The sequence below is a fragment of the Rutidosis leptorrhynchoides genome, chromosome 9 (assembly GCF_046630445.1).
Source record: "Rutidosis leptorrhynchoides isolate AG116_Rl617_1_P2 chromosome 9, CSIRO_AGI_Rlap_v1, whole genome shotgun sequence".
Classification (NCBI taxonomy): domain Eukaryota; kingdom Viridiplantae; phylum Streptophyta; class Magnoliopsida; order Asterales; family Asteraceae; genus Rutidosis; species Rutidosis leptorrhynchoides.
Window position 1 is genome coordinate 222,236,506 of NC_092341.1, and position 144,179 is coordinate 222,380,684.

The window sequence follows — 144,179 nt, forward strand, 5'->3', positions numbered from 1 at the left end:
TGAGTGATATTATCCTATGTACATATGTATGTGTAGGATGGGTGCGGGTCGGGTGGAGTGATTCTCGGCTATATAGCTCACTTCACATGTAGGTGGACTTGATGGACTTTTGTATAAGCCCAATTGGCACGGTTGTGCGTTTGGTTGACCATCTTTGGCGAAGTACACGTTCGTGTGTACATTATCACACGTGATTGTGATTTGGATGTTGTAGCCCCGATGTGGTGGATTTTATAATCCCGTAACCGTGGGTTTGAGTTGGAGATGTGAATCGCGTGTGGTTTCGGATTCACGATGACGCGTGTGATTTCGGTCATCTTATCAAATGAATCTCGTGTAGTTCGGATTCATGGTGACTCGTGTAGTTCGGTCATCTTATTGAGGTAGTAATCTCGTGTGGTTTCGGATTACTAAGGCTCGTGTAGTTCGGCCAACCTCGATGTTGTGAAGATAGTAATCTCGTGTGGTTTCGGATTACTAAGGCTCGTGTAGTTCGGCCAATCTTCATTGTGGTATTTGGTTCTCGGTATTAGGTTAAGGTGTTAACCTTGTTCGTTTATATTGTTATATATTAATGTATTGTTGTGTTGTAGCTAACCCTCCGGGTGTAGCTATTTGGCGTTGTTCACATCGTCGTTGGTGAACTTATATTGTTGTTGTATCTTTAGCACGTTGCTTAGAGATCGTACGGTATGCTTAGTGTAGTACCTTATATATGGATGCCTCGGTATGCGGTATTTGTTATTTTGTGGCGTGTCCATTTTATACGTATATATGTATGTAGTATATTATCATTCACTAAGCGTTAGCTTACCCTCTCGTCGTTGACTCTTTTTATAGATTGCATGCGGATGGTGGCTCGGGTAAGCGCGAGGATTAGAGGACTTGCATAGTTTGCGTAGAAGGCTTGCTTTTGGATTTATTAGGATTGGGTAGCGTATCCCCAATCGTCATGCTCGGCTTTGTTTTGTATTAAAAGTCTTATGGTCGAAAATTGTATTTTGGTACTTAAGGGGTAATTTGGGTCAATGTGGGCCCCGCTTCGTAAACATAATTTTATTAATAGAACGTGCTAGTTTTTATATATGGAACATGGGGTTAAAAGCGTTACGCCTAAATATGTCGGGAACTAGTCAAACATTTTCGCATTTAAAGACTTTCCGGACAGTCAGGTTTGGCGCGCCGCGCGGCCTATATGGCGCGCCGCGCCAGGTGGCAGTTCAGCAATTTTTTTTTTATTTTGTAAATTTAACGCGGTTTAATGCGGGTTGGTTTGGGTTGTTACAAGTGGTATCAGAGCATGGTCTAAGGGATTTAGGTGACTTGAGATAGGTGTCTAGACTTAGACTTGTGTGTGCTTAAATTGTTGCGGGACTTGTAGGATTACGGGTCGGAATGAGTTTGGTTAGTGCCTTGGCTATAGGTTGACTAATGTTTATATTAGTAATGCGGATATTATTAATATGTTGTCGTGTTGTGATAATAATTCTCGCGTGTGTTTGTACCGCGTAGAATTTTGATTGTGTTTGTGTATATCATCGAGCGAGACGGTCGTTGTACTAACGAGTCGATGCAGCATGTGTGCGTAATAAGAACTTGCAAACCTTATTACGGGTGCAAATCGTGTCTAACAAGTGATGTACGATGAGTGTTTAGCAAGATGGGGCTGTGTCGTGCGTACGGTTTTACACGTTCGTGGACTAATCGTTTTGCATTCTTTAGAATGACGACGCAAAACGAGACCGAGGCGAATGACGCGGAGTTTAATACTAGAGTTGCGGCCGCCGTTGCGGAGCAAATGAGTGCGTTAGAAGAAAGAATGGAAAGGAGGTATTCCGAACTTCAAAGTAGTGGTGAAATGGAGCGTTATCTTAAGAGCTTCATGAGGACTAAACCCCCGATGTATGACGGAAAGCCGGATCCTTTGGTAAGCACAACTTGGATTTCGGACGTCGAAGGGTGTTTTCGTACTATTGATTGCCCTCCCGAGAGAAAGACGAGACTCGCTACGAGTTTGTTGCGGGGTAGGGCAAGGGATTGGTTGGATGGTAAGATTGATCTTGTCGGCGGCGAGACGTTTATGGCTTTATCGTGGGACGACTTTAAGGAGGAATTCTTCGAGGAGTTCCGGACTTCGGCCGATTTGTGGGAATTGCGTAATGAGTTGCGAAATTTGCGACAAGGATCTATGGATTTGAGTACTCTCAAGACGACCTTTATGGCGAAGGCTCGTTTTTGTCCGGAGTATTTGGGGAATGATTGTTTGTTGATGGGAGATTTCTATCGGACCTTGAATGATGACTTGAAAAGTAAAATTAGCCGGGGTCAAGCGAAATCGTTTTCGGAATTATTCGACTTGGCTAGAGGTTTCGAGTCGTATTCACGATCGAAAAAGGGTGAACCTTCAAGTGAGCGAAGGGTCGTTTCTTATGGTGCTCCGAGTAAGAGGGCCAAGGGTCCGAGTGTGAGCACGGGTGGTACGCGAACGGGTATGTCGGATTCTAGTGCGGCTAGATGTTACAATTGTGGCGTGAGGGGTCACAAGTCTTGGGAATGTTCGGTACCAAAGGGTGATGGTATGGTGTGCTTCAATTGCCAAAAAGAAGGACATCGTAAGTCGGAATGTCCCAAGTTAGCGGGGACGGGTGCGGCCAGGAGACGTTAAGGTACGTTTAATTTTGATAAATATGTCTTTTGATTATTTATTAAATGTCATTTGAGTTTGAGTTGCGTGCCTTTGTTGTGCATGTTATGCTATGGGTGACGTTCCTAATGGAAGTACCCTATGTTGATGTTTGATTGACGGGCGAAGGGCGTAAGACCTGGTGCAACCAAGCATTCCTTAGTATTTGGGAAACGTTTTTACCAAGCCACGGAAATGGATTTGGTGTTCGATTGTTAAGCGCGTGTTCGCTTCTGTGTTGAAGTGATGAACCATGGGGTTCGTCGGGTGATTGGAACCTTTGAGATCGAGTGTTTAAAATCTTGACGTATGTTGGTAATGGAGTCTTTATGACGCGACATTAGGTGCCTCTTTTATACCTACTAGCGTGGTGTCGACTCCGATTGTGTTGTGGTTACATTGTACTTAGGGTCCCGGGAGAAACCATTAGGTACATGAGTGACTAAGTGAAACTTGACAAACTAAAGCAATTGGATAATTGCGAGGGTATGGTTTGTGTAATCGTGCTACACTTTTCGTTCGAAGTGTTTAAGGATTGATTGAAATCCTTTGTATGCTCAAGGTTGGAGCAAGGTGTAGTGATGGGTCGTGTGTACCCAATCGTCGGTAAAGTCTACCTTTGGTAGCATTGTACGGTTGTACGAGTTGTGAGATAGGAACGTGGTTCCAAGTGGGGGAGTCGCACTCCCGCACGAGGAAGTTTTAGTGTGATATTTCGGATGATGCTTTTGGTAGATCCGGAAATTTTTGTCGAGACCTAGTTTTGGTCAATTTGTGGTAGGGTACGATTTCGGATAAATTGTACTTATGGTTTGGATTGGAATTGCCACCGAGGTGGTAATGTGGTAAATCTCGTTGAGAGATAATGGACGTGTTTGGTGAGCAAGGTGAAATCCTTCGGTTAAGGAAGGTGTGTGTCGGGTTCTCTTTTGGAGAATTCTTGTTCGGTACCTATGTTTGGTATAGGTGGTTCTTGCTCGATTATGGATGGTTAGTGGTCCGCTAGGGTTCGCTGTAGTGTAGCAGAGCGTGATGTTGCACGACTCGGTGTTTGAGGCCGAAAGTGCGTATGTGATAGATGAAGCATGACCTTCGGGGTCCGCTGACTTCATCGTGGGATTGTTGATTGATGAAGCATGACTTTCGGAGTCCGCTGACTTCATCATGGGATTGTGATTAATGAAGCATGACTTTCGGGGTCCGCTGACTTCATTATGGTATGGTTGATTGATGAAGCATGATCTTTAGGGTCCGCTGACTTCATCATGGGAGTACGTGATTGGTGGAGCATGACTTTCGGGGTCCGCTGACTTCATCATGAGCGTGGTGTTATATCGGTGAAGCATGATCTTCGGGTCCGCTGACTTCATCCGGTGTTGTGATTGGTGAAGCATGATCTTCGGGTCCGCTGACTTCATCATGGTTGTGAATCGCGTGTGTTTTCGGATTCACGATGACGCGTGTAGTTCGGTCATCTTATCGGAATGAATCTCGTGTAGTTCGGATTCATGGTGACTCGTGTAGTTCGGTCATCTTATTGAGGTAGTAATCTCGTGTGGTTTCGGATTTCTAAGGCTCGTGTAGTTCGGCCAACCTCGATGTTGTGGAAGTGAATCTCGTGTAGTTCGGATTCACAAATGACTCGTGTGGTTTCGGTCATTGTATTGAGGAGTGAGTCTCGTGTAGTTCGGATTCACAAATGACTCGTGTAGTTCGGTCATTCCTCTGGGATAGTGACTCTCGTGTAGTTCGGATTCACTATGGCGCGTGTAGTTCGGCCATTCCCGATTGTGTTGTGGTGAAGGTAGTGAGTCGCGTGTAGTTCGGATTCACTAAGGCGCGTGTGTTTTCGGCCAGCCTTCGTGTTGTGTGATCTGTCGGTTGTTTTATACACCGATGGTGGGGTCGTGAGGACCATGTTGTGAGATTAGTGATGCGATAGCCGTGTTTCGCTCACATGTTGGTTACGGGTGTGACGATGGTTGATTTCGTACACCTTGGGATTTGCGTTTCCATAGTCGTTTGGGCGCTATCGGTTTTTAACCGTTGGATTATGATGTTACGGTAGTTGCGTATTGGTCGTATTGCGCACTACAAGGGATGTCTATTGAGTGGTGTTATCCGTAAGGATTCGTTTGGATCGGTCTTCATCTGTTCGGGTTGTTGACCTTAGGTTGGGACTTGGGTGCTTTTAGCGTTGTACTCGGTAATAGTACACTAAGGAATTAATATCTCGGTATGAGATTGGTTGGGTTTTCCCAGTGTTAGGGAATGAGCATGGTGTTAGTGCTCGGATTGTGGATTTGATAAATCACGGGTGACGATTTACTTGCGGAAGGCGATTCGTTGGAAAAAAAAAATTGCTTAGGAAAGTCGGATTGGACTTATGTTGAGGACCGTAGAGTGGAGTCCGTTTGGTCAAGTGATGAGGATCACGAGGACGTGATCGAGTTTAAGTGGGGGAGAGTTGTAAGATCCGAATATTTATTTTGTATACTTGTTTATAAAAGACATATGAGATCGGGCTTCGTTTAATATTTATATGGAATTAATATGCAAAGGAATCTGGTTCAGCTGTGTTGCGCGCCGCGCAGGGTTGGGGCGCGCCGCGCCGATTGCTGCTGACAGAACCCTCTTTATTTTTAATTGCTTTAATGAGGGGTAAAAGGGTAAAATCACATGGGGCCGGATTTGTGAGGCTTATGAGCTAGTTTGGATCAGTTTTGGATCCCATTCACATCCACTCATCATCTTCATCCATTCTTAGAGAGAGAGAGAGAGGCTTAGAGAGAGATTCAAGGTTTTGGCGAGGAAGAAGCTCGAATCGTTCAAAGTCTCGGGTTTTAAAGTTGTTCTCCTCGTTCCTAGCTACGTTGTGGTGGTATTGGTAAGCTCAAACTCCGAATTTCATTTGTTTAACTTGATATTCAATTTAGGGTTTTGAGTTAATTTGTTGAGTAACCCACTTAGGTGATGAAATGGGTTTATGGTGACTAGTTATTCTTGTCACTTGGCGGGTTTTGGGTTGGATGACGATTTGGCCTTGATTAGGCTTTGGTTTGGAGTTTAATCACTAGGTATAGTGATTATTAAAGTATTGGAACCCATTTAGGGTATTATGGTTGACTAATTGTGACTTTGGGTCAAATTAGGGTTCGGTGGTAATTATGACCCAATTGGCGATTTAATGATGTTTATAAACTTAAAATGGATTAAGTTGAAGTATAGAACCGAGTTAAATGTGTTTAGGTGTCAAAACTTGTAAAGGATGAGATTTTGACCTTTATGGGTCAAAATTAGGGTTTAAGTGTCAAAATGGGTATGACACGTGTTTAACACTTGAGTTCGGGTTTAATTGGCGTATTAGGACTATTCTCACTTGTGTTAGTGATTATTGGTTAGTTTTGGGCACGGTTTGTGCTTGGAAGTGCATTTGGGTCAAATTTGTACTAAGTGTCGAATTGGGTTGAATTGTGAATCCACTCTAAGTGTAATGTTGTAATTGTGATAATGGAATAGGTATTTTCCATTGGCGAGTTGCGGTTTACTTGGAAGCACTCTTCAAGACTTCAAGGTGAGTGATATTATCCTATGTACATATGTATGTGTAGGATGGGTGCGGGTCGGGTGGAGTGATTCTCGGCTATAGAGCTCACTTCACATGTAGGTGGACTTGATGGACTTTTGTATAAGCCCAATTGGCACGGTTGTGCGTTTGGTTGACCATCTTTGGCGAAGTACACGTTCGTGTGTACATTATCACACGTGATTGTGATTTGGATGTTGTAGCCCCGATGTGGTGGATTTTATAATCCCGTGACCGTGGGTTTGAGTTGGAGATGTGAATCGCGTGTGGTTTCGGATTCACGATGACGCGTGTGGTTTCGGTCATCTTATCAAATGAATCTCGTGTAGTTCGGATTCATGGTGACTCGTGTAGTTCGGTCATCTTATTGAGGTAGTAATCTCGTGTGGTTTCGGATTACTAAGGCTCGTGTAGTTCGGCCAACCTCGATGTTGTGGTAATCTCGTGTGGTTTCGGATTACTAAGGCTCGTGTAGTTCGGCCAATCTTCATTGTGGTATTTGGTTCTCGGTATTGGGTTAAGGTGTTAACCTTGTTCGTTTATATTGTTATATATTAATGTATTGTTGTGTTGTAGCTAACCCTCCGGGTGTAGCTATTTGGCGTTGTTCACATCGTCGTTGGTGAACTTATATTGTTGTTGTATCTTTAGCACGTTGCTTAGAGATCGTACGGTATGCTTAGTGTAGTACCTTATATATGGATGCCTCGGTATGCGGTATTTGTTATTTTGTGGCGTGTCCATTTTATACGTATATATGTATGTAGTATATTATCATTCACTAAGCGTTAGCTTACCCTCTCGTCGTTGACTCTTTTTATAGATTGCATGCGGATGGTGGCTCGGGTAAGCGCGAGGATTAGAGGACTTGCATAGTTTGCGTAGAAGGCTTGCTTTTGGATTTATTAGGATTGGGTAGCGTATCCCCAATCGCCATGCTCGGCTTTGTTTTGTATTAAAAGTCTTATGGTCGAAAATTGTATTTTGGTACTTAAGGGGTAATTTGGGTCAATGTGGGCCCCGCTTCGTAAACATAATTTTATTAATAGAACGTGCTAGTTTTTATATATGGAACATGGGGTTAAAAGCGTTACGCCTAAATATGTCGGGAACTAGTCAAACATTTTCGCATTTAAAGACTTTCCGGACAGTCAGGTTTGGCGCGCCGGGCGGCCTATATGGCGCGCCGCGCCAGGTGGCAGTTCAGCAATTTTTTTTTTATTTTGTAAATTTAACGCGGTTTAATGCGGGTTGGTTTGGGTTGTTACAATATAACATATGAACTTATCTATATAGTAACACTCTAACTACACTAAGTATATTATCACCTATATATATAATTAATAAGTACATTAACAATTCATTATGTGTATATACCCATAACGTGAAGGTTATAATTAAAGATAACGTATAAAGACTAAAACATCACCGCTACTTGTGGCCTAGGGTGGTCCTTGTTGCCTTATGGGAACCGCTTGTGGATTTCGAATGCCATGACTTAGATTCTGGTCAAGAATCCTGGGCGCCCGGTAACAATAGATCATTCGAGTGACTTGCATGTTAGCAATAAAGTTTGGGTGAGATTGTACAACATCTTTGTTAAGAATTATAACCCGAACTTCTTAAACTAGAAGCTTACTATAAGTGGAAGCTTTCCATAAATAGTAGGTTTCCAAAAATAGAAACTTTTGAGAAATAGGAACTTTTCTCGAAACCGTCACTGTTAATATAGTTTGCTATATTAGTAAACAAACTTTATGTCTATTAGACATTAACTAATCAAAGGTTATATCTCTAGGTTGAGATCTCCGAACACATACACCGTTCATACAACTTGCGTGGAATTACTTACTTGCTACTAAGGTGAACTTCATAGCCCCACTTTTTAACTTTCTTTATATACTTATTTTGAACTTTTGGGGTGAGACACATGATTGCTTTTAAACTGTTTTACGCTTAGACACAAGTACACGAAAACTTTTTTTTGATTATTTCAAACTGTGCTATGACATGCTTTGTTTCATGCTTAATCCCTGCCATGATATCGTTAGTTGCTGGAATTAGGCTAGCTTAATTGTTGTGGGTAGTGCTATTGAGAGTGACGTCTCTATCCAGGTGACCATTGGTCAATGGATACATAATAATGATTTAACGACAAGAACGAATAAAGTGATCACGGGGTAACTTTGTTTAGTTTCGATATCATACACCTCAGCACTACTAACGAACTGATTTTAACTTTATAATTAAATCTTGTGGTCTAAAAACTTATTATGATTATTAAACTTATGTTGTTCACTCAACCATTTTTGGTTGACACTTTAAGCATGTTTTGTCTCAGGTGAAGATTGCTAAAGATTGTGTGCTATTTAGACTTTGCTGCTTTTGGAGTCCGCATTTATAGATTCATATTATTGCATTAAAACATTTATTGTAATGACCTAATACTTTCCGCTGCTTTAATACATTGGTTTTTAATTAAAACGCCTCATTTAGAGTCGTTCTCGTTTATATATACTTGTGTTGTAATATTGTGAAGTCATATTTCCCCGGCCCTATTTGGGGGTATGACACATGTCGTCTTACATATGATTAACCACTTATCTCTTTTGTGTCATCATCAAAACAAAGTGATTAACTTTTAAATATTATGATTGAAATCTTAACCAACACCGTGAATAACTTTCATTGAGATGATGATCTCGATAGGGTGGTTAAATAAGTCCACCATCATTGGCTTGACCGTAACGATGGCCGATGGTACTCGTAGGGTTTATGTTCAAAGAACAAACCTGTAGTGACCCGTCCAAATCCATCTGGACGAACACTTCATTCATTGATTTCATCGCGAGGTTTTGACCTCTATGTGATACGTTTTGTAACACTGCATTCGTTTGAAAAGGTATTTCATAAATGAATATATAAATTCCAGGTTTTTAACATCTGATAATTCCTACGTATAGACAATCACCATTTAAATGGTTTACAATAATACATCTGTTGACAATACAGTCAAAATAAGGTACATGGTAATGGTTTGGTGAATGCAAGTTTCTTGTATATAGCATGTATGACTCCCAGCACATAACTTGTATCACGTATAAGCAAACAGCGGAAGACTTCTAGAAACCTGAGAATAAACATGCTAACAAGTGTCAACACAAAGGTTGGTGAGTTCATAGTTTTAATATTACACATAATCCGTATATCAATGTGGATTACAAAAGTTCAGTTGTTTTATCCAAAACTTTTATCAGGTTTGTGAGTTAATGTTTCACATCATCTGTATATAAAAGTAAACCATAATGTTCCAGTTGTTTCATCCGAAACGTTTATTAATAGGTTTTACATAAAAGGTGGACCACAAGATTTCAGTTGTTTCATCCAGAAACGTTTATCAATCAGTTCTACAAAGTTGAGCACCCTGGTAACCAAGCCTTAACGTTTAAAATAAGTACCCCTCGTTTAACATGCAATCAACATGTACAATACATGCAATCCAACGTGTACTAACTTCAAATAGCATACGTCTGTTTTATAGTTCAGGCTAGAGTTTCTTTCTATACCTGGAACAGACGGGGATGTCAAGCCCTATGGATCCATATACTACTACTCGCGCCCACCAGTTCTTATAACTGGCAGTTAACAGTTACCATAGCTAAGGGATTTTCGGTTCAAACTCAGTGTAGAATTTAGTATGTACTTGTATCCATTGCGTTTAAAATAAAGTGCATGTATTCTCAGCCCAAAAATATATATTGCAAAAGCAATTAAAAAGGGATCAATGAAACTCACACTTTATAATTATTGTAAAACAGTTATTAAAGCATTTGCATGTATTCTCAGCCCAAAAATGTAGAGAGTAAAAAGGGATCATATGAAACTCACTGTTTAATATTGATATACAATATTGTAGGAAAGCACGTAGACGCATCGGAGATGATAAACACGAGGTTTGCTTCACAAAAATATCCCCGAACATTACCCATAACCTCCTTAGTAATAACCCATATTTTCCTTAGCTCTAGCTCGCTTGGAAACTCGTTTTGAAAATTACTTGGACAGCACTTCGTCTTAATATTTTATGTACATTATTATTTTTGTATTGCAAAAATAATAACACTATTAATAAAAATAATAAGATTAATAATAATCTTATTAATAATAATAATAATAATAATAATAATAATAATAATAATAATAATAATAATAATAATAATAATAATAATAATAATAATAATAATAATAATAATAATAATAATAATAAATATTATACGGAGTAATATATATTTGAGTATGTGTGTGTGATTTTTCATTCGAGCAAAACACCTGAATTTATAGTACCTGGCCTGGAATTCCCCTCCATGCGATCGCATGATTTTGTAGAAGGATTCCCATGCGATCGCATGGGCTCCTTTTCCAGCTCACAAAACTTTTGTATTTTTGTTTGTCGACATAATAAATAAATATATAATATATATAATTTAAATAATTAATTATATATTATATTAAATTCACATGCATAGTTGATTTGTAATTTTAGTTCCGATAAGTCGTACGTCATCACTCGACTTATGTCCCGGTTTCGGTTTTTCGAACGTATTTTCGTACGTTTAGAAAACTTGCATTTTACGTTTCGTGACACGTACCTTTGTCAAAATATAGACTTAAACTATCCATAAACTATGTCACTCAAAGTGTATCTTATACGTTTGAGTGTTTTGGTCATTTACTTCTATAAATCATCGTTTCACTATTTGTTAAAATACATTTTTAAAATAGTGTTTTTACTGTAGCAATTCACGGTAGCAAAGTCAATTTTACTGTAGCAAATAGTGATTTTCGAAAACACTGTAGCATTTTGGGTACTGTAGCAATTTGAAAATACTTTAGCAAATTAGTGTTTTACTGGTTCAACTTAAACATTTTAGTTAACTTATCTAAATATCAATTGAATCAATAATCGAATGTTATTATCGTTTACTAAATAACTTGAGATCATATATATTCAAATAGATATATAAACCAATAAGTTTAATGTACGGTATCATTTTCATAACACTTTGTTACATTTTCAAGTTATAGCATATGTATCTATTTACATATAATTGTTCGCGAATCGTTGAGAACAACCGAAGGGTATTTGAATAGTTCAAAATTTTGAGATTCAACTTCATAGGCTTTGCTTATTGTGTCGAAATCATTAATCATTTAAGATTAAGTTTAAATTTAGTCAGATTTTTTCGGGTCATCACAAAACATGTTTCCGTAATTAGTTTTCTGGATGCAATCGGTAATCGAGTAATACAGAAAACATTGTCGTAGTTTGTAATCGTAGGTCAGGATTTAGTCGGTATTCGAGTATCCCAAAATAGATCTTCACCGTATGCGCAAAACAAAAAATGCTACATGCGTTTTACCATAAAGACAGTATACTAGTATAGTATACTACCACTCCTCCAGTTCGGTATGACATAGTGAAACATGTCGTGTCGAACTATTTCAATCATTGATCATGAACATTACGCAGTCATGTATTTATAAAGAACGTCTATGGGCATTAAGCTACCATGGATTTATAAAGAACTGCCATGCGTCCATGGACTTACAAATAATTTCCATGCGTTCATGGACTTTAAAAATAACGGCCATGGGAAATACGCGACCATGGACTAATAAAGAGCACCATGGGCAATACACGACCATGGACTTAGTGAAGAGTGGGCCATAGCACACAGTCATGGCCTACTCATAAATCGTACTCTCGTAAAGTGAGGTTTTCTTGAAGCAAACAGTGTTCGGAATTCTCAATTTGCGTTCAAGACATCTCGCTAGTGTCTTTGAGTTCCGAATCTCAAGGCCACGTTGAGGCATCTCCAGCTATACGCGTTGGAGGCATCTTGAAGCAACAATATGATAAATCGGAGATCGTAGTTGCATTCAAGGCATCTCTGATTCGCGAGCTCCGTACTCGGTCATATTGAGGGATCCTGTAACAACCCGTCCTAATCCTCCTGGACGAAGTCATCAACATTTGGTTCCATTGCAATGATCGATTCCAAGATATGTCCTTAACATGAACAAATGCACAGCGGAAGACTTAATTCGTACCTGAGAATAACATGCTTTAAAACGTCAACATAAAGTTGGTGAGATATATAGGTTTGATGCTAGCAGCGTTATAACAATGGAACACAAGATTTTATATATAAACATTTTAATAAAAATATTCTAAGTGGTTGAGCACTTGGTAACCATACTTAACAATTAATCACGTCGCATATTCCCTTTAATATGAAATCTTACTACACTGTACCAAGTGTAGTCACGAAACGAAGTACTGTGCAACCGTTGAATACTGGTCGTCCAGTCCGGTTGGGGTTGTCAGGCCCGATAGATCTATCAACAGGATTCGCGTTTACAATACCGCTGTAAATAATAGTTACCAAGCTACAGGGAAGTATGCCAGTGGTACAACTCAACGTAGAATATATTTTTCAGTTACTTGTGTCCATAACGTAAATCATTTATAAAAACAGCGCATGTATTCTCAGCCCAAAATATTTAGAGTTTAAAAAGGGAATCTATATACTCACCTAATGTATTTTGTAGTAAAAATACATATAACATCATTTAACATGTGCAAGGTTGGCCTTCGATTCACGAACCTATATCGTTTGTATACTTATTAATACACATAATGGTAATCGAACAAAATTATATATTATATCTTAATATATATATATATTATATATTTAATTTGTATAAATTTATTATAGTTTTATATATATATACATATGACTATTTTTATAAAAAAAATTTTAAACAAATTGTTACATGTAAATAATATCCTCTTATGTAGAAAATATTTATTTGTTATAATAGTATTGTTAAAAATGATAATAATAATAATCTTAAATGATAATTTTAATAATAACATATATTTTGATAAAATGATAATAATAATAATAATAATAATAATAATGATAATAATAATAATAATAATTATAGAATTAATGATTTTTCTAATAATAATGATTATGATATTTATATTAATAACTATAATGATATTAATACTACTAATACTGATATTGCTACTACTTTTGACAATAATAATAACAATAATGATAATTACAAATAACAATAACAATAATAATAATAATAATAATAATAATAATAATAATAATAATAATAATAATAATAATAATAATAATAATAATAATAATAATAATAATAATAATAATAAAGACAAAAGAAAACTACCTCAAAAATCAGCCCAAAAAGAAATATATCGTCCCTGCCGGGGTTCGAACCCGAGACCCCTTGCTCACACACATAACACTCTAACCATTGGGCTATTGCCCAGTTTCTGTTTTAATTTAGTTTTATTTGTTTATAACCGATTTAATCGAATCATCTTCTTCATCTTCATCAATATCGAACCACACCAAAAATCCATCTACTCATAATTTATCTTTTCAAACGTATTATAATATATACGGGAAAATACATGAACCGTTTACAGTGATTTTAAAAAAATATATATATGTATAAGAAATAAAAACTGCTCGTCGCTGCAGTGGCAAGAAATAAAAAAAATAAAATTGGTGATTTCGATTTTGAAAGCTTTTTAGACAATGGTTTCAACACGAATTAGTTTCTAAATGGTTTTTATAATCTTTCTGAGTCTTTAATTTTAACAGAAACATAACAGGTAACTCGAATTCGTTTGAAGAACAAAATTTGACTTTTTATTTTAAAGATTTTGTCTTCGAAATTAGAACTCGATATTAGGAAATGGAACTTGATATTTCGCAGAAGAATTGAGTATGACATTCTTAAAAAGACTACATTAATAGATTTTGGAATTCGAATTGAATTTTGATAGTTTGATTTGTGGAAGACGTTACAGAGGTATATATATATATTCGCTGTAAAAAAAATTAATCAGGAATAGAGAAATTTTGGATAATTGATGCAGATATTCGAAATCCCTTGATTGCTTCACACATAGATATGATCGAGTTATATAGAAAAAAAAATACGTCGACTATCACAAGCCTAACAGTTAATAGGGAAAAAGAAAAAAAAACTTTAACTGATAATGATATGATATATACAGCACGTGTATTTTTCAGATCCTGTAATTTAGCTTTTAAAATATTTTTTTTTTATATATATAATAATATTAATTAACACTTGTATTAATAAAATCTGTTAATATTATAAAATAAAATAATAATAATATTATTAATAGGATTAATAATAATAATATCAATTAATAATAAGAATAATGTTAAATAATGAAATAGTAGTTTTAAATAGATTAATAATGTTCAAAAATATTTATAATTAACCATTAATTATTATAACTATAATAACTATAATATTATTATTGATAATAATAATAATAATACTAATAATCTTAGTTTTATTCATGAGTATAATGAGATTATTAATAATAATAATACTATAAAAATTTTTATATATTAGATTTCGTAACTATAGATGATAACATTAATAATACAAGTATTGATATTAGTATTGAAAGAAATAATAGTATTATTATAACAACTATATTTCAACTTGTAATTAAATTTAGTATTACATATTATTAATTATGTAACACTTAATCAGATATAATTTATTTATGTGCCAACGTTTAGTTTACTTTCCTTAAACTTCCTAAATAATATAATTTAATATCAATCAAATCAAATAACAAATGTTGCTATCGTTTACATACTAATTTAAAATCATATATATTTAATAAATACGTTTGAAATTAAATCAAATAGCTATTATAAAGTTTATACTTCTAAAACTTAATTTCACTTAAGATCACCTAATTGTTCGTGAATCGTTAGGCTTGGTCAAAGGGTAACTGATTATCCAAAAATAGATTTCACACTTTTCTAAACTCAACATTAAAGTTTTTGCTTATCATGTCAGAAACCTATGGAGATTAGGGTTTAAATTTGGTCGGAAATTTCCGGGTCGTTACAGTACCCACCCGTTAAAGAAATTTCGTCCCCGAAATTTGGTAGAGGTTGTCATAAATAACAATAGGAATGTTTTCATAACAAATATGAGGGAATAATAGGGTTTTATCATTATCGGAAAATATGGATAAACGATTCGATCATGTGAAGCGCACGAGTGAAGCTATCACAAAAGAATGAAATGAGTGAATATGGTATCGTTTTAACTGATGACGTGGTTATAATTGATTTCCGGAATTCATGAGATTTAAAAAAAATCTTTCGTAATAAGATTTGGTTCTTCGGCGCTTTAGGAAACAGGATCTCCTTTGATTTAATGCGGCAAATCTGTTGTGATTTCTTCGTCGAATATTTCACTATAAATCTACCCCCTTCGTTTCCTTATTTCCATATCCCACATCTTCTACTTTTTCTCCTAAATTCTTACTTTAAACATTCGTCAATATGCTCCATCCCATTCTGATTCTTGATATATTCTTAATTTTCACATCTGTCGTTCTTCTTTTTCATCTACCACCAGAAGAATCTATTTACTTCTACTATGCTCTTGTGTTTATAGTGTTTCTAATTCTCCCGTGTCTCTATATTGCTATCTGCATTGATATACACGGTTTGTAAATTCTGGGTGGTTGTTGGGTTTTATATCTTCCCGTTCTCGAGTCAAGCGAGCAAGGGTCCGGAATTCGTAGGTATGAAATTTCAGAATGAACATAGCTAATGCTCTTTAGAAAGAAATGGTAATGGCACGATTTTGACTGGTCAAATTACCAGAATATTCCGGATAAATAGAACTATCAGGGTGGTACGTTCTAATATGTTTGGAGATTGAATAGAATGTAAGAGCCGTATAACATGGCACATGATGACGGTACTGTGAATCATCACATTCCATTAGGAACTTAACATGACTTACTGTAATATAATGAAGTTGATCAGATTTCATTATATTATACTAATTCATGCATCAGTTCCCAACACTGCTTCAGAACATTCCTATTTTAAACTTGAAGGTTTTAGAACTTAGAAACTAACACAGTTTCTTTTATATTGTAATGCATATATTACGGAGGAATAAATAATTTCAGATAAGGATAGCTGTGAAAACATCTTCAGAAATATTGAGGATATTTATAATGAAAGATATGATAATGTCTTGGAACTTCTAATGCCGAAGGATGATGATGAAGAATGGTGTCAGCGAAGGTTTTAGAGTAAGGAGTAGGGTATGTACTAAGGATTTCAGCAGGCACTGAATCTTTTAAATTCTTTGAAGTCAAACTTATTCTCTGTGATTTGTCCACGGCTTACTTCATAGTTTCGCATAATCCGCTTTTTGATACTAAATTTTCTATTGAGTGTTTCCAATACTCCGTTCTTTATCATCAACTTTTGGCTATTAAGACCATCTACAACATGCTGCTTCGTCAGCATTCTCAAAGTTAACGGATCTGGGTCACCGGTTATCAAACTGAGGTGGTTTCAGGAGAATTGTGTTTTTAGGTGGTTAAACGCTGATGATGGAATATAAAAGATTCTCCGGTAACGACAGCGAAAGAATAACGTGTATATATATCGAAACTAACCTTTCTGAGAAGTCGAGGTTAACTTGCTGGAGCTGTGACAAAATTGGCTAATTTGAAAAGGGATTGCAAAGTTATTTTGGGTAATAATAACACTAAAGAAATTAACACTGCTGCGTGTTAAACGTTGACTCAGTCTCCGAGAGTCTTATAGGAGCATAAGCCTTTTCTTCCGTAGATGAAACGCGGTTGGTTCATCCTCTCGATTGAGGGGTTTTCAAGAATCATGAAAGATTTGAACACGCATTGTAATTGTCGAGATACAAATGAGGTTTAAGATGAAATCAAGTGGCAAGCTTGAAGAATTATTTAGTTTCATATGTTATAATCAATATTTTAATTTAATTCATTTTAATTGTCCAAAGTTAGCAGTCCAATAGTCCGATGGTTCAATGATTCATATATAATATTCGAATTAAATAATACGTATCGTGACCCGTGTACCGGTCTCGGTGTCGATCACAACTCAAAGTATATATATATTTTGGAATCAACTCCGACCCTGTATAGCCAACTCCCACCTTCACATATAGAGTGTCTACGGTTGTTCCAAAATATATATATAGATGGGTTAATATGATAAATCGAAACCTTGCATACGTGTCCCGTTATTTATAGTGCGTAAAAGTAAATAACAGAAATTAAATGACGATAAATAAAATTGCGAGAATGTAAATTGCGATAAATTAAATGTTAATCAGTTAGCTGGGAACAGTTAGCCGGAACAGTTAGCGTGAATTCCTATCACAATTTCAATTAATTAATTCGTTTGTTTCTAACACTTTTTATTTTTGTCCAATATTTTCTTCATTATGCCACTTGTTGAATTCTGATAGGTCAAAATCCAAATATGAAATTTGAATAGAAATGGTTATTCTGTGGTGAACGGATACGTATATCGGTAGTTGTAGGTAGGATAGCAAATGACCGTTGAATCAGATTCGAAGAATGTACAGTGTAACTTATTAATGTGAATTCTAAATACTCCTCGGGTACTACCCACCCGTTAAAATATTTTCATCATTAATAGTTTATACGAGAGAATTTTTAATTACAATCTTTATGAAAATATACTTGCATATATATTTTTTCATCGGATGTAATCTTGGATTTAATGAGTCAATAAGATATTAAACTCATTTGTTTTATCGTTAATACTGGATTACATGATCTCTAAAACATTAGAGATTTCATAATCACCATGTCGAACGAAGATATATGAGGTAGAACGTTACGTAAAGCGAAGGTATTCGATGTAGAACGATATATAGAACGAAGATTATACTTGAAGTACAGATGATGATATTGAGGCGTGTGATATTGATATTCGAGGTACAGATCGTGATGTTGAGATTTACGACGTGATTGTAGTTAGAATGATTTGATGATGGTAGTACGGATTATACTGCTGGTGCTGCTGCTGATGTTTGTAACCTCCGCACCAGATTCTCCAAAGCCATTACTCGAGCACGTAGTTCATTAACTTCTTTTATTATGTCGGGATGATTGACGATTGGAACTAGCGGGTGAGTAGGATTCGAAATATAGGATAATATATATTCGTAACGGGATACTCTAAAAATGAGAGGATAAATGGTTTCTCGAACAGGTTCGCCGGTAAGTGTTTTCAGGTTCATTGCCAAGAGAAAATCGATGAATGGAATGGATCTTCGATGTGAAATGATTTTCGAATATAGGATGATATTATAACTTCATAGAATATCTACATATAATACAAAAGATTTCGTAGCTTACAGAGAAATTTACGGCATAAGTCAGGCAAGTCTACCGATGCGCTAGGATATGAATTATCAGATACGCTAAAATATGAATTTCGTCTATACACTGTCGATGCACTGAATGCAGTAGAACGTGTCTAGATTTGAGAATGATAGGCAAACAATTTCCTAAAGATGATAAGCAGATGGTTTCCGACTTGATATGATAAGCAAAACTTTTTGACAGGCAGACACGGTCGAAGTCCAGACTCACTATTGTATCCTAACAACTGCTAGTCAGACACACTAATGCAAGGCCTGGTTCACTAAGACCACCGCTCTGATACCAACTGTAACAACCCGTCCTAATCCTCCTGGACGAAGTCATCAACATTTGGTTCCATTGCAATGATCGATTCCAAGATATGTCCTTAACATGAACAAATGCACAGCGGAAGACTTAATTCGTACCTGAGAATAACATGCTTTAAAACGTCAACATAAAGTTGGTGAGATATATAGGTTTGATGCTAGCAGCGTTATAACAATGGAACACAAGATTTTATATATAAACATTTTAATAAAAATATTCTAAGTGGTTGAGCACTTGGTAACCATACTTAACAATTAATCACGTCGCATATTCCCTTTAATATGAAATCTTACTACACTGTACCAAGTGTAGTCACGAAACGAAGTACTGTGCAACCGTTGAATACTGGTCGTCCAGTCCGGTTGGGGTTGTCAGGCCCGATAGATCTATCAACAGGATTCGCGTTTACAATACCGCTGTAAATAATAGTTACCAAGCTACAGGGAAGTATGCCAGTGGTACAACTCAACGTAGAATATATTTTTCAGTTACTTGTGTCCATAACGTAAATCATTTATAAAAACAGCGCATGTATTCTCAGCCCAAAATATTTAGAGTTTAAAAAGGGAATCTATATACTCACCTAATGTATTTTGTAGTAAAAATACATATAACATCATTTAACATGTGCAAGGTTGGCCTTCGATTCACGAACCTATATCGTTTGTATACTTATTAATACACATAATGGTAATCGAACAAAATTATATATTATATCTTAATATATATATATATTATATATTTAATTTGTATAAATTTATTATAGTTTTATATATATATACATATGACTATTTTTATAAAAAAAATTTTAAACAAATTGTTACATGTAAATAATATCCTCTTATGTAGAAAATATTTATTTGTTATAATAGTATTGTTAAAAATGATAATAATAATAATCTTAAATGATAATTTTAATAATAACATATATTTTGATAAAATGATAATAATAATAATAATAATAATAATAATAATGATAATAATAATAATAATAATTATAGAATTAATGATTTTTCTAATAATAATGATTATGATATTTATATTAATAACTATAATGATATTAATACTACTAATACTGATATTGCTACTACTTTTGACAATAATAATAACAATAATGATAATTACAAATAACAATAATAATAATAATAATAATAATAATAATAATAATAATAATAATAATAATAATAATAATAATAATAATAATAATAATAATAATAATAATAATAATAAAGACAAAAGAAAACTACCTCAAAAATCAGCCCAAAAAGAAATATATCGTCCCTGCCGGGGTTCGAACCCGAGACCCCTTGCTCACACACATAACACTCTAACCATTGGGCTATTGCCCAGTTTCTGTTTTAATTTAGTTTTATTTGTTTATAACCGATTTAATCGAATCATCTTCTTCATCTTCATCAATATCGAACCACACCAAAAATCCATCTACTCATAATTTATCTTTTCAAACGTATTATAATATATACGGGAAAATACATGAACCGTTTACAGTGATTTTAAAAAAATATATATATGTATAAGAAATAAAAACTGCTCGTCGCTGCAGTGGCAAGAAATAAAAAAAATAAAATTGGTGATTTCGATTTTGAAAGCTTTTTAGACAATGGTTTCAACACGAATTAGTTTCTAAATGGTTTTTATAATCTTTCTGAGTCTTTAATTTTAACAGAAACATAACAGGTAACTCGAATTCGTTTGAAGAACAAAATTTGACTTTTTATTTTAAAGATTTTGTCTTCGAAATTAGAACTCGATATTAGGAAATGGAACTTGATATTTCGCAGAAGAATTGAGTATGACATTCTTAAAAAGACTACATTAATAGATTTTGGAATTCGAATTGAATTTTGATAGTTTGATTTGTGGAAGACGTTACAGAGGTATATATATATATTCGCTGTAAAAAAAATTAATCAGGAATAGAGAAATTTTGGATAATTGATGCAGATATTCGAAATCCCTTGATTGCTTCACACATAGATATGATCGAGTTATATAGAAAAAAAAATACGTCGACTATCACAAGCCTAACAGTTAATAGGGAAAAAGAAAAAAAAACTTTAACTGATAATGATATGATATATACAGCACGTGTATTTTTCAGATCCTGTAATTTAGCTTTTAAAATATTTTTTTTTTTATATATATAATAATATTAATTAACACTTGTATTAATAAAATCTGTTAATATTATAAAATAAAATAATAATAATATTATTAATAGGATTAATAATAATAATATCAATTAATAATAAGAATAATGTTAAATAATGAAATAGTAGTTTTAAATAGATTAATAATGTTCAAAAATATTTATAATTAACCATTAATTATTATAACTATAATAACTATAATATTATTATTGATAATAATAATAATAATACTAATAATCTTAGTTTTATTCATGAGTATAATGAGATTATTAATAATAATAATACTATAAAAATTTTTATATATTAGATTTCGTAACTATAGATGATAACATTAATAATACAAGTATTGATATTAGTATTGAAAGAAATAATAGTATTATTATAACAACTATATTTCAACTTGTAATTAAATTTAGTATTACATATTATTAATTATGTAACACTTAATCAGATATAATTTATTTATGTGCCAACGTTTAGTTTACTTTCCTTAAACTTCCTAAATAATATAATTTAATATCAATCAAATCAAATAACAAATGTTGCTATCGTTTACATACTAATTTAAAATCATATATATTTAATAAATACGTTTGAAATTAAATCAAATAGCTATTATAAAGTTTATACTTCTAAAACTTAATTTCACTTAAGATCACCTAATTGTTCGTGAATCGTTAGGCTTGGTCAAAGGGTAACTGATTATCCAAAAATAGATTTCACACTTTTCTAAACTCAACATTAAAGTTTTTGCTTATCATGTCAGAAACCTATGGAGATTAGGGTTTAAATTTGGTCGGAAATTTCCGGGTCGTTACAGATCCTCGCTGTAACACGAAGGTAATCGTACATTCGTGCACCATCCATAGGGGCATCGCACAGGCAAGCCAATGCTTGTCCATTTATACTCAAGGTCTACTTGAACGTATTCGCGTACTGATGCGGAACGTTTTCAATAGTAAACCAATGCTTATTGTATTAAGAGTCATCTAAGTCACGTCATTGCTTAGGACGAGCAAACCAATGCCCGGTTCTTTATAGTCGACTTGCAGTCTTCTAGTCTGCGAGAGTGTGTTGGTATAGACAAACCAATGTCTGTTACCCACCCTAAAATCTAGCCTTGTAACCAAACAGGCTTCTGCCACGTGGGAGCTAGAGATCATCCCTTAAAAGGAAGGAGCACGTAACAATGTGCGTCAAAGTGTAACCAAACACCTATATTCATTATGAATTTCATACAGGGTGGATCAATTCCCAATGAGTGTAATCGTTGCGTTGTTATATCCACGAGCTTAATCGATATGAAAAAAGAGTGCATATATATATCGTAAAGGATAAATGTCTCGTAAAAAATCCAACCCGCAAAAGGGTATTACGATGAGCGACTGTTTGTCAAAAAAGGAAAATATTCCTTCATACTAGTTACACTCATATCATGGTCAAGCATCAAGTTAACACCATCTTGCATGGCAATGCAAAAATACATTTGCAGCCACATATGTGCAGCCATGAACTTACGCAAGCTGTCATGTTCTCAGGAAATGCGACTTAGGTGCGCATGAGGTGCAACTGTTCGATAAAGTACTATGTACGAAGTGTACATAAAGTGCGATCATGGGCATACAGTCGGATGCCATGAATTTAGGAATTGTGCTCAAAGTTCACATACAATGTGTCAATGGGCTTACGGTCATATGCTATTGATCTAGACAATTTATGCTTAACGCGGTAATGTTCAAGCAAAATGCATGTCCATAGGCTTACAGTCATATGCCATGGACATTAAAGCAATAGTACGCGCAACTGAATGAGCGAACAAATAATGAGTGTCCATGGGCTTACAGTCATACGCCATGGACATTAAAGAAAAGTGTGCGACTGAATGAGCGCACAAATAATGTGTGTTAATGGGCTTACAGTCATACACCATGGACTTTAAAGCAATGGTGCTCGCGACTGAATGAGCGAACAAATAATGAGTGTCCATGGGCTTACAATCATAGGCCATGGACTTTAAAATAAAAAGTGCGCGCAACTGAATGAGCGCACAAATAATGTGCGTCCATGGGCTTACAGTCATACGCCATGGACTTTAAAGTAAAGTGTGCGCAACTGAATGAGCGCACATATAATATGTGTCCATGGGCTTACAGTCATACGCCATGGACTTTAAAGCAATGGTAAACGCAATTGAATGAGCGCACAAATAATGAGCGTCCATGGGCTTACAGTCATACGCCATGGACTTAAAGCAAGTAACGCGAAGCGATGCGTATGGACTTACAGTGCACGCCATGGACTTAAGCAATAATATGATTTACAAATAAGTTGGGGATTGCGCGGATGGTAATATCACGGGGTATAAGTCGGTAATGAAATGTGCACAACTAACTTGTAAAGAGGTTTTACTGTATACCATCGCTCGCGATTAAAGAAATACGAATTTCCTAATAGTTATACCCTAGTACTATGCTAGCCCCCAATTTCAATATAACTAAAATATTTAGTTGTGTTGAAATTTGTTTGCAAAATAGCTTCGTAAAATAGCGTCGCGTAATAAGATTCATGAACTAAATTCTCAAAGACTAAAGTTAAAATATGGTAGATCCATATAGTACCATGTATATCAATACTTTGTACAATATAATTGTACAAATATGGTAGATCCGTAGACCCGATGTTGGATCTCATCGGTGGTGAAAACAGAATCACACATATCCTTTCTTATTAATGTTCATTGTTTCTTGATTGTTTTACAGAAGATAAATTAGCTTCAATTGTTTACTCCGAATCCAAATCCGTACTCACGAATTTAAAGGAACAACCGAGGTTAAATTTGATTAACATTAATAAAAACTTACAACGATCGGTAAATCTGAATCGCGAACTAGTTCCGGTCAGTGATAATAAAAATGAGACTTATTGTTGATGGTCCCACGGATGGCGCCATTTGATCGAACATAAATCTGCGACTAGGGCAAGAAGTATGATCGAGTGCAAGAGAGGGGTTTTCAGATGTAATCGGCGTTAACACTCCGGTCATCGGTTACCGTGGATAACCCTTATTGAGATAAAGATCTACAAAAGGGTGGTTATGACTGAGGACGGAGTAATCGTCGGCAAGGGAAAAACCCTACACGAGGTGTATGTAAAACCCTAGGTGAGGGGCTTTAGGCCGTACCTCATAAATTGTGGAAGATCATTAAATCGTTATGATCTGAATCCTTAGAGGATTGTTGAATGTGATAGTTAAATCGTTATCATATGTTGTTCCGTAGAGGATTGTTAATCCATCCAGGATATCTTGAATGAATGAGGTTAGGGTTATATTTATAGTGAAACCCTAACCCTAGATATCCTTTAATTCCATTCTAGATCCTTCCCAAATATTCTCCATAAATAAAGGAATTATGGTTAGGAAAGGATCACATTTAATTAAGGATAAGATTGCTTCTTGTGCCCAAAGTAAAGTTGTGTGCACCCCTTTGGTCGCCTGGTGCACCCCTTCTAATTGCCTGAGTGCACCCCGTCTAGGCACGCACTCCTTTTTGGGCGCACCCCGTACAGGGCGCATCCTCGTCTGTGCGCACCATGTCTGTGTGCACCTCATCTGGGCGCACCATCGTCTAGGCACACCCTAGGGTTAGTGCAGGACTTTAATCAGTAATCGTGTGCAAGCATGTGATACGCATGAGTGCCTAATGTGGAAATAGGCGTATCATCACTCATCATAATAAAAAATTAACGGCAAGTGTTTCAAAACGAATTGGACGACAAGACTTAAAATTTTACGGGTATATATTACAATATTAATAAAATTTTTATAAAAATCGTATTACGAATATTTCATGCATATAATATTCGCCTCACAAATTAAAACCATTTTAATTGATTTTAATCATGTTTTGGCTTTAATTTTGATATGGCAATGTTAGTTAATAGGGTTTGAATGCCAGATAACCCTTTGAATCGTGTAGTCACTTTCACGATAAAGTATTTCGACCCTATACATATATTGCCTTAGGGTTACACGAAATCTTTATTCGGGATAAGACAAAGGCACAACTCCAATATAGGCAATTAAAATTGGAAGTCAAGAACATAGATAATTTGTATATTGTGAATGATCAATTTTTCATCATCTTCAAATGTGAGACAAATACACTCTATATATAGAGTATGAAAGGTTACATCTTTTGGCTAAAGGGTACCATGAATGGGCACACCTTTTGGCTAAAAGGTGTCCATGAATAGTTGTAACTTTTAATGAAGAGATGACATGAATGGTTACACCATTCCATGAAAGCTTGCACCATTTCATTAAGGTTTACACCATTTCATAATTAGTTGTGTCTTTTGGCCAAAAAGACACCAACTAATAAACATAACCTTTCAATTAAATGACTTAAATAAGCGTGTACTCTACCCTCTCCTAACTTGTTATAAAGCTTAACTAGAAATCCATTTGTCTCAAGTAAATCTCCTTATCACACAAAATGGCCGATGACACTAAAATCACCAACAATTCCTCCCATTTTAGTGTAATCCTTAGATTTACTTAATAACTCGAACAAACACACAAACCAATGCATAAATGGAAATGTTCGTGAAGAATTGAATTTCCAGTTAGTATATTATTTACGAGAATTCGAAAATCAGGGTGTTCTTGAAGAATTGAACCCTTCAATTCATTTGAAAACTATAAAATAATATATACACCAGTTTCTTACATTTCTCTAATGTTCATCTTGACGCTTTTATAAGCCATGAGTCCATATCCGTTCATGAGTATATACGAAGCCAAGTCCAAGCTTCATTGAAGCGGCAAAACTTCATACTCATATAGGTAACTCTTTTAGTCTTGCACCCGCATATGCAATTTTTCAAAAGAGCTATTAAGAAGTTTAACTTCAACCTACTCAACTTACGGTTTAAACACATACTTTGGGATCAGTATATTTATGTGTTTCAATCTTCAGAAAGTAAGCTTACCTCATTGAATTCAGCTCCTAGCGTTGTACTAGAAGGGAATTGGGCATCTCACTTTGGAAGATTTAATGGACTTCAATCCCATAACATTAGCCAACTTGTGCGCGCTTCCGGCTAATGTTTTGTCCAGTGATTTAGTCAAACTTTGTTGTGACCCAAAAAAATTCACGTACATCACTCCATTCGTGATCAACTCACGAAACATAATATGTCTAAGGCATAAGTATCTAGATTTTCCCTTGTACATTTGACTATATGCCTTAGCCAACCCCATAATTCGGAATCTAAATGGACATTACTCTCATTCACCTCGACTTCAATCAATTTTCCTTAGTAATCCTTTAATCCAAGGATTTACCAAATTCTTATTTTACCATAAGAAACTCGCATATCAAATTGATTGATTGATCAGTTAGTGCTTATGTCCACTTTTCTAGGACTCACCAATGTAAACGTTTAATTTGTACACCCTTGATAATGGTACCTTATTATCATTGTGTACACAAACCATTACATTATATAGTAAGATTATATTTGTAAACAGACTTTAGTCACTCCACTTCTAAATCAAAAAGAAAGACATCAAGGTAAAGACTTCTAAATCAAGAAGAAAGACATCAAGGTAAAGAGTCTCAATAATTCAACATTATTTCTTTGATTCAAGACACTTCATCTATACCAAGTCAAATATATCAAGAACTTGTAGATGGATAACCTTTCATCTATACCAAGTCTAATATTTTAACAACTTGTAGATGAATAATCTTCATAATCTAAAGTTGAATCAACGCATCCTTTATATACTTAAGAATTCTAATTATGAATTAAATCATAATTATAAACTTTTACAAGTATTAACATACTTAGACCATACTCTCAATTTCCAAGCATAGTTTCAATTTCGTCTTGGCACACTCACGTTAAAGAACATTTAACGTTACTTAAATTAATCATAATCCAAAGATTACTTAAATAAAATTCAAGAATCACAGAATGGTTTCATTAACTGCCATAAATGTTATTCAAAATATTAACCCATCGCATGTGAATTCATGACAGTGACTTTTCGGTTATTGTCATCATATATAATTTATTCCATGATCCCAAAAAACATCCCAAAAAGATGTGAGAATTTTATATGACAGACAAAATCAAAGGTATTGATTTACAACCGATAATACCTTTTAGTTACAAACCAAAAGTCACACGTTGTATCAAAAGGCGTTACAAAACGGCATGATGACAAAAGTATTAACACTTGACCAAAAGTCAAAATCTTTCAACAATGATTTCATACTCCGTAGTTCGTCTTCGTAGTAAGAATCATTTCAAATTTCCAGACAAAATCATAAAATCAATTTACCAAACATGAAGTTTTAAAGCAAGTGTTCCAGTGATGAAAAACTATCACTTCTATCATAAATCGCACGGAGTAACATTTTATTATATGGGATAAATTACCACTTTTAACAACCATTTGTAAATGGGGGATGATTCTCACACACACTTTTTTGATCCTCACACACCAATCGAGTATTATTAAAAGAGTAAAATGTTGAAATAGGTGTGTGAGGATCAAAAAAGTGTGTGTGAGAATCATCCCCCTTTGTAAATTGACATTCATGTGTCGGTTACTTACATATTTCTACACACGTAAGTACTATAATAATTCCTCCCCAATGAATGTCACCCACCAACCCAATTAAAATTCATAATAAAATAATATCGAGTTAAGTATAAGAAAGTGTGTACTCGTTTGCGATTGTTTAAACCCTCGCATGTGCTTATCCACTGTCATGATCGTTGGGATGTATCACCTTTTCTAAACCATCCATAGGCAACCGTTATTATCAATGGTATTCATCTGCATTGATTCAATCCCTTACACAAAAATTATAAATGTCCAGAACCCAAAATCATTATCATGAAATTTCCTTGTCGTTATTAGTTCACAGTATTTGACCTATGAACACCAGACTCTCAATTGAATAATAAATATAAATTATAAGAACAATAATTGAGAGAACACGATATGAAGATATATGAAAGATAATATTAATCGTGTAAAAGATACATCACAAGGCTAAACCGTAGCCTCTATTTATACAGTTTTAACACCAAATCTGAAGATTTGGTTTCCTAAACAACTTCACTAATAATAAGGAAAAGATAAACTCTAAACTTAACAAATATTCAAATCTCTTCAAAAGTTTATCTTCTGGAGATAAGACAGAATCAAAACGTATCTTCTAAATATTTAAACATATCTCCAAAATCCTCCTTATCTTAGCCACCAAGAAAACCAAAACGTTGACTACACCAAACATCAGAGTCTGCAACTTCAGACTCTACAACTTCAGACTCTAAAAACCTGCAAAATGTTTTTGACTCATCAGATTATTTTTCCAACAATCTCCCCCTATCTGATGATGTCAAAACCACCTGTTCATCTACTTGTTCAACTCTGTAAACTCTCTTTCAATCAACCTGCACTTGCTCTTCATATACTTAATTTTCTTCAACATGGGAAGTTTACTATACAAGTGATTCACCAATTTAACTCTGAAAGGATAAGTCTGCTCTGTCACACATCTAGTCAACAAACCAATCAACAACTCAATACTAGCTCCTTCAAACTGTTCAACTCTCATCATCATCCTTTGATTTCCATTTGTTTTGAACATTAAGGCATCTAAATACTCAATATACCTTTCATCAACAAATTCTAAATGCTCTGGAACATCATACCTTTCTACATGACCCTTAACTCTCCTCTCCTTCATCTCTTGATCAAACATCCCACAAAATATCTCATAATCCTTGAAACTTATAAACCCTTCTTCAAATACTAAGTGTACCAAACTAGATACCCTCTTCAACACTTCTTGCACTATAGCTTGATCATCTGCACACTCCTGAATGCACACAACTAACCCTTTCCATTCACAGAATCCTAAACGAACAATTTGGTTCAACTTAACTCTTAACCTCCTATCAGATAAGTGTGTCATAGTTAACAACAAAGTTACACCTGCAAGCTCTGATTTATCAATTTCAACCTTGACCACATCACCTTCATACCTTCTGAATTTAAATCTTTTGTTCATCTAGGCCCTTAATTTATCTTGCATAGCAGCAACAACAATAGCATTCTCCTGATCATTACCAACACCACCTATTTGAACACCACCTGTTTGAGTATGACTAGCAACCACCTGAGTATCAACCATTTGAGTATCATCACCAACAATCACTTGAGTTTCAACTCTATCAGCATCCTCCCCCTGAATCTGTTACTCCCCCTCAACCTGAGCTCTTTTTGATGACTCCCCCTCAATGCCTTCACAATCTAATCGTTTCCTTTTCTCCCCCTTTTTGACATCATCCAAAGGAAGAGTAGGACAAAAACTTCCAAATCTCAGCCTGTTGTGCTTGGAGTGACTTAACATCAGAAGCAAAACCTGTAAAACATTGCCTGATTTCATCAACACCTTCCAACTTCTTTTCTAAAGCATTCAATCGATCACTAATATCTGTTACACCCACTGCATCACTAGAACCACCCAAACCCTGCATATCCCCTACCATCCTTCTGACCTCCATCAACTCATGTTTAGAAACAAAATTATTATTCAAGTGGAGATTAATTTTATCAAATTGAGACTGCACACCCAAAAATTTATCATCAAACTTCTTAGTCAAAGTAGTCAAAGCCTGATTCAGGCCAACCACATTGACTGGTGCCTCAGCCTGTGAAGTGAAACCAATGTTTAGGGGTAAAGTTTGCATGTCCTCACAACCTTCCTGGTGATAAGTAGGGTGATCCCTGGACATAGAAGGGTTTGAGACTTGTATTTCATCCTGTGACATGGATGAAACATTGGCAGCCTGTGCAAGTAAGTGTAAGGATGGAACATCTGGAGGAAAAAGTGGCAGACTTGTGTCTGGGGTAATTGTAGGTTTGGCCATTGTAACTGGGTTTTGAATTTGATTGCTTGAGTCCAGGATTGGGACTTCTGTAGTTAAGTTAACTGAGGGGGTTTTCTCAGCAACTGTAATATGGGAATCCAAGCTCACTAACCTAACAAGTTTAGGTTGGGTCAAAGTACTCCCTCACCAACCTCTAGCAGAGGTGATGGAGTTGTACTAGTAGCACCTTGCCTAATGGATTGTTGATGTGAATCCATGAGTGCTGAATCAACTAGGTTTTCAAGTATGGAGACATTCTCAATATGAGCTGGTGAGCTCACAAGGTTGGTTGTTTGGAGATCTTGTTCATTAACAGTGGGAGAAGGTGGGTTAGAAATAAGTTGGTGTTCCTCATTCATACCTTCAGCCTGCTCAAATTGTTGAACAACATGGGGTGGAGTGACTGGGGGGTAGAATCTGATTGCTCAGACTCTATGATTGGTTGATCATTGTTGTGATCTCCTACAGACCATGATTGCTCAGACCCTGAAGGAGATTCCCTTGCAGATCCTGATTGCTTAGGAGCTATAGGTTGATCAGCTTGACCAATGTTGACCCATTGCATCATTGCTGGAGTGAGAGCAACTTCATTATCATTGTTGATATGGATATGAAACATTCTTGAACTGCATTCAGGAAAAGCTGTATACTCATACACTCTTAACACCTTTAGACCATCATACAAATCTCGATGCATAGCTTGTTCAATCATTAGACTCAAAATCCTTATAAAAGGAACATTATGATCCCTAGGTGTTTTCTCAGTAAGAACCAACAACTCATTAAAATACAAGCAAGCAAAATCAATGTTTCTTCCTGTCACTATGGCATGAAACAAATAAGCTTCAAAATCATTGATCTCTGTCAAGCTACCACACTTAAAACTCAAGCTTCTAATAACATTTGTTAACACAAACATCTACCTAGGTGTAAACATACTAGTCTTAATAGATGAGTCAGTCAAAGGTTGACCAACTAAATTAAAACACAACCTTGCAGCAGACTTGGAAACTGTTCTAACAAAATCATTACGCATAGGTAGATTTAAAGCTAATCGTAAATGATTCTCAGTAAGAACTAAAGTATTGTTACCATTGCGATATGTGCCAGTGATTGTTCGTGCCTCCCTGTTTCCAACACAAGTATACCAAAATTCTGCAAGCAACTCTGGAAACATAGTTGTCATTTTAAAGAAAGCATCCTTTAGAGGATGATTGTGCATAAACTGAATCAACTCTTCATAGCCTTCGTTAGCAAAATTCTCTGGAATTGAATCACATGCAACCCTGTTATTAGCTGAAACCATAACATCCTTGTTCCCTTTGATCTCTGTAGCACGAACCATGTTAGCAGTAGGAACTAGAACGACTGGAATGTACTTTGATCTTGCCATTTAGCTTAGTGAATAAGAAAACTCTAAAAAACTGAGAGAATTTTGAAGATGAAGATCGAAAGAGGGATTAGGGTTTGAATAAAAATCGATTTGAAGAGGAGGAGGGATATTTATATCCTGACAAATTTTAAAAAGTTACTTTTAACCCTCAAAAGAAATTACCGATTTCCCCTTGTAAAATAACCCTTTTTACTAAAGAAAAGAAATATTTTAAGAATTAAATAAGGAAACAAAATACACCAAAAATAAAATCTTTCCAGACTCTGAATAATTTGATGTCACCCAGACTCTGAAAAGGACATATTCCAGACTCTATACACACATTTTTTTTTTTTATTTTTCAAATTTTTTTTTTTACAACAACAATTTAGAGAGTATCTTCACTTGATAACATTTCAACAGATGGATTTAACATCCCAAGTTGTTCAAGAAGATAAAAATGCCTTTCTTCAGGAAGTGCTTTAGTAAAAATATCTGCTAGTTGATCTTTAGTACCAATATGCTTCAAGACCACTTTGCCCTTCTCAACACAATCTCTAATAAAATGATGTCTGATCTCTATATGCTTTGTTCTGGAGTGAAACACTGGATTCTCAGTAATAGCAGTAGCACTCTCATTACCACACATTATTGGAGTTTTGGTCAATGTTAACCCAAAATCCAAAAGTTGATGTTGCATCCATAGTAATTGAGCACAACAACTTCCTGCAGCAACATATTCAGCTTCTGCTGTGGACGTGGCCACAGAATTCTGCTTTTTACTAGTCCAGCTGACCAATTTTTCACCTAGCAATTGACATCCATCAGAAGTGCTCTTTCTGTCTAATTTGCAACCTGCATAGTCTGCATCTGTGTAACCAATTAGATCAAACCCCGAGTCTTTGGAGTACCAAAGACCCAGGTTAGGGGTACTTTTTAAGTACCTAAAAATTCTTTTCACAGCTTTATAATGAGACTCCCTAGGATCTGATTGGTAACGTGCACAAAGACATGTAGCAAATATCATATCAGGTCTACTGGCAGTTAAGTATAGCAAAGATCCAATCATACCTCTATAGGTTGATTGACAAGTGAGTTTTCCAGATTCATCTTTATCAAGCTTTTCAGAAACACTCATTGGAGTTCTTAAAGTAGAACAATTTTTAAAACCAAATTTAGTTAACATGTCAGAAATGTAGTTACTTTGGTTAATAAAAATGCCTTCAGAACTCTGTTTAATTTGCAACCCAAGAAAATAGTTTAAAGTACATAAATTGCTCATTCTATACTTTTCAGACATAATGTCAGAAAACCATTTTCTTAAGTGTGAATTAGTAGACCCAAAAATAATGTCATCAACATAAATTTGAACAAGTAACACATCACCTTTGTCCTTTTTGATAAATAAAGTCTTGTCAATGGCTCCTCTGGAAAAATTCTTTTCTAGAAGAAATCTTGACAAGATATCATACCAGGCTCTGGGAGCTTGCTTCAGACCATACAATGCTTTCTTCAATATGTAAACATGCTTAGGAAATTTCTTACTTACAAAACCAGGAGGTTGTTTCACATAAACCTCTTCTTGCAATTTACCATTCAGAAAAGCACTCTTCACATCCATTTGAAACACCTTGAAATCTTTGTGTGCAGCATATGCCAGAAATAGTCTAATAGCTTCAATTCTAGCAACAGGAGCAAAAGTCTCATCATAATCTATTCCTTCTTCTTGTCTATACCCTTGAGCCACTAACCTTGCTTTATTTCTAATCACAATACCATCTTTATCAACCTTGTTTCTGTAAATCCATTTAGTGCCAATTGCAGTTTTATCATCAGGTTTTGGAACCAACTCCCATACATCATTCCTTTCAAATTCTGTCAACTCTTCAGTCATTGCCTCAACCCAATCATTGTCAGCCAATGCTTCAAATACATCTTTAGGCTCAATCAGTGAAAGAAAACAAGAAAAGAAGCAATAGTTTGCAACAGCAAAGTCAGACACAGGTGTCTGAGAAGAAGAGCTAGGTTTAGGCAAACCAGTAGAATCCACAACATAATCCTCAAGATGCTTTAGAGGAACTATATTTCTAGATGATTTTCTAGTAGGAACAGCAGGATCCAAGGTGGTATTTGATGACTGATCACCCTCTTGAATAACAACAGACTCATCTTCTTGTGGAACTTCTTCTATATGAGAATTATCTGCAGAATCATTTTTCAACCCAGACAAATTATGTTCATCTGACTCAGACTCTGAATCCAGAGTCTGAACACTGTTTCCAGAAATTAAATTTGATAATTCACCAAGTGCAGATTGCTCAGTGCTGGATGTCTTATCCATTTCTATAGAACTTTCATCAAAAGAAACATTAATGGACTCTTCTATCTTCATTCTCCTCTGATTATATACTCTATAAGCTTTAGATATAGAAGAATATCCCATGAACACACCTTCATCAGATTTTGGCCTCATCTTTTCAAGCTGATCTCTTTGATTCAAAATATAGCACTTACACCCAAATACATGGAAGTAATGAATAGTAGGCACCTTTTTATGGTATAACTCATAGGGAGTTTTGCCATCTTTCTTCACAATCAAGGACCTATTTTGAGTAAAACATGCTGTATTAACTGCCTCTGCCCAGAACCTGAGTGCAACATTTGATTGGCATAGCATAGTTCTGGCTGCTTCTATAAGTGTTCTATTTCTTCTTTCAGCAACTCCATTTTGTTGTGAAGTTCTAACAGCAGAGAAATTTTGACCAATTCCAGACTCTTCACAAAAGTCAATTAGAGTAACATTTTTAAACTCAGTGCCATGATCACTTCTCAATTGTTTAACAAGAACACCTTTTTGAACCTGCTCTCTCTTGATTAAATTGATGATTTCTTCAGGAGCATGACTTTTTGCAGCTAAGAAAATAACCCAAGTAAACCTAGAATACTCATCAACAATTACCATAGTATATCGTTTCCCACCCAGACTACTAGTGTTCATTGGACCAAACAGATCCATGTGTAGCATATGAAGTGGATCACTAATAGTAGCTAGGGTTTTTAAGGGAAATTTTGTCTTGGTTTGTTTACCCAAAATACAAGCAGAACAAGGTTTATCTTTCTTGAAAGGCTGTTGAGGCAGACCTCTTACAAGCTTCTTTTTGGAAAGCTCATTAATGTTTTTGAAATTGAGATGAGAAAGCCTTTTGTGCCAAAGCCAATTAAGTTCAGGAACAGTCTGAGAGTACAGACATGTTTCAATTCCAGCATCAATATAATCTAGATCCAGCATATACACATTTTGAAATCTCCAGGCTACAAGTGTTGGTCTTCCTTTTGGATCATAAATAATACCAGCTTTCTTTCTTAATCTGATCTCACAATCTTCATCAGCAATTTGACTCACACTTAGCAGATTATGCTTCAACCCTTCAACTAAAGCAACTTTCTTGAATGAAACACTTCCAGCTTTAACAGTACCATAACCAATAGTCTTTGCAACTGAATTATCACCATATCTTACAGAAGGACCTTTTTCTTCAACAAACCCTGCAAGATGCTCTTTGCATCCAGTCATGTGTCTTGAGCAACCACTATCCAAATACCACATGTTACCCTGTTACACAAGACACAAAACAAAAGAAAATGGTTAGTTTTTAAGGGTGATGTGCGAAATCAGGTATATAAATTATTGTATGGAAAAATACCGGTTAAAAAGACTGTTACACACTAACGGGCAGTGTACCCGATCGTGTAGTAGTATAAATAATGGTTTAGTTCCGTGTATCGTTCCAAGGACAGTTATATTAGCCAAACTAGAATTAGAAACTATATTATGATTAACTAAGTAAATGAAACTTAAAAGTACAAGATATTATGTTTTTTTGGCTATTTAACGATTTAGCCAAATCAAAGAAGGTTAAAAAGTAAAAACAATATTTTTGGTCTTTTAAGTTTATAATGAAAACAAATGCAAAGAAAGCAAGTAAGATAGTTTGATTTGGATCAAAGAAATGTAATGTTCGTCTAGATATTTTACCCTCGGTATTGGATGTAACTTTTGCTATTAAGGCCTGATTGAATGATTATGTGTGTAAGTTATCTAATAGGTTCACTAAGAGTTCTCTTAAATAAACACGCAAACACAATTACAAGATCAAGGGTTCCCTTTTCTCTATAGTTCTTGTGTTTGTAATCAAATAACTATGAAATATGCTAATCACCTAAATCGACCCGCCAAGAGTTCTCTTTAGTGAGTACTCAAACTAGAAGTACTTAGTGAGGGTTCCCTATTACCTAGACCTTTTCATTTGTGACTAGTTGATTAGCAAGATCGAAGACTTAAATAACAATTGTCTTTGCGTTCGCTCTACACAATTCATTCCTATATCGTTTAATCGTATTGATCTAATTTACCCCCTTGGTCCGGTTTAGTAAACAATCAATCTAAGACAAGTTGATTGTAAATCAATATGATACATCAACAAGAGTTCTCTTTATCAACAACATATCAATTAACTAGATACAAATGATTAAACATCAATAAGCATGGTTCTTTAATTCAAGCTTCAATCTTTCACACATAATACATACAATCAATAGGATTACATCCAATACCTCGGTTATTAATCTAGACAAACATTATAGAAACTAGCCAACAATCATTGTGACAGACAACATAATAATCAGATTATCAATGGAAATCATTGCTTTAAAACAAGAAATAACCTACAAGAACAATGAGTTCTTGGATGAAGAAGGTTTTGATCTTTGATGCCTTGATGCTGAGCCTCTTCCAAGAGCTTGGAGTTCTCCAATATTGCTCCCAAAATTCGTCTCTGTATTCTCTGGTTCGTACTCTCTAAAACTGGCCTTCAATCATGAGTTATAAAGTGGAGAAAGTAGGTCAGAAAGTCAAAAGTTCGCTGAAACCTACTTCTGGACGGCGTCCTAGCTTTTGGACGGCGTCCCATTGTTAAGGATTGGACGGCGTCCCAAAAGTTTGGACGGCGTCCAAGTATAAAAAGCTGGACGGCGTCCCACTTCCTTGGACGGCGTCCCATTGTACTAAAATTGACTGTCTCGTTTTCTTTTCAATCTTCTTTCATTTGGCCGAATTCCCAATCATTTGAAGCCTTGTTTTACCATTTTAGAGCACTAATTAGACTTTAACTTGTATCGGGATCAACCACGGTTATAAATCATCAAAACTCTTTAAGGATCACTCTCCGACATAAATTTGCATATCTTGCCGTTTCACTTGTATAAATGCTTTCATTAACCTTGATTCGAGAGTATTTTATACGATATTGCGATAGATATATATATTGTTATTGAGCAATATTAAAACACCCCACACTTAAACCTTGCTTGTCCTCAAGCAATTCTTTCTTTACAAAGTAGAACAATATCACACACATACTTACACAATATAGATTACAAACTTTACACAAATTACTCGAAGCACACGAAACACACACGTTCTTTTGAAATGCAACTCACGCTATATTAACACACGCTTTAAGTATAACACACACATATATTGTAATCACACTCATGCTATATACACAATGAAAACACACACACATTTTTGAGAGATTATAGTCAAGTATCCGAAAAATTTGATCCTAGGGAAATCAGGACCTTGATGAAAACGTTTTATGGTTTTGAAAATATCATGCTAGTTTTAATACTAGGCACGTTTTCCGATTTTGTAGAATTTTCTGAATTTTGAAAAATGAGTGCGGGTTTTCCACTACTGGTCAAGCCAATCCCTCCCACGGTACCTAACATCATGAGATGTCGGTAAGAAAATAATGTGCTTAGGAGGATACACATTACGTCCGGACATCATTGACAATTATGAGGTAATCATCTAATCCGTTAAATCAACCATAAAGATTGAGGTTCATCAGGCTTAAAAGCTGATATCTTACCTTTCCGGAGGTTATCCACTGGGAATCTGATCAATTCACTAACATTTTGTGTATCATGGTGCGCTTCCCATTTGGCCAGCAATTCTCCTTCACTGAGAAAAGCTTCGACTACTAGTTTCCCTGTTTGATGTTGAGGCCTGGTAGATTTCCAGTCGATTTTAGCAATGACTTTACAAGATTTTTCGTCACTCTACAACTGGTCTGGACTACATCTTCTGAATTGAATCAGTAAGCGTGTCATTCGGAAGACTTTACTTCCTTGAGGATGGAATAGATACATCCTATTGGTCATAAGAAGTGGTCAGACGCAACATTGTCCTTGTTAGGAAAAACAATGAGGATCGTCCTTAGGGTTTTCGATCTGGCGCGAGATCCGGTTTCCGACCACGCTATACAATCACCGCTCTCTCACGGTTTACACTCGTTTTGGTACAAGTGACCTACAAGTTAGCTCTACTAAACTAGTAGGATTTTCATCCAAATAATTGAATGATAGTGCAACTTCAAAGACTATTAATAATTTAAAACATAACTCAATATTTCTTTTCTAGTTTTAGAATACAATGTATGTAAAAATGGTTTTGGACAAATTTCGTTTATAAGGCTACCTGAAAAATTTAAAATTTTTTATCATAAATGCCTTAATTTTTTTTTTTTAAAAACGAATTCCCGATAAATTTCTATCTCCCACCCCACACTTAAGATCATGCAAGGCCCTCATTGCATTAAATACAGAAAAATGATTAAATTTAGAGGGCAAAGTGATAGGGTATTTTTAGAAATTTTCAAATTTTTGACCTGTAAATCGTGGAACATGTAGACGAATGCCGCTGAACTTACTGCCAGCATAAGAGCATCATACATTCCTCGATTATCAACATACATACATCATAATATCAAATGTTGCTGAACTTAATGCCAGTCTTTGAAGTTCAACCACGCTGCACAAAATAACAAACTACACACATAATAATAAAAATAACGGTGTTTTTACAACCACAACCGTTGATCAACCCACACGATTAGTTAATATTACAAACCAAACATTGTTTAAAAACACACCATAACAAATAAATTGTTCGAAAATGTTTCAACAAAATGATCATGGGCTCGCAGGCCTTCAGTTGTTGTAAGGCCAAAAGTAGTTTTCTGAGCCGTCTCTGCTTCGGCGTCCTCGGGTGTAACGACCCTGGATTTTCCAACGTTTATTTATTAATAATTGTTATTATTAATACGTGTGATAAAACGAATGTATGTTATTACATTTACATGTTACCATGATTGCCCGAACTTGACTTTAATTGCCCGAAACGTCTTTGTGACACCCGGAACTTACACGAATAATATTTTCAAGTATTATTTACATTCATGATTAGTTTTATTAATCATTTTGATTAACTATGGCTATTAGTTAGTTACTTGTCCTTTAATTGGCTTAACTTGTTATTAATTGTACTTGGGCTTTATTAGTGTTATGGACTCTTGAACTTGGGCTTCCAAGCCCACCCTACTTTTGTTAATGGGTAAACTAGCCCATGTTACACTTGTAAGTATTAATTTGAATGGTAACTAGTTAGTTACATGCAAATGGAATCTAGTTCTCTTAATCCCCATGAGACTATCCCTTTTAACCAACTTTTATAAGCTTTACTTGCATGTGACCAAAGAGCAAAGCTCTTCCCCTTGATGGACAGCAGGCCGTCGGCCTTGGGGAGGTATTAGGAGAGTTTGGACTTCATTATTTCATTACATCTCACTTACATTCCTCTCTCAAAAACACACACACTTGAAATCCTCTCAACTTTCCTCTCTTTTTCTCTTATACTTGTAAGCAACTTGGAACCTTTCTTCTTCCTTTCTTGCTTATCAAAACCGTAGCATATGCTACTTATATCATCATCATCATCATCTCTTGTTACTTGTTCTTGTTGTTTGGTTTCTTGTTTGTTAATTAGTTACTCACTTGTCTTTGTTGTATGTTTCTTACTTACTTAGTTTACAAGAATCAAACTACCTAGTTTATTCTTCATTTTTATCTTGTATTTACAAGAACAAAAAAGAACTAAGCTTACTAGTTTATGTTCTACATATGTTGCATCAAAAGATTTAAGTTCATGGTTGTATAAAATCATACTTGTAAGTCATGGAAGTAAACTTATAGTTTACTTTACTTAAAGATCAACTTTGGTTGAATCTTTAAAAGTATGAACAACCATGAATCTTTTTCTTGTTTATTTAGTTTACTACTTCATTTCATGCACTTTAATTTCATGTAATTATATTAAATGGTCAAGTACTACAAGTTAGTCTTGATCCCATTAATCTTGGACTTAAAGTTAACTTTAAAGTTCAAGAACATATAAAGGAAACTTTTTAATTATAACTTTGTATACTTATGCTTGATCTAGACTTTTGAGTCTTGGATCTTCAAGATCTAACTAAGAACTATGTTCTACATTTTAAGATCTTGATTAGTTAGTTAACTTTCAAGTTTATAGTTCAATATTTCTTTTAAAGTTCATGTATGTGTTAGATCTAAGACTTTGATGTAACTTTGGTTCATCAAACTTCATACAACTCTTAAGTGAGTTGTGCTTCATGTCTTAGACTTGCACTAGGGTTATGATGGTCAAGACTTTGTTAAGATGATGTAGATACATCAATGAGTTGTACACTTGAAGCTATATGCATCAAGGATGAGAACCATGATGAACATCAAGCACCAAGACCACCGGAACCCTTTTAAACTTACTGTTTCTGTCCAAAAGCTACTGATCTGATGTTTCTGTAACAGACCAGTAGACCTGGGCTGTTCTAACCTTGATTTTTAGATAGAACTTTTCGAGTAGATAACTTTTCATATAGGACTCGTCTTAATCCGAGTTACGGTTTAGGATTTATGGCCCTCCGATCGTCACTATGTCCTTTAATGTTGTGCAGAAATTTCTGACCTACTCGCACTTAGACTGTCGCCACGGTCAAATGAAGACGAGTTTGCTTCTGGAATTTTTACCACACTTAAGGGAATCATAGACGGAGCCATGACCACTGGTCTCACCTTAATTCAGTAAGGGTAGAGGCTGTGGTGACTGACTGAAGTCAGACTTTGTTTTAAACTACTTTCATAAACGAAACCTACTTTACGTCTTTTGTTTAATGATGAATGATGATGACCCTTAAGACCTTATTTACATACTTTTAAACCTATTAAGACGATTTACTGACTTAGTACTATTTGACTTAGGTTGAGGACTTTCGAACCGTTTACTTGCACACCTTTACCTGACCGACTTTACGACTACATTATCATTGTGAGTTATAGCATTCCCTTTTTACTTTAACTTATTTTGGGAACTGAGAATACATGCGGATTTTATGTTTTACATATTAGGCACGAGTACTTAAACTATATATGTGTGGGTTATACAACGGCATAAACATTCCCTTTAGCTCGGTAACGTTTAATCATTAGTTACCAAGTGCCCACGGTTAACATATACTTTCAGGGGGTATAAACGTTAAGTTAGTTACCAAGTGCCCACGGTTAACATATACTTTATCATACTGTTTTGAAATGCTCTTTGTAGCACTGAAATCTCGTGGCCTACCTTACATACTGTTATACTTAAACTATAGCTCACCAACCTTTGTGTTGACATTTTTAAGCATGTATTTCTCAGGTGCTTGAGGTTGCTTCTGCTGTCTTACTTGTTGTGCTGTAGACACCCGCTGCTTAGAGTTGTCCACGCATAAACTACTTTACTTTGCATTCAAACATTAGTACTTTTGAATTATAACTTGTAACGACCATTTGGGGTCACGTACACTTAATTATTGCTTCTACTTAGTGAAGCATACTTTTGGAATGTAAAACTTTCGATGTTGGTTTGACATCACTTTTAATTATGAATGCAAACTCTTTTTGAAAACGCATATAGTACTTAACCTTGTAATGATCCTGTTGTTGATGGTCCGTACATGATGATTTAGTACAGGGCGTCATATTTGGTATCAGAGCATTGGTTGTAGGGAATTAGGTTGCATTAGTGAGTCTAAGACCGACCCGAGTAGGATTCACTAATAGGACTAATCTACAACTTGCTAGTTTACTTGTTTCCGCTGAGCTTACTACATGCTAATGCTTACTTTTTCTGCTATATGCCATATGCTACTACATGATATCACTACTGCATGATGCTACTTGCTTTTGATTGCATGCTACTTTCATACGAATTGCTGTTATTGCCATGCTAGTTACTGTTATACATGATTTAAACTGGTTGCCTATTAATTGTTTGCTATATGACATACTGACATGGAAAATTTATTTTTCCTTGTTCAGATGTCGGATGTTCCACCTGCTGGCATTTCGGGCAGTACAGACTCAGACCCCGTCACCCTACCTACTGCTACACCTGCTACTGCTACTGCCGATACATCGGCCCCGACACCCACTAGTGATCCCGGCGCTTCTACTTCCGGAGCTGGTACTAGTGCACCTGCCCCAGTGTCTGCTCCCGGACCCTCGAGGTCACAGCCCCGCATTGGTGGTATTGAGATCCCCGCAGAGTTCGGGGAAGGGCCGTTTCGTAACCACATGCACACGCCTTGCCGACGCACTCCCGATGGATGTTTAGTCGTGATTCCGCCAGGCAGACACAGACAGATGTTGGCCGCCTTCGGACGCTTCGGATTACCAGCTCAGCCACCAGTGTCACCACCATACGATTCGGATGACTCATCATCCGCCGATTCTTCATCATCAGACAACTCCAGCGATAATGAGGATCCTGATGATAGACCTATTCAGACACCCTCCACCCCGCCGAAGAAGCGGTACCGTTTCGACGGCACCGTCATTCCAGGGGTGAATGGAGGTCGTGCTTTTACTGACGCATTTGGCCATCGTCGTAGGATTACTGCTCGTAAACGAGTTGTGCCATACCCTGCCGACCCACAGATACGTAAGGTTCCCCGTTACGTATTGACTATTCCTGGAACCGTACCACCTAGATTTTCATCTAGGGACGTACCGTCTACATCCGAAGCCGGACCATCTACATCAGCACCACCCGCACCACCCGCCCCACCTGCACCGCCTGCCCCACCAGCTCCCTCTAACGAGGAACTGATGAGGGAGATTGAGACTCTCCGAGCTCGAGTCACTGAGCTCGAGGAGCAGTTGGCACGAGGAGCAGTTCACCCGCCTTCACCGTAGGACTTTGTATTTAGATTTCATGATGTAACCTAGTTGTAGTTTATTGTATTACTCATGTATTATACGGACTTATTCAGATGTATGAAACTTAATATTATTAATGAATGGAACTTTGCGTTATTTAATTCTTGCACGATGTTCTATTTACATTGCTGTACGATGATTCTGTGGTATTTGTACCTAGATGCATTATTTAATAACATGTGATGTTTTGATTCCATGTTGGTCACTATATACTGTATTATTACTACTTGCATGCTGGATTATGACTTGGGTCAAAATTTTTGTTTAGAATATCATGGCTAACGGAAGATCCACACCTACCGCCGCCCAGATTGAGGACATGATCAACGAACGGGTCGCTGCAGCCCTAGCAGAAAGAAATCTCGAAGCTCCACCGCCACCACCACCTGTTATTCCACCCGTTCGAAATGGGTGTACATACAAGGAATTCCAGAGCTGCAAACCGCATAACTTCAGCGGCACCGAGGGACCATTTGGTCTCACCAGATGGTTCGAGAAACTTGAATCAGTATTCCGAGTTAGCAACTGTTCGGAGGACAATAAGACCAAGTTTGCATCTTGCACGCTATCTGACGGCGCGCTAACGTGGTGGAACACGTTAGCTCAAGCGAAAGGTATCGATGAGGCGTATGCTACGCCATGGGAGGAATTCAAGGCGACTATGATTGATGAGTATTGTTCGAGAACCGAAATTCAGAAGATGGAAATTGAATTCATGCAGTTGAAGGCCGTAGGGAACGACCTTAACAGTTACAATCGTAGGTTTTTGGAGTTAGCACTGATGTGTCCGACCATGGTCACCCCTGAATTCAAGCGCATGGAGAAATACTTCTCGGGACTCCCTAAGTCCATCAAAGGAAATGTCACCTCATCCAAACCACCGAATATTCTCGAAGCAATGCGCATGGCGCATACTCTCATGAATCAGATTCTTATTGATGAGTCGGAGAAGGCTAAGTTTGAGGCTGGTAGTAGCAAAAAGAGGAAATGGAACAACAACTACAACAACCACAACAACAACAACAACAACAACAACAGGGGGAGAAACTACGATCAAACCCCCGCCAAGAGGCATAACAATGGTGGAAACCCTAATCCCAACAACAACACCAACACCAACCCGAACTACAAAGGAACCTTACCACAATGCAAACGGTGCTACAAACACCACACTGAGTATTGCAATGTTGTCTGCGAGAGGTGCCAACGGGCTGGGCATATCGGGAAAGACTGCACGGTCACCACTTTGAATGGGAAGCCGAACACCAATGGACCTAAGAAGTGCTACGAATGTGGACAGACGGGCCATTTCAGAAACGCATGCCCCAACAAGCGAAAAGATGGCGGACCACCTCGTGGACGAGCTTTTAATGTTAATGCAAGGGATGCACGCGATAACCCCGACTTGGTGACAGGTATATTCACAATCAACAATCTTTTAGCTTCTGTCTTGTTTGATACTGGTGCGGATAGAAGTTATGTATGTAGACATTTTTGCGATAAGATTAATTGATCATTAGTCCCGTTAAAAGAGAGTATACTTGTCGAGGTCGCCAATGGAAAACTTGAAAAGGTTGACCATATTAGTCGTGGAGCTATTATCAACATAGCTGGTGCAGATTTCGAAATTGATTTGATACCTATCAAACTGGGAAGCTTTGACGTGATCGTTAGTATGGATTGGTTGAGCAAGATAAAGGCCGATATTATCTGTGGAGATAAAGCACTTCGCATACCACAAGGAGATGGCGAACCACTGGTTATCTATGGAGAGAGATGTACCTCGAAGTTGAACCTCATTTGTTGCGTGAAAGCGCAAAAGATTATGAAGAAGGGACATTTTGCTGTCCTAGCACATGTGAAAGCGGTAGAAACTAAGGTGAAGAGCGTGAACGACGTTCGAATTGTGAACGAATTTTCTGATGTCTTCCCAGAGGAATTGCCTGGATTGCCGCCGCAGAGAGCAGTAGAGTTTCAGATTGATTTAGTGCCAGGAGCTGCACCTGTAGCTCGCGCACCTTATAGACTCGCACCTTCCGAGATGCAAGAATTACAAAGCCAACTACAAGAACTGCTTGATCGAGGATTTATCCAACCAAGTTTCTCACCTTGGGGCGCACCGGTGTTGTTTGTGAAGAAGAAGGATGGATCCTTCCGTATGTGTATTGACTACCGTGAACTCAACAAATTGACTATCAAGAATCGGTATCCTCTTCCCAGAATTGACTATCTTTTTGATCAATTGCAAGGATCATGTGTTTACTCAAAGATCGATTTACGATCCAGCTATCACCAGTTGAGGGTGAAGGAATGTGACGTGATGAAAACTGCATTTAGAACCCGCTATGGACATTATGAGTTTCTTGTAATGCCATTCGGTCTGACCAATGCACCTGCGGTATTTATGGACCTTATGAACCGCTTCTGCAAGCCTTACTTGGATAAGTTTGTTATCGTCTTCATAGATGATATCCTCATCTACTCTAAGAGCGAAGAAGAACATGAGCAACACCTCCGATTAGTGCTTGAACTCTTAAGACAAGAGCAACTTTACGCCAAATTCTCCAAGTGCGAATTTTGGTTGAAGGAAGTACAGTTTCTGGGTCATGTTGTGAGCGACCAGGGTATCAAAGTTGATCCTGCCAAGATTGAAGCCATCAGAAAGTGGAAGACCCCCACTACTCCAACTCACATCCGCCAATTCCTAGGTCTCGCCGGTTATTACCGAAGATTCATCGAAGGATTTTCTCTGATTGCGCGTCCTTTGACCGCGCTAACTCACAAGGGCAAGAAGTTCATCTGGGAACCCGCACACGAATCAGCATTCCAAACTTTGAAGAAGAAGTTAACCACCGCACCTATCCTATCACTTCCTGAGGGCAGTGACGACTTTGTTGTTTATTGTGATGCATCGAAGAGTGGTTTTGGTTGTGTACTGATGCAATGATCAAAGGTTATTGCCTATGCTTCTCGCCAATTAAAGATTCACGAGCGGAACTACACTACTCATGATCTTGAACTTGGAGCCATTATCTTTGCACTCAAATTGTGGAGACACTATTTGTATGGAACTAAGAGCACTATCTTCACCGATCACAAGAGTCTCCAGCACATCTTCGATCAGAAGCAACTGAATATGAGACAGCGCCGATGGATCGAGACGCTCAACCACTACGATTGTGAACTCCGTTATCACCCTGGCAAGGCTAATGTTGTAGCTGACGCTTTAAGCCGAAAGGAGAGGACGGCACCTCTTCATGTTAGGGCTATGAACATCACCATCCATTCGAACCTCAACAGCCAGATCAGAGTAGCCCAAGTTGAGGCTCTCAAGGAGGAGAATATATCTCACGAACATTTGAACATACTTGTCTCTCGATTCGAGGTTAGGGAGTCTGGACTCCGATGTTATGCCGGAAGAATTTGGGTACCTCTTTATGGAGATCTACGGAACCTTATACTTGATGAAGCACACAAATCGAGATATTCGATTCATCCTGGAGCGGGCAAAATGTACCACGATCTTAAAGAACAGTATTGGTGGCTGAATCTTAAGAAGGACGTTGCGACTTATGTTGGTAAGTGTTTGACTTGCTCGAAGGTTAAAGCCGAGCATTAGAGACCTTCTGGTTTACTTCAACAACCAGAAATCCCACAATGGAAGTGGGAACAGATAACAATGGATTTCATCACCAAGCTACCAAAGACGGTGGGCGGATACGATACTATTTGGGTTATTGTTGACCGCCTTACCAAATCTGCACACTTTCTAGCGATGAAGGAAACTGATAAAATGGAGAGACTTGCTCAGTTATACATCAAAGAGGTTGTATCTCGTCATGGTGTACCTTTATCGATCATCTCAGATCGCGATCCCCGTTTTGCTTCTAGATTTTGGCGTTCTTTGCAAGAAGCCATGGGAACTCGTCTGGACATGAGTATTGCTTATCATCCTCAGACTGACGGGCAAAGTGAACGAACGATTCAGACCTTGGAGGACATGCTGCGTGCATGTGTCATTGATTTTGGAAAGGCCTGGGAAAGACATTTGCCACTCGCCGAATTCTCGTACAACAACACTTATCACTCTAGCATTAATGCTGCACCTTTTGAAGCATTGTATGGCCGTAAGTGCCGATCTCCTATTTGTTGGGCTGAAGTAGGCGAAAAGCAAATCACCGGACCCGAGGTAGTCCATGAAACAACGGAGAAGATTGCTTAGATTCAAGCTAGACTTAAGACTGCCCGCGATCGTCAAAAGAGTTATGCCGATCTTAAACGTAAGGACTTTGAATTCAACGTTGGTGATCGTGTAATGTTGAAGGTTGCACCTTGGAAAGGTGTGATTCGCTTTGGAAAACGTGGAAAGTTAAACCCACGATACATTGGTCCTTTTGAAATCTTGGAACGTGTTGGACCCGTTGCTTACCGTTTGGATCTACCAGCACAATTGAGCTCAGTTCATCCTACCTTCCATGTGTCAAACTTGAAGAAGTGTCTTGCTGCACCGGAACTTATCATACCACTTGAGGAACTTACGATTGACGACAAACTTCACTTTGTGGAAGAACCTGTTGAAATTATGGATCGTGAGATCAAAACTTTGAAACGCAACAAGATTCCGATCGTCCGAGTACGATGGAATGCCAAACGAGGACCTGAGTTTACTTGGGAGCGAGAGGATCAAATGATGCGGAAGTATCCTCACCTTTTCCCGACTCCTCCATCTACCTCAGCTTAAATTTCGGGACGAAATTTTCTTTAACAGGTGGGTAATGTAACGAACCTGGATTTTCCAACGTTTATTTATTAATAATTGTTATTATTAATACGTGGGATAAAACGAATGTACGTTATTACATTAAATGTTACCATGATTGCCCGAACTTGACTTTAATTGCCCGAAACGTCTTTGTGATACCCGGAACTTGCACGAATAATATTTTCAAGTATTATTTACATTCATGATTAATTTTATTAATCATTTTGATTAACTATGGCTATTAGTTAGTTACTTGGGCTTTAATTGGCTTAACTTGTTATTAATTGTACTTGGGCTTTATTAGTGTTATGGACTCTTGAACTTGGGCTTCCAAGCCCACCCTACTTATGTTAATGGGTAAACTAGCCCATGTTACACTTGTAAGTATTAATTTGAATGGTAATTAGTTAGTTACATGCAAATGGAATCTAGTTCTCTTAATCCCCATGAGACTATCCCTTTTAACCAACTTTTATAAGCTTTACTTGTATGTGACCAAAGAGCAAAGCTCTTCCCCTTGATGGACAGCAGGCCGTCGGCCTTGGGTAGGTATTAGGAGAGTTTGGACTTCATTATTTCATTACATCTCACTTACATTCCTCTCTCAAAAACACACACACTTGAAATCCTCTCAACTTTCCTCTCTTTTTCTCTTATACTTGTAAGCAACTTGGAACCTTTCTTCTTCCTTTCTTGCTTATCAAAACCGTAGCATATGCTACTTATATCATCATCATCATCTCTTGTTACTTGTTCTTGTTGTTTGGTTTCTTGTTTGTTAATTAGTTACTCACTTGTCTTTGTTGTATGTTTCTTACTTACTTAGTTTACAAGAATCAAACTACCTAGTTTATTCTTCATTTTTATCTTGTATTTACAAGAACAAACAAGAACTAATCTTACTAGTTTATGTTCTACATATGTTGCATCAAAAGATTTAAGTTCATGGTTGTATAAAATCATACTTGTAAGTCATGGAAGTAAACTTAAAGTTTACTTTACTTAAAGATCAACTTTGGTTGAATCTTTAAAAGTATGAACAACCATGAATCTTTTTCTTGTTTATTTAGTTTACTACTTCATTTCATGCACTTTAATTTCATGTAATTAGATTAAATGGTCAAGTACTACAAGTTAGTCTTGATCCCATTAATCTTGGACTTAAAGTTAACTTTAAAGTTCAAGAACATATAAAGGAAACTTTTTAATTATAACTTTGTATACTTATGCTTGATCTAGACTTTTGAGTCTTGGATCTTCAAGATCTAACTAAGAACTATGTTCTACATTTTAAGATCTTGATTAGTTAGTTAACTTTCAAGTTTATAGTTCAATATTTCTTTTAAAGTTCATGTATGTGTTAGATCTAAGACTTTGATGTAACTTTGGTTCATCAAACTTCATACAACTCTTAAGTGAGTTGTGCTTCATGTCTTAGACTTGCACTAGGGTTATGATGGTCAAGAATTGGTTAAGATGATGTAGATACATCAATGAGTTGTACACTTGAAGCTATATGCATCAAGGATGAGAACCATGATGAACATCAAGCACCAAGACCACCGGAACCCTTTTAAACTTACTGTTTCTGTCCAAAAGCTACTGATCTGATGTTTCTGTCACATACCAGTAGACCTGGGCTGTTCTAACCTTGATTTTTAGATATAACTTTCGAGTAGATAACTTTTCATATAGGACTCGTCTTAATCCGAGTTACGGTTTAGGATTTATGGCCCTCCGATCGTCACTATGTCCTTTAACGTTGTGCAGAAATTTCTGACCTACTCGCACTTAGACTGTCGCCACGGTCAAACGAAGACGAGTTTGCTTCTGGAATTTTTACCACACTTAAGGGACTCATAGATGGAGCCATGGCCACTAGTCTCACCTTAATTCAGTAAGGGTAGAGGCCGTGGTGACTGACTGAATTCAGACTTTGTTTTAAACTACTTTCATAAACGAAACCTACTTTACGCCTTTTGTTTAATGATGAATGATGATGACCCTTAAGACCTTATTTACATACTTTTAAACCTATTAAGACGATTTACTGACTTAGTACTATTTGACTTAGGTTGAGGACTTTCGAACCGTTTACTTGCACACCTTTACCGGACAGACTTTACGACTACATTATCATTGTGAGTTATAGCATTCCCTTTTTACTTTAACTTATTTTGGGAACTGAGAATACATGTGGATTTTATGTTTTACATACTAGGCACGAGTACTTAAACTATATATGTGTGGGTTAAACAACGGCATAAACATTCCCTTTAGCTCGGTAACGTTTAATCATTGGTTTTTGAACCGTGAACGCGAATCTTAGATATGGATCCATAGGGTTTGACATCCCCACTCGGGCTAGTAGTGCTAGCATTTAACGAGTGTTTAATAATTCATAAACATACGCACTTGCCAAGTGTACTTTCAGGGGGTATAAACGTTAAGTTAGTTACCAAGTGCCCACGGTTAACATATACTTTATCATACTGTTTTGAAACGCTCTTTGTAGCACTGAAATCTCGTGGCCTACCTTACATACTGTTATACTTAAACTATATCTCACCAACCTTTGTGTTGACTTTTTTAAGCATGTATTTCTCAGGTGCTTGAGGTTGCTTCTGCTGTCTTACTTGTTGTGCTGTAGACACCCGCTGCTTAGAGTTGTCCACGCATGAACTACTTTACTTTGCATTCAAACATTAGTATTTTTGAATTATGACTTGTAACGACCATTTGGGGTCACATACACTTAATTATTGCTTCTACTTAGTGAAGCATACTTTTGGAATGTAAAACTTTCGATGTTGGTTTGACATCACTTTTAATTATGACTGCAAACTCTTTTTGAAAACGCATATAGTACTTAACCTTGTAATGATCCTGTTGTTGATGGTCCGTACATGATGATTTAGTACGGGGCGTCACATCGGGGGTATTCCTGCTCAAATCGGCTCCTGGCATCCTGCATTGAAGCATTAGTATCATAAATTAGGTAAGGTGGAGGTGGGTTTTCCAGATCAGTGTAGTATTGGGGCGTCAGACGTGTTGTGCCTTAGTACTGATTGGGGTTGGAATAATATAACTCGTGTTATGGTTATTCCAGTCAATACCATAACTGTTCCATCCCTGGTTATGCACTTGAGCAATCTGGAGTTGCTCCATATCTTGCTGACCCAACCTAATACTGTTCATACTGTTGACCAAATTATCCCAACCAGATTGAGACGGATACCAAGGACCTTGACCTTGAACATTTGTCTGGGCTTCCATTTCTGCTTCTTCCTCTACCTGCTGTTCCTGCTGCACGTTTGCTCCACTACTACTCGCGCCACCTGCCACAAAAGGTACTAAATGCCCATTTGCATCCTTCATGAGAATTTCAGCGTTGATATAAGAAATTTTCTTTAATGGTTTCATGACGTTAGTACACTCCATCAATCGGCTGAAATCTATGTCGAAGCGACGAGTAATCCTCGTGATATAGTGGCCTCCAAGAAGTGGCTTTTCTCTCCGTGTCTCGGTAGCGATGGCCAGAAAATAGTTTCCTATCAATCCAGGAATATCAGTATAGTAACCTCATTTTATTTGATCCATTATCCATAGATCCAACGTTTTAACCTTTTCGTTGCCTTCAACTCTTGCATTGAAAGTGTATGCAATAAGTCGATGAAGAAGTCTATCATCCCGGGATGCAATCTCATTATACCTGTGTCTGCTCGATTTGAATGGTGTAGACGCATTCGGCCCACAAATTCTTCGCCAATAAGCAATCTCGACCAACGTAATCGGAACCCCGCAAGTAATCACCCAATTGGTTGTCGGTAAGTTCCTCAAAAATCCCCAACACTCTGCACAACTCAAATCTGCTCATCCCTCTATTTTCGCCCCCTAACCGAAACCGAAGAAAATCATTCGACAGATAATCCCGAACATTATTAAACCGTACAGTTGAGTAAAATTCTTTTAACAACACCGGAAAAATTGGTCCGCGGATGCTAAAAACGTGCTCCCATGCGTAGGTAACGATCCTATCGTAGGGGATGGCTAGCAAACGGGAAACATGTTGGTGCATATTTGCCTCATCCAATGGGCCCCAAATAAAGTACCACGTTGCATTTATGGGCCTACTGTTTATCCTCTCAAATGTTTCTGCGTAATAGTTGTCGTTTTGAACCTGTGTCAACCAAACTCGAGAATCATTTAGATCCTCCTCTTCATCTTCTCCAGATGAGGATGATGAATGTTGTTGCGGTGGTGGTGGTGGTGGAACCAAACCTGAGGTCCTCCCTCTTTTTAGTTGTCCTCTTCTGCTAGATTGTTCCTGCAAAACATAATAACACCAAACCAAAAGAACATAGAAACCGTTGTGTTAATGTTAGCTAAAAACATAACCGGATAGCAAGAGCACTTAGTCATTCCATTCATAGTTCATAAGCATTATGATTCATTTAAGTAAAAGCGTATGGTCAAAATTTTTAACGAAAGTCAACCAAAGTCAACACAAACTCGCTAATACACTTTCAAAAATGAAAATCACAAATTCACAATTTAGCATCAACTTAGGACTCAAGCATGTTGCGTTCATAGGTCATAGTATTTAAACTTGCATTCTAATGATATTCATCACAAAATCATAACACAAATTTTCACAATTTTAGCTCAAAAGGACCATTATAATGCCACTACATTATAGCATTCCATACCATCAATCCACTTTAAAAGGCTTAAACATGTGAGAAACTAGCATACATCTTTCATAAGAACATAACAATTCAAAGCATGCTAGAAATTCACCACAATTCAATTTATGACCCGGCCAAATTAACATCTTCATCATCAACTACAATTAAACCTTTCACAAGCTTCATAAACATCATACACAAACTCAATATCTTGACTTAATTACCCTAAATTCGGATTCAATTACTACAAACCCTAGAATCATGAGCATACCCTTAAAAACATGTAATTTTTGCAAAATCAAGACAATATGGGCAATTAAATAACTAAGGTATGTTAATCTTAACAAGAATCATGAAAATCAAACACCCCACACTTATCTTTCACCAATGTTTACATATAAACATACAATTCAAGTAATTGAGAAAGGAAAGTGTGAAAATGAAGTAACCATACCCTAGAAAACATGATTGGAGCTTGGAATTGATAGAAGAAATCACGAATTTGAAGTAAGAAATTAGGGTTTTTGGGAGTGGGTTCATGTTTGGCAGAGAAAATTTGATAGAAGTGTGTTTTGTGATTGAAAAATGGGGTGGATAGGGTTTAAAACGCGTATTTTTGTTTTTAGTCAGACACGTTGGACGGCGTCCAGATTTCTGGACGGCGTCCAACTTTAAAGCGTGGGACGGCGTCTAGAATTTTGGGACGGTGTCCAGGTTTTAAAAATGGGACAGCGTCCAGATCAACTGGGACATTCTGACCAAATTTTTCGACACTCGCCAGTTTATAATCCAAACGTAAATCATTTTGCATAAAACTAAAAACAATCGTACACATAATTCAAAATATTTACACCTGTGAACCATTTTTTTAACGAGTCGTTCACCCAACTCGTCCCCATTTCGATTTAAGCTTTGTTCTCGAAGTTGAGGCTAACCTCATCTTCGATTTCCAGGAGACCATCAACATAGTGCTTGACCCGGTGGCCATTCACTTTAAAAGTATCACCCTTCCAGTTCACCATTTCAATTGTACCATAAGGGTACACCCTTCTAATAACAAATAGTCCCGACCATCGGGACTTAAGCTTTCTTGGTGATAACTTGAAACGAGAATTGTAAACAAGGATACGATCCCCTTTCATGAATTCCTTTGGATTTTTCAATCTCTTGTCGTGGCATTGTTTGGTTTTTTCTTTGTAAATTAGAGAGTTGTCATAGGCTTCAAGCCTCAACTCGTCTAATTCATTTAACTGGGTCAAACGTAACCGACCCGCCTCTTGGTAATCCAAATTACATGCCTTTAGCGCCCAATGCGCTTTGTGTTCAATCTCCAAAGGGAGATGGCATGCTTTTCCGTATACCATTCGGAAAGGAGTGGTTCCAATGGGTGTTTTGTAAGCCGTACGAAAGGCCCACAATGCATCGTTTAACTTAACAGACCACTCTTTTGGATTTGCACCAACGGTATTTTTCAAGTATGTGTTTTAAAGATCGATTGGTATTCTCCACCTGCCCACTTGTTTGGGGATGATAAGATGTTGAAATTTTATGGGTCACCCCATATCTTTTCAACACTTTCTCTAACTGCTTATTATAAAAGTGGGTGCCGCGGTCACTGATAAGGGCTTTTGGCGTGCCGAACCTTGAGAAAAGTTCCATCAAAAATGTAACTACAACTCTGCCATCATTTGTTGGTAGAGGTTTTGCCTCCGCCCATTTGGACACATAGTCTATGGCAACGAGTATATAGAGGTAAGAATGAGACTTTGGAAAGGGCCCCATAAAGTCAATTCCCCACACGTCGAACACCTCGCATACTTGGATGCTTTGTTGAGGCATTTCATCCCGTTTAGTGATTTGACCGGCCCGTTGGCATGCGTCACAAGCCTTACAAACGGCGTAGGCATCTTTGAATATTGTAGGCCAATAAAATCCGGCCTCGTAGACTTTTCTCCCCGTAATTTGGGGACCAAAGTGCCCACCCGTTGGACCACGGTGACAATCAAGAAGAATTTGTGTGCATTGCTTTCCCGAAACGCACCTCCGAATCATACCATCTGCGCAACGCCTAAAAAGATACGGGTCTTCCCAGAAGTAGTATTTCATGTCACTAAAGAATTTTTTTCTTTTCTGATGTGACCAACCGGTTTCTAAGTACTCTCCTACAAGATAGTTGGCGATATCAACAAACCAAGGATCATCGATTGTCTCAATTTTCATGAGATTTTCGTCCGGAAAATTATCTTGGATAATAGTCTCATGGAGAACCTCAAGATTCGGGTTCTCAAGGTGAGAAAGGTGATCGGCAGCTAAGTTTTCAGCCCCCTTTTTATCTTTAATATCAATGTCGAATTCTTGCAGAAGCAAGACCCAACGTATTAACCGGGGTTTAGCATCTTGCTTAGCAAGCAAGTACTTTAATGCTGAATAGTCTGTATAGACAACCGTCTTTGCTAGTACCAAATAAGATCGGAATTTATCAAACGAAAAGACAATTGCCATGAGTTCCTTCTCGGTGGTAGTGTAATTAAGTTGGGCTCCTTGCAATGTCTTACTAGCATAATAAATGGGCTGAAAATGTTTTTCAATTCTCTACCCCAAGACGGCACCAATAGCAAAGTCACTAGCGTCACACATAAGTTCGAATGGAATTGACCAATTCGGCAATATGAGAATGGGTGATTGCGTGAGTTTTGCTTTAAGGAAGTTAAAGGCGTTAAGACATTCGTCTGTAAAGACAAATGGAGCGTATTTTACAAGAAGTTTGTTCATTGGGGTTGCAATTTTAGAAAAATCTTTAATGAACCGACAGTAGAAACCGGCGTGCTCCAGAAAACTTCTTACACCTTTCACATTTGACGGTGGTGGTAATTTAGCTATGACTTTCACTTTAGCTCTGTCCACCTCCAGTCCCGCAGAGGAAATTTTATGACCTAAAACAATGCCCTCTCTTACCATAAAATGGCATTTTTCTCAGTTAAGAACAAGATTAGATTCTTCACACCGAATCAACATACGCTCAAGATTATGAAGACATGAGTCAAAAGAATAACCGAAGACTGAAAAGTCATCCATGAATACTTCCATAAAGTCTTCAATCATATCATGAAAAATAGCTACCATACACCTTTGGAAGGTGGCAGGAGCATTGCATAAGCCAAAGGGCATACGTCGATAGGAGAAAGTACCATAAGGGCATGTAAAGGTGGTTTTCTCTTGGTCCTCGGGTGCTATAGGGATTTGGAAATATCCCGAGAAACCGTCAAGAAAACAATAAAAATTCTTTCCTGCCAACCTTTCCAACATTTGATCAATGTAAGGAAGGGGAAAATGGTCTTTTCGGGTAGCATCATTTAATTTTCTGTAATCAATACATACCCTCCAACCCGTGACAGTCCTAGTGGAAATTAATTGATCGTTTTTGTTGGTGATAACGGTCATGCCACCCTTTTTGGGTACACATTGGACTGGACTCACCCAAGGACTATCCGAAATTGGGTAAATAAGACCTGCATCAAGGAGTTTGACAATCTCCTTTTTAATGACTTCTTGCATATTAGGGTTCAGTCGCCTTTGTCTTTACACACATGGCTTATAGTTATCTTCCATTAAAATCTTATGCGTACAATACGAAGGACTTATACCCTTGATGTCATGAATTTTCCACGCTAGAGCCGTTTTATGGGCTTTTAACATGGAAACAAGTTTAGACTTCTCACTTACAGAGAGTTCGGATGAAATGATAACCAGGAGAGTAGAATCCTCTTGTAGGTAAGCATATTCCAAGTGACTTGGAAGTGACTTCAGTTCCAAAACGGGAGGTTCTTCAATCGATGTTTTACATCGGTACTCATTTTTTAAATCCAACTTTCTGTATTCTTCATCATTTGGCTCATAACCATTAGCCATCAAAGCGGTCAACATCTCCACTTCTTCCACCATGTTCTCTTCATCACCTTCTGCAAAAATGCATTCTCCCGAACCTTGCAATTCTGGAAATTCCTGCAACAACTCTGAATATGTGTCTACGGTTTGCAAATAATAACATTGATCATCAGTAGACTCAGGGTATTGCAGGGCATGGTCAACGGAAAAGGTGACCTTAATATCCTCGATGCTAAGGGTCAATTTCTGCCCATGAACATCTATCATAGCTCTAGCGGTATTGAGGAAAGGTCGACCCAATATAAGAGGCACACGTGTGTCCTCCTCCATGTCCAAAATTACAAAATCGGCCGGAAATACTAGAGTACCCACTTTTACTAACATATTCTCTAAAATTCCACGAGGGAATTTAACAGAGCGGTCCGCTAGTTGAATTGCCATTCGGGTTGGTTTTAATACCCCGGGGTCTAGCTTAACATATAATGAATAAGGCATCAAATTAATGCAAGCCCCTAAATCCGCTAATGCTTTAATGCATTCCAAATCTCCTAGGAGACATGGTATGGTAAAACTTCCAGGATCTGCTAACTTCTTTGGTATTTTGTGCATCAAAATTGCGGAACAATTAGCATTCATGGTGACTGATGAAAGTTCCTCCATTTTCTTCCGATTAGTAAGTAAGTCTTTTAAGAAATTAGCATACTTGGGCATACCTGAGATTACATCAATGAAAGGCATATTTATGTTAATTTGTTTAAACATATCTAGGAATTTTGACCTTTCGGCCTCTAGCCTTTCTTGTTGTTGCTTTCTTGGGTATGGGAGCGGTAGTTGATATGGTTTCACTACGGGTTTCTCCCATTCTTCCTTTTCAACCACTTGTTCCGGCTCCTTAACCGGTTCATCATTTCGGTTCAGCGGAACACTGAAATCAGAATTTTCGGGCATTCTTGGAGCATCGTATGCTAAACCACTCCGTGTGGTAATAACATTGGCGTGCTCATTTCGGGGGTTCTTATTGGTATCGCCCGGTAAACTTTCTGATTTTCTCTCACTAAGTAAACTAGCTAAATCACTCATTTGCTTCTCCAAATTTTGAATTGAGGCTTGTTGGTTCCTAAATTGGTGTTCATTTTTCTCGTTCATTTGATTTATGTTTGTAACAAGCTGGGTTTGTGAGGCAATCAACTTTTCCAACATACTCTCCAAATTTGACTTTTTTTCTTCCTGTTGGGGTTTTTGATAAAAATCCGGAGTTTGTTGTTGGTACCCACTACTTGACCCTTGTTGGTAATTGAAATTTTGACCTTGAGGGTTGTAGGGGTTGTTGAAGTTTCGGTTAAACTGGGCTCTTCCTTGAAATTGATTATTATTTCTTTGGCTTATGAAAGCCACATCTTCTTTTTGAGCCATTGTTAGACCGGCATCACAATCTTTCCCTAAATGGAGTCCACCACAGTATTCACAACCTACTTTCATACTATGAATTTCCTTGGTGATTTTGTCCATGTTTCGAGCAACACCGTCTATTTTCACACTTAGGGAACTAAGGTCATCATAAGCACTGGCGCTTTGGACTTGAGCATTACGAGTAATTGGTCGTTCTTGATGCCACTCATGAGAATAATCGGCTAGCTTCTCGATTATCTCATAAGCCTCTTGCTCGGTTTTGTCCATGAGTGAACCTCCGGACGCTTGATCAATGGAAATTCGGGTTGCAACATCACAACCCTTGTAAAAGATTTGGACTTTTTGAAAGGTATCCAAACCATGGTTTGGACAACCTCTTAGCATTTTGGAAAATCAATTCCATGCTTCCTACAAGGTTTCCATCGACTTTTAACAGAATTGGGTAATTTCGTGTTGGAGTCTCGCGGACTTAGAAGCTGGAAAATATTTCTTAAGAAATTTTTCCAACATACCATCCCAAGTTTCTATCGTAGCCTCGGCCAATGAATCCAACCAACTTCGTGCTTCCCCGTGGAGTGTCCATGGGAAAAGTCTTAAAAATATGGCCTGGTCAGTTTCTGGTTTAAGTTTGAAAAGAAGACATATCTCTTGAAAAATACGAATATGTTCGTTTGCATCTTCATTCGGACCACCACCAAATTGACACATGTTATTAATCATTTGGAGAATAGGTCCTTTTATTTCAAAATTTACCTCACCAGTGGGTGGAGTAATGGAACTACCTTGTCCGGTTCAGGTTACCTTCATCTTGGCCGCCATTGATTGTCTTGGTACCACCGGTCTTACTTCTCCTTCCATTTCAAATTTTGGAGGAGGAACGGGCTCACCAAATTCAGAATATCTCGGCTTGATTGTACTTGATTCTGTATCAAAAGTTTTCTGTTTTGATGAAGATTCAAAAAGTTCAAGTACTTCTTTCGGGATCCTACCAAGCTTTCTATCAGGTTCCGTAAGTGGTGTAAGTAATGGAGAATCTGAACTTCGGGTATGTGGCATATGCAACCTAAAATCTGTCAATCACACAACTAACAAAACTATTAAATGCATCGATTCTATAAGTCTAAAATTCAAAGACTATTAATAATTTAAAATAATTAAGAAACTACTTAATCACAAATTAGTCAATAATTCTATTTTGAAACAAAACTGTCCCCGGCAGCGGCGCCAAAAACTTGATGTGCGAAATCAGGTATATAAATTATTGTATGGAAAAATACCGGTTAAAAAGACTGTTACACACTAACGGGCAGTGTACCCGATCGTGTAGTAGTATAAATAATGGTTTAGTTCCGTGTATCATTCCAAGGACAGTTATATTAGTCAAACTAGTATTAGAAACTATATTATGATTAACTAAGTAAATGAAACTTAAAAGTACAAGATATTATGTTTTTGTGGCTATTTAACGATTTAGCCAAATCAAAGAAGGTTAAAAAGTAAAAATAATATTTTTGGTCTTTTAAGTTTATAATGAAAACAAATGCAAAGAAAGCAAGTAAGATAGTTTGATTTGGATCAAAGAAATGAAATGTTCGTCTAGATATTTTACCCTCGGTATTAGATGTAAATTTTGATATTAAGGCCTGATTGAATGATTATGTGTGTAAGTTATCTAATAGGTTCACTAAGAGTTCTCTTAAATAAACACGCAAACACAATTACAAGATCAAGGGTTCCCTTTTCTCTATAGTTCTTGTGTTTGTAATCAAATAACTATGAAATATGCTAATCACCTAAATCGACCCGCCAAGAGTTCTCTTTAGTGAGTACTCAAACTAGAAGTACTAAGTGAGGGTTCCCTATTACCTAGACCTTTTCATTTGTGACTAGTTGATTAGCAAGATCGAAGACTTAAATAACAATTGTCTTTGCTTTCGCTCTACACAATTCATTCCTATATCGTTTAATCGTATTGATCTAATTTACCCCCTTGGTCCGGTTTAGTAAACAATCAATCTAAGACAAGTTGATTGTAAATCAATATGATACATCAACAAGAGTTCTCTTTATCAACAACATATCAATTAACTAGATACAAATGATTAAACATCAATAAGCATGGTTCTTTAATTCAAGCTTCAATCTTTCACACATAATACATACAATCAATAGGATTACATCCAATACCTCGGTTATTAATCTAGACAAACATTATAGAAACTAGCCAATAATCATTGTGACAGACAACATAATAATCAGATTATCAATGGAAATCATTGCTTTAAAACAAGAAATAACCTACAAGAACAATGAGTTCTTGGATGAAGAAGGTTTTGATCTTTGATGCCTTGATGTTGAGCCTCTTCCAAGAGCTTGGAGTTCTCCAATATTGCTCCCAAAATTCGTCTCTATATTCTCTGGTTCGTACTCTCTAAAACTGGCCTTCAATCATGAGTTATAAAGTGGAGAAAGTAGGTCAGAAAGTCAAAAGTTCGCTGAAACCTACTTCTGGATGGCGTCCTGGCTTTTGGACGGCGTCCCATTGTTAAGGATTGGACGGCGTCCCAAAAGTTTGGACGGCGTCCAAGTATAAAAAGCTGGACGGCGTCCCACTTCCTTGGACGGCGTCCCATTGTACTAAAATTGACTGTCTCGTTTTCTTTTCAATCTTCTTTTATTTGGCCGAATTCCCAATCATTTGAAGCCTTGCTTTACCATTTTAGAGCACTAATTAGACTTTAACATGTATCGGGATCAACCACGGTTATAAATCATCAAACTCTTTACAGATCGCTCTCCGATATAAATTTGCATATCTTGGCGTATCACTTGTAGAAATGCTTTCATTAACCTTGATTCGAGAGTATTTTATACGATATTGCAATAGATATATATATATTGTTATTGAGCAATATCAAAGGGGAACCCACTTTTCAGTTGGTTCAGTTGGAGTGCTCTTCACTCTCCAAACAAAAGCTTTGTTCCCAATCCAAATCAACTTGTCCTTAACTGTTTTCAAAACATCTTCACTATCTTTAGGTTTCCATACTTTCTTAATTTTTTCAGGAAAACAAGATGTTCTTTTAACTGAAGGTTTTTCTTGACTCTTGATTTTTTCTTTGAGTTTTGAAATTTTCCTTTTGAGTTTTTGAATAGTCTTAGCTTGTTTTGACCTTTTCTTAGTTGACCTTATTGGATCTGGACAAGTGTCACTATCAGAGGATGATTCAGAATCACTTTTGCTACTTGACTCTTGGGTGTCAGACTCTAGGTCAGAACATACACTTTCACTTTTAGAGACTAAACTGTTAGAGTCTGAAGATTTCAAGAGTTCAGACTCTAGTGGATTTCTGCATTCTAGTATTATAGTCTCTGAGGGTTCAACAGGATCTAATGATCTTACAAAAGCATTAGTTAAAATCTTTTTATCACCATCAAATTTTACAAAAGTGTCAGGTAAAATGTCAGGTTTGAATACACTAGGATCAACTTCCACATTATTATTTAATATGTAGTTTTCACCTAGTATAGCCTTGACATCATTTAGAATTTGTTTGGCAATAGCATCAGAATTCTTTTTGGAAGATACACACCAAGATTTACAAATTGTTTCATAATATTTTGACCTTTTAATTGATCTTCCTAATTCAGTATTTAACCTTTTAGTTTCTTCTGTGCATGCCATTTTATAGGTGTCAAGTTCTGCCTCACATTCTTTTAATTCTTTAATTTCAGCATCTTTGTTTTTGATGGTGTTTTTAAGATCAAAAATTTGTGTTCTTAACCTATCAATATCTTCTAAGCACCACTTAAAGTCAAGTAACAAATACTGAAACATTCTCACTTTTTCATTATCAAGATAGTTTACAAAGTTTTGTACCTTATAAGCAGAAACTTTATTACAAGTAGAGTCTTTATCCATCTTTTCAATAGATTTCAAATCTTCCTCAAACTTGCTAGAACCACTATCCCTTTCAATTATAGCCATTAGACACTTATCCTCTTCCTCATCAGATGATGAATCTTCATCCTCCCATGCTTCTGTGTACAAAACCTTCTCCTGATCTTTGTTCTTTGACTTTTCTGCTTCACTTTTCAACTTCATGTGCTTGAGCTTATAATTTCTTGCCTTGTCAACAGACTTGTTGGTATTTGAACCTCCTTCACTCTTAGACCAGCAATCTGCAGCTATGTGACCTATCTTGCCACACTTAAAACATTTAGCTTTCTTTGAATCAAAAGTACTCTTACCTTTACCCTTCTTATAACCAAACCTTTTCTGCTCAATCCTTTGAGTCAAAAGAGCCACCTGCCCTTCCAGATCTTGAATCTCCTCATCTTCATCAGACTCACTATCATCATCAGAAGTTTCATCACTTTCAGATTCAACCTTGCTAGAATAACTAGAGAATAATTGCTTATTCTTCTTTGTGGTAGCCACCAATGCAGCTTCTGGATCTTTAACAACCTTCTTAGCATTAATCTTGTTCTTTAATTGTGTTTCTTCAAAATTTGATAGTATGCCAAACAGCTCACTTAATTCATAGTTGTCTATCTTCTCACTGATTACCATGGATGTAATTACAGACTCAAAATTTGAAGGTAACAATTCAATGAACTTTTGACACAATACCTGTTGTGTTTTCTCTACGCCAACACTTCCAAGATCATTAATTAGAACCTGAAATTTTGAACGGAGATCACTCAAAGATTCTTTAGGCTGAGCAGCAAAGTTTTCATAACATCTTATCAGATTCTTCTTCTTCTGAGTCTTAACAACTGTGACTCCTTCATAGTCATTAAGCAAAAGATCCCACATAGCTTTAGCAGTCTTGGCATGACTGATCTTTCTTAGAATTGGAACTGTAACAGCGTTACCTATAATACTTCTTATCTTACTATCAAGCTTAAATTTAATGGCTTGTGCTTCTCTCCATCTATCTCTTGGAGTTTCACGAAAGTAAGCAGGTTGTGCAGCAATAGTATCTGTGGCAGGAACAGCATCAACCATTGCACCAGGAATAATAGGTCCTGTTGAAAAACTTGCTCAACATCTTCATGAATGAAACCCAAAAACCAAAGAACTTTCAGTTTCCATGTTGCAAAGTCTGTGCCATCGAATATTGGCACGCCTTTTCCAGCCATAACTGGGGTTGGAATGGTACTGGTAGACATCTTGATCAATATATGGATCGTTTTAAGAGATTACCAAGTTGAATTTACACCTTTCCCGCTCTGATACCAGTTATTAGTTCACAGTATTTGATCTATGAACACAAGACTCTCAATTGAATAATAAATATGAATTATAAGAACAATAATTAAGAGAACACGATATGAAGATATATGAAAGATAGTATTAATCGTGTAAAAGTGTAACACCCCGTTTTTCCCCGTACATGATTTATAGGTGTATTGTGTATGTACGACAGGCGTATGAAGGGTTCGATACATGTTTGGGTGTTAAAGTCTTGTATGCGAGAAAATGTGTCAGGCCACGTTGGGTGTCGCGGCGCGACAAAGGGAGCCGCGGCGCGGTGTTTCAAATAAATCCAGATCAGAAAGCTTGTTAACAAAGTCACCAGTTCGAGGCAATCGTCGCGGCGCGACGAATTAGGCCGCGGCGCGGCGAATGGTGTGAACTGGCACCAGATTCTTGTAAATTTAAATGAAGTTCAAGGGCAATTTGGTCTTTTCGCGTTTGAGCCAGATTTGAGGATTTAACCTCATCCATTCATTTCATTTCTCATTTTAATTTCCCTTTTCTTTTCATTTTTCCTCTCAAACTCAAACACCCATTTGATTTCAAAAGGATTTTTGGAAAGGAAGGATCGGGAGTTGATCCTTGGCGTAGTTGACAAGTGTGTTCTCCTCGTTCTTAGCTACACAGTGATACTAGTGGTAAGCTCTAACTCCGAAATTCATTTTAGTGTTCATCATTCAAGTTTAGGGCTTTTGATTGTATGATTCATAGGTGAAACCCATTTAGTTGTTAATTGAAGGTTAACACCAAGATTCGGGTTTTTTGTTGTTAATGTCGGGTTTTGGGTTTGGTGTGCAAGTTCATGCTTGTAAGACTTGTAAATGGTGTATAATCACTAGTATTAGTGATTATTGAGGTTTTGGGGACATTTAGGGTTCTTGGAGTTGACTAATTTTGACTAGAGCCAAAATTAGGGTTTGGTGATGATTTTGACCCGATTGTTGATTTATTAAGGTTTATAAACTTAAAATGGATTAAGTTGAAGTATTAAACCGAGTTAAATGTGTTTTGGTGTCAAGACTTGTAAACGGTGAGATTTTGACTTAATGGGTCAAAATTAGGGTTTTGGTGTCAAAATGGGTGAGACATGTGTTTAACACTTGTGTTTGGGTTTACTTGGCATATTAGGACCATTTTCACCCGTGTTAGTAATTATTGGTTAGTTTGGGCGCGGTTTGTACTTGGAATTACATTTGGGTCGAATTTGCACTAAGTGTCAAATTGGGTTGGTTTGTAAATCCAATCTAAGTGTGTTGTTGAATTTGTGATAATGGAATAGGTACTTTCCATTGACGAGTTGCGGATTACTTGGTTGCATTCATCAAGGCTTAAGGTGAGTGTTAATATCCTATATGCATATGTATGTGTAGGATGGGTGCGGGTCGGGTGAAGTGGTTCTCGGTTATAGAGCTCACTTCACATATAGGTGGATTGATGGACTTGTGTGTAGGTCCAATTGGCACGGTTGTGCGTTTTGGTTGACCATCTTTGACGAGGTACACATCTTGCGTGTACTCTATCACATGGGCGTGTGATGTGGATTATATAACCCCAATGGCGAAGGGTTAATATTGTGAGTGGAATAATTATGCGTGTACGTATATAATGTATTTATTTGTGTAGTATGAATGTGGTATTGTCGCGGTGTTCAAGACACCACATTCTAAGTAACGAGTAGTAGTGTCGCGGTGTTTAAGACACTACTCATTGTTTGATTGGCATGTGGTATTGTCGCGGTGGTTAAGACACCACATTGTCATGGGAGTGGAATTGTCGCGGTGTTCAAGACACCACTCATTATTTTGATTGGCGTGTGGATTCGTCGCGGTGTTTAAGACGCCACATTGTCATGGGGGTGAATTAGTCACGGTGTTTAAGACATCACCCGGGGGATTAGTGATTACGCGGTGTTTAACTAACGCTAATGGATGTTACGAACTCCGACGGTCTCTTACGAGTATCGTTCCCTTGTACGATTGGTTAACCATGGTTATTGTGTTGTAAGCGTAAGCAAATTATGTTATTCGAGAGATATATACATATATATACATATATATTGTATACATATAATGTTGTATTGTCGTGTTGTAGCTAACCCTCCGGGTGTAGCTTATTGGCATTGTTCACATCGTTGTTGGCAAACTTATATTTTGTTGATGTATCTTTAGCTCATTGCTTAGTGATCTTACGGTATGCTTAGACTAGCTTGCCTTTATGTTTGGATGCTCCGGTATGCGGTATTTGCTATTTTGTGGCGTGTCCATTTTATGCATATATATGTATGTAGTATATTCTCACTCACTAAGCGTTAGCTTACCCTCTCGTTGTTGATATTTTTATAGGTTCGCATGCTTGGCGGCTCGGGTAAGCTTGGGAATTAGAGATCTCGGCTAGGTTGCTTTAGAAGATCTTGCTTTTGGACTCGATTAGGATTTGGGTAGCGTAGTCCCAAATCACCATGCTCGGTTTTGTGTAAACGTAACTAGTCGGGTCATAATGATTATAACTGGTTTACGATTTAATTAATGAACCATTGTATTAAGGAGTTTAAATCATAAATGTATGTTTTAAGTTCGATGAACTTACTTTGATAACAAATACGTTTTGGAATATGTGTAACGGGACCTAAAGTATTATTTAACGCGTATTAAAAGGAAAAATTTTTATGGGCCGGTTTTAATACGGGTTGGGTTGTTTCAAAAAGATACATCACAAGGCTAAACCGTAGCCTCTATTTATACAGTTTTAACACCAAATCGCGTAGAATTTTGTTTGTGTTTGCATATATCATCGAGCGAGACGGTTGTTGTACTAACGAGACGATACAGCGTGTATGCGTAATAAGGACTTGCAAACCTTATTACGGGTGCAAATCATGTCTAGCAAGTGATGTACGACAAATGTTTAGCAAGATGGGGCGGTGTTGTGCGTGTGATTTACACGTTCGTGGTCTAACTGCTTTGCATTCCTTAGAATGGCGACGGGAAATGGGATCGAGACGAACGACGCTGAGTTTAACGCTAGAGTTGCGGCCGCCGTTGCGGAGCAAATGAGTGCGTTTCGAGAAGAAATGGATAGGAAGTATTCCGAATTTCGAAATGGTGGAGAAATGGAGCATTGTCTTAAGAGCTTCATGAGGACTAAACCTCCGATGTATGACGGGAAACCGGATCCTTTAGTAAGCACAACTTGGATCTCGGATGTTGAAGGGTGTTTTCGTACTATTGAATGCCCTCCCGAGAAAAAGACAAGACTCACTACTAGTTTATTGCGGGGTAGGGCGAAGGATTGGTTGGATGGTAAGATTGATCTTATCGGTGGTGAACCGTTTATGGCATTATCGTGGGACGATTTTAAGAAGGAATTCTTCGAGGAGTTCCGGACTTCGGCCGACTTGTCGGAATTGCGTGATGAGTTGCGAAACTTGCAACAGGGATCTATGGATTTGAATACTCTCAAGACGACCTTTATGGCGAAGACTCGTTTTTGCCCGGAGTATTTAGGGAATGATCGGTTGTTGATGGAGGATTTCTATCGAACCTTGAATGATGACTTGAAGAATAAGATTAGCCGGGGTCACGCGAAATCGTTTGCGGAATTATTCGCCGTGGCTAGAGGTTTCGAGTCGTATTCACGATCAAAGAAGGGTGAACCTTCGAGCGAGAGAAGGGTTGTTTCGCATGGTGCTCCGAGTAAGAGGACTAAGGGTCCGAGTGTGAGCACGGGTGGTACACGGACGGGTATATTGGATTCTAGTGCGTCTAGATGTTACAATTGTGGCATAAGGGGTCACAAGTCGTGGGAATGTTCGGTACCAAAAGGCGATGGCATGGTGTGCTTCAATTGCCAAGAAGAAGGACATCGTAAGTCGGAATGTCCCAAGTTAGCGGGGACGGGGCCGGCAAGGAGACATTAAGGTACGTTTCGTTTTAATAAATATGTCTTTTGATTATTTATTAAGTGCCGTTTGAAGTTGAGTTTATTAAATGCATTGTGTTGTGCATGTTATTGATATGGGTGACGTTCCTAATGGAAGTACCCTATGACGACGTTTTGATTGATGGGCGAAGGGCGTAAGACTTGGTGTAACCAAGCATTCCTTGATATTTGTAAAACGTTTCTACCAAGCCATGGAAATGGGTTGGTGTTCGGTTGTTAAGCGCGTGTTCGCTTTTGTGTTGAGGTCGATGAACCGTGAGGTTCGACGGGTGGGCTGAAACCCTTGAGATCGAGTGTTTTGAATCTCGATGTATGTTGGTAATGGAGTCTTTATGACACGACATTAGGTGCCTTTTTTATACCTACTAGTGTGGTGTTCGACTCCGATTATGTTGCGGTTACATTGTACTTAGGGTACCGAAGTGAAATCCTTAGGTACATGAGTGACTAGGTGTAATTTGACAAACTAAAGCAATTGGATGATTGCGAAGGTATGGTTTGTGTAATCGTGGTACACTTTTTGCTCGAAGTGTTTAAGGATTGATTGAAATCCTTTGTGTGCTCAAGGCTGGAGCAAGATATGGTGACGGGTCGTGTAAGCCCAATCTTTGTAAAGTCTACCTTAGGTAGCATTGTACGGTTGTACGAGTTGTGGATATGGGACGTAGTTCCAAATGGGGGAGTTACACTCCCGCACGAGGAAGTTTTAGTGTGAGATTTCGGATGATGCTTTTGGTAGATCCGGAAAATGTTGTCGAGACCTGATTTTGGTCGATTTGTGGTAGATTACAATTTCGGATAAATTGTACTTATGGTTTGGATTTGAATTATCACCGAGGTGGTAATGTGGTAAATCTCGATTGAGAGATAATGGACGTGTTTGGAGAGCAAGGTGAAATCCTTCGGTTAAGGGAGGTGTGTGTCGGATTCTCTTCTAGAGAATAATTGTTTTGTGCCTATGTTTGATATAGGTGGTTCTTGCTCGTGTATGTGAATGGTTAGTGGTATCCGTTAGGATTCACTATGGCGTAGCAGAGCGCGATGTTAAGCTACTCGTCGTTCGAGGCCAAAAGGGCGTTGATTGATGAAGCATGACTTTCGGGTCCGCTGACTTCATCATGGTATTGGTGATTGATGAAGCATGACCTTTAGGGTCCGCTGACTTCATCATGGGAGTATGCGATTGGTGGAGCATGACCTTCGGGGTCCGCTGATTTCATCATGAGCGAGGTGTTATATCGGTGAAGCATGACTTTCGGAGTCCGCTGACTTCATCCGGTGTTGAGATTGGTGAAGCATGACCTTCGGGGTCCGCTGACTTCATCATGGGATTATTGATTGGTGAAGCATGATATTCGGGTTCGCTGACTTCATCATGGTAGTGAATCGCGTGTAGTTCGGATTCACTAAGGCGCGTGTGTTTTCGGCCAGCCTTCGTGTTGTGTGATCTGTCGGTTGTTTTATACACCGATGGTGGGGTCATAAGGACCGTGATGGTGATCTGTTGGTTGTTTTATACACCAATGGTGGGGTCGTAAGGACCGTGTTGTGTGATCGATCGGGTGTTTTTATACGCCGATGGTGGGGTCGCGAGGACCATGTGGTATGTTTAGTGATGCGATAGCCGTGTTTCGCTCACGTGTTGTTACGGGTGTGACGATAGTCGATTTTGTACACCTTTGGATTTGGCGTTTTCATAGTCGTTTTGGGCGCTATCGGTTTTAGCCTTTTGATTATGATGTTACGGTAGTTGCGTATTGATCGTATTGCGCACTACAAGGGATGTTTAGTGATTGGTGTTATCCGTCAGGATTCGTTGGTTCGGTCTTCATCGTTTCGGATTGTTGACCTTAGGTTGAGACTTGGTTGCTTTTAGCGTTGTACTCGGTAAGGGTACGCTAAGGGGTTGATATCTCTGTACGAGATTGGTTGAGTTTTCCCGATGTTAGGGAATGAGCATGGTTTTAGTGCTCGGATTGTGGATTTGATAGATCGCGGGTGACGATTTAGTTGTTAAAGGCAATTCAGTGGGAAGAATTGCTTAGGAAAGTCGGTTTGGACTTATGTTTGAGGACCGTGAAGTGTGGTCCGTTTGGTTAAATGACAAGGATCACGAGGACGTGATCGAGTCTAAGTGGGGGAGAGTTATAACACCCCGTTTTTCCCCGTACATGATTTATAGGTGTATTGTGTATGTACGACAGGCGTATGAAGGGTTCGATACATGTTTGGGTGTTAAAGTCTTGTATGCGAGAAAATGTGTCAGGCCACGTTGGGTGTCGCGGCGCGACAAAGGGAGCCGCGGCGCGGCGTTTCAAATAAATCCAGATCAGAAAGCTTGTTAACAAAGTCACCAGTTCGAGGCAATCGTCGCGGCGCGACGAATTAGGCCGCGGCGCGGCGAATGGTGTGAACTGGCACCAGATTCTTGTAAATTTAAATGAAGTTCAAGGGCAATTTGGTCTTTTCGCGTTTGAGCCAGATTTGAGGATTTAACCTCATCCATTCATTTCATTTCTCATTTTAATTTCCCTTTTCTTTTCATTTTTCCTCTCAAACTCAAACACCCATTTGATTTCAAAAGGATTTTTGGAAAGGAAGGATCGGGAGTTGATCCTTGGCGTAGTTGACAAGTGTGTTCTCCTCGTTCTTAGCTACACGGTGATACTAGTGGTAAGCTCTAACTCCGAAATTCATTTTAGTGTTCATCATTCAAGTTTAGGGCTTTTGATTGTATGATTCATAGGTGAAACCCATTTAGTTGTTAATTGAAGGTTAACACCAAGATTCGGGTTTTTTGTTGTTAATGCCGGGTTTTGGGTTTGGTGTGCAAGTTCATGCTTGTAAGACTTGTAAATGGTGTATAATCACTAGTATTAGTGATTATTGAGGTTTTGGGGACATTTAGGGTTCTTGGAGTTGACTAATTTTGACTAGAGCCAAAATTAGGGTTTGGTGATGATTTTGACCCGATTGTTGATTTATTAAGGTTTATAAACTTAAAATGGATTAAGTTAAAGTATTAAACCGAGTTAAATGTGTTTTGGTGTCAAGACTTGTAAACGGTGAGATTTTGACTTAATGGGTCAAAATTAGGGTTTTGGTGTCAAAATGGGTGAGACATGTGTTTAACACTTGTGTTTGGGTTTACTTGGCATATTAGGACCATTTTCACCCGTGTTAGTAATTATTGGTTAGTTTGGGCGCGGTTTGTACTTGGAATTACATTTGGGTCGAATTTGCACTAAGTGTCAAATTGGGTTGGTTTGTAAATCCAATCTAAGTGTGTTGTTGAATTTGTGATAATGGAATAGGTACTTTCCATTGACGAGTTGCGGATTACTTGGTTGCATTCATCAAGGCTTAAGGTGAGTGTTAATATCCTATATGCATATGTATGTGTAGGATGGGTGCGGGTCGGGTGAAGTGGTTCTCGGTTATAGAGCTCACTTCACATATAGGTGGATTGATGGACTTGTGTGTAGGTCCAATTGGCACGGTTGTGCGTTTTGGTTGACCATCTTTGACGAGGTACACACCTTGCGTGTACTCTATCACATGGGCGTGTGATGTGGATTATATAACCCCAATGGCGAAGGGTTAATATTGTGAGTGAAATAATTATGCGTGTACGTATATAATGTATTTATTTGTGTAGTATGAATGTGGTATTGTCGCGGTGTTCAAGACACCACATTCTAAGTAACGAGTAGTAGTGTCGCGGTGTTTAAGACACTACTCATTGTTTGATTGGCATGTGGTATTGTCGCGGTGGTTAAGACACCACATTGTCATGGGAGTGGAATTGTCGCGGTGTTCAAGACACCACTCCTTATTTTGATTGGCGTGTGGATTCGTCGCGGTGTTTAAGACGCCACATTGTCACGGGGGTGAATTAGTCGCGGTGTTTAAGACATCACCCGGGGGATTAGTGATTACGCGGTGTTTAAGTAACGCTAATGGATGTTACGAACTCCGACGGTCTCTTACGAGTATCGTTCCCTTGTACGATTGGTTAACCATGGTTATTGTGTTGTAAGCGTAAGCAAATTATGTTATTCGAGAGATATATACATATATATACATATATATTGTATACATATAATGTTGTATTGTCGTGTTGTAGCTAACCCTCCGGGTGTAGCTTATTGGCATTGTTCACATCGTTGTTGGCAAACTTATATTTTGTTGATGTATCTTTAGCTCATTGCTTAGTGATCTTACGGTATGCTTAGACTAGCTTGCCTTTATGTTTGGATGCTCCGGTATGCGGTATTTGCTATTTTGTGGCGTGTCCATTTTATGCATATATATGTATATGTAGTATATTCTCACTCACTAAGCGTTAGCTTACCCTCTCGTTGTTGATATTTTTATAGGTTCGCATGCTTGGCGGCTCGGGTAAGCTTGGGAATTAGAGATCTCGGCTAGGTTGCTTTAGAAGATCTTGCTTTTGGACTCGATTAGGATTTGGGTAGCGTAGTCCCAAATCACCATGCTCGGTTTTGTGTAAACGTAACTAGTCGGGTCATAATGATTATAACCGGTTTACGATTTCATTAATGAACCATTGTATTAAGGAGTTTAAATCATTAATGTATGTTTTAAGTTCGATGAACTTACTTTGATAACAAATACGTTTTGGAATATGTGTAACGGGACCTAAAGTATTATTTAACGCGTATTAAAAGGAAAAAAATTTATGGGCCGGTTTTAATACGGGTTGGGTTGTTTCAAAAAGATACATCACAAGGCTAAACCGTAGCCTCTATTTATACAGTTTTAACACCAAATCTGAAGATTTGGTTTCCTAAGCAACTTCACTAATAATAAGGAAAAGATAAACTAAACTTAACAATTATTCAAATATCTTCAAAAGTTTATCTTCTGGAGATAAGACAGAATCAAAACGTATCTTCTAAATATTTAAACATATCTCCAAAATCCTCCTTATCTTAGCCACCAAGAAAATCAAAACGTTGACTACACCAAACATCAGAGTTTGCAACTTCAGACTCTACAACTTCAGACTCTAAAAACCTGCAAAATGTTTTTGACTCATCAGATTATTTTTCCAATAGTCATATCCCATTAATGTTTCACTGACACCACCAAAGAAATTTAAGGGTTCCACAAACTTAATCCCACTAATTTCTGAAAGTAAACCATATAGTAAGCCGAGTGACACCGCCAACGATCCTCTCAATACAATTTTGGTAGGCCAATCACCAAGGTTACTTTATAAAATAACCACGCAGAGGATATTTCCTCCATTCAAAAATAATTATGGACATCGTCCAAGAGCCAATAAGATGGACTCATTGCGTATAAATTTCTATTCAACCACTTTGTTGTGGTATTTTCTAAATGAAATCATCAATCCAGATTATGGTGCCATATAATTGATTTCATATATTTGTGTCACGGGTCCACCGACTGATTAATAAAATGAATTCCATAAAGCCAATGGACAAAACATATTCCCAGAGACTTCCATAATTCATTTTAACAATGAAACATTAATTCAATCATTGTACCGATCAGAATCATCAAAGGTTTATCAACACGAATATACTTAATCGCTTTGTTACTTGATAGGGTTTGAATGCCGGATAAACATTTGAATCGTGTAGTCACTTTCGCGATAAAGTATTTCGACCCTATACATATATTGCCTTAGGGTTACACGAAATCTTTATTCGGAATAAGACAAAGGCACAACTCCAATATAGGCAATTAAAATTGGAAGTCAAGAACATAGATAATTTGTATATTGTGAATGATTAATTTTTCATCATCTTCAAATGTGAGACAAATACACTCTATATATAGAGTATGAAAGGTTACACCTTTTGGCTAAAGGGTACCATGAATGGGCACACCTTTTGACTAAAAGGTGTCCATGAATAGTTGTAACTTTTAATGAAGAGATGCAATGAATGGTTACACCATTCCATGAAAGCTTGCACCATTTCATTAAGGTTTACACCATTTCATAATTAGTTGTGTCTTTTGCCAAAAAGACACCAACTAATAAACATAACATTTCAATTAAATGACCCTAATTAGCTTAAATAAGCGTGTACTTCACACTCTCCTAACTTGTTATAAAGCTTAACTAGAAATCCATTTGTCTCAAGTAAATCTCCTTATCACACAAAATGGCTGATGACACTAAAATCACCAACATGCAATTCATACACAATCACATAATATATAAAATGCAATTAGAGCAAAACACAACATAAAATATGTGTATAGCCTCAACCGATGAAATCCTATACTTGATCTAGCCATAGTGAGAACCAAGTGGTCAACCAAAGGGACATTCACAATAGATGCGTCAAGATCCCATAGTGACAAAATGTATTGACCGCATCTCTCAGCAGTTTCCGTCCAGCAACTTCGGCAGTCCGAAACTCCATCAAGAGGTCCTCAAAACCAGAAACTTCCATCTAAGAGGTTGTAGCTCTATATGTCGTGACTTCGTGTCTTTAATTAATCTTGTAGGTTACATTACAAATTGATAAAAATTCAACTAAACTAGAATTGTTATTTCCATCAATGGCTCAAAATGGCCTCCAACAATAATTAAAGTTATATGAATAAAATTGCTAAAACATACGACAACCATAATAACCAGAACAACACAGCACAATATATATATATATATATATATATATATATATATATATATATATATATATATATATATATATATATATATATATATATATATATATATATATATATATATAAGGGTAAGATCCAGCGCTAAGTGGGTGTGGTGGGATAAGGGGATAAGTGATTTTGTGATTTTTATATCTTTAGTTCTACAGCTCCGATTTAAAAAAAAAATTGCTGGTATCTATTTTCATTGTGTAGATTCAGAAAAAATAATAATTTTTTTTAACTTGAGCGTTAAGATGCATCTGATTCATGTTATCCGCTGTTTGATGCATGTTAACTGCTTTTCATGCATCAGATGCATCTTAACACAAAACAAAGAAAAAATCACTTTTGATTGAAGAAAAATAGTGTTTAGGGTTTAGTAATTATGGTTTAGGGTTTATGGTTTAGAAATTAGGGTTTATGGTTTGAAAATTAGGGTTTTAAAAAGAGTTTTAATACGAACGGTTTAGAGTTTAGGATTTAGGGGTTAGGGTTTAAGATTTAGGGTTGAGGGTTTACGGAGTAAACCCGAAAACCCTAAACCCTACCCTAGCCCCTAAACCCTAAACTCTAAATCGGGCTAAATCCTAAAAAAAACCTCAAAACACGCTAACATGCATCAGATGCATTTTAAGCTCCTGTTGAAATTTTTTTTTTTTTTTTATGAATCTACACAATGTCAGTCAAGGTTGTAAAAGTCGCGAGTCGGGGACGCATCGGTCGAGACCTAAAAAGGACGCGTCGGCCGAGTCGGGGACGCGTCAGGGACGCATCGGTCGTGGACCAACGTTGACTTTATTAATAATTTCTTAAATATATTTTTATATATGTATAAAATAGTTGATTCTGTACCATAAATTTCTTAAATAAGAACTTGAATTTAAATGCAATCAAACTTCAAACTCAATTAATGTTATCGAGTACATAATCAGTAAGGACACAGAAAAAAGAGCGGCCCAAAAAATGAAAACAAACCCTAATTTTAAAACATATCACATCTTGACGAAAATTTGACTGATTTTGACCGTTTTTGACCATCTTTGACACACTTTGACCGAACTTTTTGCTTTGACCGTCTTTTGAGTCGTTTTCGGAAAAATCGAGGCGGAGAAACCAAAAAAACGACGCATCGGCCGATGCGTCGGTCAAATCGGCCAACTTTTACAACACTGATGTCAGTAGATGACGGATTTTTTTTTTAAAAAAAAATTGGAGTTCTAATGTAAAAGATATAAAAATCTCATTTTACTTATCCCCTTATTTCAAAAAAGTCACTTATCCCTTGATCCCCCTTATATATATATATATATACATATATATATATATATATATATATATATATATATATATATATATATATATATATATAGTCTAGGTTTTCCTCTCGGCTATGCACAAACAATCATTAAAATAATAACATATCATGATAATATATTAATGGCATGATCCATGGTATAAGATACATGACTTTGCCATGGATATAATATAACACAAGTAAACTTCATACACAAGTCATTAAACAAGTAACTTATAATGCGTACTAAGTAAATAGTCGACTTGATTTCAGGTTAGAAAATCAACCTTTCAACCAAAATAGTCCTAGGGTTCTTTTTGTCTGCAAAGAATTTAACCCGCAAATCAAAATCAATTATACTCACTTTTACACATTGCAATTATCCGTATAATAACATAAGAGGCTCTTGTTATCACTGTTGGTGATTTTAGGCTTTCACGAAAACAATTTTCTAGTAAGTTATTATTATATTACACAAGCATATATTAATGATCAAATAAAGCGAAAGCTTTTTAAATATAAAAAAATTACCAAAGCCCAGATCCATATGTATTGATCCGTATGTATTATAGGGTTAAATAATGAACAACGTCAGGAAGGAATGAGTTATAGATAGACCACAGATTGAAGGAGATAAACACATGGACCGCAGTACGATAACCTACGTTCAAAAGTATGACCGTCTCTAAAGTTGATACACACTAACTTTAAGCAACGTCAAGTGAATGTGCTAGTCCCGTACAAGTATTGAATCATTAAATATCAAATAATCAACTGTTGATTATTTAATAAAAGGAAATAACACAGAATGTGTGTATTAATCGAAATAGAGTAACCAAATCTCTTTGTTGTCTGTCTCTCGTCAAGAAAAACACCACAAAAGAATAGGTGTTTTTAGATCTAGTTTGACTGCAATCTCATACCTTTTCTTGGACAATCAATAAGGGGTTTTAATCCCTTATTCTTATACGTTGAAACCAAAAAGGATGAGTAATTGATTATTGTTTTAAAACCCATTAACATAAAACATATTTGTTGGTGGCGGTAATAAAACAAAACATGGAGCAAATATTGAAGACTTTATTTTGTAGGCTAAAGCAAAATCAATTCAACAAGGTTTAAGTTCTTGCGACTAGTTACCTGATAATGCTAAAAACGAACATATATTTCATAGCATTATCCCTCAAGAAAGACAAGCTTTTAGTTGCAATTGTCCTATTTACAAGTGATATTCGTTTAAATAATAAAAGGTGAAGACAAAAGGCAGATTCGACGAATTGAAGACGTAAACGACCAAAAAGCTAAAAAGTACAAAGTACAATCAAAGAGGTTCAAATTATTGATGAGAAACGTCTCAAAAATACAAGAGTACGAGCAGCAAAACGCAAAGTTCAAATTATTAAATCGTACAAAAGGACGTTTGAAAATCCGGAACCGAGACATGAACCAACTTTCAACGTACGACGCAACAGACCAAAAATTACAAGTCAACTATGCACAAGAATATAATATAATATATAATTAATTATATATATTATTATATATTTACGCAGCCCACGTTTTGGATCATAATGTGAGCTGTATTTCAGACCTCCGCACTCGCGGAGTTTAGAAGAGCAAAAGCTCCGCACTCGCGGAGCTACACAGTAAATTGTGGGCCTATAAAAGCCATCGAATTCTGCACGAAATTTACACACCTTTTTCTAATTCATTCTCTCTATCTCAACGTATATATATATATATATATATATATATATATATATATATATATATATATATATATATATATATATATATATATATATATATATATATATATATATAGAGTTAGGTTCATTTGAGAACCATAAAAATATCAAGAACCGCAAGAACTAATCATAACCGTTGATTTAGTTTAATGTTATTGATTTAATTTAAGAGATATGATTAATATAAAAGGAAAATTCAATATTAGAGATATGATGTTGGACTGTAACTGCCATTAACTCTTCCTTTTATTTCGTTACCGTCAAATTTTGGCATTTCTTTAATTAATATTCAACCAACCAATCAAAGATCATCATGTATGATCATAATACTCTACGTCAACATTGATTTTTTCTCCCGATATTTCTAGTTATCTTCATTTTGTATGATGATCATATATGTGCACGGATATGTGTGTTTGTGCATGTTCATGTATCGCTATTCGCATGTTCACATATATGCAGTAATTTTTCACACATATGCACTCCGTACTTGATATATCTAATATATACGAATAATATATTAGGGAGTATAAATTAAAACAAACGATGTAAACATATGCACATATAAACAAATCAAGTTCACTTAAATGTGCACAAGTGAACATATTGTCTACAATAAAAGCTCAAATCAAGTCAGGTGTAATTTTAAAATGAAAATCCAAGTAAACCATCTTCACTAAGTTGTATAATTCTCATGTGTTCATATGAACATATTACTCTCGTGTGTAGATATGAAGATATTATTCGCGTGTGCACATATGAACATATCATCTCGTATGCACATATGAACATATTATCCTCTTGTGCACATATGAACATATCATCTCGTGTGCACATATGAACATATTATTCTCGTGTGCACATATGAACAATTGAACATATATCTCTTTCACGCTATTTTGTTCATATTTGAACAAATTGTTTTCATCGTTCCTTTTTTTGAAAAAAAAATAAGAATAATTAAAGTGGTATGCATAGTGACCAATTAGTTTTGGGTTTTTGGCACAAATTAATAGTTTTAATAGTTACTGAGTATTTTGAATGATTATATATATGAACGATCCACATTTATACTTTTTCATAATCATGTTCACATATGATGTTCACGATCTTCACGTCCGGCATTCATCAGGTTCATAAGTCATAACCATAAGGGTTTCACAAATGATCAAATCATGACATCTTTATGATATTCACAAATGATCAGATCATTTTCTGCGGATCCGTCTTCATTATTATCTTAACATCAACCTCAGATTCCGGCACTCGATCATTCTTCGTTGAATATCATCTTAATTGTCTTCATTGTATGTATAATCTTCATCATCATCAAAGCACAAGAAATACAAAAGTTGATAGAGAATGATTGATTAACAATGACAGAAAAAATGTGTCTCGCATTAATCTTATTTTATCTTTTTCAGTTTTTATGTCGCTAAAAACATGGATCTTCATCTTCACTTTCAAAAAAGAGACGATAAAGTCATAAATCCGTCAGTTACAAATCAAAGAAAACATTTCAAATTCAGTTACAAATTCTTAATGTAAATACCATAGTTGCCCTTACTCATCCTATAAAAACGGACTTTAATTACCATCATGCCATCTATATCTCATCCGTTCATTATTATAATCAAGGGACACAAATAGTTCTTATAGTTCTCTTTTTTTTCTTGGTTCTTAATTGAACCTTTGACTATATATATATATATATATATATATATATATATATATATATATATATATATATATATATATATATATATATATATATATATATATATATATATATATATATATATATATATATATATATATATATATATTATAATTTTAATTTTAATTTTAAATTCTAATAATAAGGGTATGTTAGCGAATGTTGTAAGGGTGTAAGTCGAAATTCTGTCCGTGTAACGCTACGCTATTTTTAATCATTGTAAGTTAAGTTCAACCTTTTTAAATTAATGTCTCGTAGCTAAGTTATTATTATGCTTATTTAAATTGAAGTAATCATGATGTTGGGCTAAATATTAAAGACGAGGTAATTGGGCTTTGTACCATAATTGGGGTTTGGACAAAAGAACGACACTTGTGGAAATTAGACTATGGGCTATTAATGGGCTTTATATTTGTTTAATTAAATGATAGTTTGTTAATTTAATATAAAGATTTACAATTGGATGTACCTATAAATAACCATATACACTCGATCGGACACGATGGGCGAGATATTTATAAGTACTAATAATCGTTCATTTAACCGGACACGAGAATGGATTAATAGTTAATAGACTTATTAAAACAGAGGTGAATTATGTACAAGGACACTTGGCGTAATTGTTAACAAAGAATTAAAACCTTGGGTTACACGCAGTCGATATCCTGGTGTAATTATTAAACAAAGTATTAAGACCTTGTTATAGTTTAAGTCCCCAATTAGTTGGAATATTTGATTTCGGATATAAGAATAATTTGACGAGGACACTCGCACTTTATATTTATGACTGATGGACTGTTATGGAAAAAAACCAGACGGACATATTGAATAATCCAGGACAAAGGACAATTAACTCATGGTAATAAACTAAAATCAACACGTCAAACATCATGATTACGGAAGTTTAAATAAGCATAATTCCTTATTTTCATATTTAATTGCACTTTTAATTATCGCACTTTTATTTATTGTCATTATATTTAATTGCACTTCTAATTATCATACTTTTTAATTTCGTAATTTTATTATTGTTATTTAATTTCCGCTTTAAATTAAGTTATTTTTATTTTTAATATTTTACATTAGGTTTTAACTGCGACTAAAGTTTTAAAATCGACAAACCGGTCATTAAACGGTAAAAACCCCCTTTTATAATAATAATTGTAATATATATATTTATTTACAAATATAGTTTTAAAAATATAGCGTTAAACTTGGCGAGTTCCCTGTGGACGAACCGGACTTACTAAAAACTATACTACTGTACGATTAGGTACACTGCCTATAAGTGTTGTAGCAAGGTTTAGGTATATCCACTCTATAAATAAATAAATAACTTGTGTAAAATTGTATCGTATTTAATAGTATTTTGTTGTAAAAATATAACTATTTCGTATACACCTCTACGCACATCATTACCAAACGAAAACTGAGTCGGCAAAATAAAAAACAAAGTCGGCTAATGATGCGCATAGCTGCACATCTATTGTGCAATATCAAAATGGCGCACATCGCCCTTTATAATCGCGCAAGACCGTGTCTATACGCTTTCTTACGCGCCATCTGATTATGCCTTAATAAAACGCCCACAACATTGGCCGCACAGTTTAAACATGGCGTCATTTAAATGGCATAACACTAGGCTAAAAATGTACTATGACGACACTAAAGAAGAAATGACAACTGTGGCAGGACAATATGATCCTGACGTCGCAGGACGGCCAGAAAAGGATAGCAGGGTATAAAGGGGACAACACTAAAATAATTGCAGCACTTGTACAACTTTTTGGAATAAAAGGACAAAGACAATATGGCGTGGCACCGGCATGTCCTTTTGTCCCCTTACGTGGCACTAAGGGACAAAAGCTCACATGTATAAATAGATGCAACTCGAGCCATAAAAATCATCACTTAGGAATCATATTCCACTTCATCAAAAAATCACTCTCGATCACATTCATCACTCCAGCTAACCTGCACAACCAGAATAGCTTTTACACACACTTTGCGATTTCAGGTAACATTTATACAACGTAAATCCTAACATCGCCCTTGAGCCATCAATTTCGGCTAACCCGAATGATGGTGGGTCATTTTAAACCACCCTTTATGAGATCATCATATCGTATGAGGGTGATTCACGGTACTCCGGACTGGAGTGTTAAACTCAAGGAACCCTTAAATCCTCCTTTATTGTTGATCTCGCATGAACCGAACCCCTTGGACCATTTTATGCTTGATCAAATGGCGCCATCCATGAGACTCTAAGTTAAAAGGTTTATTAAAATCTTTTTTCCTTAAAGTTCTTTACTTCAAACGTTTCTTTTCTGTGTGTATGTTTCAGTCCCAGGTGATTCAAAGCATAGCATGCGAAAATGACGAGTCACCCGGAGGTTTCAAAGGCAGTTCTAGCATGACCACAGGCACCACGAGTATACAAGCTAACGGGTACACAGGCGAGCAGCGGCACGAGTGCACTGCCAACAAGAACTACCCTTCCTCCATCACTTGAGACTCCGGTACAAGGTTTCAAAACTCCTGAGACTACGCGACCAATACCGTGGGCGGCGAACACCACATATGTGGGAACCATTCCCATCTACATTAACGCATATGGGTCAACTGCGCATGGTACTAATGCAGAGTTTTCAAGTATCGAATCGCGCACACCCACTACGCTGGCTAGCGCGATAGAAGCTTTGCTAAAAATGGGTTTTGACACGCAAGAGTTGAACATTTAAAGTACTCAGCTGAGCTCCGGGTTGTATCAGATGGCACCGCCAATGGAACCGTGCCCCACCCCAACAGTTTATGTATCCCAGCAGACACCTTTCAATGCAGTGTCAAATTCTGCGGTAAGCACTCAAACACTTGAAGAGCGCGCCCAAAACTAAGCTAACTTGAGTTATTCGCTAATAAAGGCTGCACCAGATGATATGGTTAAGGAACTTGAGCAACCAGGGAAGGCAGAGCTAATGATTAGGAACCTATTCTCGGGCATGAAGGGAGTCAGTGTTAAGCCTAACTTTGAGACTGCACCCACTTCTGAAAAGTTTGCGTCTCACATACTTAACTACATTTCCCCTACCTTACCAGTAATCCCGCTCATATCGATTACCCAAAACACGACACAATTTTTTTTAATAAACAGTAATTTGGCCTGGGGGATTGCGCGGTGCGCGCAGGGTTACGCGGTTCGCATTAAAGCATAAAACCAGGTCAGTAATCTTTCCAGGGGCCAAGCATCTGCACTACCCCATTTGCGCGGCGCGCCCCCGTATGTGCGACGCGCATTAGTACATAGAACTGACTGTTTGCCATTTCCACACATAAAAGCCAAAACTTCCCAAACCGCATTCTTACATCGTTAATTCGCTTACGACCAAATATGTAACGACCCGACTTTTTCGACTTATATTTGTGCTTTATATTTTCACGAAACTGCGTATTTGTGCGTACTGTGTTAGATTATATTTTGGGATCTTATTTCATGTTGATTACTTTCGTTTATATTTTAGAACGTGTTATTAAGTACGTAGTTACTTAACTTGATCCTCAAATGCTTTTATGACCGTTAGTGTCACTTGACGTTTAGAACGAGCTATGTATTCTGGTACACTTTTAACTTTTGTCATAATTGGAATATTATGACTACGTAATACTAATTTTTATTTTCTAATGACAATTACTTGGCTTATTGGTTGCTTAATTACGCTTAGTAATTTACTTATGCTCACTAGTTAGTCTTGTTGGACTTTCTACCTTATTGGACTTAAGCCCACCATAGTCTTGTTGGACTTTCTACCTTATTGGACTTAAGCCCACCATACTCTAGCTATTGGACTCTTAAGTTAGCCCAATTTTAATAAGTTTATGACCCATTAAGATGTAGGACAAAAACCCATTAAGATGAGCCAACATACTAGCATTTTTGTTAACCATTACCACAAATGTTGCATGGGATCCCAACAATAAGCACCACCTTTAGACCACCACTAAGCAAAAAGCAAAAGTTGTCCCCCTTTTGTCCCCCCCAAACCGTCGTCCAACTCTCACCCTCATCACTATAAATACCAAGCTTATTTCACCCATTTCACACTTGATCTTATTCACATTTCACACACACTTGCTCTCTAATTTTCTCTCTAGTCTTTCTCACACTAAAAATTGTAATTTTTAAATTTTCTTCTTCTTCTTCTTCTTCTTCTTCTTCTTCTTCTTCTTCTTCTTCTTCCTCTTCCTCTTCCTCTTCCTCTTCCTCTTCCTCTTCCTCTTCCTCTTCCTCTTCTTCTTCTTCTTCTTCTTCTTCTTCTTCTTCTTCTTCTTCTTCTTCTTCTTCTTCTTCTTCTTCTTCTTCTTCTTCATCATTATCATAAGATCAAGCTTTTTAGCTTTTTGATCTTGTTATATCTTGAAGGTTCAAACTTTGATTTGAATCCTTCAAGAACATGAAAGATTCAAGCTTTCTAGCTTTGAATCTTCATTACTTTTGTTGGATATAAGTTTTCTAGCTTATGATCTCTTTATTTTGTTTAAAAGATCAAAACTTGTTGTGACGACCCGGAAATTTCCGACCAAATTTAAAACTTAATCCTTATATGATTTCGACAAGATAAGCAAAGTATGTATTATTGATTCTCAAATTTTTTGAACTAATGTTATATATTCAGTTAACCTTTGACTATTGACCGACGATTCACGACCAAGTTATTTAGTAAACGATATTAACATTCGTTTATTGATTCGATTGCTATTTAGATAAGTTAACTAAAACGTTTAACATGAACAAGTAAAACACTAATTTGCTACAGTATTTTCGAATTGCTACAGTACTCAAAAAGCTACAGTGTTTTCGAAAACTACTATTTACTACAGTAAAAATCATTTTGCTACAGTAAAATAACTATTTCAAAATAAAAATGTATGTATATTTTACAAATGTTATAAAAATATAATATTAACTTAGATATAAAACGTTTTGATTTAAAATAAAATTATTATATATTAAGACGTTAATTTATAGAAGCAAATGACCAAAACACTCGAAAGTTCAAGATACACTTTGATTAATATAGTTTATTGTTAATTTAAGACTGTATTTTGACAAAGGTACGAATCACGAAACGTAAAGTACAAGTTTTCTAAGCGTACGAAAGGACGTTCAAAAAACCGGAACCGGGACATAAGTCGAACGTAAACATACAAGACATCGGAACCAAAATTACAAGTTAACTAGGCACGATAATATAATATAATATATAATTAATTAATATAAATTATATAAATTATATATTTATTTAATTATGTCGACAAGCAAAACAACAAAACAACATGAGCTGTAAAAGCCATCCCATGCGATCGCATGGGAAATGGCCTAGATAGCCATGCGATCGCATGGCAGTCTGGGTCAGGCACTCTCTATAAATTCGATCAATTTCTGGCTTCTTACACACACACTCATATCTATATTATTATTATTATTATTTATATTATTATTAATATTATTAATATTATTATTAATCATTATTATTATTAGGAGTATTAGTATTATTATTAGTATTATACATAAAATACTACGACGAGGTTATGAGCAAGATATTTCAAAACGAGTTTTTCGAGAGGGATAGAGCTAAGGAAATTATGGGTTATAGCTATAGAGGTGATGAGTATTTTTCGGGTATGCTCGTGAAGTCAATCTACTGCTTATCATTTCCATTGCATCTACGTACTTTCCTGTAATATTGAATCACAATATTGATACGTGAGCATTCATATTTTACCTTTTATATATTAATATTGTAACCATGTCTAGTGCTCGAGTATATATGTTTATGCATGCTTGTATGCTAAATTTCATCGTTAGATAGTTTTATGATGAATCACGAATTTAATACATATACTACTGATATAAAGTATATGATATGCATGATATTGGAAAGCTGGCGAAATGTTAATAACTTTTCATTCAGAAATCGCGTGATTTCGATGAACGAATTAAAAGTTATGGCCAACTGAATTATGTTGGACGTTAATTGAAATTATGTTTGAAACTGCAAATTAATATTTAAACAACTTGTCTATGAGATTGATAAATTGGATTTTTAGATATTACTAATCGAGTAAATGAATTTCTATATAAGGCGTCTCATTGAAGAATTGTCAAAATTGACTGTTTTATCATATTTCAAAGCCTTATAAAAACTATAGTCTGATTTTACAAGTATTGAGAAACTATATGAAATGTTAAAATATATTCAATTGCCATGATCATTCAAATATAATATAACTCCTGAAATAAATAATGTTTTGAGTTTGATAAACTATAAATTCGTTCAATTATCAAGACTTATACTATGTTAATATAATAAACATGTATAGATTTAAGGATCATATTGGGTCAGGTTGACTTTTGAGATGATTTTGTTAACTTTTGCATGTCGATCTCGAGCATTAGGATTGTGATACACTATGATCTGACCTAGCTTGTTAGACATTTATTGACCAATATATGTTCTCTAGGTTGAGATCTACGGTTATTTTGCATTCCGAGTTTCGGTCACATTTCGGTGAATGACCTTATGTGCTGCTAAGGTGAGTTTCATTTGCTCCCTTTTTAATTGCTTTTGCAATCTATATTTTTGGACTGAGAATACATGCACTTTATTTTAAACGCAATGGATACAAGTAGATACTAAATTCTACACTGAGTTTGAACAGAAAATCTCTTAGCTTTGGTAACTAGTAACTGCCGGTTATAAGAACTGGTGGGCGCGAGTAGTTGTATATGGATCCATAGGGCTTGACATCCCCGTCTGTTCCAGGTATAGAAACCTTAGCCTAAACTATAAAATAGACGTATGCTATTTGAGTTAGTACACGTTGGTTTGCGTGTATTGTACATGTTGGTTGCATGTATGTTAAAACAGGGGTACTTATTATAACGTTAAAGCTTAGTTACCAGGGTGCTAAATCTTGTAGAATATTTTTGATAAATGTTTCTGGATGAAACAACTGAAATCTTGTGATCCACCTTTATATACAGATTATGCGCAACATTAAAACTATGAACTCACCAACCTTTGTGTTGACACTTTTAAGCATGTTTATTCTCAGGTTCCTAGAAGTCTTTCGCTGTTTGCTTATATGTGATACAAGCTATGTGCATGGAGTCATACATGCTTTATTCGAGAAAACATTTCATTCACAAAATCATCACCATGTATCTTATTTTGACTGCATTATCAACGGATGTAGTATTGTAAACTATTAATTACGGTGATTGTCTATATGTAGAAATCATCAAACGTCAAAAACCTTGGAATTTGATATTCAATTATGGTGTGACTTTTCAAAAGAATGCAATGTTTACAAAACGTATCATGTAGAGGTCAGTACCTCACCGTGAAATCGGTGAATGATGTATTCGTCCAAATGGATTTGGGCGGGTCATCACACTTGTGTTTATGATCTTCATGAAACTTGAAGATCTAACCTTTTGCTTTAAAGATCTTCAAGAATATAAAAGATTCAAGCTTTCTAGCTTTGAATCTTCATTACTTTGATGGATCTAAGCTTTATAGCTTAAGATCACTTTGTTTTTGCTAAAAGATCAAAACTTGTGTTTATGATCTTCATGAAATTTGAAGATCTTGCTTCTTGCTTTAAAGATCTTCAAGAACATAAAAGATTCAAGCTTTCTGGCTTTGAAATCTCATAATTATTTGTTAAAGGATCCAAGCTCTCTAGCTTAGGGTTCCATTACTTTGATCGATCAAATTTATGTCTTGCTTGTTTGATTGAATCAAAGTTTGTAGCTTTAATCTTGAATAGAACTTGTATTTGTGTTAAGACTAAGAACATGATGTAACCTTGGTTCATCATCCATCTAAAACTCTTAAGTGAGTTGTATTACTTCTTAGTCTTGACATTGTGTGTTGATGGTTGAAACTTGGTCAAAGTGATGCTAAGACTCGCCTAAATCTGATATACGGTTTAGGATTTATAGCCTTCCGAAAATCACTACGCCTTTGTAACGACGTGCTGAAAATTCTGACCAACTTGCGCTTGAACCGTCGCCACGGTCAAACAACATCGAGTTAGGATCTAAGAATTGGACAGCGGTACGAGGACTCACATACAGAGCCTTGGCCACTAACTACGCGTCCTTTTAGTTTTTATAGAGGTCGTAACAGCTGTCCGAAGTCAGCCTTTTGTTTCGATCAATATTCTTGTTGAAAGCTTACTTTATCTTTTACGAATGATGATGATGATGATGATGATGATGATACTTAAGACTTAATTTATTCAGTTTAAACCTTTTGGGACAATATACTGACTTAGTAACCTTTGACTTAGGTTGATGACCTTTCGGACCGACTTACTACTTGCATACTTTTCATATCGACTTTTACCGCATTTATCACTGTGAGTTATAGCTTCCCTTTTTTACTTTAACTATTTTTGGGACTGAGAATACATGCGCTTTTTATGTTTTACTTACTTGACACGAGTACTTAAACTTTATATATGTGTAGGTTATATAACGGCATAAACTTTCCCCTTAGCACGGTAATGTTTAACTATTGGTTTTTGAACCGGTAGACGCGAATCTTAGATATGCAGTGGCGATTCTAGGATGTAAATTCAATGGGGTCCTATCCAATTTGAGTGGTACTTTCTAAATTTTTTTCATAAAAAATGGCCATTTACTTCCATACAAATCACTAATTCTTAAAATATATGGGGTCCTATCTATAAATTTAGTGGTGTCCTATACAATTTTAATAGTATTTTATACTTAAAAAAATTTATTTAATGGGGTCCTTTGACCCCACTTGACTCCAAGTGGAGTCGCCATTGTAGATATGGATCCATAGGGTTTGACATCCCCACTCGGGCTAGTCACACTAGTATTTAACGGGTGTTTAATACTTCGAGAACATATACACTCGCCAAGTGTACTTTTAGGGGGTAATACATTATTTTTACATTAAGTTAGTTACCGGGTGCCCATGGATAAGCATATACTTTTCATACTATTTTGTAAACGAAATCTCGTAGTCTACATTATATCGTTAATTACAAAAACTATAGCTCACCAACATTCGTGTTGACCTTTTAGCATGTTTTATTCTCAGGTAACTAAGACGCTTATTGCTTCCGCTGTAATAGACTGCTGTGTTAGACTTTCGCTGCATTGTTTAGAGATGTCTCAATCATGGAACTTTTATTTTGCATTCACAACTTATGTTATTTTTGAATAATGCCTTTGTAATGACCTTTGAGTCACGTACTTAGGTTTATGCTTTCTATTCGTAGAAGCAGGTTATCTTTTGTAAAATTTTGACGTTATCTTTTCATGAATGCAAAACTGGTTTTTAAACAGTATATAGTGTTTGACCTTGTAATGATCCTATTGTTGATGATCCATACAAGATGATTTTGTACGGGGCGTCACATTTGTTATCAGAGCATTGGTTGTAGGGAATTAGGTTGCATTAGTGTGTCTTGACCGAGTCGAGTAGGATTCACTAATAGGACTAATCTACAACCTGCTTGTTTACTTGTTTCTGCAGAACTGTTGCATGCTACTGCTTACTTTTTCTGCTGTATGATCTTGCTACATGCTACTGCTTACTTTTACTGCTATGTGAATTTGCTGTATGCTATTGCTTATTCTCGTTACTGCATGCTACTATCTGCTTTTGATTGAATGTTACTTCTGTTTAATACTGTTAATATTGCCATGCTATGTACTGCTGTAGACGATCTAGGCTGCTGTAGTTATTATGCCCGATTACGTGCTTGCTATATGTCTTACTGACATGGAAAAAGTTATTTTTCCTTGTTCAGATGTCGGACATGCCGCCTATGACCTTTGACTTCGAGAGTGACTCAGATACGTCTGCTACCCCACCTACTATTGTTGCTGACTCACCGCTACCCTCTGGCGACTCTGGCGATTCGTTTTCTGGAGAGAGTAGACACGCACCTGACCTAATTGACATCTCAGACAGAGACGAGGATCCTGAGGAGATTCCAGCTCCACCCAGCCCTAGACTCCCAGGGCCATAGCATCATTCCGATGGTACTATGATCCCTGGGGGAAATGGGGACGGTCCCTTCCGTAACGAGCGTGGACATTGGGTTAGATGCACCGCTGACGGACGAGTCGTGCCAATTCCACGTGGCACATACCGGGCCATGACCACCGGCCAGATGCTTTCTCCCGCCCGTGATGTACCTGCACTACCTTCAGACGATTCATACGGATCATCATCTGATGACACGAACGAGGAGGATCCCGAGGAGGATTCTGAGGAGTATTCCGAGGAGGAGCCTATACCGCCACCCTCTACCCCGCCGAAGAAGCGATGCCGCTACGATGGTACCGCTATTCCAGGGGTTAATGGAGGTAAGCCGTTCGTGAATGCACATGGACAGTTGGTTAGGGTCACAGCCCGTAAGCGGGTTGTGCCGTATCCTGCCAATCCATTTGTGCGTAAGGTCGCCCGCACTGTGACATCTACTTCTAGTGCTACGAATGCACCATCTGGACCATCTGCACCACCGACACCACCCACCATCGAGGAGCTGATGAGGGAAGTGCATGCCTTACGTGCTCGGGTGACTGAGCTCGAGGACCAGGTGTCCCACATGATGGACATCATTTACCCACCTTCACCCTAGGACTGTTGTATTAGATTTCATTATGTACTCCGTTATTAGTTTCATGTTTTTCATTCTTGTATTGTACGAACTTTATGAAGTTATATGCAATTTTCTTACTTTGAATGGAATTACTGTTGTCTGAATCATTGTACCGCGATTTATTTAAACTATTACATGTTGGATTTTGTGCTATCTGCTGCTTGTTTGCCATGCTTAGTTAACGTGTATTGTGTTGCTTCCATGTTGTTTACCTTATGCTATGACATTGTTGGTTAATGGATTTTGACGTAAGTCAAAATTTTTGTTTGGAAGATCAATGGCAAACGGAAGAGTTCAAAGAGAAATGCCCACCGCAGAACAAATTGAGAAGATGATAGCTGCTCGAGTAGCCACAGCTATGGCGAATGCCAACACTGCACAAGCTCCAATGGCGAACCGGATTGCTCAGAACGGGTGCACTTATAAGGAATTTCAGAGTTGTAAGCCCAACAATTTCAGTGGAACAGAAGGGCCAGTTGGGCTGACGAGATGGTTTGTAAAGTTGGAATCTGTGTTCCATGTGAGTAACTGCTCCGAAGTGAATAAGATCAAGTTCGCATCCTGCACATTGTCAGATAGCGCTTTGACATGGTGGAACACGTTTGCCCATGCTCGGGGAATTGATGAAGCATATGCAACACCCTGGGAGGAGTTTAAGAGGGCTATGATTGAGGAGTAGTGCCCCAGAACCGAAATTCAGAAAATGGAAGCGGAGTTTTGGGAACTGAAATTCATAGAAAATGACCTTGATGGCTATAACCGAAGGTACTTGGAGTTAGCCTTGATGTGCCCCACAATGGTTACCCTCGAGTTCAAACGAATGGAACGGTATCTATGGGGACTCCCCAAGGACATTCAGGGAAATGTCACCTCTTCAAAGCCAGCAAATGTCTCGGAAGCTATGTGCATGACGCACACCCTGATGAATCAAATTACTCGCCAAGAGCCAGAGAAGGTGAAATTAGAATCGGGAGCTAGTAATGGGAAACGTAAGTGGAACGGAAGTAAGAGAAAAGGTTTTAATCAGAATCCAACTAAGAGGCATGAGAACTTTAAGGAAAACAATGACTGGATGACCCCTAGCGCTAACCCTAACTACAAAGGTAGCCTTCCTCGGTGTAAGAGATGCTACAAGCATCACACTGGATACTGCAACGTAGTGTGTGAGAAGTGTAAAAGGACTGGACACATCGGCAGAGATTGTAAGATCACCGCCCCAGCTGTGAGGACAAACCCGAATGGATCAAGGAAGTGTTTTGAGTGCGGTCAGCAGGGCCACTTCAAAAATGAATGTCCTAACAAGAAGAAGGATGTCGGGCCAGCACATGGAAGAGACTTCAATATGAACGCCATAGATGCCCGCGAAGATCCTGACTTGGTTACAGGTACATTCACTATCAATAAACTATTAACTTCTGTCTTGTTTGATACTGGTGCCGATAGGAGTTATGTATGTAGACACTTTTGCTCTAAGATAGATTGGTCATTAGTTCCTTTGGAGGAGAGTCATCTTATTGAAGTAGCTAATGGAAAACTTGAGAAAGTTGACCAAATTATCCGAGGAGGTATTATAAACTTAGTTGGTGTGGATTTTGAGATTGATTTGATACCCATTAAGTTGGGGAGCTTTGATGTAATAGTCGGTATGGACTGGTTGTCCAGGGTAAAGGCAGAAGTTATATGTGGTGAGAAGATTCTTCGTATACCTCGCGAAGATGGTGAACCATTAATTGTTTACGGGGATATATGTAGTCAAAGCTGAACCTTATTAGTTGCATGAAGGCATAAAAGGTCATGAGAAAAGGGCATTTTGCTGTTTTGGCACATGTGAAAAAGTTAGAAACTGAGGAGAAAAGCGTGGATGATGTACGAATTGTGAACGAATTTCCCGACGTCTTTCCAGAAGAGTTGCCAGGATTACCCTCGCTGCGAGCAGTGGAGTTCCAGATCGACCTAGTGTCAGGAGCTGCACCTGTAGCTCGCGCACCTTATCGACTTGCACCTTCCAAACTGCAAGAGTTGCAGAGTCAACTACAGGAATTGGTAGACCGTGGATTTATTCGACCGAGTTCATTGCCTTGGGGCACACCTGTTTTGTTTGTGAAGAAGAAGGACGGATCTTTCCGCATGTGCATCGATTATCGTGAACTGAACAAGTTGACGATCAAGAATTGGTATCCCCTTCCAAAGATTGACGATCTTTTCGACCAACTGCAAGGATCCAGCGTTTACTCCAAGATCGATTTGCGATCGGGTTATCACCAGTTGAGGATGAAGGAGAGCGATGTACTGAAGACTGCGTTCCGAACTCGTTATGGTCACTATGAGTTTCTGGTGATGCCATTCGGTTTAACTAACGCACTTGCCGTGTTTATGGATCTCATGAATCGCGTATGCAAGCCATACCTAGACAAATTCGTTATCATCTTCATAGATGATATCTTGATCTATTCCAAAAGTGAAGAAGAACATGAGCAATATCTTCGACTCATGCTAGAACTTTTGAGGAAGGAACAACTCTATGCCAAATTCTCCAAGTGTGAATTTTGGTTGGAGGAAGTTCAATTTCTTGGCCACGTTGTTAGTAGCCAAGGTATCAAAGTCGATCCCGCGAAAATCGAAGCCATTAGCAAGTGGGAAACCCCCACTACTTCTACTCATATCCGCCAATGTTTACTAGCGAAAGACCACTAAAGTTTAATGTTAAAGTTTTTAAACAACACCGTTTCTCGTTTCAAAAGTTTGTTGACACTACCATGTCAAATTTCAATCATTTGTAGACAACACCCTGTCAAGTTTTATATCATTTGCTCGTAAACCACAATTTAAATATCGTTGTATAGTATCTGAAAAATAGTTATAAGAAAAAAAATAGTTTAATTTCCTTGACCACGAGATTCTATCGCTGCATACACCGAGCACCTGAATACTAGCATTAACCCGAGTATAGATGCCACTATACCCGCCTTTACCTCCTAAAATATTATACACTTGTTCAAATGTATTTAATGTTCAAAATAAATGCACCACTGCTTTTATAGTGGGTGAGGTTGTCAACCTAACGGATCCGTCCATCTAAATTGTGCTTACACCGATGGTATTAAAAGTATTCAAGCTAGAGGATTTTTGAACAAAACTCAGTATGCATATGTGTAGTACTCATGTCAATATAAAGTAATTTGAAAATGTAAATATAACAGTGTGTATTCTCATCCCTGAAAACATATATAAAAAGCGGGACAGTAGACTCACCTTTGAATAAAGCTCGGAATGAAAGACAAACGACTTGTACGGTTTAGACCCGAGTAATGTAACCTAAGTATACGTATGTAGGTTGGTCAATATATGTATCTTATATAAGTGTGGTTTCATAGTGTACGTTGTCTTATTGCTCGACTCGACGCGTTTCCAAGTAAAAGTCAACTATATCATGCAAGTCAAATAAAATCAACCGAAGTCACACCGAAAGTCAACATCAGTAGGTTCATGTCAAATATTGGTCAACATGTCAAACAATACGTTTTAGGTCATGAATGATCGTTTTCACAATTTCAGTTTATCGTCATGCACAAAATTTATGAACACGTAGCATACTTAGCACATTATCTCATAGTACAAAATTCACATAAATATGAAAAACTCCAGATCATAATTACACTTAAAATTGATTCCAAAAATTCCGGCCAGGGACTCATACGACAATTAAAAGTCAGGAATCAGAAGGGATACATTTGGGGTTTGCCAGGTCAGTTTCTGACCGCACACTGATTTCATTTTGGCTATAACCGGAGTTAGGAACATGAAATTGATACAAGACCAGTGGCCATAGTTTAAGGACAAATCAAAGTAACACATATCACAAATCTAGCAACTTTTGTTTAGCCAATTGGTACAGTTTATTCGTGCAATTTGAACATTCAGTTTTCAGCTCAAATCAGAATTCACATAAAGTATGGCTTTATTGTGCCCAATGCATAAGGTTTCAGAGATTGACATAAACTAACAATAAGTCAAATATCATGTTAAGTTTCATTTTACAGAAGCATACATGCTCAAACAATACAAAAAATTCACAAAATACAAAATCGTGTGCAATTTTATAGATTCGATTCTCATTTAGTTAGTCAAATTCGCATACGATTATCCGAAGATCTAGATACAATTAGCCTATGATATCCACATGAAATATGAAGCACTTTTTGTCAACTTTTCAAATATGCAAAGATTTAATCACAGAAGTTAACACATTTTATAATACAAGGTTATTTTCATGCAAGTGCTGTATAAAACTACATTTACACTAATTCTAGCATATCTCGGGCTATACATAAGCAAACGACATAATATCCTAGTCTAACTTAAGTGTTTTTAAATTATCTTTCCAGTGGTATAAGTCTCACATGCCAATTCGTTTTCTATCAATACCAGATTTCTGATCAAGCAACAAAAACACAACGATAATTCAAATCGACATAACTTAATCATATGGAAACGAAATCAAGCGAATCCAAAGCCTAAACTCAATAGTTTTTCGCAAGGAATCTGATTATAACATAATAATTAACATTTGAAAAACTTAATTTTTCTGATCAAACAAATACAAATTCATTTTTAAACCCTAGCGCATCAAACAATCAAAATAACGATTACAATTAACACGTACGCGTATAGACTTGAGCAATTGACAACATAACTATGAAACTTTATAAAAATCATATTTTTAAGAATTAGGGTTTATGCAATTATACCTTTGATCGCGAAAAGAATTATATCAACGCGTAGAGGAGATCGAGAATTGCAACGTTTGTTCTTGAGGTTTAATCAAAAAGTGAATATTGAAGGTGATGGTGATGGTGATGATGTCGACGATGGGAGGGAGAAGGAGGGAAGAAAAAGCTGCATTTTTATTTTCTTAATCATAATTAGGTTTAATACTTTTATTTATATCAACCCTAGTTATCCTAAATTGCACATAAGTCCTCCAAGTAATCAAAATTAAACATAAAAGGGGTGGGGAAGTGGGGTTCGGCCGTGACCCTCATGGGATGGGTTCCCGGGCTCTCGTTTTGCAAAAGCGCGTAATCGTGCTCCGTTTTAAGTGTCGTTTTGTAGTACCGAAGGCCCGAAACGCTAACCCGATCGTTAAACGCAACCAATTGTCGAATTTATTAAAAACCCAATAAATTAAATATTTTAAAAAGTTAATAATTAATAAAATTAATTATTAAAATAAACCCGAGCGTTTTGTTGCTCAAAAAGCTTTTATCAAAATCGTATCATTTTTTTTTATCGTATTTCATTATCCGAAATATTTATTTGAATTAATATCAACCCATATTAATTATTGTAACCCTCCGAAGATCAAGTACGCATTTAATACACATAAACACATAAAAGTTAAAAAATCGCCGTTAAATAAACTAACGGAAGGTTAACGAAAGTAACGGAAAAATCAGGGTTGTTACATTACCCACCTGTTATTGAAAATTTCGTCTCGAAATTTTAGTGATCGTCCGCTGAAGTGGTTTTTTCGGGAAACAATTGCGGATACTTCAGCCTCATCTGGTCTTCACGCTCCCACGTGAACTCTGGTCCTCTTCTCGCGTTCCACCGAACTTTAACGATAGGAATTCTGCTTTGCTTCAACTGCTTGACCTCACGGCCCAAGATTTCAACAGATTCCTCAATGAAATGAAGTTTGTCGCCGATACGTAGTTCCTCTAAAGGAATAATTAAATTATCATCGGCTAGGTACTTCTTTAGATTGGATACATGGAAAACGTCATGAATACCGCTGAGTGTTTGTGGCAGTTCCAATCTGTAAGCTACTGGTCTAACTCTTTCAGTTATCTCAAACGGTCCAACATATCTAGGACTCAGTTTACCTCGTTTCCCAAATCGTACGACACCCTTCCAAGGTGATATCTTAAGCATATCCTTGTCACCAACTTGGAACTCTATGTCCTTCCGTCTAACATCGACGTAACTCTTTTGATGACTTCGAGCCGTTCTCAGTCGTTCCTGAATTTGTAAGACTTTCTCAGTTGTCTCCTGAATAATATCAGGACCTGTCCACTGACTATCTCCCAACTCGCTCCAACAAACGGGATATCTACACTTTCTTCTGTATAATGCCTCGAAAGGTGCAACTTTAATACTCGCATGGTAGCTGTTATTGTATGAGAACTCACCTAGTGGTAAATACTTATCCCATCCGTTTCCGAAATCAATGACACACGCTCTCCGTATGTCCTCAAAAGTCTGAATAGTTCGTTCACTTTGGCCATCCGTCTGGGGGTGATATGCTGTACTCATATCTAAACGGGTCCCCCTTGCTTTCTGTAATGATTGCCAAAACCTGGAAGTAAATCTGCTGTCGTGGTCGGATATAATGGATATAGGCACTCCATGCCTAGAAACGACTTCTTTAATGTAGATCTGAGCCAACTTCTCCATTTTATCAGTTTCCCTTATCGGTAAAAAGTGTGCGAACTTAGTGAGACGATCCACGATAACCCAAATAGTATCGTGACTTCCCGCCGTTCTCGGCAGTTTCGTAATAAAGTCCATGGAAATTCCTTCTCACTTCCACTGGGGAATCTCTGGTTGAATTAATAATTCTGATGGCTTCTGATGCTCAGCCTTGACTTTAGAGCAAGTCAAGCACTTCCCGATATAAGTAGCAAGGTCAGCTTTCAAATTTGGCCACCAATAAAACGTCTTCAAATCTTGGTACACCTTATCTGATCCCGGATGAATTGAGTATCTTGACTTGTGTGCTTCCTCCAACACTAGTTCTCTCAATCCACCAAACTTTGGTACCCAAATTCGGTTAGCAAAATACCGTGTTCCATCCTCCTTGATGTCAAACTTCTTATCCATCCCTTTGAGAAATTCAACATCAACATTCTCCTGTTTTATGGCTTCTTGTTGTGCTTCGTGGATTTGTGATGTGAGATTCGTACGGATAACTATGTTAAGCGCTTTAACCCTAAGAGGTTTCTCTCGCTCCTTTCTGCTCAAGGCATCTGCCACAACATTCGCCTTACCTGGATGGTATTGAAGTTCGCAGTTATAATCGTTAAGTAGTTCCATCCAACGTCGTTGTCTCATGTTGAGCTGCTTCTGATCGAATATGTGATGTAAACTCTTTTGGTCGGTGAAGATAGTGAACTTAGTTCCAAACAGGTAGTGTCTCTACATTTTAAGTGCAAAGACAATAGCTCCTAACTCAAGGTCGTGCGTAGTGTAGTTCCGCTCGTGAATCTTTAACTGACGCGATCCATAAGCAATAACTTTGTTTCATTGCATAAGCACGTAACCCATTCCTTGACGTGAGGCATTACAATAAACAACAAAATCTTCACTTCTCTCGGGTAGAGACAATACTGGTGCAGTTGTTAACTTCTCCTTCAACAACTGAAATGCAGTCTCTTGCGGTTCTTGTGACGCCCCGTACTAAATCATCGTGTACGGACCATCAACAACATGATCATTACAAGGTCAAACACTATATGCGTTTTCAAAACAAGTTTGAATTCATGATAAAAGGTGACATCATAACGAACGTCAAGTATTTTACAACCAAAGTATGCTTCAATGAACAGAAGCAAATATAATAGTACGTGACCCTTAGATCGTTACAAATCATAGTTTCAAAAGTATTAAAGTTTGAATGCAAGTTAAACAGTTCATGCGGTGATAACTCTAGAGCAGCGGGTGTCTACAGAAACACTAGCACGACAGTGGAAGCAAATAACCTTAAGCACCTGAGAAAAACATGCTTAAAAACGTCAACACAAAGGTTGGTGAGCTATAGTTTAAGTATAACAGTAATGTAAGGTAGGCCAGGAGATTTCAGTGCTACAAAGAGCGTTTCAAAACAGTATGATAAAGTATATGTTTAACCGTGGGCACTTGGTAACTAACTTAACGTTTATACCCCCTGAAAGTACACTTGGCAAGTGCGTATGTTTATGAAGTATTAAACACTCGTTAAATGCTAGCGCGACTAGCCCGAGTGGGGATGTCAAACCCTATCGATCCATATCTAAGATTCGCGTTCACCGGTTCAAAAACCAATGACTAAACGTTACCGAGCTAAAGGGAATGTTTATGCCGTTGTATAACCCACACATATATAAGTTTAAGTACTCGTGTCTAGTATGTAAAACATAAAATGCGCATGTATTCACAGTTCCCAAAATAGTTAAAGTAAAAAGGGATGTTATAACTCACAATGATAAAGTAGCGGTAAAGTCGAGTCGGGAAATAAGCAAGTACGTAGGTCCAGAAAGTCCTCAACCTAAGTCAAATAGTACTAAGTCAGTAAATCGTCCGAATAGGTTTAAAAGTATATAAATAAGGTCTTAAGGGTCATCATCATTCATCATCAAACAAAAGGTGTAAAGTAAGTTTCGGTCATGAAAAGAGTTTAAACCCAAGGCTGATTCGGTCAGTCACCACGGCCTCAATACCTACTGAAATAAGGTGAGACCAGTGGCCATGGCTCAGTATATGAGTCCTTTATTTGTGGTAAAAATTTCAGAAGCAAACTCATCTTCGTTTGACCGTGGTGACGGTCTAAGTGCGAGTAGGTCAGAATTTTTCAGCACAACGTTAAAAGACATAGTGACACTCGGAGGGCCATAAATCCTAAACCGTAACTTCGATTAAGACGTGTCCTAAATGAAAAGTTATCTACTCGAACAGAGATATCTGAAAATCATCTTTACAGTAGCTCAGGTTATACGGGTCAGACAAAGAAACAGTAAAACAGTAGGGTCAGTAGGTTCCGGTGGTTCTTGGTGCTCGATGCTTATCATGGTTCTCATCCTTGATGCATATAGCTTCAAGTGTACAACTCGTTGATGTGTTTGCATCATTTTCACCAAGGTTTGACCATCATAATCCAAGTGTAAGTCTAAGACATGAAGTACAACTCACTTAAGTGTTGCAAGTGTTTTGATGAACCAAGGTTACATCAAAGTCTTAGATCTAACACATACATGAACTTTAAAAGTAATATTGAATTATAAACTTGAATGTAAACTAACTAATCAAGATCTTAAGATGTAGAACATAGTTCTTAGTTAGATCTTGAAGATCCAAGACCCAAAAGTCTTGATCTAAAGTTATTAAGTTAAATCTAACACAAGTGTATGAAGTTATAACTAAAAAGTTATACTTCCATGTTCTTGAACTTTTAAAGTTAACTTTAAGTTTCAAGAAGTATGAGATCAAGATTAACTTGTAATACTTGACCATGAAACCAACAAACATGAAATTAAAGTGCATAATATAAGGAAATAAACTAAGTAAACTAGTAATAAGTTCATGGGTTGTTCATACTTTAAAGATTCAAACCAAAGTTTGATCTTTAGAAAGTAAACTTTAAGTTTACTTCATGAGCTTCAAGTATGATTTTAATCAACACATAAACTTACAATCTTTCAAGAAATTAAATGTAGAACATAACTAGTAAGTTAGGTTCTTGTGTGTTCTTGTTATGAACAAGATAAAATGAAGAATTAAACTAAAGAGTTTGATTCTTGTAACTAGTAAAGAACAACAACAACTAGTAAGTAACTAAACAATAATCAAGTAAACAACAACAAGTAACAAAAGATGATGATGATTCATGGGTTCATGGCTACGGTTTTAGACAAGGAAAAGGAAGAAGAAATTGTTCAAGTTGCTTACAATTTGAGAGAGAAATGAGAGAGAAGTTGAGAGGATTTTGCAAGTAAAGTGTGTGTGTAAATGAGAGAGTAAACAAGTGAGTAAGAAATAAGAAAAATGAAACTAAAAACTCCCCTAATGGCCATGAGGGCCGACGGTTTCTAGTGGGGGAGGGGGGGAGAGTTTTACACACTAGTCTCATGCATGTTAAAGCCTTTAAAGTTGGTTAAAATGGGTGCATGCATGGGGATTATGTAGTAACTAGATTCTTCATGTAAATAACTAACTAGTTTCATATTAAGGTGATACTTACATGTGAGGATGGGAAAGTTAGTTCATTAAGATGTAGGGTGGGCTTATAAGTCCACATTCAAGAGTCCATTAACATTAATCAAGCCTAAGTTCAAGTAATTCTCAAGTAATCCAATTAAAGCCCAAGTAACTAACTAATAACCATAGTTAATTAAAATGATTAATAAAATCAATCTTGAATGTAAATAATATTCTAAAAATATTATTCGTGAAAGTTTCGTGTGTCACAAAGACGTTTCGGGCCATTAAAGTCAAGTACGATCAATCAAAGTAACAAGTAAATGTAATAACATACATTCGTTAAATCACAAGTATTAATAATAATAATTATTAATAATTAACGTTGGAAAATCCAGGGTCGTTACATTACCCACCTGTTAAAGAAAATTTTGTCCCGAAATTTTAAGCTGAGGTAGATGGAGGAGTCGGGAAAAGGTGAGGATACTTTTGCATCATTTGATCCTCTCGCTCTCAGGTAAACTCAGGTCCTCGTTTGGCATTCCATCATACTCAGACGATCGGAATCTTGTTGCGTTTCAAAGTTTTGATCTCACGATCCATAATCTCGATAGGTTCTTCCAAGAAGTGGAGTTTGTCATCAATAGTAAGTTCTTTAAATGGTATGATAAGTTCGGGTGCAGCAAGACACTTCTTCAGGTTTGACACGTGGAAGATAGGATGAATTGAGCTCAATTGTGCTGGTAGATCCAAACGGTAAGCAACGGGTCCCACACGCTCCAAGATTTCAAAAGGACCAATGTATCGCGGGTTTAACTTTCCGCGCTTTCCAAAACGAATCACACCCTTCCAAGGTGCAACCTTCAACATTACACGGTCACCAACGTTGAATTCAAAGTCTTTACGTTTAAGATCGGCATAACTCTTTTGACGATCGCGGGCAGTCTTAAGTCTAGCTTGAATTTGAGCAATCTTCTCCGTTGTTTCATGGACTACCTCGGGTCCTGTGATTTGCTTTTCGCCTACTTCGGCCAAACAAATAGGAGATCGGCATTTGCGGCCATACAATGCTTCAAAAGGTGCGGCATTAATACTCGACTGATAACTGTTGTTGTAAGAAAATTCGGCGAGTGGCAAATGCCTTTCCCAGGCCTTTCCGAAATCGATAACACATGCACGCAACATGTCTTCCAAGGTCTGAATTGTTCGTTCACTTTGCCCTTTCGGTCTGTGGATGATAAGCAGTACTCATGTCGAGACGGGTTCCCATGGCTTCTTGCAAAGAACGCCAAAATCTGGAAGCAAAACGGGGATCGCGATCCGAGATGATCGATAAAGGTATACCATGATAAGATACAACCTCTTTGATGTATAATTGAGCAAGTCTCTCCATCGTATCCGTTTCCTTCATAGCCAGGAAGTGTGCAGATTTGGTAAGGCGGTCAACAATAACCCAAATAGTATCATATCCGCCCACCCTCTTTGGTAGCTTGGTGATGAAATCCATTGTGATCCTTTCCCACTTCCATTGCAGGATTTCCAGTTGCTGAAGTAATCCATAGGGTCTTTGATGTTCGGCCTTTACCTTCGAGCAAGTCAAACACTTACCAACATAAGTCGCAACGTCTTTCTTAAGATTCGGCCACCAATACTGTTCCTTAAGATCGTGGTACATTTTGCCCGCTGCGGGATGAATCAAATATCTCGACTTGTGGGCTTCATCAAGTATAAGGTTCTGTAGATCTCCATAATAAGGTACCCAAATTCTTCCGGCATAACATCGGAGTCCAGACTCCCTAACCTCGAATCGAGAGAAAAGTATGTTCAAATGTTCGTGAGATATATTATCCTCCTTGAGAGCCTCATCTTGGGCTACTCTGATCTGGCTGTTGAGGTTCGAATGAATGGTGATGTTCAGAGCCCTAACACGAAGAGGTGCCATCCTCTCCTTTCGGCTCAAAGCGTCAGCTACAACATTGGCCTTGCCAGGATGATAACGAAGTCCACAATCGTAGTCGTTGAGTGTCTCGATCCATTGACGCTATCTCATATTTAGTTGCTTCTGATCAAAGATGTGCTGGAGTCTCTTGTGGTTGGTGAAAATAGTGCTCTTAGTTCCATACAAATAGTGTCTCCACGGTTTGAGTGCAAAGACAACGACTCCAAGTTCAAGATCGTGAGTAGTGTAGTTCCGCTCGTGAATCTTCAATTGGCGGGAGGCATAGGCAATAACCTTTGATCTTTGCATCAATACACAACCAAAACCACTTTTCGATGCATCACAATAAACAACAAAGTCATCACTGCCCTCAGGAAGTGATAGGATAGGTGCGGTGGTTAACTTCTTCTTCAAAGTTTGAAACGCTGATTCATGTGCGGGTTCCCAAATGAACTTCTTGCCCTTGTGAGTTAACGCAGTCAAAGGACGCGCAATCAGAGAAAATCCTTCAATGATCCTTCGGTAGTAACCGGCAAGACCTAGGAATTGGCAAATATGAGTCGGAGTAGTGGGGGTCTCCCACTTGCTGATAGCTTCAATCTTGGCGGGATCAACTTTGATACCCTGGTCGCTCACAACATGACCCAGAAACGAGACTTCCTTCAACCAAAATTCACACTTGGAGAATTCGGCATAAAGTTGCTCTTGTCTCAAGAGTTCAAGTACTAATCGGAGATGTTGCTCATGCTCTTCTTCGCTCTTAGAGTAGATGAGGATATCATCTATGAAGACGATAACAAAGTTATCCAAGTACGGCTTGCAGACACGATTCATGAGGTCCATAAATACGGCAGGTGCATTGGTTAATCCGAATGGCATTACGAGAAACTCATAATGACCATAATGAGTTCTGAACGCAGTTTTCATCACATCACTTTCCTTTACCCTCAGCTGGTGATATCCGGATCGTAAATCGATCTTAGAGTAAACGCTCGATCCTTGTAGTTGGTCAAAAAGATCATCAATTCGTGGAAGAGGATACCGATTCTTGATCGTCAATTTGTTGAGTTCACGGTAGTCGATACACATACGGAAGGATCCATCCTTCTTCTTCACAAATAAAACAGGTGCGCCCCAAGGCGAGAAGCTTGGTTGGATAAATCCTCGATCAAGTAGTTCTTGTAGTTGGCTTTGTAATTCTTGCATCTCGGAAGGTGCGAGTCTATAAGGTGCACGAGCTACAGGTGCTGCTCCTGGCACTAAATCAATCTGAAACTCTAATGCTCTCGGCGGTGGTAATCCAAGCAATTCTTCAGGGAAGACATCGGAAAATTCGTTCACAATTCGAACGTCGTTCACGCTCTTCACCTCAGTTTCTATTGTTTTTACATGCGCTAGGACAGCAAGACGTCCCTTCTTCATAATCTTTTGTGCTTTCACACAACTAATGAGGTTCAGCTTCGAGGTACATCTCTCTCCGTAAATAGTCAGGGGCTCACCATCTCCTTGTGGTATACGAAGAGCTTTGTCTCCACAGATAATGTCAGCCTTTATCTTGCTCAACCAATCCATACCGACGATCACGTCAAAACTTCCCAATTTGATAGGTATCAAATCAATTTCGAAATCTGCACCAGCTATATTGATAATAGCTCCTCGACTAATGTGGTTAACTTTCTCAAGTTTACCGTTGGCGACCTCGACAAGCATACTCTCTTTTAACGGGACTAATGACCAATTAATCCTATCACAAAAATGTCTACATACATAACTTCTATCGGCACCAGTATCAAATAAGACAGAAGCTAATAGATTGTTGATAGTGAATATACCTGTCACCAAGTCGGGGTTTTCTCGGGCGTCCCTTGCATTAATGTTGAAAGCTCTACCATGGGGTGGTCCTCCGTCTTTTCTTTTGTTGGGGCACGCATTTCTAAAATAACCCGTCTGTCCGCATTCGTAGCACTTTTTTGGCCCATTGGTGTTCGGCTTCCCATTCAAAGTGGTGACCTTGCAGTCTTTCCCGATATGCCCAGTCCGTTGGCACTTTTCACAAACAACGTTACAATACCCAGTATAGTGCTTGTAGCACCGCTTGCATTATGGTAAGGTTCCCTTGTAGTTCGGGTTGGAGTTGGTGTTGTTGTTGGGGTTGGGGTTTCCACCGTTGTTATTTTGCCTCTTGGCGGGGGTTTGATCGTAGGTTCTCCCCCTGTTGTTGTTGTCTAACTTTCTCTTTTCACTACTACCAGCTTCAAACTTAGCCTTCTCTGGCTCATCAATGGTGATTTGATTCATTAAAGTATGCACCATGCGCATCGCTTCCGGGACATTTGGTGGCTTGGACGAGGTGACGTTTCCATTGATGGACTTAGGGAGTCCCCAGAAGTATCTCTCCATACGCTTGAATTCCGGGGTGACCATGGTAGGACACATCAGGGCTAACTCTAAAAATCTCCTGTTGTAACCATCAAGGTTGTTCCCAACGGCCTTTAACTGCATGAATTCCATTTCCATCTTTTGTATCTCAATTCTCGGACAATACTCCTCAATCATGGCACACTTAAATTCTTCCCATGGCGTAGCATACGCCTCATCAATGCCTTGTGCCTGTGCCATTGTGTTCCACCACGTGAGCGCGCCGTCAGACAGCGTGCAAGAAGCAAATTTGGTTTTGCTGTCCTCCGAACAGTTGCTAACTCAGAATACTGATTCAAGTTTCTCGAACCATCTAGTGAGACCAACCGGTCCCTCTGTTCCACTGAAGTTATGAGGTTTGCACCTTTGGAACTCTTTGTACGTACACCCATTACGAATGGGTTGAATAACCGGTGGTGGTGGCGGTGGCGGTGGAGCTTGGGGTTGCATTTCCGCAATGGCTGCGGCTACCCTTTCGGCAATCATCTCTTCGATTTGGGTGGTGGTAGGTGTTGATCGTCCATTGGCCATGATGTTCTAAACAAAAATTTTGACTCAAGTCAAAATCCAGTATTCAAATAGTAATAATACAGTATATAGTAACCAACATGGAATCAAAACATCACATGTTATTAAATAACGCATCTAGGTACAAATACCACAGAATCATCGTACAGTAATGTAAATAGAACATCGTGCAAGAATTAAATAACGCAAAGTTCCATTCATTAATAATAATAAGGTTCATACATCTGAATAAGTCCGTACAATACATAAGTGAAACATAAAACTACAACTAGATTACATAATGAAATCTAAATACAAAAGCCCTATGGTGAAGGTGGGTGTAGGATGTCCATAACATGGGACATCTGGTCCTCTAGCTCAGCTACCCGAGCACGAAGGGTTTCCACCTCCCTTGTCAATTCCTCGACGGTGGGAGCTGGTAGGGCGGGTGGTGCTGGTGGTGCAGGTGGTGCATGTGGTGCAGAGGGTCCGGCTCCAGACGTAGAGGCTACAAGGTGGTAAGGCTTACGGATGAATGGATCCGCAGGGTACGGCACAAGCCGCTTACGGGCGGTAACCCTACGACGCCGACCAAATGCGTCAGTGAATGCTCGTCCTCCGTTGATCCCCGGAATAATAGTACCGTCGAAGCGATACCGCTTCTTCGGCGGGGTGGAGGGTGGTTGCACAGGTGCATCAGGGTCCTCCTCGTCAGAGTCATCATCACTCGAGTCGTCTGTGGATGAGTCATCGGATGAAGAATCAGCGGTTGATGGGTCGTCCGAATCATGTGGTGGTGACTGCACGGGCGGCCCTCCCTGGGCGGCTATCATCTATCGGAAACGGACGGGTCCGATTGGAATGAGACGTCCATCAGGGGCGCGTCGGCACCAATGGCGATACTGGTTACGGAATGGACCTTCCCCGAATTCCGCGAGAATCACAATCTCACCGGAGCGGGGCTGTGACACCAAGGGTCTGGGGGCAGATGGAGCTAGAATCTCTGAAGGGTCCTGGGTTCCGTCTATAGTAACCACTGGAGCTGGCGCATGACTGCTAGCTCCGGAAGATGAAGCGCCGGGGTCACTAGTAGGCAACGGGATCGGTGTGTTGGAAGCAGCAGTAGGTGGGGTGGCTGACGAGTCTGAACTGCCCAAAATGATAGCAGGTGGAATATCCGACATCTGAACAAGGAAAAATAAATTTTCCATGTCAGTAAGTCATAAAGCAAGCACGTATTAGGCCAACAGTCTAAATCATGTGTAACAGTAAGTAGCATGGCAATAACGATAAGTATCATACAATTGAAAGCAGATAATAGCATGCAGTAGTGAAATCATGTAATAGCATACATCATATAGCAGTAAAAGTAAGCAGTAGCATGCAGTAAGTTCAGCGGAAACAAGTAAACTAGCAAGTTGTAGATTAGTCCTATTAGTTAATCCTACTCAGTTCAGTCTTAGACTCACTAATGCAACCTAATTCCCTACAACCAATGTTCTGATACCAAATGTGACGCCCCGTACTAAATCATCGTGTACGGACCATCAACAACAGGATCATTACAAGGTCAAACACTATATGCGTTTTCAAAACAAGTTTGCATTCATGATAAAAGGTGACGTCATAACGAACGTCAAGTGTTTTACAATCAAAGTATGCTTCAATGAACAGAAGCAAATATAATAGTACATGACCCTTAGGTCGTTACAAATCATAGTTTCAAAAGTATTAAAGTTTGAATGCAAGTTAAACAGTTCATGCGGTGATAACTCTAGAGCAGCGGGTGTCTACAGCAAGACTAGCACGACAGCGGAAGCAAATAACCTTAAGCACCTGAGAAAAACATGCTTAAAAACGTCAACACAAAGGTTGGTGAGCTATAGTTTAAGTATAACAGTAATGTAAGGTAGGCCACGAGATTTCAGTGCTACAAAGAGCGTTTCAAAAGGGTATGATCAAGTATATGTTTAACCGTAGGCACTTGGTAACTAACTTAACGTTTATACCCCCTGAAAGTACACTTGGAAAGTGCGTATGTTTATGAAGTATTAAATACTCGTTAAATGCTAGCGCGACTAGCCCGAGTGGGGGTGTCAAACCCTATGGATCCATATCTAAGATTCGCGTTCACCGGTTCAAAAACCAATGACTAAACGTTACCGAGCTAAAGGGAATGTTTATGCCATTGTATAACCCACACATATATAAGTTTAAGTACTCGTGCCTAGTATGTAAAACATAAAATGCGCATGTATTCTCAGTTCCCAAAATAGGTAAAGTAAAAAAGGGATGCTATAACTCACAATGATAAAGTAGCGGTAAAGTCGAGTCGGGAAATAAGCAAGTACGTAGGTCCGGAAAGTCCTCAACCTAAGTCAAATAGTACTAATTCAGTAAATCGTCAGAATAGGTTTAAAAGTATGTAAATAAGGTCTTAAGGGTCATCATCATTCATCATCAAACAAAAGGTGTAAAGTAAGTTTCGTTCATGAAAAGAGTTTAAACCCAAGGCTGATTTCGGTCAGTCACCACGGCCTCAATACCTACTGAAATAAGGTGAGACCAGTGGCCATGGATCCGTATATGAGTCCTTTATTTGTGGTAAAAATTACAGAAGCAAACTCGTCTTCGTTTGACCGTGGCGACGGTTTAAGTGCGAGTAGGTCAGAATTTTCAGCACAATGTTAAAAGACATAGTGACACTCGGAGGGCCATAAATCCTAAACCGTAACTCGGATTAAGACGAGTCCTAAATGAAAAGTTATCTACTCGAACAGAGCTATCTGAAAATCAACTTTAGAGTAGCCCAGGTCGTACGGGTCAGACACGTAAACAGTAAAACAGTAGGGTCAGTAGGTTCCGGTGGTTCTTGGTGCTCGATGCTTATCATGGTTCTCATCCTTGATGCGTATAGCTTCAAGTGTACAACTCGTTGATGTGTTTGCATCATTTTCACCAAGGTTTTACCATCATAACCCAAGTGTAAGTCTAAGACATGAAGCACAACTCACTTAAGTGTTGCAAGTGTTTTGATGAACCAAGGTTACATCAAAGTCTTAGATCTAACACATACATGAACTTTAAAAGTAATATTGAATTATAAACTTGAATGTAAACTAACTAATCAAGATCTTAAGATGTAGAACATAGTTATTAGTTAGATCTTGAAGATCCAAGACCCAAAAGTCTAGATCTAAAGTTATTAAGTTAAATCTAACACAAGTGTATGAAGTTATAACTAAAAAGTTATACTTCCATGTTCTTGAACTTTTAAAGTTAACTTTAAGTTTCAAGAAGTATGAGATCAAGATTAACTTGTAATACTTGACCATGAAACCAACAAACATGAAATTAAAGTGCATAATATAAGGAAATAAACTAAGTAACTAGTAATAAGTTCATGGGTTGTTCATACTTTAAAGATTCAAACTAAAGTTTGATCTTTAGAAAGTAAACTTTAAGTTTACTTCATGAGCTTCAAGTATAATTTTAATCAACATATAAACTTACAATCTTTCAAGAAATTAAATGTAGAACATAACTATTAAGTTAGGTTCTTGTGTGTTCTTGTTATGAACAAGATAAAATGAAGAATTAAACTAAAGAGTTTGATTCTTGTAACTAGTAAAGAACAACAACAACTAGTAAGTAACTAAACAATAATTAAGTAAACAACAACAAGTAACAAAAGATGATGATGATTCATGTGTTCTTGGCCACGGTTTTAGACAAGGAAAAGGAAGAAGAAATTGTTGAAGTTGCTTACAATTTGAGAGAGAAATGAGAGAGAAGTTGAGAGGATTTTGCAAGTAAAGTGTGTGTGTAAATGAGAGAGTAAACAAGTGAGTAAGAAATAAGAAAAATGAAACTAAAAACTCCCCTAATGGCCATGAGGGCCGACAGTTTCTAGTGGGGGAGGGGGGAGAGTTTTACACACTAGTCTCATGCATGTTAAAGCCTTTAAAGTTGGTTAAAATGGGTGCATGCATGGGGATTATGTAGTAACTAGATTCTTCATGTAAATAACTAACTAGTTTCATATTAAGGTGATACTTACATGTGAGAATGGGCTAGTTAGTTCATTAAGATGTAGGGTGGGCTTATAAGTCCACATTGAAGAGACCATTAACATTAATCAAGCCTAAGTTCAAGTAATTCTCAAGTAATCCAATTAAAGCCCAAGTAACTAACTAATAACCATAGTTAATTAAAATGATTAATAAAATCAATCATGAATGTAAATAATATTATAAAAATATTATTCGTGAAAGTTTCGTGTGTCACAAAGACGTTTCGGGCCATTAAAGTCAAGTACGATCAATCAAAGTAACAAGTAAATGTAATAACATACATTCGTTAAGTATTAATAATAATAATTATTAATAATTAACGTTGGAAAATCCAGGGTCGTTACAGTTCTGACCACTCAAACTTCTTGCCCTTATGAGTCAATGCGGTTAATGGTCGGGCGATCTAAGAGAATCCTTCGATGAATCTCCGGTAGTAACCAGCTAGACCCAAAAATTGCCTAATCTGCGTTGGCGTCTTTGGAGTTTCCCAATTCTTAACCGACTCAATCTTTGCTGGATCGACTTGAATTCCATTAGCCCCTACAACATGGCCAAGAAATTGTACATCTGGTAACCAAAAGTCACACTTAGAGAACTTTGCATACAACTGCTCTTCTCTAAGCATAGTCAATATCGAACGTAGATGCTACTCGTGCTCTTCTCTGTTCTTGGAGTACACCAATATATCATCAATAAACATGATGACGAATTTATTTAGGTATGGCTTACACACACGGTTCATGAGGTCCATGGACACTGCTGGTGCGTTCATCAACCCAAACGACATTACTGTAAACTCATAATGTCCATAACGTGTTCTAAACGCTGTCTTGGGGACATCAGCTTCTTTGACTCTCAACTGGTGATACCCGGATCTCAAATCAATCTTCGAATAACAACTGGATCCCTGCAGCTAATCAAATAAGTCATCAATCCTCGGTAGCGGATACCGATTCTTGATTGTCAACTTGTTCAATTCTTTGTAGTCGATACAAAATCTCATCGACCCATCCTTCTTCTTAACAAACAGGACCGGAGCTCCAACTTGGGAATTCGTGGTTATGTGACACATCTTCTAGTACATGTCACAATTTAGGGCATTACAACCCTCATGTTCTTCACTATGGGCAGCTCTTGTAGTTTTAAAGGGGCAAATGCGTATATTGTACGCGTAACAGGTGCAGCTGCTGGCACCAAATCAATCCGAAATTCGACTTCACGGTGGGATGGATGTGTAACCTCAGGACAATCTCTAATAGTTGGGAAATATTCGGGCCTCTTAAATGTCGGCTCATCTTTACTCACATGTGCCAGAATTGCGAGACATTCTCATCTCCTGTACTTCTGGACCTTCGAGTAATTAGTGTAACATGATGGTGTACTGATCTCTTCTTCGTACACTATTATCGTCGGTGAAAGAAATTTGAATAGTCTTCTGGTCGTAGCTGCCTCGGTTGTATCGTCAGATAACCAGCTTGTTTCAACCACTAAGTTAAAACTTCCCAGTTTAATAGTTTTATAGAGTACACGTTGTCTAAGGAAGGTACATGTTTATAAACGTTGTGACCAATTTCTCTAGCGTTAAAGCTTCTCTCAGCACCGGTGTTGACAGCATATATAAACATTATGGTTGATGAGCGAGAATGTGATGATTTTCATGGAAAACGAAAATGAACAAGTTGTAATGGCAACTCAAACAAAATCTGATATTTAATTGAAAAGGGTTGGTACAAACTCTCAGACGGGTGTGTCTCACAGGAACAGATGAAGTGTAGTTCGCGTCGATGTGTTCAAAGTTGGTTGGTAATGTTTGTGGGTATAATGAAAATGATTGTCGCTTAAGAATAGTATGTTGGAAAAATGATGAGGGATATGGTAACGGGTAGTATTACTAGTAGCAATGAGTGGTGGCGTTAGCGATAAGTAGCAATGGGTTGTGATAAGCAGTGATGATATAAGTTGTTAGATAGCATGCTCACATCATAAGTATATGCACATGTACTCCAATGCACCCAATAAGGCATAATGGTCTTCAGTCGGTAGGCTCGTGTTGGAAAACAAAATCATGGACGGCGGATGGCTGAATGATAGGTAAGTTGGTAATAGAGTGGACAATATCTACTACGTATTGTGCGGGCGGTTATTAGGAATTCCTCCTCTAAAGACGTATCAGAAATGAGTTGTGATGCACATTAGCGAGTAGTAAAATGCAGAGGTGTTGGTAGTGTCGAGTATTACTTAGTAGTGGTAAGCAGTAATGAGTAGTATTGTGTAGTAGCAAGTAGCAAGGGGTAGTAGTAAGTAGTATTTAGTAATGACAAGCAGTGAGAAGCAGTGATCAGTCGTGACTAGCAGTGAGAGGCGGTGTTGAGTAGTAGTTATCAGTGATAAACAGTACTGAGTAGTGGTATGAGATGACGAGTGTGTTCAAGTAGTGTCTTAGTAGTGACAGGTAGTGATTTGTGGAGACAGACAGTGTCGAGCAGTGATGAGTTGGGTCAAGATCACAAGTCACTTACAAGCTATATTAACAATTAATTTGCACATAATAAGTTTCTTCTCACATTCGGGTTATACGGTTTAGGTTCTGAACGTTGTCTATCCAGGTGACCTACTTGACTCGGCCCCAATTCCTTATTTCGCGATGTCGGAACTTCTATATGAGTTACCATAATGTAATCCCGGTCATTACATTACGCTATCTCACATATCTATTCGACATCACTCCATAAGTTCAAGATAGCGTAGTCAACTTAATTTAGTTAAATCTGGCTTCGTGTGTACGTATGTGTTTCGTAATATAGTATATTTAGTCCAAGTCCATGTCGCATGGTAGAAGGCGTATATGTATGTGGTGTAATGTGTAGCCTTACATGTAGCATTGTGAAGCAAATAGTGCAGGTATGGTGTATAAAAGTCGTCCAAGACACACGGCTATAGACTAGACTTCACTAATGCGCCCTACGATGTATCCTAGTTCCCTATAGCCACAGCTCTGATACCAAATGTAACACCCCGTCAAATCCCTTTAACGGAATGTTAACTCTGGTCCCAGTGCTTGACTTGACTTCTACGTAATAGCAATATTCTACAGCGGAAGCAATTAATACCTGAGAATAAAACACGTAAAACGGATCAACAATAATGTTGAGTGAATCTACAGGTTTTGGGTAAACAATATAGTATGTTTAAGAAAAAATATTTCGAAAACGTTTACTAGCGAAAGACCACTAAAGTTTAATGTTAAAGTTTTTAAACAACACCGTTTCTCATTTCAAAAGTTTGTTGACACTACCATTTCAAATTTCAATCATTTGTAGACAACACCCTGTCAAGTTTTATCTCATTTGCTCGTAAACCACAGTTTAAATATCGTTGTATAGTATCTGAAAAACAGTTATCAGAAAAAAATAGTTTAATTTCCTTGACCACGAGATTCTATCGCTGCATACACCGATCACCTAAATACTAGCATTAACCCGAGTATAGATGCCACTATACCCGCCTTTACCTCCTAAAATGTTATACACTTGTTCAAATGTATTTAATGTTCAAAATAAATGCACCACTGCTTTTATAGTGGGTGGGGTTGTCAACCTAACGGATCCGTCCATCTAAATTTTGCTTACACCGATGGTATTAAAAGTATTCAAGGTAGAGGCTTTTTGAACAAAACTCAGTATGCATATGTGTAGTACTCATGCCAATATAAAGTAATTTGAAAATATAAATATAACAGCGTGTATTCTCATCCCTGAAAACATATATAAAAATCGGGACAGTAGACTCACCTTTGAATAAAGCTCGGAATGAAAGACAAATGACTTGTACGGTTTAGACCTGAGTAATGTAACCTAAGTATACATATGTAGGTTGGTCAATATATGTATCTTATATAAGTGTGGTTTCATAGTGTACGTCCATCTAAATTGTGCTTACACCGATGGTCCCAGTGCTTGACTTGACTTCTACGTAATAGCAATATTCTACAGCGGAAGCAATTAATACCTGAGAATAAAACACGCAAAACGGATCAACAATAATGTTGAGTGAATCTACAGGTTTTGGGTAAACAATATAGTATGTTTAAGAAAAAATATTTCGAAAACGTTTACTAGCGAAAGACCACTAAAGTTTAATGTTAAAGTTTTTAAACAACACCGTTTCTCATTTCAAAAGTTTGTTGACACTACCATTTCAAATTTCAATCATTTGTAGACAACACCCTGTCAAGTTTTATCTCATTTGCTCGTAAACCACAGTTTAAATATCGTTGTATAGTATCTGAAAAACAGTTATCAGAAAAAAATAGTTTAATTTCCTTGACCACGAGATTCTATCGCTGCATACACCGATCACCTAAATACTAGCATTAACCCGAGTATAGATGCCACTATACCCGCCTTTACCTCCTAAAATGTTATACACTTGTTCAAATGTATTTAATGTTCAAAATAAATGCACCACTGCTTTTATAGTGGGTGGGGTTGTCAACCTAACGGATCCGTCCATCTAAATTGTGCTTACACCGATGGTATTAAAAGTATTCAAGGTAGAGGCTTTTTGAACAAAACTCAGTATGCATATGTGTAGTACTCATGTCAATATAAAGTAATTTGAAAATATAAATATAACAGCGTGTATTCTCATCCCTGAAAACATATATAAAAAGCGGGACAGTAGACTCACCTTTGAATAAAGCTCGGAATGAAAGACAAATGACTTGTACGGTTTATACCTGAGTAATGTAACCTAAGTATACGTATGTAGGTTGGTCAATATATGTATCTTATATAAGTGTGGTTTCATAGTGTACGTTGTCTTATTGCTCGACTCGACGCGTTTCCAAGTAAAAGTCAACTATATCATGCAAGTCAAATAAAGTCAACCGAAGTCAAAACGAAAGTCAACATCAGTAGGTTCATGTCAAATATTGGTCAACATGTCAAACCTAAGTCAAACAATACGTTTTAGGTCATGAATGATCGTTTTCACAATTTCAGTTTATCGTCATGCACAAAATTTATGAACACGTAGCATACTTAGCACATTATCTCATAGTACAAAATTCACATAAATATGACAAACTTCAGATCATAATTACACTTAAAATCAATTCCAAAAAGTCCAGCCAGGGACTCATACGACAATTAAAAGTCAGGAATCAGAAGGGATACATTTGGGGTTTGCCAGGTCAGTTTCTGACCGCGCACTGATTTCATTTTGGCTATAACCGGAGTTAGGAACATGAATTTGATACAAGACCAGTGGCCATATTTTAAGGACAAATCAAAGTAACACATATAAAAAACTAGCAACTTTTGTTTAGCCAATTGGTACAGTTTATTCGTGCAAGTTGAACATTCAGTTTTCAGCTCAAATCAGAATTCACATAAAGTATGGCTCTATTTTGACCAATGAATAAGGTTTCATAGATTGACATAAACTAACAATAAGTCACATATCATGTTAAGTTTCATTTTCCAGAAGCATACATGCTCAAACAATACACAAAATTCACAAAGTACAAAATCGTGTGCAATTTACAGATTCGATTCTCATTTAGTTAGTCACATTCGCATACGATTATCCGAAGATCTAGATACAATTAGCCTATAATATCCACATGAAAGATGAAGAACTTTTTGTCTACTTTTCAAATATGCAAAGCTTTAATCACATAAGTTAACACATTTTATTATACAAGGTTATTTTCATGCAAGTACTGTATAAAACTACATTTACACTAATTCTAGCATATCTCGGGCTATACATAAGCAAACGACATGATATCCTAGTCTAACTTGAGTGTTTTAAAATTATATTTCCAGTGGTATAAGTCTCACATTCCAATTCGTTTTCTATCAATACCAGATTCCTGATCAAGCAACAAAAACACAACGATAATTCAAATCGACATAACTTAATCATACGGAAACGAAATCAAGCTAATCCAAAGCCTACACTCAATAGTTTTTCGCAAGGAATATGATTATAACATAATAATTAACATTTGAAAAAATTAATTTTTCTGATCAAACAAATACAAATTCGTTTTTAAACCCTAGCTCATCAAACAATCAAAATAACGATTACAATTAACACGTACGCGTATAGACTTGAGCAATTGACAACATAACTATGAAACTTTATAAAAATCAGATTTTTAAGAATTAGGGTTTATGAAATTATACCATTGATCGCGAAAAGAATTATATCAACGCGTAGAGGAGATCGAGAATTGCAACGTTTGTTCTCGAGGTTTAATCAAAAAGTGAAAATTGAAGGTGATGGTGATGGTGATGATGTCGACGATGGGAGGGAGAAGGAGGGAAGAAAAAGCTGCGTTTTTATTTTCTTAATCCTAATTAGGTTTAATACTTCTATTTATATCAACCCTAGTTATCCTAAATTGCACATAAGTCCTCCAAGTAATCAAAATTAAACATTAAAGGGGTGGGGAAGTGGGGTTCGGCCGTGACCCTCATGGGATGGGTTCCCGGGCTCTCGTTTTGCAAAAGCGCGTAATCGTGGTCTGTTTTAAGTGTCGTTTTGTCGTACCGAAGGCCCGGAACGCTAACCCGATCGTTAAACGCAACCAATTGTCTAATTTATTAAAAACCCAATAAATTAAATATTTTAAAAAGTTAATAATTAATAAAATTAATTATTAAAATAATCCCGAGCGTTTCGTTGCTCAAAAAGCTTTTATCAAAATCGTATTGTTTTTTTATCGTATTTCATTATCCGAAATATTTATTTGAATTAATATCAACCCATATTAATTATTGTAACCCTCCGAAGATCAAGTACGCATTTAATACACATAAACGCATAAAACTTAAATAATCGTCGTTAAATAAACTAACGGAAGGTTAACGAAAGTAACGGAAAAATCAGGGTTGTTACAAGGTTGGTGTTATGGTCTTTGCACTCAAACTGTGGAGACACTATCTGAATGGAACCAAGAGCACTATCTTCACCGACCACAAAAGCCTCCAACATATATTTGATCAGAAGCAACTGAACATTAGACAGCGACGGTGGATCGAGATGCTGAACGATTATGATTGTGAACTTCGTTACCATCCTGGCAAGGCAAATGTTGTAGCCGATGTCTTGAGCTGAAAGGAGAGAATGGTACCTCTTCGTGTCTGAGCCTTGAATATCACCATCCACACGAATCTCAATTGCCAAATCTGTGTAGCTCAAGAGGAGGCTCTCAAGGAGGAGAATATTTCTCATGAGCACTTGAACATTCTCATCTCTCGATTCGAGGTAAAGGAGACTGGACTTCGATATTTTGCTGGAAGAATTTGGGTGCCTAGTTATGGGGACTTACGAAGTCTAATTCTAGACGAAGCCTACAAGTCAAGGTATTCGATTCATCCAAGAGCTGGTAAGATGTACCACGACCTCAAGGAGCAATATTGGTGGCCAAACCTTAAGAAGGATGTTGCGACTTACGTCGGAAAGTGTTTAACCTGTTCAAAGATCAAAGCCGAACATCAGAGGCCATCCGGATTACTTCAACAACCCGAAATCCCGCAATGGAAGTGGGAAGGAATAACGATGGACTTCATCACGAAGCTACCAAAGACGGTAGGCGGTTATGATACCATCTGGGTCATTATCGACCGTCTTACCAAATCTGCTCACTTCCTAGCCATGAAGGAAACCGATACGATGGATAAACTCGCGCAACTATACATAAAGGAAATTGTATCTCGTCACGGTGTACCCTTATCGATTATTTCCGACCGAGATGCCTGTTTCGCTTCTAGATTTTGGCGTTCTTTGCAAGAAGCTTTGGGAACACCTTTAGATATGAGTACCGTGTATCACCACAAACCGACGGATAAAGCGAACGCACGATTCAAACCTTGGAGGACATGTTACAAGCTAGTGTTATTGATTTCGGGAAAGCTTGGGAAAAGCATTTGCCCCTAGCAGAATTCTTTTACAACAATAGTTACCATTCGAGCATTAAGGCCACACCTTTCGAAGCTTTGTATGGCAGCAAGTGCCATTCTCCTATCTGTTGGGCCGAAGTAGGAGAAAAGCAAATCACCGGACCCGAACTCGTCCATGAAACGACCGAGAAGATTGTTCAAATTCAAGCTAGGCTCAAGACTGCCCGTGATCGTCAAAAGAGCTATGCTGACCTTAAACTTAAAGATCGCGAATTCCAAGTAGGTGACCGCATAATGTTGAAAGTCGCACCATGGAAAGGTGTAATCTGTTTCAGAAAGCGTGGGAAACTAAATCTGCGATATATTGGTCCTTTTGAAGTCTTGGAGCGTGTTGGACCCATTGCTTACCGTTTGGATCTTCCGACTCAGTTGAGCGCAGTTCATCTCACTTTCCACGTGTCAAATCTGAAGAAATGTCTTACTGAAATAGAACTTGTCATACCTCTTGAGGAGTTTACGATTGATGACAAACTCCACTTCGTGGAAGAGCCTGTTGAAATTATGGACCGTGAGGTCAAAACCTTGAAACGCCACAAGATTCCAATTGTTCGAGTCCGTTGGAATGCTAAAGGAGGACCCGAGTTTACTTGGGAGCGAGAGGATCAGATAAAGCAGAAGTATCCTCACCTCTTCACAACTCTACCGTCTACCTCAACTTAAAATTTCGGGACGTAATTTTCTTTAACAGGTGGGTAATGTAACGACCCGACTTTTCGACTTATATTTGTGCTTTATATTTTCACGAAATTGCATATTTGTGTGTACTGTATTATATTATATTCTGGGATCTTATTTCATGTTGATTACTTTCGTTTATATTTTAGAACGTGTTATTAAGTACGTAGTTACTTAACGTGATCCCCGAATGCTTTTATGACCGTTAGTGTCACTTGACGTTTAGAACGAGGTACGTATTTTGGTACACATTTAACTTTTGTCATAATTGGAATATTATGACTACGTAATACTAATTGTTATTTTCTAATGACAATTACTTGGCTTATTGGTTGTTTAATTACGCTTAGTAATTTACTTATGCTCACTAGTTAGTCTTGTTGGACTTTCTACCTTATTGGACTTAAGCCCACCCTACTCTAGCTATTGGACTCTTAAGTTAGCCCAATTTTAATAAGTTTATGACCCATTAAGGTGTAGGACAAAAACCCATTAAGATGAGCCAACATACTAGCATTTTTGTTAACCATTACCACAAATGTTGCATGGGATCCCAACAATAAGCACCACCTTTAGACCACTACTAAGCAAAAAGAAATAGTTATCCCCCTTTTGTCCCCCCCCCCCCCAAACCGTCGGCCAACCTTCACCCTCACCACTATAAATACCAAGCTTATTTAACCCATTTCACACTTGATTTCATTCACACTTTACACACACTTGCTCTCTAATTTTCTCTCTAGTCTTTCTCACACTAAAAATTGTAAGTTTTAAATTTTCTTCTTCTTCTTCTTCTTCTTCTTCTTCTTCTTTTCTTCTTCTACATGACATCATCATTATCATAAGATCAAGCTTTTTAGCTTTTTGATCTTGTTATATCTTGAAGATTCAAACTTTGATTTGAATCCTTCAAGAACATGAAAGATTCAAGCTTTCTAGCTTTGAATCTTCATTACTTTTGTTGGATCTAAGTTTTCTAGATTATGATCTCTTTATTTTGTTTAAAAGATCAAAACTTGTGTCTATGATCTTCATGAAACTTGAAGATCTAGCCTTTTGCTTTAAAGATCTTCAAGAACATAAAAGATTCAAGCTTTCTAGCTTTGAATCTTCATTACTTTGATGGATCTAAGCTTTTTTAAGATCACTTTGTTTTTGCTAAAAGATCAAAACTTGTGTTTATGATCTTCATGAAACTTGAATATCTAGCTTCTTGCTTTAAAGATCTTCAAGAACATAAAAGATTCAAGCTTTCTAGCTTTGAAATCTCATAATTATTTGTTAAAGGATCCAACTCTCTAACTTAGGGTTCCATTACTTTGATTGATCAAATTTATGTCTTGCTTGTTTGATTGAATCAAAGTTTGTAGCTTTAATCTTGAATAGAACTTGTATTTGTGTTAAGACTAAGAACATGATGTAACCTGGGTTCATCATCCATCTAAAACTGTTAAGTGAGTTGTATCACTTCTTAGTCTTAACATTGTGTGTTGATGGTTGAAACTTGGTCAAAGTGATGCTAAAACATCAAAGAGTTGTACACTTGAAGCTTACACGCATCAAGGATGAGAACCGTGATGAGCATCAAGCACCAAGGAATCCACTGGAGCATTTGTTTTCTATTTTTTGAGGTCTGATCAGACTCCTGAGACTTCTGGAAAGTTGATTTTCAGATAGTTCAGTTCGAGTAGATGACTTTTTGTTTAAGACTCGCCTAAATCCGATATACGTTTTAGGATTTATAGCCTTCCGAAAATCACTACGCCTTTGTAACGACGTGCTGAAAATTCTGACCTACTTCTAATGACCCATCCTAATCCATCTGGACGAATACATTACATTTGGTTACATCGTGAGGTACTTGACCTCTATATGATACATTTTACAAACATTGCATTCGTTTTTAAAAGACAAACTTTCATTACATCGACAGTTGACGGCATGCATACCATTTCATAATATATCCAACTATAATTGACTTAGTAATAATCTTGATGAACTCGACGACTCGAATGCAACGTCTTTTGAAATATGTCATGAATGACTCCAAGTAACATCTCTAATATGAGCAAATGCACAGCGGAAGATTTCTTTCATACCTGAGAATAAACATGCTTTAAAGTGTCAACCAAAAGGTTGGTGAGTTCATTAGTTTATCATAATCGATCATTTTTATCATTTTAATAGACCACAAGATTTTCATTTCTCATAAATATACGTCCCATGCATAGAGACAAAAATCATTCATATGGATTGAACACCTGGTAACTGACATTAACAAGATGCATATAAGAATATCCCCTATCATTCCGGGAAATCCTTCGGACATGATAAAACAACATCGAAGTACTAAAGCATCTGGTACTTTGGATGGGGTTTGTTAGGCCCAATAGATCTATCTTTAGGATTCGCGTCAATTAGTAGATCGGTTTACTAATTCTTAGTTTACCAAGCAAAAAGGGGCATATTCAGCTTCGATCATTCAACCATATAATGTAGTTTCGATTACTTGTGTCTATTTCATAAAACAGTTATAAAAGCAGCGCATGTATTCTCAGTCCCAAAAATATATATTGCAAAAGCATTTAAAAAGGGAGTAATGAAACTCACTATACTGTATTTTGTAGTAAAAATACATATGACGATATTGAACAATGCAGGGTTGCCCTCGGATTCACGAACCATTTATATATATATTAACACATATAATGGTAATCGAACAAATTTATATATTATTAGTGATCTACTTGTTATTTTAGTAACTTATGTGTTTCATTAATAACTTAATTATCTCTATTTATTTTGTATACATTAGATAGATAATTAGTATTTATTTTAAAAAAACAATGTAGTTATGTAATATATTTTTCTTATATATATAATATTTATTTAGTAAATTAATCATAATAATCCTATTAGTGATAATGAAAAAAATTTTTTTGATAATAATATTAGCTGATTTTTTTGTATTAATAATAATACTGTAATAATAATAATAATAATATTAATGATAATAATAATGATAATAAAAATAATAATGATACTACTAATAATGTTCTTTGATAATAATACTAATTCTAATGTTAATGTTAATAATAATAATAATAATAATAATAATAATAATAATAATAATAATAATAATAATAATAATAATAATAATAATAATAATAATAATAATAATAATAATAATAATAATAATAATAATAATTTTAAAATCATGTTAATACTAATAATAATAATAATTCTAATAATAATAATACTAATAATAATACTTAATGATAATATTAGTAATAATAATAATGATAATACTATTAATTATACTAATAATCATATTACTAATATTAGTGATAATAATCATTAACTTAATAACAACAATTAATAATAATAATAATAATAATAATAAAAATAATAATACTTGAAACTACCTTTAAAAGCTTTTTCCCTAAAAAGAATGCATCAGATAGGGCTCGAACCCAAGACCTCTCGTTCATCCGACACACACCTTAACCACCCTTCTATTTACGTTTTGCTGATTTAATCTATAAACTAATTCCTTTAAACCATTAATTCAGTCTGTCCTCATTTTCTTCTTTAAAACTAGATCGACCATAGTATTAATCAACCATAACAACTAATCATAATCATATCTTATCATCAATCTCTCCACCATCATTAACACATTTTTCTTCTTCAATATCGCGTGAATATATCAATATGATTATCATCATCGTATGAAATATCATCATAACAACAATATTGTATATCACGTATTATTTGGGCTCGTAATTTGTTGTTGGGCTGGTTGTGGTTGGAAAACAAAAGGAGTCCAATTATCTAGTCCATTAGCATGTTCAATTACGGATATATTAGTCCAGTTATTGTTTTTGTGTTCCTTGTCGGCTGGAACAGAAAAAAATAAAGAAATTTTGTCCTCCACTATGCAGCAGACACAGCCACATGCACTTTCGGTGATTACTGATTGGAACTTTGGAATCTTTTAAATAAAAAAATATATTGTTACCTTGCAGTCTGGAACGAATACATAGAATAGGAATAAAGTTGACAACGGCTAAAAGAGGAAAGAGAAGGCAGTAATATTCGAGTACAATCAATAGCAGCTGCAGTAGGAAACATTCGTAGTAGAAAGAAAGAAAACATAAGATGTTTCAAGTGGTTTGGGGTGTTCACGACATGTAAAAAGAAATAGAAAAGAAGGAAGAAAGAAGGGTTGTGATCATGTATGTGTGTGTGTTTTGTTGTAAAAACAGGAACCAAATTAGCAACAGATTATAGCAGCAACAACAGTGGGTTGGCGAGTTTAAATGATGTGATTTGGTTTCGATGGTGAACTGAAAACAGAAGTATAACAACAACGAAGGGTTCAGTTTTTGGGTTGGGTTAGAGTCGATAAACTTGCAGATTGAAAGTAGGTGATGGTGGTTTTTAATGGTGGTTGATGTGGTGAGCTATAGTGGTGGAGTTGTGGTTGTATTCAGACAGAGAGCACAAAGGAAACAGTAGTGGCGAGAAACAAAAACACAAAAGGATAGATAGTTACCCATTGCACTAATTGAAGCAGAAAAAACAAAGTAAGCTTGCAGGAGTGCTTGGTGGTTTGGGATTTGTGGTTATTCGAACAAAGCAGAAAAGTTTCCAAGTAGTAGCAGTTTATTTGATGGGTGTGTTCGATCAATGAAAATAAATGATAACGATAAATAGGGTAGGAACATGGGAGTTGTGTTGATAGGTGATCATGGGTGGTCGTGATCGATCACAAGCAAAAGGAAAAAAATGTTTGGTTCGATTGAAGTAGAATCACAAATGGTAGAAGCTGATGACCGGGTTGGTTTGATAAATGAACGAAACAAGAAACAATTGCAAACCGGTAACAATGATTGAGAGTGGTTATGATAATCGAACTTGGTTGTTTGTGGTAGCGTAGGGTGGCGAAGATGAGGTGGTTGATTGACTATTGGTTGGTTGTCCATAGTGAAGTAAACGGTGGCGGTAATGGTTGTAGGTGGGGTTGTACATGGTGGTCGATAGTGGTTTGCTCTTGACCCAAAACATAAATGAAGTCTTGCAAAAATGAGTGTATGTTGATTGTTAGAGTCATATATATGCATATATAATACATCTACATATATAATTACATATGATGGCATGTTGATAGGATAAAATAGAATAAAGTGAAGTAATTAAAGGTGTTAGCAGCCACCATATTGTCAATATATGCTGACACTTTATCCCGGTTTGTTATATCGTGTCCATTGCTAAACAGTTAACGTATAAAAGCATTCCTAAAAATTCCAAATTTTTATATTAAGTTCATTTAATTATTTCAGTCATTAACTGTTTGAAACCTGACCAAAGAGGTTCTATAATTATTTATTTTCTGTTCCAATTATTATGTACGGAGTACTAATATTTAAACTTAAAAAGGTAAGAATATTTTTAACAAATCTAAAGTCTTCATAATCAATTTACAGTCCAACTTTGATTTTAATCCTTCATGAACATGTATTATATCTATATTAAAACTAACGAAACGTCAACCGAGTGTTACTGACATTCACTAATTAGGCTCGAAATCACTTATTTTTAATATATTCTCTTTCTATATTTAAACAGTTTTAAATAGCAAGTGTAACTACTAAAATAAATATATATAAAAATATATATATATATAAATATATATATATATATATATATATATATATATATATATATATATATATATATATATATATATATATATATATATATATATATATAATATTTTTTTTATTACATCGCATATTATTTTACATATTTATTCCCAACAATTAACTCATATAGTATTTCAAATAATATTTTAATTCATTATATATATATATATATATATATATATATATATATATATATATATATATATATATATATATATATACATACATATTTAAATTATATATGTATCTATTTAAAATTAGTTGTTCGTGAATCGTCGGGAATGGTCGAAGGTCAAATGAATATATGAGAAGTTCAAAATCTTTGAGACTCAACATTACAGACTTTGTTTATCGTGTCAGAATCATATAAAGATCAAGTTTTAATTTGGTCGGAAATTTCCGGGTCGTCACACTACTCGCGCTTGAACCATCACCACGGTTAAACGACATCGAATTAGGATCTGAAAATTGGATAGTGGTATGAGGACTCACGTACGGAGCCTTGGCCACTAACCACATGTCCTTTCAGTTTGTATAGAGGTTGTAACAGCTGTTCGAAGTCATCCTTTTGTTTCGATCTCTATTCTTGTTGAAAACTTACTTTATCTTTTACGAATGATGATGATGATGATGATACTTAAGAATTAATTTATTCAATTTAAACCTTTTGGGACAATATACTGACTTAGTAACCTTTGACTTAGGTTGAGGACCTTTCGGCCCTACTTACTACTTGCATACTTTTCATATCGACTTTTACCGCATTTATCACTGTGAGTTATAGCTTCCCTTTTTACTTTAACTATTTTTGGAACGGAGAATACATGGGCTTTTTATGTTTTACTTACTTGACACGAGTACTTAAACTTTATATATGTGTGGGTTATATAACGGCATAAACTTTCCCCTTAGCATGGTAACGTTTAACTATTGGTTTTTGAACCGGTAGACGCGAATCTTAGATATGGATCCATAGGGTTTGACATCCCCACTCGGGCTAGTCGCGATAGCATTTAATAGGTGTTTAATACTTTGAGAATATACGCACTCGCCAAGTGTGCTTTTAGGGGGTAATATATTATTTTTACGTTAAGTTAGTTACCGGGTACCCATGAATAAGCATATACTTTTCATACTGTTTTGTAAACAAAATCTCGTAGTCTACATTATATCGTTAATTACAAACACTATAGCTCACCAACATTCGTGTTGACTTTTTAGCATGTTTTATTCTCAGGTAACTAAGACGCTTATTGCTTCCGCTGTAATAGACTGCTGTGTTAGACTTCCGCTGCATTGTTTAGAGATGTCTCAATCATAGAACTTTTATTTTGCATTCATAACTTATGTTATTTTTGAATAATGGCTTTGTAATGACCTTTGAGTCACGTACTTAGGTTTATGCTTTCTATTCATAGAAGCACGTTATCTTTTGTAAAAATTTTGACGTTATCTTTTCATGAATGCAAAACTGGTTTTTAAACAGCATATAGTGTTTGACCTTGTAATGATCTTGTTGTTGATGATCCGTACACGATGATTTTGTACGGGGCGTCACAAAATATAATTTACATAATTTCAAAGATTAGAGTTTACAAAAAGGGGTACGACGACCCATAATCACCAACACGTTTTCGACCCACGAGTTTAATTACCAAACAAAAGGCGAGTATGGTGTTTGGGGTTAAACTACCCAAAACCTAGGTTGAAACGCAAAAGCTACCACTATCATATCCAAAGTGGGAAATCTCTAATCCAAAGAATACCCTTGTTTTTGTCCACGCCAGAGCCTAAAAAGGTATCAACGAGAGGGTAAGCAAAACGCTTAGTGAATGCAATAATTATATATATACATATATAATCCACTTATTTGCAAACACTTACACAAATACCGTATACGAGCTAGCAAATTAGCAACTACGCAATCACAATGCAAAACTATATATCCGCAATTTACAATAAGCTAGCATCACCAAAAAGCATATAGTTCACAATTCAATATGCTATAACTATAACGCATAACCATGGTTAACCGTAACACACACAAGGGAACGGTACTCGCACAATGACCGTTGGTACTCGCACAATGACCGTTAGTAACACTAACCCCCTAGGTGGACGACCGCACTTACCGAACCACCCTTCACACACATGTGGTCTCCATCGCACAAAAGAGTAGTGAATCCACATGTCCGAATAACACTATAGTGAATCCACACGCCCGGATAACACTAACCACAAGCCAGCAAGCAAATAAACTATATACGCATATATATAATTATTCCACTCACCTTAAACGCCTTCGGTGAATGAGAAATCAAACTCGCAACCTTCAATGTAACGTACCTATTACATTATGCACACATAATCAATTATAGGTCAACCAACTCACTCATCACCTAGTGTCACTTTGACCCATAGTGCAATTTCGACCCATTTGCACTCTTAACCCTAATATTAGGTCAACTTTGCCAAAACCCTAACACTAGCCAAACATAGTCTTAATACACTTATTAACACAAGGTTAGTGTATTTTCGTACTCATTAGACAACTTAGGTCATTCAAAACTCATTTGACCCATTCCAAGGTCAATACACCCATTTGGGTCATCCACAACCCAAATAACACCCATTTACAAAAATCAACAAAGTGTGCTAGTGATTAACTAGCCATTTGAGACCCATAAACACAACTTATCACTTTAAAACCCTAGGTTAGTCACTCTTGGGTCTTTATGACCCATTCTTACCTAAAAACACCCAAATCACCAACAAATGGGTTTTATGTTCATCACTAATGTCATAACCCGTCCTTAACCATAAGAACGAGTTAGATAACGTATGATTTCATTGCGAGGTATTGACCTCTATATGCGACATTTTTAAAAGAACAACTGCATTTATTTTACATTACAAACCATAACTCTTATGTTAATACAAGCTTTAGACAATATAAAGATGATTATCGTTTAGCGATAATCTTAGACTTACAAACTTTACATGTGATGATAACAATACGATTTCTAGCATATTTTACATTACAATTCCTCGGATATGCAGTTTTATTTTTGACACAAATATGCATACTCAAGATCTTGCTTAAATTCAACATGTTGCAGCGGAAGCTTTTAGTTATCACCTGAGAATAGACATGTTTAAAATGTCAACATAAAGTTGGTGAGATATAGGTTTAATGCCGGCAGCGATATAAATATAGACCACAAGATTTCATATGTAAACATTTTAATAAAAATATTCTAAGTGGTTGAGCACTTGGTAACCATACTTAACATTTAATCACGTCGCATATTCCCTTTATTATGAAATCTTACTACACCGTACCAAGTGTAGTCACCGAAACGAAGTACTGTGCAACCGTTGAATACTGGTCGTCCAGTCCGGTTGGGGTTGTCAGGCCCGATAGATATATCAACAGGATTCGTGTTTACAATACCGCTGTAAATAGTAATTACCAAGCTACAGGGAAGTATGCCAGTGGTACAACTCAACGTAGAATATATTTTTCAGTTACTTGTGTCCATAACGTAAAACATAAAATACATGTATTCTCATCCCGAAATACTTAGAGTTTAAAAGTGGGACTATATACTCACTTTTGCCTTGAAGATATATATATTTTGACTTGGTCTCCGGTTGATATCACGAACCTATCCATATATAGTTTATCAATATATTTCCATTTTAAACAATCGTCACATATATATACTTATTATACTTTTAATAGTTTTAATAATTTCTTAGTCCGTAGTTAGCAGTCCGATGTTAGTAATTCAATTTTAATGGTTCATATTTAGGTGTTTAATAAATAAAACCCCCATCGAAATAAATAAAACCCCATCGTATTTGTATTGGTCGGGATTAATCTTGACCCACGGTACCGGTGTTGTCAAATGACGTGTTGCGTACATAAAGTACCGGTGTTGTCAAATGACGTGTTGCGTACAATCATGGGATCTTATGATTAATCTTCTCGTATTGTTTACGGGTGGTCCTGAAATATATAAAATTAAATTATGAGTACATATATATAAAATATCATGTTATTTTAGAAAGATGTGATTCATTTAATTTTTCTCCAATTATTTTCGTGGCTAAACTAGTTTTGGATATCCGATCTTGTTTTGGTCATAGTTTCTTCGTTTCAACTCCGTTTTCGTTGGTTCAACTTGCCACTTCCTTGGATCGAGTTCTTCTTTAAGACTATGAACTATAAATACCTTAGTTTGTATTCGAAATCACAGGTCATAGGTCAAACTTTGGTGAAACTTATGAAGTTAATCATTTTCCCTTATGTAAACAACATTAAATGATTATTTTTCTAAAAATACTTATACTTTGAGTTAAATCATGAAATTTTTATGTTTTATCATATTCATAGTAAATATCATTTTTCCAGAAAATAAACCTCCAATTCAAGGTTCAAAATAGTTTTTAATTATCCAACCCAAAACCGCCCCCGGTTGCACTCCGACTTCCTAAAAACAGTTTTTAAGGTGTTCTTTGAAAAACCAAGTTTTACCTTGTTAAGTTAGCATATCCTTATGATATATTACAGGTCTTGAAGTATTTTAAAAGTTAAGTTAGAAGGATCTATTTAGTTTGCAAACAAGTTTGAAAACATTCAAACTATGTTCTGTTGTTAAAATTTTATACCATAAAATAAGATAACTATATATATATGAATCGAATAAGGTTATGAACAAAGTTACTACCTCAAGTTACTTGGACAAGGTTGCTGTAAAGGAGAAGTAAAAACCTAGAACCAAAAGAGTGATGGGGTTGGATGAAAGATTGGAAGTAAATTTGTGTTCTTGGAAGGATTCTTGAAGTGTTTTTGTAAGGGTTTTCTTATGGTGATTAAGTGATGTTTTTGAAGCTAGATCTTCATGGTAACTTGCTGAATTGATGAGAGTTTCTTAGGGCTTTCAAGTAAGAGAGTTAGAGAGTGATTTAGAATTGAAAATGGTGATCAAAAATTTGATATGGTGATGGCTATAAAACGTGATCAAGGGGGGGAGACAAAACAAATTTCCAAGTTGTAATTTTATGCAATTAGTCAAGCTATCCTCCAAATTCTAATTACCTAGCCTTAAGGGCATGAACAAGGGCTGGTTGGTGGTGATTTGATGTGTATATACCAATAGTAAATACGTATAAAAGCTAGGTATGATACAGGTACATATACTCTAGATATACGTATAGAAATCTTGTGAAAACGGAACGAGGATTCAAATATAGCTATCTTTTGTGAATACACTTATATTGTTTTATGTATTTAAGTCCTTAAAAGTGATTAAATACATTACATATATGATATATGTATAAACATTATAGGTCATAAGTATTTACGTCAAATAACGTTACGTATGGTTATTGTTTTGAAAACTTAAGTTAGTAGTTTCAAAATATACTTATAACTTATTGTTATTAATACAAAATGAGGTATTAAAACATCCTTAGATCATGTTAAATATGTATATATACATATATATACACAAACATATAATTATCATATGTTATATAGTTCGTGATATCATCGGTCAACTAGACAGTCAAACGTTGTGTAAAACTCTTTTTTAAAAACATAAATATCAACAATTTGGATTGCTTATCATGTTGGTAAGGTTTAATTTATGTAAATATTAATCTTATAAGTATAGAACGATCGAAAAAGTGCGGGTCATTACAGTACCTACCCGTTAAATAAATTTCGTCCCGAAATTTTAAAATTGTACCTATTTTGCGTCATCGAGAAACAAGTGTGGATACTTTTGTTTCATCTGATCCTCTCGTTCCCAAGTAAACTCAGGACCTCTTCGAGCATTCCAACGAACCTTAACGATCGGTATGTTGCTCTGCTTGAGCTGTTTAACTTCACGGTCTATGATTTCGATTGGTTCTTCGATGAATTGTAGTTTCTCATCGACATGGATTTCTTCAAGAGGAATGGTGAGATCTTCCTTTGCAAGACACTTCTTAAGGTTCGAGACGTGAAATGTATTATGTACTCCGGCGAGTTGTTGTGGTAACTCGAGTCGATAAGCTACCGGTCCAATGCGTTTGATAATCTTGAACGGGCCTACGTATCTTGGGTTCAGTTTACCCCTTTTTCCGAAATGTATTACACCTTTCCAAGGTGACACCTTTACCATAACCATGTCACCGATCTGAAACTCTAATGGTTTCCTTCGAACATCGGCGTAGCTCTTTTGGCGACTACGGGCTGTTTTCAATCTCTCCTTAATTTGTACTATCTTTTCAGTAGTTTCATGTATGATCTCGGGACCAGTTAATTGTCGATCTCCTACTTCATTCCAACAAATAGGAGATCTACACTTCCTTCCGTACAATGCTTCGAATGGCGCAGCTTTAATTCTCGCATGATAACTATTATTATACGAGAATTCTGCTAATGGTAGATATTTATCCCATCCGTTTCCAAAATCGATCACACATGCCCTGAGCATGTCTTCAAGAGTCTGAATTGTTCTTTCAATCTGCCCGTCGGTTTGCGGATGATATGCGGTACTCATATCCAAACGAGTTCCTAGTGCCTCCTGTAGTGATTGCCAGAACTTTGAGGTATATCTACTATCACGATCAGATATAATGGAAATAGGTATTCCATGCCTTGAAACTATTTCCTTTGTATATAATCGTAATAATTTCTCCATTCTATCCGTTTCCTTTATAGGCAAGAAATGTGCAGATTTGGTAAGACGATCAACAATTACCCAAATGGTGTCGTATCCCCAGGCAGTCTTTGGTAACTTCGTGATGAAATCCATGGTAATACCATCCCATTTCCATTCTGGGATTTCTGGTTGTTGAAGTAACCCTGACGGCTTCTGGTGTTCTGCTTTGACTTTGGAACAAGTTAAACACTCCCCAACATATGTTGCAACGTCTGTCTTTAAATTAGGCCACCAATAATGTGTCTTAAGATCTTGGTACATCTTTCCCACTCCAGGATGTATCGAGTATCTTGTCTTATGTGACTCGTTCAATATCAACTTCCTTAATCCACCCAACTTTGGTACCCAAATACGATTTGCAAAATATCGAATTCCATCTTCCCGCATAACGAGTTGCTTCTCATACTTCTTCATTATTTCATTTCCTATATTTTCTTTAGTAAGTGCTTCTCGTTGAACTTCTTTGATTTGTGAGTTGAGATTCATGCGAATTTTTATGTTCATCGCTCGTACTCGAATTGGTTCTCGTTCCTTTCTGCTTAAAGCATCGGCCACCACGTTCGCCTTCCAGGGATGATAACGAATTTCACAATAATAGTCGTTTATTAACTCGACCCACCTACGTTGCCTCATGTTCAGCTGTTTCTGATCAAAAATATGTTGAAGGCTTTTATGATCAGTAAACACAGTGCATTTAACCCCATACAAGTAGTGTCTCCATATCTTTAATGCAAACACGACTGCTCCCAGTTCTAGATCATGCGTCGTATAATTCCGCTCGTGAATCTTCAATTGTCGGGATGCGTATGCAATAACTTTCTTCCGTTGCATAAGAACGCAACCAAAACCTTGTCGCGAAGCGTCACAATATATTTCAAAATCATCGTTCCCTTCTGGTAACGATAAAATAGGCGCCGTAGTCAACTTCTTTTTCAGTAATTGAAATGCACTCTCCTGCTCAGAGGTCCATTCATATTTCTTCCCTTTTTGCGTTAACGCTGTCAACGGCTTAGCTATTCGGGAAAAATCTTGAATAAACCTTCTATAATAACCGGCTAAACCCAAAAATTGGCGTATCTGCGTTGGTGTCCTAGGAGTCTCCCATTTTTCAATGGCTTCAATTTTTGCTGGATCAACCTGAATTCCTTTGCTACTAACAACGTGGCCAAGAAATTGCACTTCTTTCAACCAGAAAGCACATTTAGAAAATTTAGCATATAGCTGTTCTTTTCTTAACAACTCTAATATCAACCTTAAATGCTGCTCATGCTCTTGCTCACTCTTGGAATAGATAAGAATATCATCAATGAAAACGATAACAAACTTATCTAGATATGGACTACAAACTCGATTCATGAGGTCCATGAATACAGCTGGCGCATTCGTCAATCCAAATGGCATGACCAAAAATTCGTAATGACCGTAGCGTGTCCGAAAAGCAGTTTTCGGTATATCTTCTTCTTTGACGCGTAATTGATGATAGCCCGATCTTAGGTCAATTTTCGAGTACACACATGATCCTTGGAGTTGATCAAATAAGTCGTCAATTTTTGGTAGTGGATACCGATTCTTGATAGTTAACTTATTTAATTCACGATAATCTATACACATCCTAAAAGATCCATCTTTCTTCTTAACAAATAAAATTGGAGCTCCCCACTGTGAAGTGCTTGGTCGTATGAATCCACGGTCCAGTAATTCTTTTAACTGATTTTGAAGTTCTTTTAATTCGGACGGTGCAAGTCTATATGGCGCACGAGCCACTGGTGCAGCTCCTGGTACTAAATCTATTTGAAATTCTACAGATCTAAATGGAGGTAATCCCGGGAACTCTTCCGGAAAACTTCAGGAAAATCTCTTGCCACAGGCACGTCGTTGATGCACTTCTCTTTTTCTTTCTTTTCGACTTTATTAACATGTGCTAGAATAGCATAACATCCCTTTTCTAAACACTTCTTGGCTTTCAAACAGCTAATGAGTTTTAACTTTGAGTTACCCTTCTCTCCATAAATCATCACCGGCATTTTATCCTTACAAGGAATGCGAATTGCCTTCTTGGCACACACAACTTCAGCTCCTACTTTGGACATCCAGTCCATGCCGACTATTACATCAAAACTTCCTAATTCTACGGGTATCAAGTCAATTTTAAACGTTTCTCCGGCTAAATTTATTTTACAATCACGACAAATTTTATTGGTTTTAATTAGTTTACCATTAGCTAACTCAATCATGTACTTAGCATCTAGAGGTAATGATGAACAATTCAATTTAGCGTAAAAGCCTCTACTCACATAACTTCTATCGGCACCAGTATCAAATATAATAGATGCGGATAAGTTATTAATGGTAAACGTACCCGTAACATGAAATGTCCCGTTCTTATTGATTAAAAACGTTCCATATTAATTGATTTTGTTGCGAGGTTTTGACCTCTATATGAGACGTTTTTCAAAGACTGCATTCATTTTTAAAACAAACCATAACCTTTATTTCATAGATAAAGGTTTTAAAAAGCTTTACGTAGATTATCAAATAATGATAATCTAAAATATCCTGTTTACACACGACCATTACATAATGGTTTACAATACAAATATGTTACAACAAAATAAGTTTCTTGAATGCAGTTTTTACACAATATCATATAAGCATGGACTTCAAATCTCGTCCTTATTTAAGTATGCGACAGCGGAAGCTCTTAATAATCACCTGAGAATAAACATGCTTAAAACGTCAACAAAAATTTTGGTGAGTTATAGGTTTAACCTATATATATCAAATCATAATAATAGACCACAAGAGTTCATATTTCAATACACATCCCATACATAGAGATAAAAATCATTCATATGGTGAACACCTGGTAACCGACATTAACAAGATGCATATATAAGAATATCCCCATCATTCCGGGACACCCTTCGGATATGATATAAATTTCGAAGTACTAAAGCATCCGGTACTTTGGATGGGGTTTGTTAGGCCCAATAGATCTATCTTTAGGATTCGCGTCAATTAGGGTGTCTGTTCCCTAATTCTTAGATTACCAGACTTAATAAAAAGGGGCATATTCGATTTCGATAATTCAACCATAGAATGTAGTTTCACGTACTTGTGTCTATTTTGTAAATCATTTATAAAACCTGCATGTATTCTCATCCCAAAAATATTAGATTTTAAAAGGGGGACTATAACTCACTTTCACAGATTTTTACTTCGTCGGGAAGTAAGACTTGGCCACTGGTTGATTCACGAACCTATAACAATATATACATATATATCAAAGTATGTTCAAAATATATTTACAACACTTTTAATATATTTTGATGTTTTAAGTTTATTAAGTCAGCTGTCCTCGTTAGTAACCTACAACTAGTTGTCCACAGTTAGATGTGCATAAATAAATCGATAAATATTATCTTGAATCAATCCACGACCCAGTGTATACGTATCTCAGTATTGATCACAACTCAAACTATATATATTTTGGAATCAACCTCAACCCTGTATAGCTAACTCCAACATTCACATATAGAGTGTCTATGGTTGTTCCGAAATATATATAGATGTGTCGACATGATAGGTCGAAACATTGTATACGTGTCTATGGTATCTCAAGATTACATAATATACAATACAAGTTGATTAAGTTATGGTTGGAATAGATTTGTTACCAATTTTCACGTAGCTAAAATGAGAAAAATTATCCAATCTTGTTTTACCCATAACTTCTTCATTTTAAATCCGTTTTGAGTGAATCAAATTGCTATGGTTTCATATTGAACTCTATTTTATGAATCTAAACATAAAAGTATAGGTTTATAGTGGGAAAGAACGACGTCTAGATGACCATTTTAGAAAACATACTTCCACTTTGAGTTTAATCATAATTTTTGGATATAGTTTCATGTTCATAATAAAAATCATTTTCTCAGAATAACAACTTTAAAATCAAAGTTTATCATAGTTTTTAATTAACTAACCCAAAACAGCCCGCGGTGTTACTACGACGTCGTAAATCCGGTTTTACGGTGTTTTTCGTGTTTCCAGGTTTTAAATCATTAAGTTAGCATATCATATAGATATAGAACATGTGTTTAGTTGATTTTAAAAGTCAAGTTAGAAGGATTAACTTTTGTTTGCGAACAAGTTTAGAATTAACTAAACTATGTTCTAGTGATTACAAGTTTAAACCTTCGAATAAGATAGCTTTATATGTATGAATCGAATGATGTTATGAACATCATTACTACCTTAAGTTCCTTGGATAAACCTACTGGAAAAGAGAAAAATGGATCTAGCTTCAATGGATCCTTGGATGGCTCGAAGTTCTTGAAGCAGAATCATGACACGAAAACAAGTTCAAGTAAGATCATCACTTGAAATAAGATTGTTATAGTTATAGAAATTGAACCAAAGTTTGAATATAATTATTACCTTGTATTAGAATGATAACCTACTGTAAGAAACAAAGATTTCTTGAGGTTGGATGATCACCTTACAAGATTGGAAGTGAGCTAGCAAACTTGAAAGTATTCTTGATTTTATGAAACTAGAACTTTTGGAATTTATGAAGAACACTTAGAACTTGAAGATAGAACTTGAGAGAGATCAATTAGATGAAGAAAATTGAAGAATGAAAGTGTTTGTAGGTGTTTTTGGTCGTTGGTGTATGGATTAGATATAAAGGATATGTAATTTTGTTTTCATGTAAATAAGTCATGAATGATTACTCATATTTTTGTAATTTTATGAGATATTTCATGCTAGTTGCCAAATGATGGTTCCCACATGTGTTAGGTGACTCACATGGGCTGCTAAGAGCTGATCATTGGAGTGTATATACCAATAGTACATACATCTAAAAGCTGTGTATTGTACGAGTACGAATACGGGTGCATACGAGTAGAATTGTTGATGAAACTGAACTAGGATGTAATTGTAAGCATTTTTGTTAAGTAGAAGTATTTTGATAAGTGTATTGAAGTCTTTCAAAAGTGTATAAATACATATTAAAACACTACATGTATATACATTTTAACTGAGTCGTTAAGTCATCGTTAGTCGTTACATGTAAGTGTTGTTTTGAAACCTTTAGGTTAATGATCTTGTTAAATGTTGTTAACCCAATGTTTATAATATCAAATGAGATTTTAAATTATTATATTATCATGATATTATCATGTATGAATATCTCTTAATATGATATATATACATTAAATGTCTTTACAACGATAATCGTTACATATATGTCTCGTTTAAAAATCATTAAGTTAGTAGTCTTGTTTTTACATATGTAGTTCATTGTTAATATACTTAATGATATGTTTACTTATCATAGTATCATGTTAACTATATATATATCCATATATATGTCATCATATAGTTTTTACAAGTTTTAACGTTCGTGAATCACCGGTCAACTTGGGTGGTCAATTGTCTATATGAAACATATTTCAATTAATCAAGTCTTAACAAGTTTGATTGCTTAACATGTTGGAAACATTTAATCATGTAAATATCAATCTCAATTAATATATATAAACATGGAAAAGTTCGGGTCACTACAGTACCTACCCGTTAAATAAATTTCGTCCCGAAATTTTAAGCTGTTGAAGGTGTTGACGAATCTTCTGGAAATAGATGCGGGTATTTCTTCTTCATCTGATCTTCACGCTCCCAGGTGAACTCGGGTCCTCTACGAGCATTCCATCGAACCTTAACAATTGGTATCTTGTTTTGCTTAAGTCTTTTAACCTCACGATCCATTATTTCGACGGATTCTTCGATGAATTGAAGTTTTTCGTTGATTTGGATTTCATCTAATGGAATAGTGAGATCTTCTTTAGCAAAACATTTCTTTAAATTCGAGACGTGGAAAGTGTTATGTACAGCCGCGAGTTGTTGAGGTAACTCTAGTCGGTAAGCTACTGGTCCGACACGATCAATAATCTTGAATGGTCCAATATACCTTGGATTTAATTTCCCTCGTTTACCAAATCGAACAACGCCTTTCCAAGGTGCAACTTTAAGCATGACAATCTCTCCAATTTCAAATTCTATATCTTTTCTTTTAATGTCAGCGTAGCTCTTTTGTCGACTTTGGGCGGTTTTCAACTATTGTTGAATTTGGATGATCTTCTCGGTAGTTTCTTGTATAATCTCCGGACCCGTAATCTGTCTATCCCCCACTTCACTCCAACAAATCAGAGACCTGCACTTTCTACCATAAAGTGCTTCAAACGGCGCCATCTCAATGCTTGAATGGTAGCTGTTGTTGTAGGAAAATTCTGCTAACGGTAGATGTCGATCCCAACTGTTTTCGAAATCAATAACACATGCTCGTAGCATGTCTTCAAGCGTTTGTATCATCCTTTCGCTCTGCCCATCAGTTTGTGGATGATAGGCAGTACTCATGTCTAGACGAGTTCCTAATGCTTGCTGTAATGTCTGCCAGAATCTTGAAATAAATCTGCCATCCCTATCAGAGATAATAGAGATTGGTATTCCATGTCTGGAGATGACTTCCTTCAAATACAGTCGTGCTAACTTCTCCATCTTGTCATCTTCTCTTATTGGTAGGAAGTGTGCTGATTTGGTGAGACGATCAACTATTACCCAAATAGTATCAAAACCACCTGCAGTCCTTGGCAATTTAGTGATGAAATCCATGGTAATGTTTTCCCATTTCCATTCCGGGATTTCGGGTTGTTGAAGTAGACCTGATGGTTTCTGATGCTCAGCTTTGACCTTAGAACACGTCAAACATTCTCCTACGTATTTAGCAACATCGGCTTTCATACCCGGCCACTAAAAATGTTTCTTGAGATCCTTGTACATCTTCCCCGTTCCAGGATGTATTGAGTATCTGGTTTTATGAGCTTCTCTAAGTACCATTTCTCTCATATCTCCAAATTTTGGTACCCAAATCCTTTCAGCCCTATACCGGGTTCCGTCTTCCCGAATATTAAGATGCTTCTCCGATCCTTTGGGTATTTCATCCTTTAAATTTCCCTCTTTTAAAACTCCTTGTTGCGCCTCCTTTATTTGAGTAGTAATGTTATTATGAATCATTATATTCATAGATTTTACTCGAATGGGTTCTCTGTCCTTCCTGCTCAAGGCATCGGCTACCACATTTGCCTTCCCCGGGTGGTAACGAATCTCAAAGTCGTAATCATTCAATAATTCAATCCACCTACGCTGCCTCATATTCAGTTGTTTCTGATTAAATATGTGTTGAAGACTTTTGTGGTCGGTATATATAATACTTTTGACCCCATATAAGTAGTGCCTCCAAGTCTTTAATGCAAAAACAACCGCGCCTAATTCCAAATCATGCGTCGTATAATTTTGTTCGTGAATCTTCAATTGTCTAGACGCATAAGCAATCACCTTCGTTCGTTGCATTAATACACAACCGAGACCTTGCTTTGATGCATCACAATAAATCACAAAATCATCATTCCCTTCAGGCAATGACAATATAGGTGCCGTAGTTAGCTTTTTCTTCAATAACTGAAACGCTTTCTCTTGTTCATCATTCCATTCAAATTTCTTCCCTTTATGCGTTAATGAAGTCAAGGGTTTTGATATTCTGGAAAAGTCTTGGATGAACCTTCTGTAGTAACCAGCTAGTCCTAAAAACTGGCGTATGTGTTTCGGAGTTTTCGGGGTTTTCCACTTTTCAACAGTTTCTATCTTTGCCGGATCCACCTTAATACCTTCTTTGTTCACTATGTGACCGAGGAATTGAACTTATTCCAACCAAAATGCACACTTTGAAAACTTAGCGTAACATTCTTCCTTCCTCAATACTTCTAACACCTTTCTCAAATGTTCACCGTGTTCTTGGTCATTCTTTGAGTAAATAAGTATGTCATCAATGAAAACAATGACAAACTTGTCAAGGTATGGTCCACACACTCGGTTCATAAGGTCCATGAACACAGCTGGTGCATTAGTTAAACCAAACGGCATGACCATAAACTCGTAATGACCGTAACGTGTTCTGAAAGTAGTCTTTGGAATATCATCTTCTTTCACCCGCATTTGATGATACCCGGAACGTAAGTCAATCTTTGAATAAACAGACGAGCCATGTAGTTGATCAAATAAGTCATCGATTCTCGATAGTGGGTAGCGGTTCTTGATGGTAAGTTTGTTCAACTCTCGGTAGTCGATACACAACCTGAATGTACCATCTTTCTTCTTGACAAACAAAACAGGAGCTCCCCACGGTGATGTGCTTGGTCAAATGAAACCACGCTCTAAAAGTTCTTGTAATTGGCTTTGTAGTTCTTTCATCTCGCTGGGTGCGAGTCTGTAAGGAGCACGAGCTATTGGTGCAGCTCCTGGTACAAGATCTATTTGAAATTCAACGGATCGATGTGGGGGTAATCCTGGTAATTCTTTCGGAAATACATCAGGAAATTCTTTTGCGACGGGAACATCATTGATGCTCTTTTCTTCAGTTTGTACTTTCTCGACGTGTGCTAGAACAGCATAGCAACCTTTTCTTATTAGTTTTTGTGCCTTCAAATTACTAATAAGATGTAGCTTCGTGCTGCCCTTTTCTCCGTACACCATTAAGGGTTTTCCTTTTTCTCGTATAATGCGAATTGCATTTTTGTAACAAACGATCTCCGCTTTCACTTCTTTCAACCAGTCCATACCGATTATCACATCAAAACTCCCTAACTCTACTGGTATCAAATCAATCTTAAATGTTTCGCTAACCAGTTTAATTTCTCGATTCCGACATATATTATCTGCTGAAATTAATTTACCATTTGCTAATTCGAGTAAAAATTTACTATCCAAAGGCGTCAATGGACAACTTAATTTAGCTCAAAAATCTCTACTCATATAGCTTCTATCCGCACCCGAATCAAATAAAACGTAAGCAGATTTATTGTCAATAAGAAACGTACCCGTAACAAGCTCCGGGTCTTCCTGCGCCTCTGCCGTATTAATATTGAAAACTCTTCCACGGCCTTGTCCATTCGTGTTCTCCTGGTTCGGGCAATTTCTAATAATGTGGTCCGGTTTTCCACATTTATAACAAACTACATTGGCATAACTTGCTCCGACACTACTTGCTCCGCCATTACTCGTTCCGACACCATTTGTTCCTTTCGTTCTATTAACCCCTGGTCCGTAGACCTCACACTTCGCCGCGCTATGACCATTTCTTTTACACTTGTTGCAAAATTTGGTGCAGAACCCCGAGTGATTCTTTTCACACCTTTGGCATAGCTGCTTCTGATTGTTATTGTTGTTGCGGTTATTATTGTTGTTGGGATGATTGTTGTAGTTGCTGTTGTTGTTGTTGTTGTTGGGCCGTTTGTTGTAGTTGCGATTGATGTTGCGATTGTTGGGATAATTGTTGCGATTATTGTTGTAATTGCTGTTGTTGTTGTATTGGTGATTCTTATCACCGTTTTCCTCCCACTTTCTTTTGACTTGCTTCACATTGGCCTCTTCAGCAGTCTGTTCTTTAATTCTTTCTTCAATTTGGTTCACGAGTTTGTGAGCCATTCTACATGCCTGTTGTATGGAGGCGGGCTCGTGTGAACTTATATCTTCTTGGATTCTTTCCGGTAATCCTTTCACAAACGCGTCGATCTTCTCTTCCTCATCTTCGAATGCTCCCGGACACAATAGGCACAATTCTGTGAATCGTCTTTCGTACGTGGTAATATCAAATCCTTGGGTTCGTAACCCTCTAAGTTCTGTCTTGAGCTTATTGACCTCGGTTCTGGGACGGTACTTCTCGTTCATCAAGTGCTTGAATGCTGACCACGGTAGTGCGTACGCATCGTCTTGTCCCACTTGCTCTAGATAGGTATTCCACCATGTTAACGCAGAACCTGTGAAGGTATGCGTAGCGTACTTTACTTTGTCCTCTTCAGTACACTTACTTATGGCAAACATCGATTCGACCTTCTCGGTCCACCGTTTCAATCCGATCGGTCCTTCGGTTCCATCAAATTCCAAAGGTTTGCAGGCAGTGAATTCTTTGTAGGTGCATCCTACACGATTTCCTGTACTGCTAGATCCAAGGTTATTGTTGGTATGTAGCGCAGCCTGTACTGCAGCTATGTTTGAAGCTAGAAAAGTACGGAATTCCTCTTCATTCATATTCACGGTGTGTCGAGTAGTCGGTGCCATTTCCTTCAAAATAGTTAAATGGAACAAGTTAATCATACAGAATATTAAGAGTAGTTAATAGTATTTCGTAGCATAATATGAACTCATTTATAAAAGCTTTTTCTTCATATTAGCGTTTTATAAGTTTAAATTCGGGTAGTACCTACCCGTTAAGTTCATACTTAGTAGCTAATATACAATTCAACTACTACAATTCTATATGAAAAACTGATTATAATAATATTTCGCGTTCAAACTTTTATACAATATTTTACAAACTTACAATACCGCTTATTTTACATAAAGCATGAAATATAGCACACAATAACTTTGATACAAGATAGTTGTGAAGATAATTCTAGCTAGTACACAAGTCGTTCAGCAAAGGCAATAAAGACACGTAATTCATACGTCCAGAAACAAGTCATGCATTTTGGTTTTACTAGGACTACTTCCCATCCTTGGTCTTGTGCAACATAACCGTTATGGCCGTTGATAAGACAGCGTGTTGTAACGTCGTCAAAGGGATGAGGGTTACGTAATGTCCAACAGTCCCGTAATAATCTAAAAACCTCATTTCTTACCCCAATTACCGACTACGTCACTTGTGGAAACGTTTTGTTTAATAGTTGTAGCCCGATGTTCTTGTTCTCACTTTGGTGAGAAGCGAACATTACTAATCCGTAAGCATAACATGCTTCTTTATGTTGCATGTTAGCCGCTTTTTCTAAATCACGAAGTCCAATATTCGGATATATTGAGTCAAAATAATTTCTTAACCCGTTGCGTAAAATAGCATTTGGGTTCCCCGCAATATATGCGTCAAAGTAAACACATCGTAACTTATGGGTTTCCCAATGTGATATCCCCCATCTTTCAAACGAAAGTCTCTTATAAACCAAGACATTCTTGGAACGTTCTTCGAATGTCTTACAAACTGATCTCGCCTTAAATAGTTGTGCCGAGGAATTCTGGCCGACTCTAGACAAGATTTCATCAATCATGTCTCCGGGTAGGTCTCTTAAAATATTAGGTTGTCTATCCATTTTGTGTTTTTAAACTGTAAAATAGACAAGAGTTAGATTCATAAAAAAATACTTATTAATACAAGCAATTTTTACATATATCATAAAGCATAAGAACACTATATTACATATATTACACCACACGAATACAACTATCTTATTCCGACTCGCTCGTTTCTTCTTCTTCGGTTTTGGTTCGTTTTGCCAAGTTTCTAGGGATATATGATGTTCCCCTAATACGAGCCGTCGTTGTCCACATTGGTTTAGAAAAACCTGGTGGTTTAGAGGTTCCCGGGTCATTGTTACAACTTAAGGACTTCGAGCGTTGACGATACATATAAAGTTCATCGGGGTTGGAATTAGATTTCTCTATTTTTATGCCCTTTCCCTTATTATTTTCTTTTGCCTTTTTAAATTCAGTTGGGGTAATTTCTATAACATCATCGGAATTCTCGTCGGAATCCGATTCATCGGAGAATTGGTAATCCTCCCAATATTTTGCTTCCTTGGCGGAAACACCATTGACCATAATTAACTTTGGTCGGTTGGTTGAGGATTTTCTTTTACTTAACCGTTTTATAATTTCCCCCACCGGTTCTATTTCTTCATCCGGTTCCGATTCTTCTTCCGGTTCCGATTCTTCTTCCGGTTCCGACTCTTCTTCCGGTTCCTCTTCGGGAACTTGTGAATCAGTCCACAAATCATTCCAATTTACATTTGACTCTTCATTATTATTAGGTGAGTCAATGGGACTTGTTCTAGAGGTAGACATCTATCACATAATATCAAACACGTTAAGAGATTAATATATCACATAATATTCATATGTTAAAAATATATAGTTTCCAACAAAAATGTTAAGCAATCATTTTTAAAGAAAACACGGTCGAAGTCCAGACTCACTAATGCATCCTAACAAACTCGATAAGAACACTAATGCAAATTTTTTGGTTCTCTAAGACCAACGCTTGGATACCAACTGAAATGTCCCGTTCTTATTGATTAAAAACGTTCCATATTAATTGATTTCGTTGCGAGGTTTTGACCTCTATATGAGACGTTTTTCAAAGACTGCATTCATTTTTAAAACAAACCATAACCTTTATTTCATAGATAAAGGTTTTAAAAAGCTTTACGTAGATTATCAAATAATGATAATCTAAAATATCCTGTTTACACACGACCATTACATAATGGTTTACAATACAAATATGTTACAACAAAATAAGTTTCTTGAATGCAGTTTTTACACAATATCATACAAGCATGGACTCCAAATCTCGTCCTTATTTAAGTATGCGACAGCGGAAGCTCTTAATAATCACCTGAGAATAAACATGCTTAAAACGTCAACAAAAATGTTGGTGAGTTATAGGTTTAACCTATATATATCAAATCATAATAATAGACCACAAGAGTTCATATTTCAATACACATCCCATACATAGAGATAAAAATCATTCATATGGTGAACACCTGGTAACCGACATTAACAAGATGCATATATAAGAATATCCCCATCATTCCGGGACACCCTTCGGATATGATATAAATTTCGAAGTACTAAAGCATCCGGTACTTTGGATGGGGTTTGTTAGGCCCAATAGATCTATCTTTAGGATTCGCGTCAATTAGGGTGTCTGTTCCCTAATTCTTAGATTACCAGACTTAATAAAAAGGGGCATATTCGATTTCGATAATTCAACCATAGAATGTAGTTTCACGTACTTGTGTCTATTTTGTAAATCATTTATAAAACCTGCATGTATTCTCATCCCAAAAATATTAGATTTTAAAAGGGGGACTATAACTCACTTTCACAGATTTTTACTTCGTCGGGAAGTAAGACTTGGCCACTGGTTGATTCACGAACCTATAACAATATATACATATATATCAAAGTATGTTCAAAATATATTTACAACACTTTTAATATATTTTGATGTTTTAAGTTTATTAAGTCAGCTGTCCTCGTTAGTAACCTACAACTAGTTGTCCACAGTTAGATGTGCAGAAATAAATCGATAAATATTATCTTGAATCAATCCACGACCCAGTGTATACGTATCTCAGTATTGATCACAACTCAAACTATATATATTTTGGAATCAACCTCAACCCTGTATAGCTAACTCCAACATTCACATATAGAGTGTCTATGGTTGTTCCGAAATATATATAGATGTGTCGACATGATAGGTCGAAACATTGTATACGTGTCTATGGTATCTCAAGATTACATAATATACAATACAAGTTGATTAAGTTATGGTTGGAATAGATTTGTTACCAATTTTCACGTAGCTAAAATGAGAAAAATTATCCAATCTTGTTTTACCCATAACTTCTTCATTTTAAATCCGTTTTGAGTGAATCAAATTGCTATGGTTTCATATTGAACTCTATTTTATGAATCTAAACAGAAAAGTATAGGTTTATAGTCGGAAAAATAAGTTACAAGTCGTTTTTTTAAAGGTAGTCATTTCAGTCGAAAGAACGACGTCTAGATGACCATTTTAGAAAACATACTTCCACTTTGAGTTTAATCATAATTTTTGGATATAGTTTCATGTTCATAATAAAAATCATTTTCTCAGAATAACAACTTTAAAATCAAAGTTTATCATAGTTTTTAATTAACTAACCCAAAACAGCCCGCGGTGTTACTACGACGGCGTAAATCCGGTTTTACGGTGTTTTTCGTGTTTCCAGGTTTTAAATCATTAAGTTAGCATATCATATAGATATAGAACATGTGTTTAGTTGATTTTAAAAGTCAAGTTAGAAGGATTAACTTTTGTTTGCGAACAAGTTTAGAATTAACTAAACTATGTTCTAGTGATTACAAGTTTAAACCTTCGAATAAGATAGCTTTATATGTATGAATCGAATGATGTTATGAACATCATTACTACCTTAAGTTCCTTGGATAAACCTACTGGAAAAGAGAAAAATGGATCTAGCTTCAATGGATCCTTGGATGGCTCGAAGTTCTTGAAGCAGAATCATGACACGAAAACAAGTTCAAGTAAGATCATCACTTGAAATAAGATTGTTATAGTTATAGAAATTGAACCAAAGTTTGAATATGATTATTACCTTGTATTAGAATGATAACCTACTGTAAGAAACAAAGATTTCTTGAGGTTGGATGATCACCTTACAAGATTGGAAGTGAGCTAGCAAACTTGAAAGTATTCTTGATTTTATGAAACTAGAACTTTTGGAATTTATGAAGAACACTTAGAACTTGAAGATAGAACTTGAGAGAGATCAATTAGATGAAGAAAATTGAAGAATTAAAGTGTTTGTAGGTGTTTTTGGTCGTTGGTGTATGGATTAGATATAAAGGATATGTAATTTTGTTTTCATGTAAATAAGTCATGAATGATTACTCATATTTTTGTAATTTTATGAGATATTTCATGCTAGTTGCCAAATGATGGTTCCCACATGTGTTAGGTGACTCACATGGGCTGCTAAGAGATGATCATTGGAGTGTATATACCAATAGTACATACATCTAAAAGCTGTGTATTGTACGAGTACGAATACGGGTGCATACGAGTAGAATTGTTGATGAAACTGAACGAGGATGTAATTGTAAGCATTTTTTTTAAGTAGAAGTATTTTGATAAGTGTATTGAAGTCTTTCAAAAGTGTATAAATACATATTAAAACACTACATGTATATACATTTTAACTGAGTCGTTAAGTCATCGTTAGTCGTTACATGTAAGTGTTGTTTTGAAACCTTTAGGTTAACGATCTTGTTAAATGTTGTTAACCCAATGTTTATAATATCAAATGAGATTTTAAATTATTATATTATCATGATATTATCATGTATGAATATCTCTTAATATGATATATATACATTAAATGTCTTTACAACGATAATCGTTACATATATGTCTCGTTTAAAAATCATTAAGTTAGTAGTCTTGTTTTTACATATGTAGTTCATTGTTAATATACTTAATGATATGTTTACTTATCATAGTATCATGTTAACTATATATATATCCATATATATGTCATCATATAGTTTTTACAAGTTTTAACGTTCGTGAATAACCGGTCAACTTGGGTGGTCAATTGTCTATATGAAACATATTTCAATTAATCAAGTCTTAACAAGTTTGATTGCTTAACATGTTGGAAACATTTAATCATGTAAATATCAATCTCAATTAATATATATAAACATGGAAAAGTTCGGGTCACTACATAACAAGCTCCGGGTCTTCACACGCCTCTCTAGCATTAATAACAAATGCTCTTCCACGTGCAGATCCATTATTCTTCTCTGGATTCGGACACTGGCTCTTAT